Source organism: Pelophylax lessonae (genome assembly GCF_965119305.1).
Source record: "Pelophylax lessonae genome assembly, chromosome: 1".
NCBI lineage: Eukaryota > Metazoa > Chordata > Amphibia > Anura > Ranidae > Pelophylax > Pelophylax lessonae.
Genome location: NC_138768.1, coordinates 327,534,533 through 327,678,711, shown reverse-complemented (window position 1 = coordinate 327,678,711; position 144,179 = coordinate 327,534,533). Strand labels below are relative to the sequence as shown.

At 43.8% G+C, this 144,179-nt stretch overlaps 1 protein-coding gene across 1 annotated transcript; it reads left to right on the top strand.

Moving 5' to 3' along the window:
* Positions 1-50,620: 50,620 nt before the first annotated feature.
* SLC7A7 (solute carrier family 7 member 7) lies at positions 50,621-125,931 on the top strand. The gene is made up of 10 exons (XM_082243267.1): positions 50,621-50,771; positions 78,437-78,980; positions 92,708-92,833; positions 101,872-102,016; positions 105,335-105,458; positions 108,715-108,818; positions 117,138-117,234; positions 123,261-123,410; positions 125,160-125,343; positions 125,435-125,931. Exons 2-10 carry the CDS (start codon positions 78,476-78,478, stop codon positions 125,527-125,529), a joined length of 1,530 nt encoding a protein of 509 aa, XP_082099393.1. The 5' UTR covers positions 50,621-50,771; positions 78,437-78,475; the 3' UTR covers positions 125,530-125,931.
* The last annotated feature ends 18,248 nt before the right edge of the window (positions 125,932-144,179 follow it).

Sequence of the window (144,179 nt, the reverse complement as noted above, 5' to 3'; positions counted from 1 at the left end):
AAACAAAGAAATAAATAAAGCAAAAACAACCAATCAGCTGAATGCAATGGAGTAAGACAGACCTGGATGAGAAGATCTCTCTGTCACCTTTTGGCCAAGGAGGTGAAAATATAGTGCAGCTGTCTGGCTGTAAGCAACAAGCTGAGGAGAGCTGTCAACCGTCACCCGGAAGGAAGATCTGATTACCTCTCCATAAGGCAGTGTTGGCTTCAAACCAAGGGATCTTGCAGCTAGATGTCGTTACTCTAAAGCGCCCACCAGTGTTGGAGCTGAGCTGAGTAGGCTGCAGGTGATGTCCGTGGCTACGAAAACAAAAGCCGACCGGAGCTGGATGATACTGGGGCCGCTTGTAATCTGCATCCAAGATCTCATCCACTTATAAAGATCCTTTCTAGAGACATATAGCATACCTCCCAACTTTTTGAGATAGGAATGAGGGACACCTATTAGTATATAGACATAGGACACACCCCTGCTACGCCCCTTAAATTAGATTTGTACAAAAAAAAAAATGTTAATTAGACCCACAAGTGCATTTTTTTACTACTACAATTTCTTTATATTAGCTTTTGGAAATTACAAATGAAGCAATTTAGAAACTGAATGAAAGGTTTAGCACTGTGTAGCCCAGCCCCCTGGGGAGTGGATAAGTGTACACACATCCTCCTCACTTCGATTGCCCTGAGTGTTGTCCAACCCACTTGACACTATAGGTTCTGTCATGGTAAATGATTAGAAACTACCAGAGTTTGCAGTAAAGAATCACGTTTTACTAATCTTTAACTTGCGTTTAGTAAAATGCACAAACAGTTGCAATGCAATAGCCAACACAGAAATATTAACCACTTTACCACCAAGCCTATTTTTGACACTTTTTGTTTACAAGTTTAAATCAGTATTTTTTGCTAGAAAACTACTTAAAACCCCCAAACATTATATATATTTTATTAGCAAAGACTCTGGAAAATAAAATGGCGGTCATTGCAATATTTTTTGTCACGCGGTATTTGCGCAGCGGTCTTTCAAACGCCATTTTTTTGGGAAAAATTATGAAAAATCACATTTCACTGCATCTAAAAAAAAACAAACAGTAAAGTTAGTCCATTTTTTTTATATATTGTGAAAGATGATGTCATGCCGAGTAAATAGATACCCAACATGTTATGGTTTAAAATTGCGCACACCCGCGGAATGGCGACAAACTATGGTCAATAAAAATCTCCATAGGCTACTTTTTAAAATGTTTTAATGGTTAACAGTTTAGAGTTAGAGTGTAGCTCTTTTTTTAAATTATTGCTCACGCTCTGGCGATCGCGGCAATACCTCACATGTGTGGTTTGAACAGCGATTTCATTTGCGGCGCGACTTCCATATACATTTTCTTTCGTGCGCGAGCTAACGGCGACGTGGGCGGCTACATTTTTTTTTACTATTTATTTATTTATTTATTTTTTAATTTTAACACAGGCTTTTTTTAAAAAAAAAATCTGATCACTTTTATTGCTGTCACAAGCAATGCAAACATCCCTTGTGACAGCAGTATGCAGTGACAGGTACTCTTTATGGAGGGATCGAGGGTCTAAAAGACCCTCGACCCCTCCACTACACTTCCATGTATTCAAAACACCAAAAACTGCATTTTTGAATACTGTCACTTTTTGAATCTGCCGCCTTTAGCAGCACAGTAACCCGGACATGACGTCATGGACACCGCCTCTGGGTTACGTCATCGGAGACCCGATCAAAGCTCCATCCAGCCGGCGGACGTGCCGGCTGGGTGCTCGGGTCTCCCGGTGGGACGGGAGACCCGGGCAAAGCCATAGAAGGCGGCAGGAGGGGGGGATGTCCCCTTCCCCTCGCGGGGGTAACAATCGAGTGGCTCCCGATCCGCATCGGTCATTACCGCCGGAAAGCTGACCGCTGATTCTACAAACGGTACCGGGATGATGCCTCTAGCTAGAGACATCTCCCCGGTACAACCACGCAAAGTCAGCCGACGTAGGTCTACGTGGCTAGACGTAAAGTGGTTAATAACAAAATGATCCTGAATTCCCAAACTGCGACTGAATAAGGTTCAGCACTCAGGATCAAAAGAACAACTCTAGCATATATATATATATATCTGTCCTCTGTCTTTTTGTCTGTTTCGTCTCTGTTTGTCCTGTGTCTTGTTATTCTTTTTGAATATATATATATATATATATATATATATATATATTGATATATGATGGAGAATCAATATTCTGGAAACTTATGATTACACTACTTCTTTAGTATAAGGCGAGAGTGACCACGAATCAATGCTTGACAGTATTATGGAGTAACTCCAACTATTAATAACTTTTCAGCAGCCCTAATATGCTGGCACTAAGCTAAATATCAGAGTGCACTCTTTAATCTATAGGGGGCCCCCTTTGCACTAGATTGCAAGAGTCTCCTGGATGAGCGAGGCCTTGCTAGTCTTAGTCGGCAAGTACTCAGCCAATCCAAAGAAAGTATTTGTAATCCACAGTAAAGGTGATTGAACAACCGTAATCCCCATGACAATAGCTAGGAAAGGAGAAGATAGGTTTCTGTATTCCACAGTTGATGGTCAATCTCACACTGAAGAGGAGGGGCAAGGCCTTCTAATCGCACTATCTGAGCTACAGTGTCCTGTGGCGACCGTTAGGGCTAATATGGCCTTCCGCTAAACTGCTCCGCAGACCTTCCCATATTCAGTCTGGAAGTACAGCAGATACTTTAAACTTGATTTCTCTCACCCAATGTGACAAACTCTGCGTTCCACTGTCCACTCCAGCAGTGTCCCGCTCTCCTCAGCGACACTCACAGCCTCTCAGAGCGTCTCTCCGCTCGGCCGACCACCGAGATCCTCCCACACACCGCTCACTCTGACTCCGGTGTCTGTCCGCTAGGCCTCTGGCCTATCCTTCTGTGCTCCGGCAGCTCTATCCCTCCTCACAGCGTGCTGTCCTCGAGGCAAGAGACCGAAACTTGGTCCTGCCCCCTTTATAAAGACACTCTCAACAGGCTCCGCAACTCCCACTGCTCCCTGTGAGAAGAGTCCAATCACACAGGCAATCCATGGTCCTGGCTCCTCCCAGAACTATATCTCCCATATTTCAACAAGTCAGTACTTTATAGAAACTTTAACAACAGAACAGTCTGAACAACACTAACCTTGCGACCAGGCTACAACTGTAAAACACTTTTTGATAGATAAATAGTGCATTTTATATACAACTATATAGATAAGAACAAAATGAGAGACAAATGAAGAGGAAAGAGGGACAGAGGGACTTTGTTCCAAATCAGGGACAGTCTCTCAAAATCAGGGACAGTTGGGAGCTATGATATAGGTTTGGTCTTTGTGCTGAGACTATGTCTTGTGTTTAGATTTTCAGATGAAAGCCCGTGTTAGCTCTCTGCAGCTTCAGCATCCAGGCCCCCCAGCTAGCCCAGGCCTTACGAACAGAAAGCACATGGCAGGGCTCCCCAGAGGGCAGAAAGCCCCCCAGGCTGGATTTCTACTCTACAGGCATAGACCCAGCAGGTCTGTGTCTCAGAATATATATATTAGGGCAGGGCTGTATAAATATTCATGCTCCTATCTGTATTGCTCCACACCTATGCTCCAGAAAATTCTACTGCTCTCTGGAAAACAGAAGAAACAATCAAACTAGCAGCAGCAAAATCACTGAGCAGAAATAAAAACAGCAGAAAGAGGGCGCCTGGGTCAGTGTGATAGTAAAAAAAAGTAACACTTTATTCAGATACACTTACATAAAAGTATCTTGCAAGCTGCGCACAGGGTGGCTGTGGATCACCAATCAAACAGCCAGTCATCATGAGGGATGAGAAGACCGCTGTGGGGATAAGCTTGAACCCACTGTATGAAGGTATATATATCCAGCTCTCACACCCGCTCTCACAGAACTGGCAAAAGACCAAATCAGGATGGGGGGGGGCTGCAACGCGTTTCTGAGGCCCCACCACCTTCTTCAGGCAAACCCACCCCCCTTTAGAGGGGAAAATTTATACTGTCTGGAAGGAATAAAAAAAAACAGCCAATCAGCATAGAGACCGGGCGTGGCTAATCGCCCAATCGACAGGGTAATACTGGCTGGCTTTTATAGCTGCCATTCAATCTCCAATGATTATAACTGTCATAGCACGGCACAAGTGAACCTATAGCACAGCGGGCAACAAGCTAAAAAGAATATAAAATAGAATAAAGGAAAATGGGCATGATTACAGAAAATCCTTAAAAATTATAAAAATATCTAAACCGAGTGAACGGCTGCATAGTAACACATCTATGATAGTATTTTATAATAAATGGATAAAAAAATGAATAACCAGTGGCGGCCCGTGCATAGCGGGCGCCAGGGCGCCGCCCCCCTACCCCTAAAAAAAAGAAAAAAAAAATGACAGCGAACAAATAAAGTTTTAAAAAAAAAAAAAAATTGGGTTCGCCGGCCTTTGTAATGGAAGTGGTGGCTAGGGGGGGGGTTACGTCCCAGAAGAGGCGCCGATCGGCAGCCTTCTGGGGGCGTAACCCGATCGCAAGTACTTGCGATTGGACACCCCCACTTTCGGATATCCTGGCTGTGATTGGTCCAGTCTCCAGCCTGGACCAATCATCATCCAGGACATCCGATCCCTGACGTCACAATGGGGGCGGTGCCGGTGCGTGAGTCAGTCACTCACCATCACCGCCGCTCGGAGGACGAGGGAGAAGCCGCTCTCCTTCCCGCCGCCGCAGAGAGGACGGACTGGATCGAGGAGGGAAGAACCCGCCGCCGCCGCCAGGTAAGTGCATTAAATTGAAGGGAGCATGCACGCTGCACTCTGCATTGATTGGGGGACAATGCTGTGGGCACTCTGCATTTATTGGGGTACATTGCTGTGGCACTCTGCATTTATTGGGGTACAATGCTGTGGGCACTCTGCATTGATTGGGGGACAATGCTGTGGGCACTCTGCATTTATTGGGGGACAATGCTGTGGGCACTCTGCATTTATTGGGGGACAATGCTGTGGGCACTCTGCATTTATTGGGGTACAATGCTGTGGCGCTCTGCATTTATTGGGATACAATGCTGTGGCACTCTGCAATCATTGGGGTACAATGCTGTGGGCACTCTGCATTTATTGGGGTACAATGCTATGGCGCTCTGCATTTATTGGGGTACAATGCTGTGGCGCTCTGCATTTATTGGGATACAATGCTGTGGCACTCTGCAATCATTGGGGTACAATGCTGTGGGCACTCTGCATTTATTGGGGTACAATGCTGTGGCGCTCTGCAATCATTGGGGTACAATGCTGTGGCACTCTGCAATCATTGGAGTACAATTCTGTGGCACTCTGCAATCATTGGGGTACAATGCTGTGGCACTCTGCAATCATTGGGGTACAATTCTGTGGCGCTCTGCATTTATTGGTGTACAATGCTGAGGCGCTCTGTATTTATTGGGGCACAATGCTGTTGCGCTCTGCATTTATTGGGGTACAATGCTGTGGGCACTCTGCATTTATTGGGGTACAATGCTGTGGGCACTCTGCAATCATTGGGGTACAATGCTGTGGGCACTCTGCATTTATTGGGGTACAATGCTGTGGGCACTCTGCAATCATTGGGGTACAATGCTGTGGGCACTCTGCATTTATTGGGGTACAATGCTGTGGGCACTCTGCAATCATTGGGGTACAATGCTGTGGCGCTCTGCAATCATTGGGGTACAATGCTGTGGCACTCTGCAATCATTGGGGTACAATGCTGTGGCGCTCTGCAATCATTGGGGTACAATGCTGTGGCACTCTGCAATCATTGGGGTACAATGCTGTGGCACTCTGCAATCATTGGGGTACAATTCTGTGGCGCTCTGCATTTATTGGGGTACAATGCTGAGGCGCTCTGTATTTATTGGGGTACAATGCTGTGGCGCTCTGCATTTATTGGGGTACAATGCTGTGGGCACTCTGCAATCATTGGGGTACAATGCTGTGGGCACTCTGCAATCATTGGGGTACAATGCTGTGGCACTCTGCAATCATTGGGTGACAATGCTGTGGGCACTCTGCAATCATTGGGGTACAATTCTGTGGCACTCTGCAATCATTGGGGTACAATGCTGTGGCACTCTGCAATCATTGGGGGACAATGCTGTGGGCACTCTGCAATCATTGGGGACAATGCTGTGGCGCTCTGCAGTGATTGGGGACAATGCTGTGGCGCTCTGAATTGAAAGGGGCATGCACGCTGAACTCTGCATTGTGGGGGCACAGCACAGTGTTTATTGCATTGAAGGGGGCACAGCACAGTGTTTATTGCATTGAAGGGGGCACAGCACAGTGTTCATTGCATTGAAGGGGGCACAGCACAGTGTTCATTGCATTGAAGGGGGCACAGCACAGTGTTCATTGCATTGAAGGGGGCACAGCTTCAAAGTCACGCAATTTTTTTACTGCGTTTTTTGGCGCGAAGCAATACCTATTACATTTTTCTTTTTGAGCCCCCCCAAAAATTTTGAGCACCAGCCGCCACTGTGAATAACTATATAAAAAGTGACATCAAATAGAATAACACTGAGCAGACCTAACTAATCGCATGCAGCTGCACTGATTACAGTGAGCTAGAAATTAATATACCTAACACAGCAAATACAGCCACACTAGTTACAGAGAGACAAGCTAAACATACCTAACCACAAAAACACAGCTCCACTGAACATATTAAGCCAGAACTAACTCTACATAACCCTAGCACATATCTAGGAGGGTGCTACACTGGGAAGAGGGTCTGTACTGAGTGGTTAAGCTTAGAAGAGAGTCTATACTGGGGGGGTCTGTAGTGAGGGATCAGGCTGGGAAAGGAGTTGGTACTGAGGTGGTAATCTGGGAGGGGGGTTCAGGGCTGTGCGGGAAGATCTGTACCGGGGGCAGAGATGTATAGTAACTAAGTAGAACTACTTCACTACTGTACTTAAGTACCGAAAGGCGGTATCTGTACTTTCCTGGAGTAGAATTTTTTTCTCCTACTTCCACTTTTACTTCACTACATTTTTTCGATGATTTCAATAGTTCTACTCCGATATTTTTTTTTTTGTGCTGCATAGTTACTCGTTACAATTATAAAAATTACCACTGCCAGAACAGTAGATGGCAGGTTTCATGAAGTTCAAAAAAATGTGTATAATGTCATGTGTAAATCAGCGCATATGAAAATAAATGCTACTGTATGTATAAATAAAATGGTCTACATATCTGCTGTTAAGGGGAAAGAGAACCTCCCAACCAAGGAGAGTCACAAGCGCACATAGACCTTTTTTCTGGTAAGAGGCTGATTTTGCTTTTTTCACTGAAGTTGAGAGAAAAGGGTGTGGCAGTTTTGTTTCACTGGAAGAGTCCATTTGGATATTATTTTGCACTGACAAACTGACAGACTCCATGGCAGCACACGTATGGGTAGGCTCCGCCTCCTCTCCTACCCTATAGGACCCCACTCCCATAAATTTTTGCTCCAAGCCAGGAGCCGTGTTCCTTTTTTGTCCTCCTGCAAGAGAAGTCTTACCTTATAGGATGCGTTTTCTTACATACCTGGTGGCGTGTGGCTTTCCTGGAGGATGCCTCTTCTATCTCAGTCCAGCAATCTCAGTATTATCTGGGTGGACCCGGGCAATTTGAAATGATGCCGGAAGATGCCGTAAATCCTGAATGAGAGGTGGGCTGCATCGCTTGGCCAAATGTCCTTGCTGCTAGCGGGAGGCCCTCATGCCCTGATGCACATGCCAGTCTCCGGGTTGAGGAGCGTTCTAGGGTCTTCTGATGGTATCGGTGGTAATGTATTGCTCATTTTTTGTATCTTGTATTTTTTGCTTTTCCTGGTTGGTATGGCGGCTGGAGCGTTTCTGCCTTCTAGATCGCCGCTCTCGGCTCCTCCCCCGCTTCCCTGGTTCCCGATTGGGTGTTCAGGGTGAGGCTTGGTTCCCCGCAGTGGTCTGCACGTGAGCACACTCTATTCCCGGTCCTCGATGATGCCGCGGCGTCACGGGGGCGTGGCTTTACGGCTCCCGGGAAATTTAAACAGCTGTTTGAGCTGTCATTCTTGAGATGTCTGTGGGCTTTGAGGCGGCCTGTGTTGGGTAAATCCTGTGCTGAGTCAGTCCTGCACGAATGGGGGAGGGCGACTGTGGGAAGGTAAGATTGGATTCTTACACTCTGCCTATTGCAGGTTATTTCGCTGTGATCTGCAATGGATGCCTCACCGCCCCTCGGTGGCCAGTCCCTGCGCAACAGGTGAGTTTTGTTTTAAACTCTCGCTTGTCTGCCAGCTGGCTTACTGTAGCCTGAGCTTTTTCTTTCCTATGTGTTTCAGCCCATTTAGGTCTGACCAACGTCCTGCATCTGGATCAAAGGATAGGTCACCTTCAGGCCATCATCGTGCATCATCCAAATCCAGGCACCGTAGATCCAGGTCTAGATCTAGGCGCCATGAGGATATTCCAGGCTCAGTCAGCCTCCGGTCTTCCCGCCATGCTGACCGCCCCACACGCAAATCCTGCTGGGGCTGTAGGACTGTAGTCCCTGAAGACAGATCCCTGTGTGATGCCTGCTATTCTCGGGCAATCAAGGAAAAACAGGTCCCAGATCAACCAGTGGAAACTCTGGTCAGGCGGATCGTTCAAGAATCCCTCAGGGATTGGGATCCTAGCCGGCTGTCTGGTCATGCATCTGATACACCAGTTCCCCTTCAGAGGGAAGATTTAGAGCCAGGCACTTCCCAGCCGAGTCGCTTCTCGGAGGATTCCTCTGGAAGTGAGGATGACCTAGAGGACCAAAATACAGGTTTTGAATTTGCCATGGTCCCACCGCTAGTGAAAGCGGTAAAAGAGGCGTTGAAGTGGGAAGAGCCAGCGGATTCCCTAGCAAAACAGAGGAAATATTTTAAACACCTCAAAAAAGAGCGAAATCATTTCCCTTTCCTGAGCGAACTGGGAGAAATCATCACAGACAAATGGGAAGGAGTTGAAAGAAAGAACTCCCTGTCGTCCAAGATCTCTAGGTTGTATCCTTTGAAGACTGAAAAGGTAAAACATCTTGATTCGGCACCTACGATAGACGCAGCCTTAATGAGGTTGGTTAAACACGTTACCCTGCCATTAGAAGATTCTGTCTCATTTAAAGATGGTCTGGATAGACGAATTGATACAGATCTTAAAAAGATCTATCTATCAGCTGGTATGACCTGCAAACCAGCCCTGGCTCTAGCAGCCATGTCTAAGGCTATGGAGGCCTGGGTAGACAATGTGGAGGCCACACTGCAAAGTGTCTCAGAGGAAGTAGCCAGAAATTCGGCTATCCAAGAGTTAAGGTTGGCAACGGCTTTTTTGGGGAGGCTTCCATTGATATCATTCGCCTGGTGGCACGGGTCATGCTCTCCTCTGTCACGGCCAAACATGCTTTGTGGTTACGTCCTTGGCTGGCCGACCCTGCTTCCAAGCAAGCCTGGTGCAGGATTCCTTTCGAGGGTATGTCACTTTTTGGCAATAAGCTGGACAGTGCCATTACCCGTGCCACTGGTGGTAAATCGGGTTTCCTCCCTCAGGATCGTCGTTTGCTAGACCGCAGAAGATTTCAGGACAAACAGAGCTCGGATCGATCCAGAGAAGCCCGCTCTTAAAGGCCTGGTCGTGAGTTCAGGAAGCACTGGAAACGATCGCAACCTATGGGTCAGAAGTTCAACAAGGGGACAACTTCAGGTGGTCGGGAGGCCACAAAGTCCTTTTGATATCAGGCCTGCCCAGGCGCTGCGAGTAGGCGCTCACCTGCGTCAGTTTGCGCACGTTTGGGCAGCCACGATCACAGATCAGTGGACCGTCAAGACCGTGTCTTAAGGTCACGTTTGGTCCTTCGAAGAAACTCCTGTTCTTCGGTTTATTCCTACGGCTCTACCTCGTGTGGAAGAAAAGAAGTCAATTCTTCTGTCATACGTAGATTCCCTGATCTCCCAAGGCGCTGTCATTCCAGTTCCGGCCGAAAAAAGGTTTCAAGGCCTTTATTCACCTCTGTTCATGGTGCTAAAGAAAAGCGGCACCTGGAGGCCAGTGATAGATCTGACTCATCTAAACTCCTTCATAAGGAAAGAGAGGTTCAGGATGGAAACGCTCTTCACTATCCGTCAAGTGGTGCAGCCAGAGATTTGGATGATCTCTATAGATCTGAAAGATGCCTACTTTCATGTCCCAGTAGCAGCAGAGCTGCAAAAATGTCTTTGCTTCACCATGGGTCAAGTGCATCTCCAGTTTACCTGTCTCCCTTTCGGGCTTACCACCTCACCTCGGGTCTTTTCAAAGATCTTACTGGCTATTGTAGCTCTGATCAGATCAAAAGGGATCCGATTGTTTCACTAGTTAGATGATCTGCTTCTTCTTTCACAAGACCAAGATCAGATTCTGCAACACAGGTCTCAGGTGATCTCCACCCTTCAAGAATTCGGGTGGCTTTTGAACCTGGAATAAAACCATCTGGATCCTACAAAATCCTTGATCTTCCTGGGGGCGCTCTTCAACACCTCCAGGGGCACCATCTCTCTACCAGTGGAGAAGATTCCAGTGATCCGCAGCAGGATACAACCGGCAATGTCAACCTCTCATCTTCGGGCCTCTCAGTGCCTAAGAATAATAGGGACTATGGTCTCCACGGCTCCCATGGTCAAGTGGGCACAGTGGAGGATGAGGCCCTTTCAAACCGGATTCCTCCGTCAATGGAGCTCCAGGAAACCAGATACTCCTATCCGGATAACATCCTCCATGAGGGCGAGTCTGTCTTGGTGGCTTCAATGGGAAAATCTCCTAAATTGCTACACAATCGTTCCCGTTCCTTGAATCGTTGTAACGTCAGATGCCAGCAGGACGGGCTGGGGCGCGCACTGCCTGTCGGAGGTGGCCCAGGGCAGGTGGGACTTTCCCACTCTCGGGCTGGTCTCAAATGTCCTGGAGCTTCGGGCGGCTTTTCGTGCCATCCAGGCTTTCCGTCACTTGGTGACAGGGTCCTCGGTTCTTTTGCGGCTAGACAGTACGACGGCAGTCGCATATATCAAGAGAAAGGGGGGCACCCGCAGTTCCTCCCTTCTGGAAGAAGTGAAACCGATCATGTCATGGGCCCAATGGAATCTTTCCAACTTGTCAGCTGCCTACCTTCCGGGAGTCCAGAACATAAAGGCAGATTTTCTGTCAAGAACCGTTCTAGACAACAATGAATGGTCCCTTCATCCGGAAACCTTCAAGTGGGTCACCTCTCTGGGGATCCTTCCGGAGGTAGACCTGTTTGCCTCTCCAAGAAATGCCAAACTGAAGAAGTTCTACTCGAGATGGCGTTTTCCCCAAGCCTACGGGGTAGATGCTCTGATGGACCACTGGAAGTTCCACAAAGCATATGCTTTTCCCCCAGTCCCAGTAATATTCAAATTCCTGCAGAGACTCAGGAGAGAGAGTAGAGGTCATAGCAATCCTTCCGTTTTGGCCGAGGAGACCTTGGTTTCCCCTGTTGTTTCAACTGAGTTTCCGGGATCCTGTTGTCCTGCCATTCAGGCCAGACCTTCTGTCTCAGGGTCCAGTGCTGCATCCCTGCCCAGCGCAACTACATCTCATGGCATGGTCCTTGAGAGGGAAAGACTAAAGGCTCTTGGTTACAATGTTAAATGCCAGAAGACCGGGCACCAATAAAGTCTACGAGAGGATTTGGTCTAGATTCAAGGATCACATGGCTAATGAGTCTGGTTCCATCACTAATCCTAAAATTCATCATGTTCTGGGGTTTCTCCAGTGAGGCTTAGACCTATCCCTAGCTGTCGGCTCTCTCCGAGTCCAGATCTCAGCCATCTCTGCCTTCACGGGGACTGCATGGGCAAAACATCCTCTGGTTCGACAGTTTTTCAGAGGTGCGTCTAGGATGAGACCTCCCAGGAAACCCAGGTTCCCCAAATGGGACCTTCCTTAGTCCTTGAGTTTCTCTCATCAACAGTTTTGGAACATGGAGATTCGCTCTTCCTTAAGAATCTTTCTATGAAGACGGCTTTTTTGATAGCCATCACATCCGCTAAACGTGTCTCCGAAACTAGTGCTTTGGGTTGTAAAGAACCATTCTTGACATTCTTCCCTGATTGGGTCGTCCTGGTCCCTATGCTGGGGTCCAAGCCGAAGGTAAACTCAGTCTTTCATGTCAAGCAAGAAATTGTTTTGGTAAAAAATATACTGTGTATATTAGCGCGCCAGAGAGGTGGTATCTATAACCTGGTTTAGATTTATATAAATAAATAAATTACGTGATAATAAATTAAATGCAGCTGCTAGTAAAGTGCGGGTGCAAAATTGAAAGAAAAAAGTGTATTTCAGATGTATTTCTGTTTGAGGAAGGACGTTATCTCTATAGCCCGAAACTTTTTACTTGATGGAATACTCTGCAATTGTACTGGTGATTTACAGGGATTACATCTCATTCTTTGGCCCGTGGTTGGAGGAGACTCATCCCATGGTGGAAGATTAATCGCAGTGCCTGTCCATATCCAGGGAGAGGGAATCCGAACCTGGAAAGGATTTTCTTATTGAAGCACGATTAGTCCTAGTGTCATAAGACATATAGGACCCACAGCATCTGGTGAGTGGGCAATTTATTTATTTTCACGGGAAAGGAAGCACCAAGTTATTAAGGAAGAAGCACCAGCACTTAAGTTACACATATTGGATTTGGACTTTATTAATTTTAAATTTTAATTTTTAATGATTTATTTAATTGTTGATTGATTATCACTACACACTGGATGAACATTTATTTTGAAGTGATCTATTTTCATTATTATATTTGTATTATTTAATTTTTTCACTATGAATTTTTAGCACTTATTTAAATATATGTATTTCCATTAGGGAACAGCAAGCGCTAGAGGTATCACTATTGTGAATACTTTTTTCTTTCAAGAAATTGTTTTACCTACATTCAAATCTCAAGATGACCAGAGTATCCATCCGTTGGATGTGGGTGAAGTCCTACAGTTGTACTTGAAGTTCACAGCATCTTTTCGCAAGTCAGACTATCTATTTGTTCTCTTTTATGGAAAGAATAGAGGCAAGAGGGCTTCCTCCAGAACTATATCTAGTTGGATAGTTCAGACCATCCAGTGGGCATACAGAGCCAAGGGACTGGCTCCTCCGGAAGTGGTGACGGCTCATTCCACCAGAGGGATTTCGACGTCATGGGCGGCTTCCCTTCACGTTGCACCGGATGTCATTTGCAGAGCGGCCTCATGGTCCTCGATTAATACTTTCATGTCACAATATTGTGTTGAACCTGCTTCTTTATCCTCGGGTTGATTTTGGTTTAAAAATATTGTCTGTTGACGGTGCAAATTAAACCTATTTCTGTTTGACCAGCAGTTGCCCGCCTGGGTGTGTATGGCTAGTTATTTCCCATACATATGCTGCCATGGAGTCTGTCAGGAAAACGGAAAATTTATATCCATAATTACCGTAATTTTCCTTTCCTGATGGACTCCATGGCAGCAGGAGTTCCCTCCCATCTGCTGGAGTAGTCTATTTATGGAACACGGCTCCTGGCTTGGAGCAAAAATTTATGGGAGTGGGGTCCTATAGGGTAGGAGAGGAGGCGGAGCCTACCCATACGTGTGCTGCCATGGAGTCCATCAGGAAAGGAAAATTTGGATATAAATTTTCCGTTTACCTTCATCCTCCAGGTAAGGGGGAAATCCGCAAGGTGGTGGGAGTCTGCACCTATTATTTGGAATAGCACCTGTTTGATTCCTGCACCTTTGAAAATATATTCATCTTGTTTTGTCACATATATATGGTATTATGGCATTATATATATGGACTTTTTATTGACTTTGATTTCATACACTCTTCCTTTATTTCATTATTGGAATATATTGTTGTATATCACATTGGTTTATATATGATTTTGCACAATCGTATCGTGGAGAAAAAAAAACATGCAGGGAAGAGAAGGAGGGATGCTTTAAAGGGGGAAGGGAGGGACATACTTTATCTGTTTTTGTTTACAAAAATTTACAGCCAAAGGAATTGTGATTGTCCTTTAGGTTAATCATTTGAAATAATAAAAAACAATATGATGTTCAAACTTTTGACTTCTTTCTTTAATAACTACATACCACAGTACTTGTACTTTTACTTTCAGTACTTGAGTAGCAATTTTTTTTTAAAAAAGCTACTGGTACTTTTACTTTCAGTACTTGAGTAGCAAAATTAAAAAAAAAAAAAAATACTTGCAATACTTAAGTACAAAAAATGTTGAATACTTTAGTACTTCTACTCAAGTCACTTTTTGATAGAGCACTTCCACTTCTACTCAAGTCACTTTTTGTTTCGAGTACTTTATACAAGTGTGACCGGGGGTAGGTTGGGGCTGTTGGTTGAGATTTGTAATGTGGGGGATATGGACTTTGTGGGGTTGAGTGGAAAAGCAGGAGGGGTGCATTTTTCACTCCTGAGTGTGTAGGTACAAATACTGGGGCATACGTGTGCTGTGTAAGCAGTAAGTTTGCTCAGGTTTTATTTAACCATGACTCTTTAACCCCTTCCTATTGTGAACACATTCTGGCCACACCCACAAATAAATGCAGTGCAAAAGTTGGATGGGTCAGATTTTGTTAAAAGAAAAAAACACTGACAGTAACCCTGTCTATCATCGCTGAAAAGTATTGCCTCGTTTCCACTGAGCGGATCGGTTTGGGTCGGGTCGGTACGGTACGCTATTTTGAGTGTTTCCATTATGAAAGTGGCCCATACAACCGAACCAAACCGCACCATTCCTGGTCCACCTTCAGATGTAGGGCCATGGGAAATGGTACGGTATAGTTAGGGCGGAGCTACTGGCGTCTTACGATACATTCCACTGATTGGCGGACAGGAAAACTTCAATGCTTACGTCAAACGAAAAGCTCAGTCCAGATAATAGTCCAGACTTGCAGTGGAAACGCTAACCTGAATAGGCTGGACCATTAAAACCCTTCCAAACTGTACCAACCTGAACCGTTTCGCTCAGTGGAAACAAGGCATATGTCTTAGTTCATAAGAGCAGTCTAATAGTATAGCGTCTTTACCTAAGGGGAATTTGTGGTTATTATAGAGTCTACGACAGCAGTACCTTATATACACTATATTACCAAAAGTATTTGGATGCCTGCCTTTACAAGCACATTAACTTTAATGGCATCCCAGTCTAAGGCCCCTTTCACACTTGCGGACCGTTCAGATCCGCCTGTCAGTTTTTCAGGCGGATCTGAACGGTCCCCCCATGCATCTCTATGGGACATCGGATGTCAGCGGAGACATGTCCGCTGACATTCGATCCGATCCTGTCCGTCAAATCCAGACGGATTGAAACTCTATTTTCCATCCGTCTGGTGGATCGGATCAGATAAGAACAGACAGGCGGTCCATTCTCATCCGATTCCCTCATAGAGGAGAGCGGGGATCTGACACCTCCATCTCCGCACACAGAGCGGCGATGGAGCTGTCATCCGCCTGCTCATCAGGGGATCGGCGGATCGATCCCCCGCTGAGCAGCACGGTTCCGTTGATGGAATGGAGCCGTGTGAAAGGGGCCTTACTCTATAGGGTTCAATATTTCGTTTGCCCACCCTTTGCAGCTATAACAGCTTCAACTCTTCTGGGAAGGCTGTCCACAAGGTCTAGGAGTGTGTCTATGGAATGTTTGACCATTCTTCAAGAAGTGCATTTGTGAGGTCAGGCACTGATGTAGATGGGAAGGCCTGGCTCGCAGTCTGCGCTCTAATTCATCCCAAAGGTGTTCTATCGGGTTGAGGTCAGGGCTCTGTGCAGGCCAGTCCAGTTCCTCCACCCCAAACTCGCTCATCCATGTCTTTTTGATTATCCTGAAGGAGAAAAACTTAAAACCCATTGAAAATCTGTGGAATGACTTGAAGACTGCAGTCCACAAATGGTAATCTTAAAATGTAACTGAACACTCAATAAAAACCATTGAAAGTAAAAAAAAAAAAAAATGTAACTGAACTTGAGCAGTTCTGTAAAGAAGAGTGGGCAAATATTGCAAATTCTAGATGTGCAAAGTTAGTAGAGACATATCCCAACTGACTGTAGGCTGTAAATAAAGCAAAAGGTGACTCAACAAAATACTGACACAAGAGGGTAATCCTTTTTCCAACTCAGCAATTCTATTTTATTTTTCCTGACCAGTTGGTGTTATATCTTTCACTTGAATTTTATAAGTTGCACTGAGTAAATACAGCTGGATAAAACAAAAAATGTGTCTGTCTTCATTTTAACCTGCAAAGCAACAAAATGTGATTATTTTAAAGGGGGGTGATTCTTTTCTATACCCACTGTATATATAGTTGTACTGTTTATAGGTTTATTCCACAGATCCCACGGAGCGGTGTGGCTCTCGTTCTGGGACGGTGCCCCAGAACCGCCTCTCTCACGTGCCTGCGGGGGGCGCGCAGTGCGGCAATCATAGCCGCGCCGTGTTGCTAGGACACAGCGCGACCCTGATCTTGGTAAAGAGCCAATGACGTGTGTGTGTGTGTGTGTATATATATATATTCTTTCTAAAGGTGTATGTAATGTATTGCCAAACCTTTGTTTTCTACTTTTAGGATAGAGGAGGAAAGGGTTTCTTTTTTTTTGTCTGTGTACCATACATATTCCCTTTAATTCATGTCCCAGAGAAGAATGAAAGATTCCTAAGACCTCATTTTATTGCAGACAATTCTAAAATTTTTAATTCTAAAATGATTACCAGTACAAAGAGAGGCTTGAATCTCCACAACAAGTATAAAAACATGACAGAAAGTCTGACCCTTCCCCACTCTGTTCAAAGTGTAAAAAAAAAAAAAAAAATTGTAAAGATTAAATTTTTATGTTTTGTTTATGTGATAGAAAACCTGACAAAAAATTTGTAACATGCTGAGGCTATTCTACATCCGTCCTCTATTTTTCTGATTGGGAAAATTAGGATAATGGAGTATGGTGTTCCCTCTGTCTGTATGCATCTCCCCCTGCCTCCCCCAGTGCTTTGTCTATCTCAGCTGGTTTGGAATGGGCTGTGTCTGATGTTCATGTGAATACCACAATCCAGTATGTACCATTATATGAGATGGTTCTTATATTCTAGGCATAAAGTATTGCAATGTATAAAAGAACTCCAACAAGTATGAGGAAATATAAGATAAGATTGTACAAATATACACGTCTTAGGAATGTAGCCTTTCCAACTTTTTAACCATTGTGTAATGTGTTTTATATACATTGCATCCGGAAAGTATTCACAGCGCTTCACTTTTTCCACATTTTGTTATGTTACAGCCTTATTCCAAAATTGATTAAATTCATTATTTTTCTCAAAATTCTACAAAGAATACTCCATAACAACAATGTGAAAGAGGTTTGTTTGAAATCTTTGCAAATTTATTACAAATAAAAAACTAAAAAATCACATGTACATAAGTAGTCACAGCCTTTGCCATGACTCTCAAAATTGAGCTCAGGTGTTTCATATTTCCACTGATCATCCTTGAGATGTTTCTACAACTTGATAGGAGTCCACCTGTGGTAAATTCAGTTGATTGGACATTATTTGGAAAGGCACATACTGTAGCTGGCCAGCTATAACCTGTCCTAGGTTGCTAATATGACCTACATGCATTTACAGCTAGACCTGTTAATGACCTCAATACAGTGCATATGTTTATATGTGAGAGACAAAAGCAGAGTTATTTGCTGTGATTTCATGTTTGGATGTCACATAACAGTTATATATTGTGTTCACAGAAGCAAAGGAAAAATATGCCTGTAAGATTCATTTGTATGCATGTAAGGTGAGCTCAGACGCAGCAGAGTTGAAGCCAGAGGGCACAGAGTTAAACTTTATTACCCATAAGGAGTTTGTGGCCAATCACAGCCAATCTCTCACTCAGCAACAGTCTTGGCCAATCACAGCCAGCCTTACACCCATCATTTTTTCTCTGAAGCCTCATGCTTCAGCCAGCCTTCTCACTCCACTACAGAGCAAGAGAACTGAATAGACACACAGATCCACAGAGCAGTTTTATGAAAGCAAGTGGCCAAAAATAGGTAATTAACAGTTATACATGTTCCTATTGTTAGTAATGTGATTAGAGCTGTATACTGAACTAGTTATGTGTTCACTTGTAGTTCCACCAAACAAACAAACTCGAACATGAAATCAAACAAGAAATCAAACAAACAAACAAACTATCAAACTTCAAAAGTTATATCGAATTCAAACTATCGAACAAACCCAAACAACTCTAACAACTCAAAACCAAACCCAAGCAAACAAACTCAAACAGCAAACAGCAATAGAGAGAGAGAAATATATCCACCATTTGTTATACTGTATTCGGCACATGTTGTACATGGACTGTTTGCTGCAAAAGTGTCAGTGTTATCTATGAAGAAAAGTTGAAGTTAATAAAGAAGATATTTTAAGCGTTTGGTGTGCTCTTTAACCACTTAAGCCCCGGAAGATTTTACCCCCATTCCGACCAGGGGGTATTTTGCGATTCGGCACTGCGTGACTTTAACGGAGAATTGCGCGGTCGTGCGGCGCTGTACCTAAACGAATTTGACGTCCTTTTTTTCCCACAAACAGAGCTTTCTTTTGGCGGTATTTGATCACCTGTGCGATTTTTTGATCACGCGCTATAAACAAAAAAAGAGCGTCCATTTTGCAAAAATAGCAATATTTTTCCCTTTTTTTTATATGAAATTCCCCCCAAAAAAAATGTAAAAATCAAAATTTTTTAAAATTTTCGGCCAATTTGTTTTATGCTACCTATGTTTGGTAAAAAAAATCGCAAAAAGCGTATTTTGATTGGTTTGCGCAAAAGTTATTGCGTTTACTAACTAAGGGAAAGATTTTTGTCATTTTTGTTGTTTTTTTTTTTAACCCGTAATGGCGGCGATCTGCGATTTTTTTTGCGGTACTGCGACATTGCGGCGGACAGATCGGACCCTTGACTGACATTTTTGACACTTTTGGGGTTACCAGTGACATTACTACAGTAATCAGTGCTATACATATGCACTGTTACTGTAAAAATACACTGGTAGTGAAGGGGTTAACTTTATTTGAGAGGGAGGGGCTGTGTGTGTCCCTAGGGGCGTGATTCTAACTGTGATTGGCTGGGGCTTCAGCTGTATGCAGAGTGATCAACGGATCTACATTGTAGATCCAGATGATCAGCTCTCATACAGCGAGGAGAATGACAGGCAGCTTGTTTACACAAGCTGCCTGACTTTCTCCCTCTCCCCCGCCGATCGCAGAGTGGCCGGCGGACATCGGGTCCGCCGGTCACACGCGCGGGGGGGTCCGTGACCACTCGGGAGCGGGAGCGCGCCTCCGGGGGCGCGCGCTCGCTCCCTAGACCCTCACAAGCTAGTGACGTAGCCCTACGTCACTTTGCCTGTGAGGGGCTGACCGCCGACGTAGATAGTCGTGCGGCGGTCGGCAAGTGGTTAAACCTACTGCTTTCCATAGAACGGTATTAGAGGAATTTATAGAGTAACAGACAGTCTGGTTAGACTGAAGTCAGAGAGAGCCAATTCTTCTAATGCCACAGCGCATAAGGGACTTTGTAGTGCTGCGCCTGCCACACATACCTGTCTATAGAAGGTCCCACAGTTAACAGTGCATGTCAGACCACATAAAGTCTAAGGAATTGTCTGTAGACTTCCAAGGCACAGATCTGGGGAAGGGTACAGAAATATTTCTGCAGAATTGACGGTCTCAATGAGCATACAGTAGTGTCCTCCATCATCCGTAAATGGAAGAAGTTTGGAACCACCAGGACTCAGGGGCATACCTAGAGCATTTGGCACCTGGGGCGGATCCTATATCTGGCTCCCCCCCGTGACGTCACATGTAGTGTCTCCACGCACTGCGGCCCTGTCAAGGTCTTACCTTGCCTTCCTGCTGGCAGCCATCTTGGATATGTGCAGACTGCTGTCTCTTATAAACTCTGTTTACATCATCACTTGTCTGCTGCCTGAGCATCGTTCAGTGATGATGTTGTACACCTGACTATATATATCACCTGATGGCTTTCAGACCTTGCCCTTGCACTCCAAGGTACATCACTGCTAGCAGTCCTCTGGTCTCTGTGGTTTCTCTGTGCATGACTTGGCTTGGCTGACGACCTTCCTGGCTCTTGATTTCACATCGACAGACGACCCCACATCAGTTGACGACCCAGCTTCAGCAGACTACCCACTCCTGGACTCGATCTCTGCTTGGATGACTACCCTTTCCTGGACTCGATCCCGGCTTGGATGACTACCCACTTCCGAACTTGGGCCCAGCTGTTCTTGATTTCGCTCCTCTCTCTTGCTGTGCGATTATTATTGTTGCATTAATAAACTGCTTATTTTACTTGCATCTTCGTGTGGTCTGGTTTCCTGGTACCCTGACAGGCCTAGAAGAATCCTCCTCCCTCTGCTCCCCCAGGCGGACAGGCCTCTCCTCCTCCTCTGCAAAAACAGCGCTGAACAACCCGAGGATTGTCAGTGGGCGGCTGGCGACAGACAGAAATACATGTAACCGGCAGTGGCACATTATGTGCTACTGCCATTGGCGGCAATAGGGTTGGTGTCACCTGGTGCAGCAAAACATGGTGTCACCCCTCCCCTAAAAAAAAAATATTTTCCTGTTTTCTAAATTGCGCCAAAGATGCAGCATGCAAAACTTTTGGTGTGCTTTCAGAAAATGGAGAAAAAAACACGCAACCTATAAGAAATCTATAGGACAGTACCTCTGGACCCATTTACATTACATAGCCCCCATACCTCTGGACTCCTTCACATTACAGAGCCTCCATACCTCTGGACCCCTTTACATTACACAGCCCCTGCACCTCTGGACCCCTTTACATTACACAGCCCCCACACCTCCGGTTCCCCTTACATTATACAGCCCCCACACCTCTGGACCCCTTTACATTACACAGCTCGGGACCTCTATAGTATAGAATTATAGTGGCAGGTTAGGGTGATATAATGGCAGGTTAGGGTGATATAGAGGCAGGTTAGGGGGGCATAGGGCAGGTTGGGATGGTTTAGTGGCAGGTTAGGATGGTATAGGGCATGTTATGGTGGTATAGGGCAGGTTAGGGTGGTATAGGGGCAGGTTATGGTGGTATTGGGAAGGGTAGGGTAGTATAGGGCAAGTTAGGTTGGTATAGTGGCAGGTTAGGGTGGTATAGGCAGGTTAGGGTGGTATAGTGGCAGGTTAGGGTGGTATAGTGGCAGGTTAGGGTGGTATAGGGCAGGTTAGGGTAGTATAGGGCAGGTTAGGGTAGTACAGTGGCTGGTTGGGGTAGTATAGGGCAGATTAGGGCAGTATAGTGGCAGGCTAGGTCTGTATGTAGTAAAAGTGTGCACTGCTCAGTCACTGACAGCATGGCAGGTGATGAAGATTCCTGGGCTGCTGTGTTCCCTCCTCCTCTTTCTCCTTTAGCTGCTGTATCAGCCTGAGGAAAGGAGTCTGTAGGAGGAGTGGAGGAGGTAGCCACACCCTGACCCTGACCCTGACCCCGTCCACCAACTCCGGCTGCCACAGGAGATAGTGAACATCCCAGTGGGATAGTCTAAATTGTTAAGATAACGGGAGTGTTACAGACAGCCTCCCCCACACCGCTGGACTCTGGACTCTGTTGACCTGATCAACTTTTTTACTTAGCTGCGAGGACAGGGAAAGTGCAGGGGCCCCATATGCAACCGCTCATTAAGACGGCTCTGCCAGACACCCCTCGAATGTGTGGCACCCGGAGCGGACCACCCCCTTCCTGCCGCCCCATTGGTACGCCACTGCCAGAACTTCCTAGAGCGTGGCGTCCAGTCAAACTGAGCGTTCGGAGGAGAAGGGCCTTAGTCAGGAAGGTGACCAAGAACTTGATGGCTCCAGAATTTCTCTATGGAGAGAGGAGAACCTTCCAGAAAAACAACAATCTCTGCAGCACTACACCAATTAGGCCTGTATGGTAGAGTGGCCAGACGGAAGAGGCTCCTCAGTAAAAGGCACAAGACAACCTGCCTGGAGTTTGCCAAAAGGCGCCTGAAAGATTCTCAGACCATGAGAAACAAAATTCTCTGGTCTGATGAAACCAGGCACCGCTCATCACCTTGCCAATACCATCTCTACAGTAAAAAATGGTGGTGGCAGCATCATGCTGTGGGGATGTTTTTCAGAGGTAGGAACTGGGAGACTAGTCAGAAAAGAGGGAAAGATGAATGTAGCAATGTACAGAGACATCCTTGATGAAAACCTGCTCCAGAGCGCTCTGGACCTCAGACTGGGGTGAAGGTTCCTCTTCCAACAGAACAACGACCCTAAGCACACAGCCAAGATAACAAAGAAGTGGCCATGGGACAACTCTGTGAATGTCCTTGAGTGGCCCAACCAGAGCCCAGACTTGAACTCGATTGAACATCTCTGGAGAGATCTGAAAATGGCTGTGCGCCAACGTCCCAATCCAACCTGATGGAGCTTGAGAGGTCCTGCAAAGAAGAATGGGAGAAACTGCCCTAAAATAGGAGTGCCAAGCTTGTAGCACCATACTCAAAAAGACTGTAATTGGTGTCAAAGGTGCTACAACAAAGTATTGAGCAAAGGCTGTGGATACTTATGTACATGGGATTTTTGCATTTTTTATTTTTAATAAATTTGCAAAGATTTCAAACAACCTTCTTTTAAGTTGTCATTATGGGATATTGTTTGTAGAATTTTGAGGAAAATTAATTGAATCCATATTGGAATAAGGCTGTAGCATAACAAAATGTGGAAAAAGTGAAGTGCTGTAAATACTTTCCAGATGCACTGTATACTCTATGATGTGAATAAAGTATTTTGCTAAATTTTAGACTGAACCTTAAAACAAAAAATTATTTTTCTACTCCTCATTGGCGTTGAAAGTCCCACACATAGTTCTCTTTTTCTATTTAAGACTCTGGCTCCCGGGTTTGACGCGCTTTATCGGAGTGGCTAGTGTAGGGACAGGCTCTCCATCTGGCGGGACAGTAAAGAAAGGTTCTGGAGGAGTAGGGACAGTGCAGGGACTACATCTACCTCGCTCAAGGAAGCCCTCTCTTTTGGGTATGGCCGCATTCTGCTCCTGGTTCGTAAGTGGCTACGGACGAATGTGCCTACCCGCAGGGTCTGATTGAGTGGTGCATTGCCTAACTTGGACTGAGTGTTTACTGCCCGCCACACCATGCTACACCTGACTCACAAGCATGCAAATCAGGGTGGCTCCAGGGAGACCCTACAAGGCAAAAGAGCACCCTTTAGATGAACGCACCGCACACTACACTTTTAAAGCTACGTTATGCTGTAAAGACTATACAAATTGGGGACAGGGAAAGAATGATGATGTAAGGTATGTTGTTACAGTTTTTCTTTTTCTGAGAGTTTGATACCACTTTCAGGCTATTCTCTAGGTACCGGCTTTGTAACATAAATCCTGCCAATATACTGTCTTGCAATGCCCTGTTCCAATTCACTTAATATTATGCCTGTTCATATCATGTGTAAATAAATAAACACATGCCACAGAGCCGCAAAGGAAGCTTGGCATAGACTTTCTCAGTGTGGAGCGTGGAAAGGGTGAGTCCATGGGGGCTGACCTGCGGTATGAACGTTAAGGGGGACTGATATGAAGTATGAATGTTAAGGTGGGCTAAACTAGTTTCTGGCTAAACCAGGGTATGAATCTTAAATGGGGACTGATATGGGGTTTTATTGTGTAACACTGTCCCTGTAGGTCTTGCTGTATGATGACTTATTGGGCCTCCTCTGATTACCTGCAGACAGTCACTTAAGGACAGTTCACTCATCCATCTTTACTCCCAGTTGCTCGTTACTCAATAAACAGTCCAGGGTTTTGGTTTTATATTTATTGTGGAACTTGGATGGGAGAATGGAATATTGAGATACTTCAACTAAAACTATTTATAGTTGATAAGGAAAACTCTAACTTGGCCTCACCAGGTTATTTGGGGAAGCAGTCACACTGCTTTAACCATACTGACACCTGTATGGAAGAATTAAGTCTTCTTGCTCTCTTTAGCAGCAGACTTGTTGCAAGTACTTTATCTTCAGGACACTCTCTAGCATGCCCCTGACTGATACCCGTCCACTGACTCTTCCACAGAAGGGGTCGACCTCTCAGAACAGGCCCCATGACACAGATCTGTACTTACTATAGGCAGAATCATATCCTCTCCAGTGTCTCCCTTCTAGTCAGCTCTGCAGGACACCTGGGTTCAGCTCCTCTCTGACTCTCTGGCCCTCAGGTCAACCACCTGAGGCCACATGGCAGCTTCTAGACAGGAGGGGCAGCCGCCCCCTCCCTCTGGGACCCTGCTCTCCAGCTGAAAGACCCGGAGCACATGTGTCCTTGGCATTTATAGTTTTTCAGCATGCACCGAGGCACTTTCTACCAATCACTAGGGCTGTACTAAATGCCTGTGCACTCATTTGTCAGGTTTTCTCCCACTGTCCAATATGCCTCCCTATTGGACCAGTGTGAAACAGTGTAAGACAAGCTGAGCTGCACCTGAGTACCATGAGCAGACCTCAAAAACGATACTCTGTCTCTAGAACCTACCTAGAAGGGTGCTACATTCACACCCTGCCAAACTGAGCCATGTCCTCACTGGCTCTGGGCATCCACCCCTACAAAAATACCTGTACAAAATTTATATGTAGTATCCCACAAACTTGGAAAGTGGAAAAAGGGAAATAACATATGTACAGGGCCATGGGGCATACCCCATATGTGGCCAGTAGATACAAAAAGTTATGTGAAAAAATATAGACATCTGCTGTACAAAACTTAAAAATCTACACAGAGTTTCACCAAGTTCATTATATTAATGCACCCCCCACCAAACAAAAAATCTGTCTGACAGGAAGAGGTTAGACACCCAGACTAACTTTGCAACAAATAAATGTAGCACCCTACTGATTGAAAACACTTCAATGAACCTCTGTTCTTCAGAGTGGTAGTCTTTAAGGGGTTGAATAATTGTGTCAATGAAGAATTCACAAAAGAAACATTTACTACTGTATTACAAAACCAATTGATGTAATTTTAGTTGCATATGGTTCTTTAAGAAGTCCTTGTAGGATTTCATTCTGAATACAATTACAAATGTACACTAAATTCTCTAAAACCCTTTACAGCATTGGGGGGTTGAATAGTTTTGAATACTACTGTAGGTGCTAGGCAAAGTATAGTGGGCCTTGGCTGCCTAACAGCAGGGCCATGATTTTTAGCTGGGCTGTCATGTCTCCCAGGTGTTGCTATTGAGACTGGGGAGTCTCCCCACTGGCTCCATGAGAAAGGTTCTCATTGGGCAGCGGAGGAAACCCAATCAGTGGCACATTCAGGCCTGTATCTACCCCAGAAAGGCAGATTTTGCCACACAGGATTCTGGGAGTGGGTATAAGTTTGAGGGGAGCGCATGACGCAGCGTCTTTTGGTGGGAAGCAGAGTCCCAGGAGGGAGAGTATGGCTGTCTCTCCTCCTGTCAGCAGGATTGGGTGTCCCGGGCGGCTTGCCTGAGGGGACAGAGTGAGCTGAGCTGCAGAGAGGATCCGGTGTGCCGAGGACCAGCGGAGCAGAGGGGGTCCAGTTTCAGGAAAGCATTCCCAGTTTGTGAGTACTGTAAACTGCCCCTGGGGGTTTGCCTAGCAGAGGGAACCACTCCGGTGAAGGTCCAAGGGATCCAGGAGCCAGCTAGCGGTAAAGGGGTGTCAGTGTTGACCCTGAAGTGTAAAGGGGGTGCCTAGTGAGAGGACCCTGAAGTGTAGAGGGGGTGCCTAGTGAGAGGACCCTGAAGTTCAGAGGGGGTGCCTAGTGAGAGGACCCTGAAGTGTAGAGGGGGTGTCTAGTCAGAGGACCCTGAAGTGTATAGGTGTAACGCTCCTGCGTTTTTGTAGTAGGCTGGATTTGCAGCTGCAGAATCTCCACTCAGTAGTCATGTAGAGATGTGTTGAATAATCAGATCCAACTCTCCAGACTCATCACTGTGGGCCCGTCAGCTTCAGCATACAGATATACACACACTCAATAAGATGTTCCTGGAGTGATAGGATGTATATGATAGTATGAAGGTGATGTGCTGAAGGGACAGGTGTGAACAGTGACAGAGATGGTAAGCACTTGATAGAAATGTTCAGGAGAGTATTAGATGGTATTTAGGTAGAATGCAGATAGGTTAGTAATCGAGTATGGTAACAGGTGGTAAGGACAGCAGATGACAAATACAGGATAGGCTAACCCAGTGCAAGGATAGATGGTAGTAGACTCAAGAGCTAGCAATCTATGTAACAGTGCAGATGATATAATTAGTATGCATAGGTAGTAACAGTCCTTAATGTGCAGAGGTAGGTAGTGTAAGTTAGGTTATGGAGGATTCCCCTGTGGGGTACTTATCACTAGTAAGGTTAGTAGTAGAGGGGTCCAGTAGTGAGATACAGGGATCAGTAGCGAGGTTCCGGTCTGTTCCAGGTAAAAGCAAATAGCTGGAGGTTTCGGCAGCGAGACAAGCTTGTAAGCATGTAGACACACAGGCACATAAGCACAGGCACAGGCACATTGAACGAACAACGTGAGAGAGAACGCCCGCGGTTGAAATAGCCGCTCAGAGCGGCGCTCGGCGATGACGTCATCCGTCTTAAAGGTGTATGCGTACCACCTAATTAGAAAGGTGGGACGCATATTGAAAGGAAATGGAAATTAAGGGTACCAGAGGTACCAGAATCTTACAGTACCCCCCCCCCCCTTAAGGCCGGCTCCGGAAGGCCTATAGCACTGGTTTCTCCGGGTATTTCGAGTGAAACCTTCGTATAAGCCTAGGTGCGTGAACATCAGAGGTATCCAACCAGGTGTCGTCTTGGGGTCCATAGTTCTTCCATCTTATGAGATACTGGAGTCTTCCTCTGTGGATACGAGAATCCAAAATCTCCTTAATCTCATATTCTTCTCTGCCTTCAACTTGTATTGGAGGTGGAGGCAAGATGGTAGGCCTTATTCCTTGGTTAGGAACATGGGGTTTCAGTAGCGACACATGGAAGATGGGATGGATCTTGAGATCTGCCGGTAAGGTGAGCTGTACTGCAGCTTTTCCAATAAGTTTCTTAATTGGGAAGGGTCCCAGAAATAAAAGGTCCAAGCTTTTTGCTAGGGATCTTTAACCTTAAATTTTTTGTCGATAGCCAAACGAGGTCCCCAATAGCATACTGAGATGAAGGTCTTCTACGAAGGTCGTAGTACCTTGTTGTTGACTATGAGCGTGTGAGATAGTGGTATTAAGTAAACCCAGAGAGTCTTTTATTTGGGTAAGATAGTCCGAGGCTTCTGGGTTACTTGATGGTAGGATGCGTGGTGGAAGAAGTGTGGGATGAAACCCATAGTTCAAGTAGAATGGACTTTGCTAAGTAGTACTGTGGGTTGCGTTGTTATAAGCAAATTCCGCCAGAGGGAGAAGGTCCACCCAATCATCCTGTAGGTATGATGTGTAGCAACGCAGATATTGTTCTATACACTGGTTGACTCTTTCAGTCTGTCCGTTGATCTGAGGGTGGTAGGGTGAAGTGAGCTTTCGCTCAATCCGTAATATTTGACAGAGAGCTTGCCAAAATTTGGAGATGAACTGTGAACCACGGTCGGATAAGAGAGTCTTTGGAATTCCATGTAACTTGAACACATGTTTCATCAGTAGTTCCGCTGTTTGTTTAGATCAGTGTTTCTCAACTCCGGTCCTCAGGGCACACTAACAGGCCAGATTTTAAGTATTACCTTGGGGAGATGCAGACTAGAATTCTGCAATCACTGAGCAGCAAATGATATCACCTGTGATGTATTTCAGTTTTCTTGCAAACCTGGCCTGTTAGTGTGCCCTGAGGACCGGAGATGAGAAACACTGGTTTAGATGAAGGTAGTCTACGGATAGCGATGAAATGTGCCATCTTTGTCAGGTGGTCCACTGACACTAGAATGGTATTAAATCCTTTAGATGGTGGTAGTTCTACTATAAAGTCTAAGGACACAACTTCCCATGGAACCTGGGGTATTGGTAGACTGCAGAGTAGACCAGATGGTTTTGTAGTGTCAATTTTGGACCTTGCACAGATGTCACATGAAGAAACAAATTTTTGTACAGACGTCTTCATATCAGGCCACCAAAACTGCCTGGTAAGCAAATTAAGGGTTTTCGTCATACCCATATGTCCTGCCATGGGCACATCATGTGATAACTCCAAGATCTTGGTGCGCATAGTAGGGGGTATGTAGAGTTTGTCGTTGTAATAGAGGAAGCCTTCTGCATCAGTACTTAGTTGTGGTGGAGGTGAATCCAATCCTATACTGTGCAAAATCTCTTCCTTCAAGGAACGAACAACACCAATAATACGTTCATAGGGTATTATAGGAATAGAAGGGATTTCGGCGCAGTTATCTTCGGTTAATCGTGATAGCGCATCCGCTTTTTTATTTTTGTCTGCAGGCGTGTAGGTCACTAGGAAGTTGAATCTTAGGAAGAATAATGACCATCGTACCTGCCGGTGGGAGAGACTTTTGTTAGTCTGGAGGTATTGAAGGTTTTTGTGATCTGTATATATGAGTATTGGTAACCGGGTACCTTCAAGTAGATGTCGCCAATTCTCCAGTGCCAGTTTTATGGCAAGCAACTCCTTTTCACCCACTGGGTAATTCACCTCTGGGCTGCTTAGTGATTTAGAGAAGAAAGCAACTGGGTGGAGTGGTGAAGTATTTGTTGGTCGTTGGGAGAGAACTGCTCCTACTGCCATATTTGACGCATCTACCTCCAGAATATATTGGAGGGATGGGTCTGGATGGCGTAGTATGGGAGCAGAAGTAAAGCTTGATTTTAACAAGCAGAAAGCTTGATTTGCTTCTTCTGACCATTTGAATGGTTTCTTTATACTTGTCAGTTGTGTGAGAGGTCTCACAATAGCAGAAAAGTTCTTGATGAACTTCCTATAGAAGTTTGAAAATCCAAGGAATCGCTGTAATGCCTTACGAGTTGTTGGTATAGGCCAGTCCAGAATACAGGATATCTTGCTCATATCCATCTTAATTCCGGTTTTGGATATGATGTATCCTAGGAATAATATTTCTTCTTTATGAAATAGGCATTTTTTTAATTTCACGTATAGATTGTGTGCGAGTAATCTGGATAACACAAGTCTTACATGTTTTATATGTTCAGACAGAGATCGAGAATAGATAAGTATATCGTCCAGATATACTACAACACAGACATCAAGTAAGTCTCTAAAGATGTCGTTTATGAACCTCTGGAAAGCTGCGGGAGCATTACACAACCCGAATGGCATCACAAGATATTCGAATAATCCGTATCTGGTTCTGAATGCTGTTTTCCACTCATCTCCGTCACGGATTCGGATTAGGTTGTATGCCCCTTTTAGGTCCAATTTAGAGAAGTAAGTAGTCCCACGCACTTGTTCGATGAGTTCAGGGATGAGCGGTAAAGGATAGCGATCCTTTATCGTAATCGTATTTAATTGCCTATAATCGATAATAGGCCTAAGACTTGAATCCTTATTGCGGACAAAGAAAAGTCCTGCAGCTGTGGAAGAAGTAGAGGGTCTAATGAACCCTTTTTTCAAATTTTCATCTAAGTATTCCTTGAGATGAGAAAGTTCATCCTGTGAAAGAGGATAAACATGACCGAAAGGCAATTTGCTGTTAGGGAGTAGATCGGTAGTGCAATCATAATCCCTATGGGGAGGCAACACTTGAGCATTTTTCTCAAGGAATACTTCGGACAGATCCTGATAGCATAATGGTGCAATCTCATCTGACACCACAGACAGGATCTTTCCAAAAGATGGGAGGTTACACGTAATCTCGCAATAGTGAGAAGGGAAAGTTAAAGTCCGTCGGTTCCAATCTATGATTGGTTGATGTGTGTGTAACCAAGGAAGTCCCAAAATAATGGGATAATGGGGTGAAGGTAGTATATCAAAAGTGGTGGTCTCCATATGAGACTCGTTAGCAGTGACAAGGAGTGCTTGTGTCTGGTTGGTGATTGGACCAGAAGATAGCAGAATACCGTTAATGAAACTAACAGAAACAGGTTTAGGTTTTGAAATAATAGGTATTTTATTTAAGGTAACAAAACATGTATCAATATAGTTCCCACAAGATCCTGTGTCGATCATAGCCTTGGTGGTAATCCTAGTCTGGTCCCACTGTAATGTTAGATGAACAAAGAGATAGGGGTTAGAAAAGGATGTCGTTAATCCTCCTAGCAAGACATGTGAACACTCACCCTCTTTTTTGCGGACAAGGGGACAGACGCTTATCAAATGATCCGGGGATGCGCAGTACATGCAGAGGTTTCTGGATCTTCTTCTGGCTCGTTCAGTAGTTGATAAAGGTGGGCGTATGGTTCCTACCTCCATGGGAGTAGGGTCAACGGCCGAAATCCGAGAAGGACTAGACAATGGCATTCCCGTTTTCTCAGCCTTTCTTTCTCGCAGTCGCCTGTCGATGTTGATACTGAGTTGTATTAAGGCATCCAAGGTGCCAGGTAAATCCGCTCGGGCGAGCTCGTCTTTAACAGCTTCTGACAACCCGAGTCTGAATTGAGTTCGCAGAGATGTATCATTCCACCCTGAATCAAGGGTCCATCTTTTGAACTCTGCTACAAAGTCTTCTACAGGTCTCCTACCTTGTTTTAAAGCCCTCAATTGAATATCAGCAGTACTCTGCCTATTGGGGTCTTCATATAAACTAGCGAGTTCCGCTAGGAATAAAGAATAGGAGTTGAGAAGCTGATCATTTTTCTCAAAGAGAGAGTCTGCCCAAGCCCGTGGATCACCCGTTAAGTATGAAATAACGGTACAGACTTTAATTTGATCAGTAGGGTATGTACGAGGTTTTAACAAAAAAAGCAATTGGCATGCGTTTTTGAATTCACAAAATTTTTTCCGATCACCTGTAAACACTAGGAGGAGGGTTTATTTTAGGTTCAGGGGGCTGAGCAGCAGTAAGCCGTGAAAGACGGGTTACCTGCTGTGTCAGAGTTTGATTTTCTTCTTTTATTTCAGTAAGAGCAAGTATTAATGCATTTACATGTTGTGTTAATTGTGTCACTTGAGTGGGTAATTCTGCTGAATCCATTTTTTTAGGTTCATTCAATCTGTAACGCTCCTGCGTTTTTGTAGTAGGCTGGATTTGCAGCTGCAGAATCTCCACTCAGTAGTCATGTAGAGATGTGTTGAATAACCAGATCCAACTCTCCAGACTCATCACTGTGGGCCCGTCAGCTTCAGCATACAGATATACACACACTCAATAAGATGTTCCTGGAGTGATAGGATGTATATGATAGTATGAAGGTGATGTGCTGAAGGGACAGGTGTGAACAGTGACAGAGATGGTAAGCACTTGATAGAAATGTTCAGGAGAGTATTAGATGGTATTTAGGTAGAATGCAGATAGGTTAGTAATCGAGTATGGTAACAGGTGGTAAGGACAGCAGATGACAAATACAGGATAGGCTAACCCAGTGCAAGGATAGATGGTAGTAGACTCAAGAGCTAGCAATCTATGTAACAGTGCAGATCAGTGCTGTATCTTGGCCTAGGCCAACAAGGCCCAGGCCTAGGGCGGCACTTTGCAGGGGGGCAGCAAAAAAGCTGCCCCCTGCACGAAAAAAAAAAAAACAGCCTCCTCCCGAGTCCCAGCACGAAAAGGTTCCCAGCTGGCTTGGGCTACACTTTTTAGTATAGTGCGAATCTTATGGGGTGAATTGGGCCAGAGGGCAGAGTCCAGGAGGCAAATCAGTCTGGCACCCCCATAAAGAGGTCAGTGATGAGGCTGCACCGATAAGGCTACACTGATGGGCACTGATAGACTTGTGGTCTGTGGTTCACAGATGACAGGGCGGGTCATAAACAGTAAGGGGTGTGGCCTTTACAGGTAGAGGTGGGTCATATTTAAATTAGGGGGTGCACAAGTTTAGTCAGGCCTAGGGCAGCACAAAACCTAAATACACCACTGGTGCAGATGATAGAATTAGTATGCATAGGTAGTAACAGTCCTTAATGTGCAGAGGTAGGTAGTGTAAGTTAGGTTATGGAGGATTCCCCTGTGGGGTACTTATCACTAGTAAGGTTAGTAGTAGAGGGGTCCAGTAGTGAGGGAGTGATCCGGTAGCGAGATACAGGGATCAGTAGCGAGGTTCCGGTCTGTTCCAGGTAAAAGCAAATAGCTGGAGGTTCCGGCAGCGAGACAAGCTTGTAAGCATGTAGACACACAGGCACATAAGCACAGGCACAGGCACAGGCACATTGAACGAACAACGTGAGAGAGAACGCCGGCGGTTGAAATAGCCGCTCAGAGCGGCGCTCGGCGATGACGTCATCCGTCTTAAAGGTGTATGCGTACCACCTAATTAGAAAGGTGGGCCCTGAAGAGTTAAAGTGTACAGTGTGCAGTGTACATAATAAACAAGCAAAAAATTGGGGGAGCAAACCCTGAACATGTATATCTAAAGTCGGTGCAGCTATGGACCAAGCAACATGTATATTAAAAAAGAATAGCGCAACCATGCAAAAGAAATGACTATTAAATATGGAGACAATCCATAAATAAAAATGGGGGTGCACCGGCTTTAGATATACATGTTCAGGGTTTGCTCCCCCAATTTTTTGCTTGTTTATTATGTATTCAGTCTGACCAGACTTCTGTGGTTGAGCATCCCACCCCCCACACACACCTGTACTCTATCAGAGTCCACCATCAAGTAGATACAGGAGGAGTCCTTTGTAGTGCATTAGCACATCCATCCCAGCAAGGAGTGTTGTCTCCAAGGGTTGGAGAGGCTGGATTCACCCCTTTTCTATGGATAGTGTAGGACCCACTGATAATGGGGTACTTTGACGCAGTGGTGGGCTTGAGCACGATATGGCCATATGGTGGGACTAAACCCCCATTTTTATTTATGGATTGTCTCCATATTTAATAGTCATTTCTTTTGCATGGTTGCGCTATTCTTTTTTAATATACATGTTGCTTGGTCCATAGCTGCACCGGCTTTAGATATACATGTTCAGGGTTTGCTCCCCCAATTTTTTGCTTGTTTATTATGTATTCAGTCTGACCAGACTTCTGTGGTTGAGCATCCCACCCCCCACACACACCTGTACTCTATCAGAGTCCACCATCAAGTAGATACAGGAGGAGTCCTTTGTAGTGCATTAGCACATCCATCCCAGCAAGGAGTGTTGTCTCCAAGGGTTGGAGAGGCTGGATTCACCCCTTTTCTATGGATAGTGTAGGACCCACTGATAATGGGGTACTTTGACGCAGTGGTGGGCTTGAGCACGATATGGCCATATGGTGGGACTAAACCCCCATTTTTATTTATGGATTGTCTCCATATTTAATAGTCATTTCTTTTGCATGGTTGCGCTATTCTTTTTTAATATACATGTTGCTTGGTCCATAGCTGCACCGGCTTTAGATATACATGTTCAGGGTTTGCTCCCCCAATTTTTTGCTTGTTTATTAAACATTTCTGTACTTGTTCCATCTGGGAACCATATAACTAGCAATAGGCACAGTCCCTCTAAATCACCAGGGCACTGACTCTTTCCTATCCTAGTCAGACCCACAAGTTAGCTATGAAGAAGTGTGGAGTCCACCCGACTGGTGTTCACAGTGTCCTTCTCTCTGTAAAACTGAGGCAACACATGACTGCAGGCTATTATTGCTGGAGCCTGAGCAAAGCTTGCCTACTTGTGAGTGTCCTCAAGAACTCTTCAAGGGATCCTTCACTCTGGCATCTCTCTCTCTGAAAAGACAATGAGCCACTACCCTTCTCTCACAAGGTAGCAATTCGCACAAAGTGTCTTCCAACATTACTCTGGCCCACTGGCCCAAAGGAGTCTTTGCAAAGTGCCCTTTAAATAAAGTATCTTCGCAAAGTGTCTTTCCTCAATACTTCTTTTAGCAAAAGTAGTGGCCCGTGGCCCAAACGATCTTCACAAAGCATCCTGTAGCAAGGTGTCTCTGTGAATTAAGGGTTTACCTCCTCCAGGTAGCAACCCCTGGCTTTAACAGGAGAAGTTCTCTGTGGCAGAAGTTATTTCTCCCAGGTGATGAAACTATTGCAGTTTCGATGATCCCCATCTTCTTTGGCAAGGAAAGAAGGGAAAGGGGATCTGGGAAAAGGGCTCCTAGCCCTAACAGCAACATTGTAACAAAGAACTCTTTGGGTGCACTAGCTCCTTTGTAATTCAAACCCTCTCAGCGGCAACAACAGAATTCTTCGGGCTCACTAGTCCCTTTGCAATTCAGATTCTCTTAGCTGAATCAAGAACTCAGCACACCTTAGTAGTAGTGGTCAGGATGAGGTATGCAGACGATCTTGCCTTCAGGACTCAGGATACTGATGGCCCAGGCTTGGCCTTTTCCACCTGGGCAGTTGACCCCCACTCGGTCAATGTATACTGACCGCCCCAGATTCTAGCTTGCCTTAATAGATAGGAAGGCATCCCACAACTGATGCTTGGATTGGTTCCGATGTGGCTTGGGGACATATAGGAAGTCCCAGACAGCCTCCTCACACTAAGCCCCCCTCTTGCTCTAGATTTCTTCCATTATTTTCGAGGGAGCATATGGATAATCATATCCATACTCCGTGGCCACCTTCCTTTGGACAAGTTGTTGGAAACAAGAGAACCTGGGAAGTTTCTGCCTGTCTCCTCTCCCAGGTGGGGTGTAAAGGGTCTCTACTTTTGCGATCAGCTTGGAGTAGGCGTCGTTCTGTGCCTGAGCCCGGGCATAGGTGCGGGGTGGGGATAGGTCTGGGACCCTAGTGGCATAGACCTCACAGAACCCCAGATTCTGTGCACACTTCATCTGAACAACTGTTGCCTCTGTCTCTTTACTAAGTGAACTGGAACTTGTAGGACTTCTTTTCCTTCAGCTCCCCAGTCCCACTCAGCCTCCACTTCTGAACCCCAGTCAACGATTCCCTCTTCAAGGGATCTATAATGACATTGAAAATCAGGTGACCCCACATCAATGGCCAATGCCTCCCCTTCACTCGACAAACTGGAAGACTTCAACTTCTGGGTCCATTGACACCCCTCTGCCTCTTTAAGAGCTGGACTGTTTGTTGCTGCGAACGCAACAAATGCACCTTGTGACCGCTGCATGGCCCTCACGACTGTGGGTCTCCCTGGTTTGGCAGATGGTTGTGTGGGTCTGTCTTATTGGTCCCAGACCCAGCGGTACTCTCGGCACTTCCTATCCTCTCCCAAAAGGAATGGCCACTATAGGTGTCAGCAGTTCAGATGTGGTTCCTACCTCCCAGTTCACATACAGATTTCTGGGCTGGCAATCACTCTGCTCCAACTTTAGCAACATGTCACTGCAGCGCCCACACTGGCCCCACCACAGTCGCGTGGACACATTCAGACATCTGCCACATACCAGCCCTAGGTGCTCCGTGTCCCATCCGCTGCACAATGCCAGACTTCCCTTGGGCATCAACCGGACCCCTGTGTCCAACAGGGTCAGATTCTGCGATTCAGTCCATCTGCTGCAGGTTCTCCGCCAACACGTGGGATAGCCCCTGCACTCTGGCTCACTCTGGTATCTGCCATCTTGCTCCTCCACACACGTGTCTGTTCCTCAGCTACACCCAATGGCAGAAGTAACATCTCAGTTTTCTTCAGCAACGTCCGCCCACATCCCCAGACTAGCTGACTCTCTGGTAGTGGATCCTCCTGCAAGTTAGATGTCTTTGGCGCGCTCTCTCCCGCGCTGTGCAGTAACCCCTTTGCTGCTGCCATAACACTGCTCAGCCAGCAGGAATGGTACCGCAATGCAGATTGTGTTCCCTGCCACAGATACACATACATCTGCCTCTTCTGTCTGTACTTGAGCTCCAGTTGCACTTTTACAAGCCAACCAAACTCCCTCACTGCTGTTAGGATTTGCCCTGCTGTTACCGACTGCATGGCAGACATTTTCTTCTAAAGCACATGCACTAACCCCTGACGCACCGATCCTCGCATCCCGGGTCACTGCTTTCTTGACCATAACTTGAAAGCACACTTGCACTGATTACTGTAAAGAAGACATTACTTTCTCCTACAATACAGCACATCCTTTCTCCACCGACACTCCAGCACTTTACTTGAGAAGACATGACGTTTCTTGGGTAAATATCCAGTCATTGCCAGTAGCAACCACTGCTGAAATCCTGGATGATGCCCCCAAATGTAGCACTGTCCCCGTAGGTCTTGCTATGTGAAGACTTCTTGGACCTCCTCTGATTACCTGCAGATAGTTACTTAGGCACAGTTCACTCATCCATCCTTACTCTCAGTTGCTCGTTACTCAACAAACAGTCCAGGGATTTTGGTTTTATATATATTGTGGAACTTGGATGGGAGAAGGGAATAGTGAGATACTCCAACTTGAACTATTTACAGTTGATAAGGACAACTCTCACTTGGCCTCACTAGGGTATTTGTGGAAGCAGGCACACTGCTTTAACCATACTGCCACTTGTATGGAAGAATTAAGTCTTCTTGCTCGCTCTAGCAGCAGACTTGTCGTAACTACTTTATCTTCAGGACACTTTCTAGCATCCCCTTGACTGACTCCCGTCCACTGACTCTTCCAGAGAAGGGGTGGCCCTTTCAGAACAGGTTCCATGACACAGATCTGTACTCACTGTAGGCAGAATCAGATCCTTCCAGTCAGCGCTGCAGGACATCTGGGCTCAGCTCCTCTCTGACTCTCGAGCCCTCGGGTCAACCACCTAAGACCACATGGCAGCTTCTAGAGAGGAGGGGGAGACTCCCCTCCCTCCGGGACCTCGCTCTTCAGCTGAAAGACCTGAGCACACGTGCCCTTGGCAATTCATACAGTATCCCAGCATGCACCGAGGCACTTTCCTCTGCCAATCACCAGGGCTGTACTAAATGCCTGTGCACTCATTTGTCAGGTTTTCACCCACTGTCCAATATGCCTTCCTATTGGACCAGTTTGAAACACTTTAGATAAGCTGAGCTGCACCTGAGCACCATGAGCAGACCTCAATAGCAGATCCTGCTCTCTGGTAGGCAGAGAGCAATATACATTTACCCGTCAATCTCTCTGGTAAGCAGAATGACCCAAAAACTATACTCTCACTCTAGAACCTACCTAGGAGGGTGCTTCAAATGTAAGGGATGCTGATCTGAGATTTCAATGTAATGGAGGACTGATCTGGAGTCTGAATGGAAGGAGGCTAAACTGGGGTCTGAATGCTAGGCAAGTACTGATCTGGGGTCTGAATGATAAGGGAGGCTGACCTGGGGTTTGAATATTAACCGCTTGCCGACCGCTGCGCGACTATTTACTGCGGCGGTCAGCCACGTACAGGCAAAGTGACGTAGTACTACGTCACGTAGTACTACGTCACTGGCCTGTGAGCCAGAGGCACGTTCCCGCCCCCGCTCGTTCCCTATCAAGTCCGTGCGTGTAAATGGCGGACCCAATGTCCGCCGGTCACTCGCGATCTCCCCGTGGAGAGGGAGAAAGGCAGGCAACTAATGTAAACAAAGCCGCCTGTCATTATCCCTGATCTAACTGCAGAGATCATACTGCTATGTATGATCGTGTGTCTCCGTGGTTACATCACTAGCCACACCCCTTTACAGTTGGAATCACGCCCTTAGGGACACACTTAACCCCTAATCACTAATAAAATTAACCCCTTCCCTGCCAGTGTCATTTTTACAGTAACAGTGCATATGTATAGCACTGATTACTGTAGTAATGTCACTGGTACCCCCAAAAGTGTCAAAAATGTCAGTCAAGGGTCTGATCTGTCCGCCGCAATGTCGCAGTCCCGCAAACAAAATCGCAGATCGCTGCCATTACTCGTTGAAAAAAAAAAAAAACACCAAAAATGACAGAAATCTTTCCCTTAGTTAACGCAATAACTTTTGCGCAAACCAATCAAAATACGCTTATTGCTATTTTTTTTACCAAACATATGTAGCAGAAAACAAATTGGCCAAAAATGTTAAAAAATTTTGATTTTTACATTTTTTTTTTTGGGAATCTTATATAAAAAAATGTGAAAAATATTGTTATTTTTTCAAAATTTACGCTCTTTTTTTGTTTATAGCGCAAAAAGTAAAAATCGCACAGGTGATCAAATACCACTAAAAGAAAGCTCTGTTTGAGGGAAAAAAAGGACATCAATTTCATTTGGGTACAGCGTTGCATGACCGCACAATTGTCCGTTAAAGTCACGCAGTGCCGAATCGCAAAATAGGGCCTGGTCATCTTCCGGGGCTTAAGTGGTTAAAGTGGGACTTATCTGGGGGTCTGAATTTTAAGGGGGCTAAAGCAGGGTCTGAGTGTTAAGGAGGGACTGATTTAGGATTTCAATGTAAAAGAAGACTGATCTGGAGTCTGAATGGCAAGGGGAGCTAAATTGGGGTCTGAGTGTTAAGGAGGTACTGATTTGCGATCTAAATGTTAAGGAGGTACTGATCGGGGGTCTGAATGTTAACGGGGGACCTACCTGGGGTCTTAATTTTAGGGGAGGCTAAACTGGGGCCTGAATGTTAAGGGGGACTGATCTAGGGTTTGAATGTTAAAGCAGAATTCCAGCAAAACCTAACTAGTCTTAAAACTGTCCACTCCCCCCTTCTTAACACCTATTCTGACTAACCTGTGTAAAAAAAGATCTGTATACTTACCTGTTTTCAGGCCTCTTTGTCTCAGTCATGTAATCTCCCCTGTGTCAGCCAGAGCCCTCTACAGGGGAGAGTAGAGAGTCCTCAACAATGGCTGGGAATGCCTGGGAGCGTTGTTGTCACCCATAGGCTTATTATGATCCATCTCTTGTCGGTCTCCCGCCTCTCCTCTGCAACTCCCCACTGGCTTCCACAAGGGAGCCTGATCACGGGACCAGACCAGAGTGGCTACAAATAGTTAAGTATGTACATCTTTCTTACACAGGTTAGTCAGAATAGGTGTTAGGAGTGGGGGGGGGGGGGAAGCATTTTTAAGAGTAGTTAGCTAATTCTACTTTTTGGTCTGTTCTGGGGTCTGAATATTAACAAGGCTAAACTGGGGTCTGAATGTTAAGAGGGGACTGATCTGAGATCTGAATGTTAAGGGGGGCCTGATTTGGGGTCTGCATGTTAAAAGAAAAGTATGGGGTATATAAAAAACAAAAAAAAAACCTTGTACTCACATAGGTGCATACAACATCGACCCGGTGCTGCATCTGTCCCCTGCACCCTCTGCAAGAACTAAGCGATCAAACACCACTGATCGCTCAGTTCTCCCCTCTGCTCTCAGCAGGGAGCCATGATTGTCGGTCACTGGCTCTCTTTTCTGACCCTCCAGTGTTCACTGGAGTACTGGTCGGGGGGGGGGGGGGGCAGGAGCGGCTGGCTCAGGCTCTTAGCAGCTCGCTGAGAGGCTGAGCCAGCTGCACGTCCAGACATCTGAAGGGATCCCAACCGGGACCAGCTGATGTCGGCTGGAAATGGGTCACAGGAGTGCAGAATGAACTGCACATTGGGGACCTCCAGCCAAAGTAGCTTTAGCCATACTCTCCTTTAACTGGAGCAAAACTAGGGTCTAAATGTTAAGGGGGGCTGATCTGGGGTCTGAAAGTTAAGTGGGATAGATTTGGCGTCTGACTTTAAAGAGGGGTAGAACTGGGGTTTGAATACTAAAGAGGGCAGATCTGGGGTCTGAATGTTAATGAGGACTGATCTGGGGTATGAATGTTAAGGGGTATTGATCTGGGATTTGACTGTTAAAGGGTGACTGATGTGGAGTATGAATGTTAAGGTGGGCTAAACTGGGGTATAAATGTTAAGGGGGATTAATCTGGGGTTTGAATATTAAATGGTGACTGATCTGGGGTATGAATATTAGGGTGGGCTAAACTGGGGTATGAATGTTAAGGTGGGCTAAACTGGGGTATGAATGTTAAGGTGGGCTAAACTGGGGTATGAATGTTAAGGTGGGCTAAACTGGGGTATGAATGTTAAGGGGGATTGATCTGGGATTTGAATGTTAAGGTGGGATTAACTGGGCTATAAATGTTAAGGGGGATTGATATGGGGTTTGAATATTAAAGGTGACTGATCTGGGGTATGAATGTTAAGGTGGGCTAAACTGGGCTGTGAATGTTAAGGGGGATTGATATGGGGTTTGAATATTAAAGGTGGCTGATCTGGGGTATGAATGTTAAGGTGGGCTAAACTGGGCTATGAATGTTAAGGGGGATTGATATGGGGTTTTCAATATTAAAGGTGGCGGATCTGGGGTATGAATGTCAAGGGGAAATAATCTGGGGTATGAATATTAAGGGGAAATAATCTGGGGTTTGAATGTTAAGGGGAAATAATCTGGGGTTTGAATGTTATTGGTGTCCTGGATTGCAGGCAGAATCGCGGCAATTCTGCCCACGATCCCGAATCATTGCAAATCGCGGGACGTCCGTGCGATTCCTGTGACTTGCAATGGCACCGCAAATGCGGTGCGATTTTTCCACACCCGACGAATCGTGGTTAAATCACGCATGCAGAATCGTGGGACGTCTGTCGCCCAAAAGAAGCTCTTGTACTTTTTTGGGGCGGCAGGCATCCCGCGATTCTTTTTGCGCGACAATGGCGGCAGAATAACGCCATGTTGGGGGGGCCATTGCAAGTCACGGGAATCGCACACATATCCCGCGATTTGCAATGGCAGCGATTCTGCCCGCAATCCAGGACACCAATATGTGAACAGAGCCATAAAGTTGACTGATCTGGGGTATGAATGTTAAGGTAGGACTGATATGGAGTTTCAGTGTTAAGGAGGACTGATCTGGGGTCTAAATGTTAAGGGACACTATGTTATATAATTTAGACTGATGTAATCTTTAGACTGAACTGAATGTTACATACTCCTGTCTAAAGTATTTGTTGTTTCATCATGTGCTGGTTACTAAGTAGCCTTAAAGTGTTTAAGGAAGTTCTGGTTTCAGACAGAAAGCCTATATAATAAAAGAGTTTTTAAAGCGAACCCCCCACTCCCCACCAACTGAACTACCTCGAATTCTCAAACTATCAGCTCTCCCAGCTATCTTTGGTGCACTATAAATTACTCCCATAACTTATGTAATGGAGATAATGGGAGGGGGGGGGGGGGGTTTGTAGCCCAAATCAAAGAAGATAAAGCCTTGGGTGACATTGCTGCTCCTCCAAAGGTACAGTACAGGGAGCAAGGGCTGTCATCCTAGGACAGGTAGACTGTTAGGGCTCATTCACATTCAACGCCAAGAACATTGTATTCTTTCCACTGTGGGCAGGAAGCCTGTACCCACCGTATACACCAAACTAGGCAGTGTGTGTGCAAGAACGGCCGTGTAAATGAGCCCTTGCAGGCAGGATTACCAGTTGATAATGAAGGGGAAAAAATTAAAAAAGGAAGGGGAAAGCAGCAACCCGATTTAAGGACTGGTAAGCTGCAATATACTACATTTGTATTCTTGTTTAAACGTTAAAGTTGTAATTAACCAAGAATCAAACATTAATTATATTTCAGCATGTGTTTTTTTTTTTTTTTTTTTAGGCTTTCTTTCCATTCTTTTCCCCTGGTGATCTGGCCAGTAGATCTGTTGTTTTTTTTTGTTTTTTTTAAACAAAACAAGCTGTCTTGCAGATGCAACATTTAGGGGGTTGAGACAAACCATCTCCTACTGGCAGGGGGGCTCACTACTACTTACTACTTTTTCACCACACCTCCTCTACCACCAAGGGGAATTGAAGTCACGAAGCTGTGGTCAGGGGATTTTAGGATCTATCTCTCCCAATTATTGTTATGGGGTCCTATGTTATGTGAACGATCCTTGGGCCACTAACATCTATAAGGAGCAATACTCCTTGAACTTTCTACAAACATGCAATGTGCAACACACTGGAGGAGAGCTGCTAATGCTGTATTGATTCAATGTAATTTAAGGCATAAGATTTGAAAACAGATATAGGGATAGTGAAGTTGCTTCCAAGTCAGATCAGGATGATCCACCTTGCACTCTAAGGATCTTGAGGGGGAACTCCATGCCAAAATGGGAAAAAAAAAACGGCGTGGGGGTCCCCCCCAGGTTCCAAACCAGGCCCTTCGGATCTTGTATGGATTTTAAAAGGAGCGCCACGCAAAAAAAAAAAACGGTGTGGGGTCCCCCCAAAATCCATACCATACCCTTATCTGAGCATGCAGCCTGGCAGGTCAGGAAAAGGGAGGGGACGAGCGAGCGGCCCCACCCCCTCCTGGACCATACCAGGCCACACACCCTAAACATGGAGGGGTGGGTGCTTTGGAGCAGGGAGGCTCTGCACCCCCCCCTACTCCAAAGCACCTTGTCCACATGTTGATGAGGACAAAGGCCTCTTCCCAACAACCCTGGGAGGTGGTTGTGGGGGTCTGCGGGCAGGTGGCTTATCGCAATCTGGATGCCCCCTTTAACAAGGGGGCCCCCCAGATCCCAGACCCCCTCCCTATATGAATGAATATGGGGTACATTGTACTCCTACCCATTCACCCCAAAAAAGGCAGTGTAGTGTAAATAATGACAAGAGACGGTTTTGAGAAGTCCTTTATAAAAAATCCTCTTCCGATCTTCTCCATCCGGTCTTCTCCCCCTGGTCTTCTTCCTCCGGTCTTCTTTCTCCATTCTTCTCCCTCTGGTCCTCCTCCAACGATGTCTCCCGTGATTATGACGGCTCCGCTCTTTGCAGCTTCTTATATAGCCATGGGGGCATGGCCACCCAGTGACATCACTCGAAGATCCCCCTCGTCACACATCGTGTGTTCGGGGTCTTTGGCTGGTGAGCAGAGTCCCGGAAGGAAGGTGGCGGCTGCCTCCTCTTCTGCAGTGGTTGGTGTATGGTCACAGGCAGTTGGCCTGGTGAGCAAGAGGTGTGGAGCTGAACCCAGAAGTCCACGAGAGCTGACTGAGAGGAGTTGAGACACCGGGGAACCTGGAAAAACAGAATCGTGAGTACAGGGAATCGTGTCTAAGGGGCCTGACCAGGAAGGGGGCCACTCCGGAGTAGAGTAGTCAGAGGACGGGTGTCAGCTGGTGGATAGAAAGGGGGTACTAGGCGAGTACCCTGAAGGTAAGTGCTCAAGAACATTACCTTAGATTTATCTAGTGGCAAGGTGAAACTGCGGCCTAGCCGCATCCATGAATAAAAGTCGTAAGCATTGTGAATAGTTCAAGTTCTGGAGTATCCCACTCATCCCTTCTCCCATCCCTATTGATAATGAAACAACAAAAACAACCAAAACCCCTACTGTTCATTGACTGAGCTGGAGAGTAAAGTGTTAAGATTCTGCATGCAGTTGCTACCGGTAACCCAGGGTAAAAGGTAAACAATCCAGCAGTCCTCAAGGGGGCAGTGCTACAGCACAATAGAGGTAAGAGGCCCCATTGCCACCTAGACCAATTTACAGTGGTTATGCCTTATTAATGTAATGTTGTGTACCCGTGATCACACTGTCTTGCACAGTGGTGGGGCGGGGGGGATGGGCGCAAACAGAAAAAAACTAATAGGCATCGCTTTGCGGCAAAAAAATGCGGCAAAAAATTGCATGACTTTGAGGTCACAAAAGTGTGTAAGGGGCCTTCAGTATAGTGTGCCCCCATAAATGCAGAGTTACTACAGCATGCCCCCATTCAATGCAGAGTTACCACAGGATGCCCACATTCAATGCAGAGTTACCACAGCATGCCCCCATTCAATGCAGTGACCAGCATGCCCCCCCATCAATGCAGTGACCAGCGTGCCATGCCCCCATCAATGCAGTGACCAGCGTGCCGTGTCCCCATCAATGCAGTGACCAAAGTGCCCCCATCAATGCAGTGACCAGCGAGCCGTGCCCCCATCAATGCAGTGCCCAGCGTGCCGTGCCCCCATCAATGCAGTGACCAGCGTGCCAGGCCCCCATCAATGCAGTGACCAGCGTGCCCCCCATCAATGCAGTGACCAGCGTGCCGTGCCCCCATCAATGCAGTGACCAGCTTGCCATGCCCCCTTCAATGCAGTGACCAGCTTGCCGTGCCCCCTTTAATGCAGTGACCAGCGTGCCGTGCCCCCATCAATGCAGTGACCAGCGTGCCATGCCCCCATCAATGCAGTGACCAGCTTGCCGTGCCCCCTTCAATGCAGTGACCAGCTTGCCGTGCCCCCATCAATGCAGTGACCAGCTTGCCGTGCCCCCTTCAATGCAGTGACCAGCGTGCCGTGCCCCCATAAATGCAGTGACCAGCGTGCCGTGCCCCCATCAATGCAGAGAGACTTACCTGCAGCCACGGATTCTCCTGTTCCTCGGCGTCTCCTTGAGTCCTCCTGCCTCCTCCTCGGCCAATGGCATGCGTTCGCCTTTCGGCCAATCAGGAGCGGGTCTCGGACCGGCTTCCTGATTGGCCAGGAAGAGGATCCGTGTGACAATAGCGAATTTTCATTCGCTATTGTCACACAATGGGAGGGCTCGGGGCGCACTGCTCTGCGCCCCGGGTCCACCCTCTTCTGAAGCCTATTAGAGCCTCTGGCTCTAATCACGTGACAAAAAAAAAAATCCCATTGAACTCCATGCGTCCTGCCCCGCATGCAGATTAGGGGGCCGGACGCATGGATAGGGGGGCGGTGCCCCTGTGCCCCCAACACAACGGCTGCCACTGGTCTTGCATATACACGATACAAGGTGATTAGCCAGAAGGTTGCCGCACAGAGCTCATAATGTTCAAACACTTTATATGTAGTTTACAATCAGGTACTGTCCTTCCGTATAAACTAGTTTATGTGTGTTAGGGGTTTCACGGCAGACCTAACCTGCGTGTTATGGTCTCCATTAGATCCAATCAAACCTCACATACATTTGTATGCCTCTTTTGTTTCATGTTGGAAGTCAGCGAGGACTGTTCATTGCGCTACCAAATGATCCTTTTTTATTGTTTTTCTGAAAACAATTAATAAAAAAAACATTGACTTAGAATGTGGCAGAGAGCAGGCTTAGCGTTAGTTACTCTTTGCCTGGACTTACACTTTAATGCAGTGACCAGCTTGCCATGCCCCCATCAATGCAGTGACCAGCTTGCCGTGCCCCCATCAATGCAGTGACCAGCTTGCCGTGCCCCCTTCAATGCAGTGACCAGCGTGCCATGCCCCCATCAATGCAGTGACCAGCGTGCCGTGCCCCCATCAATGCAGTGACCAGCTTGCCATGACCCCTTAAATGCAGTGACCAGTTTGCCGTGCCCCCATCAATGCAGTGACCAGTTTGCCGTGCCCCCTTCAATGCAGTGACCAGCGTGCCGTGCCCCCATCAATGCAGTGACCAGCTTGCCGTGCCCCCATCAATGCAGTGACCAGCTTGCTGTGCCCCCATCAATGCAGTGGCTAGCTTGCCGTGCCCCCATCAATGCAGTGACCAGCTTGCCGTGCCCCCTTCAATGCAGTGGCGAGCTTGCTGTGCCTATTCAATGCAGTGACCAGCTTGCCGTGCCCCCTTCAATGCAGTGACCAGCTTGCCGTGCCCCCATCAATGCAGTGACCAGCTTTCCGTGCCCCCATCAATGCAGTGACCAGCTTGCAGTGCCCCCATCAATACAGTGACCAGCTTGCCCTGCCCCCATCAATACCGTGACCAGCTTGCCGTGCCCCCATCAATGCAGTGACCAGCTTGCAGTGCCCCCATCAATGCAGTGACCAGCTTGCCGTGCCCCCTTCAATGCAGTGACCAGCGTGCCGTGCCCCCATCAATGTAGTGACTAGCGTGCCGTGCCCCCATCAATGCAGAGAGACTTACCTGCAGCCCCGGATTCTCCTGTTCCCCGGCGTCTCCTCGAGTCCTCCTGCCTCCTCCTCGGCCAATGGCATGCGTTCACCTTTCGGCCAATCAGGAGCGGGTCTCGGACCGGCTTCCTGATTGGCCAGGAAGAGGATCCGTGTGACAATAGCGAATTTTCATTCGCTATTGTCACACAATGGGAGGGCTCGGGACGCACTGCTCTGCGCCCCGGGTCCACCCTCTTCTGAAGCCTATTAGAGCCTCTGGCTCTAATCATGTGACAAAAAAAAAAAATCCCATTGAACTCCATGCGTCCTGCCCCGCATGCAGATTAGGGGGCCGGACGCATGGATAGGGGGGGGGGGCGGTGCCCCTGTGCCCCCAACACAACGGCTGCCACTGGTCTTGCATATACACGATACAAGGTGATTAGCCAGAAGGTTGCCTCACAGAGCTCATAATGTTCAAACACTTTATATGTAGTTTACAATCAGGTACTGTCCTTCCGTATAAACTAGTTTATGTGTGTTAGGGGTTTCACGGCAGACCTAACCTGCGTGTTATGGTCTCCATTAGATCCAATCAAACCTCACATACATTTGTATGCCTCTTTTGTTTTATGTTGGAAGTCAGCGAGGACTGTTCATTGCGCTACCAAATGATCCTTTTTTATTGTTTTTCTGAAAACAATTAATAAAAAAACATTGACTTAGAATGTGGCAGAGAGCAGGCTTAGCGTTAGTTACTTTTTGCCTGGACTTACACTTTAAACTACATATTTTATGCCTGAAGTTCAGCTTTAATACATGTGGATGTAAAAACAGGCACAATCCTTTCTAGTTTGAAGGTGAAATTCCCCAACAGATTTGCTGGTAGTATAAACTATCCTCATAATATAAGAGGCTTTCCCAAGCTGGAGGAGAGATGTAAGTGGCTTGTGAAGCCTTGACTACAGAATGGAAAGTCCCTATACACAGGACAAAAACTGTCTCTCCTATATACAGGACACAGCCTGTCTCTCCTATATCCAGGACACAGCCTGTCTCTCCTATATACAGGACACAGCCTGTCTCTCCTATATACAGAACACAACCTGTCTCTCCTATATACGGGACACAGCCTGTCTCTCGTATATACAGGACACAACCTGTCTCTCCTATATACAGGACACAGCCTGTCTCTCCTATATACAGGACACAGCCTGTCTCTCCTATATACAGGACAAAGCCTGTCTCTCCTATATACGGGACACAGCCTGTCTCTCTTATATACAGGACAAAGCCTGTCTCTCCTATATCCAGGACAAAGCCTGTCTCTCCTATATCCAGGACACAGCCTGTCTCTCCTATATCCAGGACACAGCCTGTCTCTCCTATATACAGGACACAGCCTGTCTCTCCTATATACAGGACACAGCCTGTCTCTCCTATATACAGGACAAAGCCTGTCTCTCCTATATACGGGACACAGCCTGTCTCTCCTATATCCGGGACACAGCCTGTCTCTCCTATATACAGGACACAGCCTGTCTCTCCTATATCCAGGACACAGCCTGTCTCTCCTATATACAGGACACAGCCTGTCTCTCCTATATACAGGACAAAGCCTGTCTCTCCTATATACGGGACACAGCCTGTCTCTCCTATATCCGGGACACAGCCTGTCTCTCCTATATACAGGACACAGCCTGTCACTCCTATATACAGGACACAGCCTGTCTCTCCTATATACAGGACACAGCCTGTCTCTCCTATATACAAGACACAGCCTGTCTCTCCTATATACAGGACAAAGCCTGTCTCTCCTATATACGGGACACAGCCTGTCTCTCCTATATACGGGACACAGCCTGTCACTCCTATATACAGGACAAAGCCTGTCTCTCCTATATACGGGACACAGCCTGTCTCTCCTATATACGGGACACAGCCTGTCTCTCCTATATACGGGACACAGCCTGTCTCTCCTATATACGGGACACAGCCTGTCTCTCCTATATACAGGACACAGCCTGTCTCTCCTATATACAGGACACAGCCTGTCTCTCCTATATACAGGACACAGCCTGTCTCTCCTATATATGGGACACAGCCTGTCTCTCTTATATACGGGACACAACCTGTCTCTCCTATATACAGGACACAGCCTGTCTCTCCTATATACAGGACACAGCCTGTCTCTCCTATATACGGGACAAAGCCTGTCTCTCCTATATACGGGACACAGCCTGTCTCTCTTATATACAGGACAAAGCCTGTCTCTCCTATATCCAGGACAAAGCCTGTCTCTCCTATATCCAGGACACAGCCTGTCTCTCCTATATCCAGGACACAGCCTGTCTCTCCTATATACAGGACACAGCCTGTCTCTCCTATATACAGGACACAGCCTGTCTCTCCTATATACAGGACAAAGCCTGTCTCTCCTATATACGGGACACAGCCTGTCTCTCCTATATACGGGACACAGCCTGTCTCTCCTATATACAGGACACAGCCTGTCTCTCCTATATACAGGACACAGCCTGTCTCTCCTATATACAGGACACAGCCTGTCTCTCCTATATACAGGACAAAGCCTGTCTCTCCTATATACGGGACACAGCCTGTCTCTCTTATATACAGGACAAAGCCTGTCTCTCCTATATCCAGGACAAAGCCTGTCTCTCCTATATCCAGGACACAGCCTGTCTCTCCTATATACAGGACACAGCCTGTCTCTCCTATATACAGGACACAGCCTGTCTCTCCTATATACAGGACACAGCCTGTCTCTCCTATATACAGGACAAAGCCTGTCTCTCCTATATACGGGACACAGCCTGTCTCTCTTATATACAGGACAAAGCCTGTCTCTCCTATATCCAGGACAAAGCCTGTCTCTCCTATATCCAGGACACAGCCTGTCTCTCCTATATACAGGACACAGCCTGTCTCTCCTATATACAGGACAAAGCCTGTCTCTCCTATATCCAGGACACAGCCTGTCTCTCCTATATCCAGGACACAGCCTGTCTCTCCTATATACAGGACACAGCCTGTCTCTCCTATATACAGGACACAGCCTGTCTCTCCTATATACAGGACACAGCCTGTCTCTCCTATATACAGGACACAGCCTGTCTCTCCTATATCCAGGACACAGCCTGTCTCTCCTATATCCAGGACACAGCCTGTCTCTCCTATATACAGGACACAGCCTGTCACTCCTATATACAGGACACAGCCTGTCTCTCCTATATACGGGACACAGCCTGTCTCTCCTATATACGGGACACAGCCTGTCACTCCTATATACGGGACAAAGCCTGTCTCTCCTATATACGGGACACAGCCTGTCTCTCCTATATACAGGACAAAGCCTGTCTCTCCTATATACAGGACACAGCCTGTCTCTCCTATATACGGGACACAGCCTGTCACTCCTATATACGGGACAAAGCCTGTCTCTCCTATATACAGGACACAGCCTGTCACTCCTATATACAGGACAAAGCCTGTCTCTCCTATATACGGGACACAGCCTGTCACTCCTATATACAGGACAAAGCCTGTCTCTCCTATATACGGGACACAGCCTGTCACTCCTATATACAGGACACAGCCTGTCACTCCTATATACAGGACACAGCCTGTCCCTCTTATATACAGGACACAGCCTGTCCCTCTTATATACAGGACACAGCCTGTCACTCCTATATACAGGACACAGCCTGTCCCTCTTATATACAGGACACAGCCTGTCTCTCTTATATACAGGACACAGCCTGTCACTCCTATATACAGGACACAGCCTGTCACTCCTATATACAGGACACAGCCTGTCACTCCTATATACAGGACACAGCCTGTCCCTCTTATATACAGGACACAGCCTGTCTCTCCTATATACAGGACACAGCCTGTCACTCCTATATACAGGACACAGCCTGTCACTCCTATATACAGGACACAGCCTGTCACTCCTATATACAGGACACAGCCTGTCCCTCTTATATACAGGACACAGCCTGTCACTCCTATATACAGAACACAGCCTGTCCCTCTTATATACAGGACACAGCCTGTCACTCCTATATACAGAACACAGCCTGTCCCTCTTATATACAGGACACAGCCTGTCACTCCTGTATACAGGACACAGCCTGTCTCTCCTATATACAGGACACAGCCTGTCACTCCTATATACAGGACACAGCCTGTCTCTCCTATATACAGGACACAGCCTGTCACTCCTATATACAGGACACAGCCTGTCACTCCTATATACGGGACACAGCCTGTCTCTCCTATATACAGGACACAGCCTGTCACTCCTATATACAGGACAAAGCCTGTCCCTCTTATATACAGGACACAGCCTGTCCCTCTTATATACAGGACACAGCCTGTCACTCTTATATACAGGACACAGCCTGTCCCTCTTATATACAGGACACAGCCTGTCACTCCTATATACAGGACACAGCCTGTCCCTCTTATATACAGGACAAAGCCTGTCCCTGTCTCAGTGTCCTCTCCTAGCAGCTGTGATGATGGGGGTCCTTATCAGACAGGCAGTAGCCTGTGTCCATCACCTTTCCTCTGCCTTCCTCCTCTCTCCTCCCTCCTCCTCCTCCTCCCCCAGCTGATAAGAAATGCTTTCTCTACAACTCAGAATTCGCTGAGTGATCTTCTCTTCTTTCGAAATCGCGGAGCTTCTGTACCTTGCACCCTCCCTCCCTGGCACCCAGCTCTTATTATATGTCTTGTTTTTCTTCTCTAACCCTCTTCAATCTCAGGGACAGCCGGAGGCAGCACAAGTAAGTGTCCCCTACCCCAGCCAGGACTGTATACTACCTGCTCAGCACAAGGGATGGGGCTGCCATTCTCATACAATGATCACATGCTTCTTTATTATTCAAACTTGGATAATGTAGGAGGGATCCAAGGAGAAATCCTCTGTGCAAACACCAAGAATACTCATGTCCCTAACAAAGTGACTGCTGCCATTTAAAAGGGGGGGGGGGGGGGGGGGGTACTATTACTAGGACAGGAATTATTGTAGAAGCAGTCCATAGTTTAAATAACTAGGACAGCTTGTATAAACACGTGTTGGATGTTTGTATACAACAGAATGCTGACCTTATACAGACATTTATTTATTATTTTGTTGTTATTTATTTTTTATTATGTTGCCTGAACAAGCAGCCAGCATGCCTCCAAAACTTATACCATAAGGCCCCGTTCACATACGAGCGACGCTACTTCCAGGGGCGACCTCCGAGGTCGCGGTGCGAGCAGCGCACCGCGACCTCGGAGCGGCCGCCACGGACTTCATAACATTGAAGTCTATGGCGGTCGCCTCCTGGTCGCCCCAAAGAAGCTCCGGACCCTTTTTCTAAGTCGGAGCGACTTGTGTCGCTCCTATTAGAACGGGTCCGCAGCTTCCCTATGGAAGGCGACATCCGGCGACCTGTGAGGCGACCAGGTCGCCTCACAGGTCGCGTGAACGGGGACTTACTTATTTGGTTTAGCCAATAAATGGTATTAACTTAATCAACTTCTACTCATTATTCATTTTTATTACAGGTATTTATATAGCACTGACCATTTAAGTATTGTTCACCCACATTTAAATTTCAATCAGCTGTGATCTATCTATCTATCACTCTCTATCGCTCTCTCTGTCTCTATCTATCTATCTATCTGCCTATCACTATCTATCTATCTATCGCTCTCTCTGTATCTATCTATCTATCTATCTATCTCTCTGCCTATCACTATCTATCTCTCTCTCTGTCTCTATCTATCTCTCTATCTCTCTGCCTATCACTATCTATCGCTCTCTATCTATCTATCTATCTATCTATCTATCTATCTATCTATCTATCTATCTATCTATCACTCTCTATCGCTCTCTCTGTCTCTATCTATCTCTCTATCTCTCTGCCTATCACTATCTATCGCTCTCTATCTATCTATCTATCTATCTATCTATCTATCTATCTATCTATCTATCACTCTCTATCGCTCTCTCTGTCTCTATCTATCTATCTGCCTATCACTATCTATCTATCTATCGCTCTCTCTGTATCTATCTATCTATCTATCTATCTATCTATCTATCTATCTATCTATCTATCTATCTATCTATCTATCTCTTTGCCTATCACTCTCTGTCGCTCTCTCAGTCTCTATCTATCTATCTATCTATCTATCTATCTATCTATCTATCTATCTATCTCTATCTATCTATCTGCCTATCACTATCTATCTATCTATCGCTCTCTCTGTATCTATCTATCTATCTATCTATCTATCTATCTATCTATCTATCTATCTATCTATCTATCTATCTATCTCTTTGCCTATCACTCTCTGTCGCTCTCTCAGTCTCTATCTATCTATCTATCTATATGTAGATACACACAGTGTTTGCTGTTATTGGAAGATTGTGTTGATCTGTGCAATAGTTTTCACAACAGAAATTTGGATGAGTATTCATATTCAGCCAATTTTAAAGCAGTTGTTTTTTTTTTTTTTTTTGCATTTTTACGCATTTCTGAAATGCTTTGCATGCATTTTTCATGTGTTTTCAAGCCTCAGACAATGAAAGCATCATCTGTGACATTTTATGTTATTGTCTTCTTTGTATCTGCCAGAGAAGTTGTTAGACACAAGCAATGCTCTAAAATACTTGTGCCGCACATTTTCAGGCACACCCAATATAGTCCATGGGAGCCATAAATGCATGATTCTGCCCGAAAAAAGCTCATGAGCTTTTTCCTACGGCAAGGGACACAATGCAGAGGTGTTAACAGGCGACATCAAAAATGAAGGGATTTTTCCCGTTGAGCGTTGTCAGGTTTCAGGAAACGCATGGAAAAACCCCATTCATGTCGGAGTGTTTTGGAATTGCGGGTAAAATCATGTAATTCCAGAATTGCAGCAAAACGAGAGACTCGTTTTTTCATAACGTTGTGCAATTCTACCGCGATTGTCGTGCGACAAAAAACACGAACATCGCGGCAAGAAATGCAATGCCAACGCTCCTAGCTCAGTGCCAAAGTTTAGTACATTAGCTACTTTGGTGCGTTTTTGGAGCGGAGAAAGACCCATTCAAAATGAATATTGCTGCTCAAAAACGCACCCCCGAAAAAGCTCTGTGTCGCTCAGGTGTTAACAGGGCCTCAAGTGTAAATAGGGTCTAAAATTGGTTGCTAGAAAGTTGTTCTCTGCATGATCCACTTTGGATTATCTTGCACTCTGTCGCAGTTCACATTAAAGACATGTATAGGGCAAACTTGTAAAACCTATTGGAATTTTTTGTTATATGTGTTCTCCCCATTGGTGGATGTTTGGGTTCCCTGGTTCTTAAAGGACTGTTTTCGCTGCTACATAGCTGGGAATGCCTTCTATGTCCTATAGATCTTTGTTCACCCTTAAACAAAACCAAGTGTGGTTATACATACAGTACACCGAGAGCATAGTGGAAGACATGAAAAACCAGTGGGACAGGTAACAGGGACATGGCTCCTGCCTACGTTATAGAATGGTTCGGATTAGCGAAGGGATTTCTTGTGACTTTAAATCTACATTATATTTCTGGAAAAAAAAAGGAATGATAGAAGGGGAATTGTGTTGTGCTTAGTGTTTGTGAATGGTACAGGATGCTGAGCTCCTGGCACTGGGACAAGGTAGGAAATGTTTGCAGCTCCAGAATCAGTGTACTTAGCTGTTAGGGCAAAGTCATATCAACCAATGGAACAGTAACGGAAAAACAACTCCAGCGCTGCACCAAAAGGGCTGAAAGTTTAGAGTTAACCTACAAATGCTGTTTATAGCCCTGAGAATGATTATCAGGACATTGCTCTTCAATCTTACTCATTAATGACTAACTTCCTAGAATCCCCTTCGCTTATCATTGACTATAGGTGAAGCTGCTGGTTCAGGCTTCTTTTATCACACAAGCAGTAAACACATTGCTCTAATGATGTGAAAGTTTTATCACTTTATTCCAGCAGGTATTATTCATTAAAGCGATATTAATCTACTTAGTTTGTAAGCACGCTCAGCAGCTGATTTAATCACTTCGCCCCGATTCACATATATGTGGTGCGTAGGGTTGTCACCTCATCCCTTTAAACCAGGACACATAATAATTCTTTCTTAGGCTGATATAATGCAGATAAGGCACTAAGTGAGTTTAATTACCACCTTAATCAGCCACAGAACCTGTGTAATTATTGTGTGTCCTGGTTTATAGGGATGAGATGGCAACCCTAACGGAGCGGGACACGCAGCAAATCTTGGGTGTTTCCCGCACTGCATTGACATCACACTCTGTTCATGCCATCTGCCACCGGTGTCAATGTTAAATTTATGACACCCAAAACAGGTTGCAAACACAGTGCAATTGCAAGAATCAGATGCCTGTACCTTTTTCATGCAGTGCAATCTGAATTGAGCCCATCAAAAATGAATGGGTTCCAATCGCATTGCAAATAATGACATGTGATTTGAATAGGAATGTAGTGGGATTCCTATCCGAATCACATGCAGTGTAGGGTTGCCACCTCGTCCCTTTAAACCAGGACACACATTAATTACACAGGTTTTTTTGGCTGATTAAGGTGCTAATTAAACTCACATTGTGCCTTAGGCCCCTTTCACATGGGCTTTCCTATCTGGTCCGCCTGTCAGTTTTTAAAGCGGTTGTAAACAGAAAAAAAAAACCTGCAAGACAAAGGCATAATGAGCTAGTATGCATCGCATACTAGCCCATTATGTGTAACTTACCTTAGAACGAAGCCCCGACGCGGACCCCCGGACATCGCTGCAGGCGCTGCCATGATCCCTCGCCGTCTCTTCCGGGTTTGGCGACTCCGGCGCGGTGATTGGCCGGAAGAGACGGCTCCGGCGCGGGCGCGCGGGAGTGATTTTCCGGCAAGCTCCCAGCAAACATAATTGAAGGTCCCCCCGGACCTTCAGAGCGCATGCGCCGCTCGCGCGAGCGGCTGCATACACTGCAAATATCTCCTAAACCGTGCCGGTTTAGGAGATATTATTTGTACCTACAGGTAAGCCTTATTATAGGCTTACCTGAAGGTAAAAGTGTCAAAAAGCGGGATACTACCGCTTTAAGGCGGACCTGATTGGATGCTCCATGTACCCCTATGGGGCAGCAGATGTCTGCTGTCACCCGCTGCTATCCGATCCAATCCTGTCCATGAAATCCAGACGGATGGAAACCCTATTTTCCATCCGTCTGGAGGATCAGATTGTAAAGGATCAGATGAAAATGGACAGGCGGTCTGTTCTCATCCGATCCCCATAGAGGAGAGCGGGGATCTGACAGCTCCATCTCTGCAAATTAAGTGGAGACGGAGCTGTCATCTGCCTGCTCAGCGGGGATCGGCGGATCAATCCCCACTGAGAAAAACGGAGTCTGCCGAGTGCACCGCTCATGTAAAAGGACTCCTATGTGCATTATATCCGCTTCAGAATCTGTGTAATTAATATGTGTTCTGGATTAAAGGGAGGAGGTGGCAACTCTAATGCAGTTTCCTGTACCCCACAAGTGTGAACCGAGGCTTACTGAGTATACAGCTTCTTTGTATTTTAATCCTTGCCTACGTTCCAGTGCATTATCGCCAATAGAGCTTTGCCAAGAGCGTACCCCCTGGTGGCTTCCGACACAGTGACTGGCAGGTCATTATTTGCGATTGGGAGTTTTCTGATCATGTGACCGCTATGACAGCCAATCATGGTAGTCACATCGTCACAAGCCCTGTCCTGTCTCCCAGAATTCACAACCCCTTTAAGCGCCACCATGAGCCGGCGCCAAAGGGTTAAGCTGGTGCCATGATCACTACCCCAGGTTTCCTGTTTCAGAGTGTTTCCTTTCTTTTGCATCCTATGGAGCCACCCCTGTATGCAGGGACTACAGTTGTGTCTCCCTACACCATGTGCACCAGTAGAAACACACAGCCCTGTAGCCTAGGATGGCAAGGCAGCTCACCTCACTGAGTATGTATCAAATATGCAGCACAGAGGCTGGATGGTTAGTACTTGCGCCTAGCAGCACTAGAGTTGTCAGTTTAAATCCAACCTATGGCACTACCTGCCTGGAGTTTGCATGTTCTGCCTGTGTGGGCTTCCCCCAACACTCCAAAGACATGTTGGTAGATTAAATTGGCCCTAGTATGTGCACATATAAATGTGAGATAGGGACTTTAGATTGTAAGCTCCTTGAGGGCAGGGACTGAGGTCAATGTTCAATATACATAAAGCTGTGCAAAAATTGATGGTGCTATATACAGTATCTCACAAAAGTGAGTACACCCCTCCCATTTTTGTAAATATTTTATCATATCTTTTCATGTGACAACACTAATGTCTCGTACACACGCAACGATTATCGGTCGACCGATCGGCCGTCTTTTGTCCAGTGTTGTTGTGTTGGTTGAAATGTGCTCTAGACTGCACACAAATTTTTTCGGCCAACAAAAACCAACTTCAGAAGTGATGTCATGTGCTGATTTACTTTCCGTGTGTTTTTTCTTCTCTGAGCATGCCCAGTCTTGCTCATCAGATTTTTGTCTGCCGAAATCTGTACTGACTGAGGAACAATCGGCCGTTCTGTTGACGGCCAACAAAAATTTTATAGCCTGCACACCAGATTTTGTTTGGCCGAAAAGTCGGAGTCGGTTGTCGAAAGCATCATACTAACAAGCCGAAAATCGGCCGATCGGACGTTGGCCGAAAATTCACGGCCAACTATTGATGCGTGTGTACGAGGCATAAGTCTCCATTCACACTGGTACGACTTGTCAGGCGACTTGGTCAGCCCGACAAGTCACGCACCATCGCGTCCCATAGTGTAGTAAAGGACCTGTTCTAATAGGAGCGACACAAGTCGCTCCAACTTAGAAAAAGGGTCGTGTACTACTTCGGGGCGACTTGCATAGACATTCATTATATGAAGTCCGTGCAAGTCGTGCCGAAGTCGCGGTGCACGCGGCTTCACAGGTCGCCCCCTAAGTCAGATCGCCGTAGTGTGAACCGAGTGTAAAGAAATGACACTTTGCTACAATGTAAAGTGGTGAGTGTACAGCTTGTATAACAGTGTAAATTTGCTGTCCCCTCAAATTAACTCAACACAATGTTTGTATAGGCAAGGATTAAAATATAAAGAAGCTGTATACCCAGTAAGCCTCGGTTCACACTTGTGGGGTACAGGAAACTGCATTAGAGTTGCCACCTCCTTGATTCCTCATCCACACTAAGCAGCATGGAGAGGAATGTCAACTGCTGGCTATTGTATTTAGCAGCCGCCGCTTCAGCAAACAGCGCAACCCTCAGCTCCAATCATGAGGTTCACCAGAAATCAACAAAAATTTGAGCAATGTATGGCCAACTTAGAACAAAACCCTTCTCTGCTCTATCCAAAAGTAAAACAAAACATTTTAGGTGGATGTCTCCTTTAAGCTGGTTCATTTGCGTGTGGAATAAATCACATGCACACTTGTAGAACAAGCTCATTACACTTTGTTTTAAGGATATTTGAGTTTATTCTATTGGGTTGAGGTCAAGACTCTGTGCAGGCCAGTCAAGTTCCTCCACCCCAAACTCGCTCATCTATGTTTTTACAGACCATGTTGGAAGAGGAAGGGGCCATCCACAAACTGTTCTCACAAAGTTATTGGCGCATGAAATTGTCCAATATGTCTTGGTATGCTGATGCCTTAAGAGTTCCCTTCACTGGAAGTAAGGGACCAAGCCCAACTCCTGAAAAACAACCTCACACCATAATCCCCCCTGCACCAAATGATGTGGACCAGTGAACAAAGCAAGGCCCATAAAGACACGAATGAGCGAGTTTGGGGTGGAGGAACTTGACTGGCCTGCACAGAGCCCTGACCTCAACCCAATAGAGCACCTTTGGGATGAATTAGTGTGGAAACTGGGAGCCAGGCCTTCTTGTCCACATCAGTTCCTGACCTCACAAATGCGGTTCTGGAAGAATGGTCAAACATTCCCATAGACACACTCCTAAACCTTGTGGACAGCCTCTTCAGAAGAGTTGAAGCTGTTAAAGCTGCAAAGGGTGGGCCAACTCAATATTGAACCCTACGGACTAAGACTGGGATGCCATTAAAGTTCATGTGCGTGTAAAGGCAGGTGTCCCACTTTTGGTAATTATATATATATATAAAAAATATATTGTACACACACACACTATAAGAAAAAAATTTCTACTGCATTGGAGGCTAGGGTTGATATCAAAGCTGTGTGAAAAATACAAAAAAGCAGGAAATTAAATATTCACGCTGATTCTCCTTAAAGCGGTTGTAAACCCTATAAAAAAAAAAAAATAAAAAAAAAAAACCTGCAAGATAAAGGCATAATGAGCTAGTATGCATCGCATACTAGCCCATTATGTGTAACTTACCTTAAAACGAAGCCCCGACACGGACCCCCGGACATCACTGTCTCTTCCGGGTTCGGTGGCTCCGGCGCGCTGATTGGCCGGAAGAGACGGCTCTGGCGCGATGATTGGCCGGAGCCGCGCGCGGGAGTGATTTTTCCGGCAAGCTCCGGCAAACATAATTGAAGGTCCCCCCGGACCTTCAGTGTGCATGCGCCGCTCGCGCGAGCGGCTGCATGCACTGTAAATATCTCCTAAACCGCGCCAGTTTAGGAGATATTATTTGTACCTACAGGTAAGCCTTATTATAGGCTTACCTGTAGGTAAAAGTGTCAAAAAGCGGGATACTGCCGCTTTAATGGTTTGGTGTCGTGTGGAATTTTAAAGGAAACCTATACTAGGAGAATATAAAGGTTGCCATGGTTTAGCTCTCCTTCTTGAAAAGCCAGTTGGTCGGCTGACCATTGGCTTTAGTGCTGTGAGCACAGACTGGATATGGATGTCTCACTTTCTAATCTGCATGTTTCTTCCAGGTATGACAACCAGGCAAGGTGTATTCTTTTAAGAAAGTCCATAACCGCAGCCTCCGTATTTCTATCAAGTGCAGGTCATTTTTTAAATTTATTTATATATATATATATATATATATATATATATAAATAGTGTGTAATTTTTTTACACCTTCAAGATATCTTACCGTTAAGAAGATTATTTAAAAAGAGCCTGAGTATGGAAAATATTTGTTCTCCATGTGCAGATGAAGACTGGATCAAGTATACCTTTGAGTGCCTTAGATAAGAGAACCTTTGATTACATTCTATCTGTTATAGTTTTGGTATGACGCTACCCATGTGGTCTCTGAGGTCATTAGATAAGGGCAGTAAGGATCTCTGGGAATGCCAGATAAGATTTCTAAGGATTACTTGACAATAAGTAATATAGATACAAAATATATTTCCAATAATCCTGTTTGTCATACACCTTGTATAAGGCTGGACATACTTGCACAGATATTTCATGAGTTTAGATAGATAAGCTTAAGCCTTTGTTACCCCAATTAAAATAAAAATAAACATCCTGTTCCTTTAACCACTTCTGAACCGGAAGATTTGCCCCCTTAATGACCAGGCCAAAATTGATGTCCTTTTTTTCCCCACAAATAGAGCTTCCTTTTGGTGGTATTTGATCACCTGTGCGATTTTTTTATTTTTTGTGCTATAAACAAAAAAATAGCGACAATTCTGGAAAAAAAAAAAAAAAAAAAACAATATTTTTTTACTTTCTGCCATATAACATTCCCAATAAAAAAATGTAACCATTTTTTTCATAATTTTAGGCCAATATGTATTCTGCTACATATTTTTGGTAAAAATAAATCTCAGTAAGTGTAAATTGATTGCTTTGCGCAAAAGTTATCATGTCTACAAACTAGGGGAAAGATTTATGTAATTTTTATTTATTTATTTTTACTAGTAATAGCGGCGATCTGCGATTTTTAGCTGGGTTGCGACCTTGCGGCAGACAGATCGGACACCTAACTGACATTGACACTTTTGGGAGGACCAATGACATTACTACAGTAATCAGTGCTAAAAATATGACACTAGCAGGGAAGGGGTTGGGGTGATCCAAAGGTTAAATGTTTCCCTAGGGGGTGCTTTCTTACTGTGTGGTGGATGTACTTATGGAATGAACACAGGGACCTGTGTTCCTAAATAGGAGGAACACAGGAGCCCTGTGTTCATTACTGTCAGAAAAGAGGTCTGCCGTGTTTAAAACGGCAGACCGCTGTTCTCTCTCCACAGGGAGCGATTGTTGGTGCCCGGGGGCAATCGCAGCCGCTGGACCCACAGATTAACTTCACCTGTGTGGAATGGGAGCGCTCGCACACCCAGTCTTGCAAAGCGACATACAGTTACGTTGTTTCACGGGACAGAGCCGACCTACCGCAGTATACGTACTGCTGGCGATCAGCAAGTGGTTAAAGCATGTTATACAGCACAGTGCTTGTGCTGTGTAATTTGGCCCCCCTGTATCACCTAAAATACCTGGCTGATCCTGCCAGTTTCTACCCTCCCCTCTGTACACTGACCACAGTATACCGTAGCTGCTGAGCCCTGACATCGTGGTCAGTGTACATGCCTCCGTCATCCGCAGGTCTCCTGTCTTCATCTGTCTCCCTCTATCTTTCTCCCCCCTCCCCTCCCCTCCCCGATTTCTGCTCTTGTGTCAGATTCCCGTCCCCTCCCCTCCCCTCCTGCTGCTGAAAAACCTTTTATATCTTATATAATCGTCTTTCTTTCCCAATGATAGGTGCTCCTGTCACTGTGTTTTATTGAAAAATGCCGTCTCTACCTGTTTTCAGAGTGCCACTTGGCCGTCATGTGACCGGCCGCCTCTCTCCTTCTCCCTGCCTGACTGATGTCAGCGGGGGAATCTCGGCCCCGCCCGCTGCAGCTATGAGGTGGGGAGAGGAGAGAGGCAGCGGGTCATGTGACGGTCAGTCGGCGCTCTGAAAACAGTTAGAGACAGCATTTTTTAAATAAAACACAGTGACAGGAGCACCTATCACTGGGAAAGAAAGAGGATTATATCAATTTAGCAGTGTGGGTTAAAGAGGAAGTAAACCCTCCTCAGGAAGTTGTACCTATAGGTAAGCCTATGTTAAGGCTTACCTATAGGTACTGTAAATATCTCCTAAACTTACACCGTTTAGGAGATATTTACCTTTAATGCAGCCAGTGACGTCACTGGCGCATGCGCTCTGAAGGAACGGCTGATCGTGCCGTTCCTTCAGAGCCCCGTGCCGTGACCGTCGGCTCCCGTGCGCGTGCGCGGGAGTGACGTCACCGCGGCTCCGGCCAATCAGATGACCGGATGCCGCGATCCCGGAAGACGGGCGACATGTCATGTCGCCCGTCATACAGGTAAGAGAGCGGCACGGCGGGGGCTCGTTCTAAGGTAAGTATTTCATAATGAGCTAGTATGCGAAGCATACTAGCTCATTATGTTTTTCTCTTGCAGGTTGTAAAAAAAAAAATTTTTTTTTAAATGAGTTTACAACCTCTTTAACAACCACTTTAAGCGGCACCCATACTTATTACAATCTTCAAAAGGAGAAAAAAAAGAACCCACACACCATAACAGTAAGGATCACCAACCAGCACAATTATTGTTAGCCATAGATTTTAGGTGGTACAAAACACTTAAGCTGGCCATACACTTAAAAGAGTACCTCCACTTTCGTGGGGAAAAAAAATAGCAAATAAAGAAAAAACAATATAGCGTATACAATTGCAACACAAATCATATTGTAATTGAATGTTATTAAAAATGACCTTTCCTTTTCAAGCTGCAGAGCTGTAATTTTCTGAAAATACAATACAATATGGCTACCTGGAGCTGTTCTGTACACAGAATGTGTACTGACCACACCCCCGAAACATCATTTCCTGCTTGTGTGATTGGCTCACCAATTTCCCCAGAAGTCTACATACACTATACGAAAAATAGTTTGGACTCATTTTGAATAAGGAACACTCAGCTGTGAGAGCAGGGGATCGTGCCATCATGTAATGACCGATAAATCATTCAATAGACATAAATTAATCCTTTTTGTGTTTGTTTTTTCACATATACCTAGTGCAAACAGTTTGGATGAGAAACACAATAACCCTTCAATTTATCATTCGTTCGGCAGAAAATTTCCAAACTTGTCCTTAGTTTTTTTGGCTCACGCCACAACCGATTACCGATTTGTGCCCATTAACTGGCCGAAAAACGAAAGAGCTGTCCAAATGTCTGAATTTCGGGACGATTTTTTTTGTATAGTGTATGGCCACCATAAGATACAAGTCAGATTACAGGCATCCCCTGCAACAAAAATGTCATTTTTGGTGAGATACTCCCAATAGGAAATTGCGTCTAAAGTGATGCAGACCCTGCAACTTTCTTTATTAGAGTCCTGCAGGTGCACAGCTGATTGATGATTATGAAACCACTTCCATTAGACTCACTTTCCCACAAGGACACAGAAAAACAAACAGTGATTTCTTCAGAATAACAAAAAGGTAGGAATCTGCATCAAAGTTTGTTATAATCCTTGTAATGTACATAGATCACCCAGAGGGGAATGCTTTTTTCTCAACAAAAGTGGAGTTACTCTTTAAAGATTTTTTTCACTCAACCTGTGCGCTGAATGAAAGAAAAGATTCCTCAGCAAGGCTAAAGATTGTAGATTGACGAATCCCCACTGCTGGCTATTGTATTCTGACAGCCAGTACAAGGTGCCAGCATCTGATTGGATACAGGGCTGTTTGGTCAACAGTATTCTACCCAGCTTCTTCCACAAAAGTCAGTTGACTTTTGTCAAGCTGGGTGGTGCCAAGCCGACATGGTAGCTTTTCACCTGTTCACAAAAAAAATCTAAACTAACACGTACACCCTAGTCCCCCCTGTACTTACCTCTGTGGGTGATGAGCGGTGTCTTCTCCCTCTACTTTCTGCAGGGCTTCCAGGACAGGTCTGAGCGATTCTGATTGGTCAGTGCCAGCACAGACACTGGCCACACTGGCTGCGTGGGCACTGACAACTCACTAGTGGAGGTAAGTACAGCGGGGACCAGGGGGCTGGGGAGGGTGTTGGATGTTAGTTCACCTTTTTATTTTTTCGAAACTTTTTAGGAAAGTTCGAACCCATGAAAAGATCTCTTCATGACCAGTACCCAACCTGCCAAAATGATCATAAAATCACAAAGTACGATGGTGCTGGATACTATCAAAATGAAGCATTCAGGCACAGTAAATGCACATGTGTATGACGGTTTGATTATTTTAAAGTGCAACTAAAGGCAAAGTTTTATTTTTAGTTTTGGATAGAGTGGAGAGGGATTAGAACCCCTGTCAGGTTTTTATTGCTGTCTGTGCCTCAGTTTGTCCTGTTTATCATTATCATTGAATGTGAAAGTAAAAGATAAACCCCAATTTTAGGTTGTCCCCAGAAAAGTAATAGAGGTGAAATCTTCCACTGGGGACACTAGTTCTGGTGACCTGGGGGTCCCCCAAGGAATTCCCTTCATTTGCAGGGATTTCCTCTCACTTCCTGTTTGGCTATGAGACAGGAAGTGAAGGGAAATCCCTGTCAATCGGATACAGATGGTGGGGAAAAAATGTGACAGGGGTTATAACCCTCCCTAACTATCCAAATAAAAAAAAAAAAAGTTTTGCCTAGATTTCTACTTTAAATTAACACTAAACAATATCCTTAGTCTCTTTAAAACTATCCCTATACATCCACTTCTTAATGGCCCTGTATTCTATTTTTCATTAAATTGTTTCTTACTCTTTTTCTGCTCCCATGTAATGTCCTCCATGAGTTCCTGAACCTCTCCTTTTCCTTCTCACTTCCATTTGTTTGGAAAGGGCGTTGCACGTTAGTTGTGGTCACATGCAGTGCTCTATGAACACTGCAAATCCCATAGTCCACGGTCCCTAGTCCATCTCAGAAGTGAGCAAAGAGTGATTTTGTTCCTGCATACATTGGGACCATGGAGAACAAAGAGGGTAGCCACCCTCTAAAAGGAAGTCAGATCACAGCAGCAAAAAGGAAAAAAAAAAAAGGAATACGGAGATTTGAGTCTGCGAGAAGGTACTTTTTAAAGTCATAAAAAGGCATTTTTATTTTCTCTTTTAAAAAAAATAACAAACATGTCATACTTACCTGCTCTGTGCAGTTGGTTTTGCACAGCGCAGCAAAGATCCTCCTCTTCTCAGGTCCATCATCATTGCTCCTGGCCCCAATGGGGGCACCCAAGCAGGCTTGCTCACGAGCTGCGAAAGAGCCACGGCTCTGTGTGTCCATTCACACACACAGCTGCATCGCGGCCGCGGCCCCTTCTCTCCTCATTGACTCACTGGCTATGATTGACAGCAGTGGGAGCCAATGGCTCCCGTTGCTGTCTCAGCCAATGAAGAGCGAGAGTCCCCAGAGAGCCGAGGCTCTCGTGCACATCAATGGATCACGATGGGGCTCGGGAAAGGGGGGCTGGGAAGGCTGCTGCACAGGAAAGGTTTTTTTAGTCTCATGCATAGAATGTATGAAGGTAAAAAACCTTGAGCCTTTACAACCACTTTGAGTAAGGAATACATACTTGAATACATACCTGTTTTTTTAAATCGGCGTTTAGTGTCACACACGTGAGAAAGATTTCCCACGCGAAATGGTCTAAAAATGAATTTTTCTGGAAAAATTCATCCAAAAAAGATCTATTATACAAAAGATCTTTCTACAATGTCTATTAACCTCCTTAGCGGTATTCCCGAGTGTGGCTCGGGGTGGAATTTTAGTGCCATTAGCGGTAACCCCGAGCCACACTCGGGGTACCGCCAGGGAGCATCGCTGGTCCTGTTAGAGGTTACTTACCTTGTCCCCGGGATCCCCTGCAGCATACGGCGGCCCGATCTTCCGCCCGATGCGGTGAGCCCCGGCTTCCGTCTCCTACGACGTGACGCTCACAGGGGGGTGGAACTGGCGGCAAATTCAAATAGTAAAACGCACAAACACACTGATATATTGTAATCCTATTGGATTACATTACAAATTACAAAATAAAATAAATTGACAATAGTTTGCCCCCCCAGTGCCCTTTCCTGCAGTTTTACTGTACTTTTTATATATATATATATATATATATATATATATATATATATATACAAAATAATTGTACCGCTATCAGCACCTAAAATCGGAAACAATCATACCGCCAGGGAGGTTAAAGCAACTCTGTCAAAGAGATTATTAAAAGAATATCTCCTGCATCAGAAGACCGTGAATATTTTAAATGTCTGACCAATGGCGAGTCCAAACTTTACTGTCTTCATGCAATACATCCTTGTGTAAAGTTTTCGGCATTCAACACTACTGGGAGTGTTCATCCCTCACTGCACAGGTGGTTCCTTCTGCCAGTCCCTATGTCACTACAGAATACACTAGCCAGAGGAAGGTACCACAAGGTGCACAAGGGGGCGCAGACGTTTGATACCCATGGAAGGTTTAAAAGCCAATGATTTTGCAGAGGGGAAATCAATCTAGGATAGACTGAAACATGAGGCCTATTTCTGCCTATTAAGTAGCAAAAACATTGACCAGTTGTAAAGGATGAAGGTTTTTTTTTTTTTTTTTTTTGTTTTTTATCTTAATGCATTCTATGCATTAAGATAAGAAAGCTTTCTGTGTGAAGCAGCCCCCCTAATACTTATCTGAGGTCCCTCTTTGTCCAGCGATGTCCACGAGTGTCTCAGCCATCCGAGATTCTCCCTCCTGATTGGCAGAGGCACCATTGGCTGCTGCTGCCGTCAATCAAAGTCAGCTAGCCAATAAGGGAAGAGAGGGGACGGGGCCGGGGCTCCATGTCTGAATGGACACAGGGAGCTGTGACTCGGCTTGGGAGCCCCCATAGGAAGCTGCTTGCTGTGGGGCCACTGAACAGGAGGGAGGAGCCAGGAGCACAGAAGAGGGACCCCAGAAGAGGAGGATTGGGGCTGCTCTGTGCAAAATCACTTCACAGGGCAGGTAAGTATATTATATTTAATATTTTACTTTACAATCACTTTAACACGGTAAGCTAAAAATATGATTTATATATAATTATGAATAATTTGGGACATGACCGGCAAAAAGTGCATAGTACATGGATGACTTTATTATCGATTCAAAGAGATGAGCAGAGCCTGGATCTAAAGGCTGCTTGCTTGTTATGTAAATGAAGCCAACAATCTAATCAATACTCTCCCATTATTTACCGACTAGCTGTATCATTATGCACAGATGGCTGATTCACAATGAACTTTTCCAGACATCTGAAAGCAGATCTGGCTATTCATCAAGTGGATCACTTGCATAAATCCCTATGGCAGATGACCTGTGTAGGCCCTTTTGTACAGACATCTGCTGTCTATACTTACAGACAAGGGTGAAGATGATCCTGTCTTTAAATGGCATTATTCAGAGCATTGTACTTGTTTTACAACCTCACATCTGACATTGTACTAGCAGATTGTTTGCATGGGCATAAAGCACACCTGTCACAGTGTTGTAGAGCTGACTGATACAATGTATTCATGTCTTTTCTTTTTAATTGATAATAAGTAAAGTGATAGTAGCTGGAAAAAAGAAAGTTGAGTACCATACTTGATTCGTTTTATTTACTCCAAGGCATCCATTTTATTTATTTGTGTCCCAAAACAGGAAGTGAGAGTAAATCCCTCCAAAGTAAGTCAATCTTGGGCTGTCACCAGAACTAGTGTCCCCATTTGAAGATTTCCCCTCTATTAATGTTCTGGTGACAACTCCAAAAACTTTCACGTTTGGTGATAATGGTAAACAGGACAAATAGAGAGGGTGAATGTCCCTTATGCCCCATACACACTATAAGATTTTCTGAAAACTTTTTCCTTCAGACTTACCAAAACCATATAATATGAGGTCAAACCTAAACACTTTCAATTTGTATGCAATCTGGCAGGCCCTTGCACTACATAGAAAAGGTAAATCTGAAGGAAAAAGTCTTCAGAAAATCTTATAGTGTGTATGGCCCATTAGGCTCCTTTCACACAGGCTTTCCAATTGGTCCGCCTGTCAGTTTTTCATGCGGACCTGATCGGATGCTCCATGTACCCCTATGGAGCGGCGGATGTCAGCGGTGATATGTCCACTGACGCCCACTGCTATCCAATCCAATCCTGTCCGTTAAATCCAGGCGGATGGAAACCCTATTTTCCATCCATCTGGAGGATCAGATCGGATGGGATTGGATAAAAACGGACAGGCGGTTCATTATTATCCGATCTCCCATAGAGGACAGCGGGGATTTGACAGCTCCGTCTCTGCAAAGTAAGCGGAGATGGAGCTGTCATCCGCCTGCTTAGAGCGGAACGGCGAATTGAACCCCACTGAGAAAAACTGAGTCCGCCGGGAGGAAAGCCCGTGTGAAAGGACCCTTACGGGGACACAGACTGCAAAAAAGAAAAACTGACAGGTGTTCTAATCCCTTCCCACTATGGTGTCCTTTTTATGAAACTGAGATGAGCAGTGATCCTGCTGATTACAGCTCATTTCCGATCTTTATTGGTTTATGAAACAGAGGTGATCGGGGGAGAACATGTTCTCCGCTGATCATCTCTACACATGGAGAATCTGTCATTGACAGACACAGAAACAGCCAGGTTATGAAGCTGCGATCTCCGCACTTCACTGGTGATCTGGGTCAGAATTCACACTCCCGGGTTCACCAGCCTGGAGGTAGTGAATCGGGGAGAGAAGACAGAATCGGGGGAGAACTGAGGGGGAAGAAGGAAGATTATCGACATCCTTCTTCCTCGTTCAGACCCCCCAACACAGTAATCATGTCCCCCTGCCATATTTATGTGTGTGTGTGTATATGTATGTGTGTATATATATATATATATATATATATATATTTATATATATATATATATATATATATATATATATATATATATATATATATATATAAAAAAATGTGTGTATGCAGTATATATGTATATTTATGTAGGGGGACTAATTATTTTATTAACATTAATGGGGGTCGAACGCACATGTACTCAGCAGTGATAATCTATCACTGCTTTTTAAAAGGTTTCTCGTACTGTAATCTCGCTTTGTCTCACTAGATTACAGGCGGTCCATTCACTTGTACACAGATCTCGGCTGTTCTCCGAGGAAAAACTTCTCCTCTGATCACCCTGTGAGAACTGAAGTTCACCGCTTCATAAAAAGGGTGCCAGAGGTGATAATTTTCCCCGGAAAACTGCAGAGAAGTGAACGGTGAAAGAAATTCACAGTTTCATAAATGGACACCAAAATCCAAAACTAAGCCCGTGTTCACATTGGTCCAATTTGACATGCGATTTGACATGGTGTTGTTTCCCAAAAATAGTTTCTGCACTACTTTTGGCGATTTCCATAAACATTTGTGCTGTGAAAGCGCCCTTGGACTAAAATGTTGGAATGAAATTTCAAAACGGCCTCAGTTTTAACCTGGGCTAAAAAAGATTTTTCCTTTTTAGTTATATTTTGTAAAAAAAAAAAAAAAAAAGTGTATGTGTATATATATGTATGTGTATATATATATATATATATATATATATATATATATATATATATATATATATATATATATAAAGCGCATTGGGACTTAAATGGAAATTAATGAGGAGCAATTATAGAAACAATATGTATGATGCAATCAACCACACATTAGCAGCGCTTCTAAAAATACATAATTGATAAAATCATAAATGGATATACATCTCTATATTAGAGTCCTCTGAAAAAGAGAACAGAGTCTTTGCAAAATCGTTCCCAGTGTTCATAAATGTAGTAGAAGAGATTAGTGTGGTCAAAAGCCCATCAAAGCCGTCACCGCACCTCGTGGATGATCACCCCCCTCAAATATTGCACTCGCCAGAAACATAAATGTATGGGGCCAAAAAGCACACTCATTGTCCTTAGATAAACTCCACACCTTGGATCAATCCTCTCATCACCTCTCCTCAAGAGTAGATCACAGGAGTAGAGACCAATCAGCATACCAGGAGAAAAAGTACAGACTGATAGTGAAGCCTGTTTAAACTGTTTATTAAATAAAAGTTCCCCAAACAATATGCACTAACAAAGTAACAATCAAAAGATAGCAATACATGCAGACACTTCACAGCCGATATACCGGCTAGCAGCGTGATCTTACCGCTCTCCGTCCAGCAGTGATCAGTGAGGACAGCCTGCAGCTCAGTCCCGGCAGTAGTGTAGAGTGGCGAGCCGTGTAGTTTTGATTGTTACTTTGGAAGTGCATATTGTTTGGGGAACTTTTATTTAACCACTTGCCGACCGCCGCAAGTATATTTACTGTGGCGGTCAGCCCCGTGCAGGCAAAGTGACGTACCGGTATGTCACTCGCCTGCGAGCCAATAGGGGGCGAGCGTGCGCCGCCAGAGGCGCTCTCCCGCCCCCGCTCGCTCACTGGGATCCCCGCGCGTGTGACCGGCGGACCCGATGTCCGCCAGTCACTCGCGATCGTCGGATGGAGAGGGAGAAAGGCAGGCGGCTAGTGTAAACAAAGTCGCCTGTCATTCTCCCCTGTGTAACAGCACAGATCACACGGTCCTGCTATGTAGGACCGTAGATCTCTGCTGTTACATGAAAAGCCATGCCCCTTTACATTTAGAAGCACGCCCTAGGGACACACTTAACCACTCCTTCTCCAATAAAGTTAACCCCTTCCCTGCCAGTGTCATTTTTACAGTAACAGTGCATATGTATAGCACTGATTACTGTAGTAATGTCACTGGTACCCCCAAAAGTGTCAAAAATGTCAGTCAAGGGTCCGATCTGTCCGCCGCAATGTCGCAGTCCCACAAACAAAATCGCAGATCGCCGCCATTACTCGTTAAAAAAAAAATAATAAAAATGATAAAAATCTTTCCCTTAGTTAGTAAACGCAATAACATTTTGCGCAAACCAATCAAAATACGCTTATTGCAATTTTTTTTTTTTTTTTTTACCAAACATATGTAGCAGAAAACAAATTGGCCTAAAATGTTACATTTTGATTTTTAAATTTTTTTTTTTTTTTTTGGGAATTTAATGTGAAAAAATTTGAAAAATATTGTTATCTTTGCAAAATTGTCGTTCTTTTTTTGTTTATAGCGCATGATCAAAAAATCGCACAGGTGATCAAATACCACCAAAAGAAAGCTGTTTGTGGGAAAAAAAGGACGTCAATTTCATTTGGGTACAGCGTCGCACTACTGCGCAATTGTCCGTTAAAATCACGCAGTGCCGAATCGCAAAATACCCCCTGGTCAGGAAGGGGGTAAAATCTTCCGGGGCTTAAGTGGTTAATAAACAGTTTAAACAGGCTTCACTATCAGTCTGTACTTTTTCTCCTGGTATGCTGATTGGTCTCTACTCCTGTGATCTACTCTTGAGGAGAGGTGATGAGAGGATTGATCCAAGGTGTGGAGTTTATCTAAGGACAATGAGTGTGCTTTTTGGCCCCATACATTTATGTTTCTGGTGAGTGCAATATTTGAGGGGGTGATCATCCACGAGGTGCGGTGATGGCTTTGATGGGCTTTTGACCACACTAATCTCTTCTACTACATTTATGAACACTGGGAACGATTTTGCAAAGACTCTGTTCTCTTTTTCAGAGGACTCTAATATAGAGATGTATATCCATTTATGATTTTATCAATTATGTGTTTTTAGAAGCGCTGTGTGGTTGATTGCATCATACATATTGTTTCTATATTTTGGTTTATTATAGTAGCTGCTTCAGTGTTCTAATTTAACACATTCATTTCTTCAATTCTGTTTGGCGCTGGGTGGATACATATATTGGTTCTTTCCTAGTGTGGTATCCCTTTGTTTGCAATGAGGAGGAATTGCTGGCAGTAGGAGAGCCCAGTCATGTAACCTGTAAAGTTCATGTGACTGGCTTTTCCTCCAATCATAGAGTTCTCCCTGCTTAACAATGCAGGACGAGCACACCACACGCTTCATCTGCGTTTGTAGAGAGGTAGGGCAGTGACATGCTCTCCACCTTGTCCAATCAGAGAACACTTTGCATCCATTCAGAAGATACAGAAGCTTTCTGTGAATGGTGCTGGTGCCAAGCGGCAGGCCACCTATGTCCAGAATGCATCAGGCCAACAAAGCTTTCTGTGAATGGTGCTGGTGCCAAGCGGCAGGCCACCTATGTTCAGAATGCATCAGGCCAACAAAGCTTTCTGTGAATGGTGCTGGTGCCAAGCGGCAGGCCCCCTATGTCCAGAATGCATCAGGCCAACAAAGCTTTCTCTGAATGGTGCTGGTGCCAAGCGGCAGGCCACCTATGTCCAGAATGCATCAGGCCAACAAAGCTTTCTCTGAATGGTGCTGGTGCCAAGCGGCAGGCCACCTATGTCCAGAATGCATCAGGCCAACAAAGCTTTCTCTGAATGGTGCTGGTGCCAAGCGGCAGGCCACCTATGTCCAGAATGCATCAGGCCAACAAAGCTTTCTCTGAATGGTGCTGGTGCCAAGCGGCAGGCCACCTATGTCCAGAATGCATCAGGCCAACTGCTCAGCACGGGACCTGGAAGCAAGTGGAGATCAATGGAGTAGCATTGTAGTAGCACTATTTATTTCAGTGATTTCCAGCTTCCAGGGGCATCGGCAAGGTACTGTATATACATAGTTGAATTGGTCTAAAGAAAATATGTAAAAATAATGCACCACAACAGTTCACCCTGATATAAATTGATCCTAACAGTTCAGAAATGGCATTCTTCTTATTTTTTCCAGTACATGTTCTAGCTCTCAGCAGGTAATGTCAGTTAAATAGTGAGTTATCAGTGTTTTACACGGTGCGTTTGCTGATGACTAATGCACACAAATCTATATAGTTGATTTGCAGTGTAAAGATGATGGCGTACTGTAGCATGTCCTGATTTGACATTACCTTTAAATCAATGCACCAGTAGCTACTTCTTCTTTATAAACTCAAGAGATTAGTAATGGTTTACTGTAAGCCGTGGCCAGAATTTCTTCAGTAAAAAACGATCAAAATATTGCGCTAAGTGATAATGTATGAAAAAGGATTCTTTTTCACATATTAGTTCCTCTAAAACAGAATATACACACTATGATTTAAGCAATATGAATTAACAGTCCCGAGCAGCTAGCCAAAAATCCTATTGGTAACAGACGGTAGGCAAATCAATCAAACAAATAACAGCTCTCAGATAATAGTCCAAAATCCTCCAGTGAAGTAGAACATATACTGTGAATAGGGGAAGATGGATCCACCACCCTTCTGGTGGATCCATCTTCCCCTCTTCAGAATTTCTTTAGTGTTGGATGCGGTTCTTTGCATTTACATAGTTGAGTACGATCTACCATACTTTTTTTTGGTGGGGGGGGGGGGGGGGGGGGGTGTTAATCTTTTTTTTTTTATTGTTTTTTTCATCATAGGACAAAGATATAAAAATGTAATAATTGACATATCGTTAATAATAAAAGATTTAACATATCCAAGATATAAAATGAATAAAGATAAATATTTATGAATATGACCAAAGATATGAATATAATGATATCTCTATTAATTGTAGAGAAATAACTATAGTCAAAGAGACTAGATCAAATATAAAAATGATAACAAACATCAACAAATGAGCTAATATTTTGTTTGGATATTTCGTTGTTATATAAACCAAGGTTTCTTCAGATGACCATGAAGCAAATGTTGACATTTTTCAAAGTCTAAAAAGGTAACCAGAAAAAAAAAGAAAAAGGAAAAAAAAAATGGTAAAAGAAAAGATAAAGTAGGGAAGGGGTAGAAAAAGGGCAGTCAAGGTTTCTCCTTAACCAATTTTTAGTATCACTGAATAGATTTTGTATCTAGGGTTGCCAAGTATTATCAAATTTATTCTGGTGGGTATGTAAAGTGCAAGTCATTTTATCATTTATCATGATATAATTACATTTTTGTTTGACATAGTCAAATATCACTACTGACTGGTTCCAATAATGTGCAATAGCTATTCTAGCAGCCAGGATTATATAGGAAATTAAGTGTTTGGTATGTTTAGGGAGACCTTTGGTAAATTTCTGAAAAGTAGCAATTTCTCATACTTTTTTTAACTTTTCCTTTACACCTGCAGCAGTCTAGAATGAAACATTTAGTGAGCCTAGCATTTTGTTTGCCCAAATAAATGGGTAATGTTTAGCAGTGGTACTGCCCGCCTGAACACAACACGGGATTTCGTTTTTGCCATACCTCCCAACTTTTTTAGATGGGAATGAGGGACACCTATCAGCAAAAGTATGTAGGCAAAGGACACACCCCCTGCCATGCCCCTTAAAGGAGAATTATAAAAAAAAAAAATATTATTTAAACTAGGGATCGACCGATTTTCGGCAACACCGATATATCGGGGGCCGATATGCACTTTCCCCGATATATCTGAATTGGCCCCCGAGGTTACCGATATTGCCGATATTTAGGGAAAGTGCTTGTACCAGATATGCCTGCAGCTAGAAGCATCACCCTGGTACGGTTGGGTTGGGTGACTTGTAATGACAACCGATGCGGCTGAGAAGCCGCACGGCTGTCATTAAAAGGAGCGGGAGGGGACGTCCCCCCCCCCCCCCCCCCGCCTTCCGCGGCTCGCCCGGGTCTCCCGTCCCACCAGATGACCCGGGCAGTCTACCTCCACCGCCGCAGAAGAGAAGAACCGATCAAAGCCACATTCGGCTCTGATCGGGTCTCCATGTAAAAAACCCGGAAGTGATGTCATGACATCACTTCCGGGTACTCGGCGACGAATTAAAAAAACTGACAGCATTCAAAACAGCCAAACTTGGCGTTTTAAATGCTTTTCAGTGCCGAGGAAGGGTTTGGGGTCTTTTAGACCCCCCAGATCCCTCCACAAGGTGTACCTTTGTAAAAAAATAAAATAAAAAAAAATTTTTTTTACATGTCTGAAAATATCGGCTGATATTGGCCGATACCAATATCCGATGATCAAAATATCGGTATCGGCATTAAAAAAACGGTCGATTACTAATTTAAACCCACAAGTACTTTTTTTTTTTTTTTTTTACCTCTACTATTCTTTTATACTAACTTTTATACTAACTTTTAAAATTTACAAATGCAGAAATTTAGAGTTTGGATAAAAGGTTTAGCCCTGGGAAACGCTTTATGAAAGATAAGAGGGACTTTGTTCCAAATCAGGGACAGTTGGGAGCTATGTTTTTGCTATGGGTATAATATAACCCCAGTAAAAATCTAGCATCCAGCACTTCCAATAACCTCTCAACATAAAGCATATATACACCAACCCCCAGTGCTCATTGGGACAGGTTAGCTACTGGGGGATGTGTACAACCCCATCCAGATGCCTTTGCAGCTTAAAACTACTACTAAACTGCCTATTTTTACTGCCCACTAATATGTTCCAGTACAGCCGGACAGGGCTGTACACTTGCCATGGCCATGATGCTTTGCTTCACAGCCACAATGATTTTAACTCAGGGTGCAGAGTTTGATAGGCAGTACCTCCTGTCATACTCACCCATAGAGTTTAATGGGGCCAAGTCGCAACCGTGTGTAATGCATCAATTGATCCGCAGGAGTGTGGAATTCTAGGGTTAAATGAGGCAGTGAGGAGGTGTTCTAACTCCTATAAACTGTGTATGTCACACTTCCAAACAGAACTACTAGAAAAGCAACCCTAACAAGGAAAACCTGTCTAAAAATAGGCATATAATCTGATATGACACAGTGATTGTTTTCCTGTAAATCCAGATTGTGCTAATGGGGGGTTTCAGCCAGAAGCTCTTGAGATGAGATTGCCAGTGGCAGTAATGGGTAAAATGATGCAACCACATCTCCTTCTTTGATGATGAGCAGATGCCTCTGCTGATAGTACAGCTTCCAGTGTTCATTCAGATAATTCAATTTCAAAGGTATTACCAGACAGCAGTTCCACTGTGGCAGTGGTAACTATTCTTTATTACTATCATTACTGTCCTCTCCAAAAAAAACTGCAGTGATCGCACCATTGTGTGAACGTTTTGCACGACCACTAGTACGTTTTTTGAATGGAGCATGAGAAGAAGGCAAAAGCTGATGACACACAGGCAACGCCTCCACTTTGATAGAAAATGGGTCAAAATCGCGTCAGAATCGCTGTTTGTTAAGCCCCCGTTCACACTGGGGCGACCTGTGAGGCGACCTGGTCGCCTCACAGGTCGCCGCAGGTTGCCTCCCATAGGGAAGCTGTGGACCCTTTCTGATAGGAGCGACACAAGTCGCTCCGACTCAGAAAAAGGGTCCGGAGCTTCTTTGGGGCGACCAGGAGGCGACCGCCATAGACTTCAATGTTACGAAGTCCGTGGAGGACCTCGGAGGTCGCGGTGCGAAGTAGCGTCGCCCCAGTGTGAATGGGGGCTTATATGGAATGGTTTGTTTGTTTATATGGAATGGTTTGTTTGTTTATATGGAATGGTTTGTTTGTTTAAGTGCCGGTTCAAACTAGGGCGACCTGTGAGGCGACCTGGTTGCCTCACAGGTCGCCGCAGGTCGCCTCCCATAGGGAAGCTGCGGACCCGTTCTAATAGGAGCGACACAAGTCGCTCCGACCTAGTAAAAGGGTCTGGAGCTTCTTTGGGGCGACCCGGAGGCAACCGCCATAGACTTAAATGTTATGAAGTCCGTGGCGGCCGCTCCGAGGTAGCGGCGCGCTGCTCGCACCGCGACCTCCGAGGTTGCGGTGCGAAGTAGCGTCGCTGCAGTGTGAACCGGCGCTTATATGGAATATGGAATGGTTTGTTTGTTTATATGGAATCTCTCCCACTATAACTAGACGCAAACACTAGCAATGAGAGCGACATCACGAAGTGATGTCGCTCTCATTGCTAGTGTTTACATCTGGATACAGAGGGAGCAATTCCATAGATCAATTCCACCAGTTCCATAGTGAACCCTACCACTGGTGACTTCTCTAGCAGAAGAACTGCTTATGCGTCATCATCCTTCGAGTGGCACTTAACTTTGTTTTAAAAAAAAATTATATTCAAATATGTAATCCTAACTCAGTCATACCCTTTTGTGGCTTCCACCAAATCTCCAAATCCCTTTCAGATACCTATCAGACTTTCTGTTAGAGGGTGGCTACATTCCTTTTTTTAATGGCCCCACAGTATGTAGAACATAGACATTCTCTCTGGCTCACTCCTAAGAAGGAGTAGGGACTAGGGGGCGATGGGATCTGTAGTGTGCATAGAACAGTGCATGTGACTGCAGCTAATACATACTGATTGCTCCAAACAAAGGGAAAAGGAGAGGTTCGGGAGCTCGCAGAGAAACAAAGAAAGAAAAGATATCATGAAAATAGATTACAGGGCCATAAATTAGTGGCTGTGCATGGATTATTTTTGGAGAATAGTGTCAGTTTTCGCATCATTGATTCAATTTTCTAACTGTATTGGAGTCAGATCGGCTTTTGTTTTCAACCATAGTAATAGGGAAATTTAGAGGAGCAGAATGGAACATTTTTCTGGAACAAAATTCCAACTGTAAATATGATTTTCATGAAAAAAATAGTACCTATTGTAATGAAATTGGTGTAAAATGTCTGGAATTCCATTAAAATAGCAAGCTTGAATGAAATATTAACAAGTTTAAAAATGAAATTATTTGACTCAAAGATATCAAGAAAGATAGTCCTGACCATCGATTTCTCTGCAAACGTTCAAACAAAAATCTGACCTTTATGATCATCTTTAGGCCTCATGCACACTGGGAGTTTGAATTTCTCCTCTAAACGCCTTTTACTCCTGGCAGGAAAAAGCTGCTTAAAAAACAAGTCCAAAGCTGCATATCGCACACGTCGTTGGGCATTAATAGATTCCATTGGCCAGAATACGAATTTATTCTGGCCATTGGAAGGAATGACCGCCCAAGTGCCACAAAACATCAAGCATTTCAGGCACACCAGACAAAGTTTATCTAATTTCTACGGTCAGGTTTAGAATTGAAAAAAAAAAAGACTTTAAGGGTCCACTCACACTAGCGCGACTTGTCGCGGTCTGTCGCTTGCCATTGAATAGTACAGGACCTGTTCTAATAGGAGCGACACAAGTTCGCTCCGACTTAGAAAAAGGGTCCTGTACTACTTTGGGGCGACCTGGAGGCGACTTGCATTGACTTCAATTATATGAAGTCGCGCCGCGACTTCACAGGTCGCCCCACAAAATCCTGTCGCGCCAGTCTGAATGGGCTGTAAGTGTCACTAAAACTACATCATAAAAAAACATCAATTAATGGTGTATTACATGCTGTTCATACTCTCCCAGTTCTGTATCCTGCAAAAATCTGGTTGATTCTGCTGCTCTCTATCTCCACCTTCTGTTCATATGCCCAATTACGCTTGGAATTTTGCAGCTGTAATGGCAACTCTGCACATGCTCAGTTTTCAGTGAGTTTCTATGCCAAGCATTTCCTCCCTATCACATCTGAGCAGCCATGTAACTATTACATGTGGGAGTATACATAGTGGTAAATGACAACCCACTCCCTCCCACCTCCTCCATGCCGACTAACCAGCCAAACACAGTGGGGGGCAGGATATTACATGTAGATTAATGGAGGCTTTGCCTCCCTCTTATTTTAAGACACAGGCTGGAGGGGCATGACACAGACTGTGACTGGCAGAAATCCTCAAACACCATGTTATTGCCAAAAAACAATAAAGATTTGATTTCAAATATATATTTTGTATGACATTTTAAAACAGTTTATTGATATATTGATTTATTTATTGTTTATTTTATTTTAAACCTATGACCAGCAGCAGAGGACTAGAAGCTCCTCCTGCTTATGTTTCCCTGGAGACAGGATAGGAGAGAGCTAGGTCATGTGACTGCTGTATATAGATTAGGAAAAAAGGTACTTAGATTTTTTTTTTATTAAAATAATTACAGTGCCATCATTCGCATACAGAAATAGAAGAGTTAATGCAAATTAAACTGCGAGTGTTTTTTCACTTTAAAGCAAAAAGTTACTTCATGTGAAAGCGCTACTAATATGTTTTTTTATATGTCTGTAAGCTCCCATCTGTACATAAACTGGAAAAATGTAACATCTATTATTAATATTCTATTAATATTCTATTGATTATAGGCTATTAATATTCTAAAATTCTTTTACATAAACAAGCATGTCATTTATCTTCAGAATTCTAAAATTATTTTACATAAACCAGCATGTCATTTATCTTAAGTGGCTTTTTAAATAAATATGTTTAATTTTCCAGTGGATTGGCTGTAAATGCAGCTTAGTATACCTGTCTATTTCTGTACCATCCACTGTGTATTTAGAGTTAATGATGTGTATCCAGCACTGAAGAGGTAAAATTTCTCTCCTGTTCCAATCTATTGTGCATGGCTGCTCCACTCACCCTGTGACCTCTCGCTTTCTCCTAGTTGGACATGCTGCTGTGCTGCTGACTCTTTCATTCCACCATGGGTATCTCCGGTAAATACATACCTGCCTCCACAGAGGAGCCAGCTCCCAATGGCAAAAATGAATCTCCAGTGGACACTAGCTCTCAGGAATCCATGAAACTCAAGAAGGAAATTTCCCTGTTGAATGGGGTTTGTCTTATTGTGGGCAATATGATTGGCTCTGGGATCTTTGTGTCACCCAAGGGTGTCCTTATGTATAGTGCTTCCTATGGCCTTTCGTTAGTCATCTGGGCGATTGGAGGAGTTTTTTCAATATTCGGTGCTTTATGTTATGCTGAACTAGGTACAACCATTACCAAATCAGGAGCAAGCTATGCCTATATTCTGGAGGCCTTTGGTGGCTTTATAGCCTTCATCAGACTGTGGACATCCCTCCTTATTATTGAGCCTACTAGTCAAGCTGTCATTGCCATCACATTTTCCAACTACATGGTGCAGCCCATCTTCCCATCCTGTGAATCGCCGTACTCTGCTAATAGGCTCCTCGCAGCGGTGTGCATTGGTAAGCCTGGTAGTTAAGAAAACAAAACATGAAAATTTTGATTGGTTTAAGCAAAAATTTTACTTTGGCTTATGTCAAAATTGACTTTTTAGTGTTGCTTATTTTGTAACGAAAAGGTCAAATGGTATTCTCCCTTGCTGTAAAAATCACTCTTTCAGTGTCTATTTATAAATGGTCTCACACAATTTTCACCTAAGGTTTATGTATATGTATCTAATGGTATCCAAGTGGAACATGTGTGAATCTTGAGCGGTAATAAAGCTTTGTTTTTTTAAAATAAAAAAAACGTGCTATACTTGCCTGCTCTGTGCAATAGTTTTGCACAGAGCAGCCCTGATCGTCTTCTTCTGGGGTCCACCGCCTGAGCTCCGGCCCCTCCTTTTCATCGGGGGGCCCCCAGGGAAAGCTGCTTTCCCTAGGGGCACCTGTGTGCGAGCTCGCTCCTGTGTCCTGCTGCTGCGTCCATTGACACAGACAGCGGGACTCAGCCCCGCCCCCTGCTCCTGTGTCACTGGATTTGATATAGTGGCTATGTACAGTGTACAGATAAGTTACTGATCACTGTATTAGTGTCACGGGTGATGCTAGTTAGCGTCAGTCTTAGTATAGCGTCAGGGTCCCATCACGTTTTTTTTCTAATAAAGTTTTAACCCCCTGATTGCCCCACCAGTTAACCTTTTCACTCCCTGTCACAGTGTCTGTGACTTTACTAGTGTCACAGTGTCACTAGTAAAGTGTACCGATCTATTTTTCTGATCACTGTATTAGTGTCACAGGTAACATCAGTTAGCGTCAGCGTCAGTTAGGGTCAAACCCAGATGGCATCTAATGTTAGCTCTTTGATTGCCAGTAACACTAACAAACACTATATACCTCCATTACTAGTATAGTGCCTGAACGGATCAATATCTTTGATCTGATCAGAACTATACTAGCGCCCCCAATAGTTTAGTGTTCCCAAGAACGTGGCGCTAGCAGGATCAACCCTGACACCCGCCAGTTCCTGCGTTTAGCCCCTCCGCCCAGCCCCCAAGAAGTGCAGTGTAAATAGACCACTGTCACTTCCAATACACAGCACACAAAACCGCAGTCAGGCAGGATCTTTGCTAGCACTAGCAGTTTTTTTTTTTTTTTTTTTTAGTAGAGATTCAAACAGTCCTCGACAACCAGGTGCTTTCTTACCTGTGATTCACATTAGGTACCTGTAAATTTAGTGGCCAAATGTCAAACGAAAGGTACTCTAGTGAAGAGGCCTACAGGATCCCGAGTATGACAGATGAGAGCAATGGGGAGTCCTCACTGTCAGAATCTGGCTCAGTATACGAACCTGTAGAGAGCAGCGGCACCCTGACAGATAGTTCTGATGACGGAGTAGTGGTCTTTGCTAAGATCAGGCATACCCGACCTCATTCTTCTGTTGCTGAGGTGCAACAACCACATGGTTCTCGTATGCAGCAGAGTGTCGGTACTAGAGCCGCTCAATCTTCTGGTGAGCACCAGCGGCCTAGTACATCCTGGTCGTAGACAAACCAGCACTGCAGTAACACTTGGTGACGTGGCGAGTCCCAGAAGTGCAGTTCAAGCTGGTGCCGTGGCTAGCACAAGTAGTGGCCCGATGCCACCAAGAAGTCGAACATAGGCCTGTAGAGCCCATAGTGCCCTTTCTGACGCGCTTTCAAGTCCTGATTGGCAGCCCACAGATTCTGCAGCGTCCATACTTCACCCATTCACTGGCCAGCTCTCATTTTCAAAACTTTATGACAAAAAGCAAGATCTGTAAAATACTCATCATGCCTCTCAGCAAATAGCTTGGAGTGTCTACTTTCCGAAAACAGGTCATTTGGGGGGTTTGTAAAGCAGCAGAATGTATTTTGGGGTGTCATTTCACATATATTCATGGGATGTGTGAGCAATATATCATTTAGGTGACAACTTTGAGTAAAAAAAAAAAAATTGTTTGCAATTTTCCCGAAACTTATGGCAAAATATTAAATATTCCATGGACTCAAAATGCCTATCAGCAAATAGCTTAGGATATCTTCTTTCCAAAAAGGGGTCATTTGGGGGGGGGGGGGGGTTTGTGCTATCTTGACATATTATGGCCTCAGAAACTGTGATAGGTAGTGAGGAGTGAAATAAGCAATTTACGCCCCTAGAAAGCCTGAAGGCGGTGATTGGTTTTCAGGGTCCTGTACGCGGCTAGACTGCCAAAAAGTCTCACACATGTGGTATCCCCATACTCAGGAGAAGCAGCAGAATGAATTTTGGGGTGTAATTCCATATATACCCATGGCATATGTGAGCAATATCTAATTTCAATAATAACTTTGTGTAACATTTATTTATTTTTTGTCATTTTTCAATCACTTGAGACAAAAAAAATGAAATGGGCAATGAGCAAAATATCATTTAAAGCGGAGTTCCGGCCTCAAAAATGACTTTGGGCCATCCGCTTGCTGACATTTACCTGAAAAAGAAATGGATAATGACGATTTGTTTTTTCTTTACTTGTTATTGAAGAAAATATACTGACCTTTCTTCCACTTCCTCCTTCTGCGGCCGCGGTCCGCGCCGTCAATTCCTGCTTGCATTGACTCCTGGGAGCTGAACATCATCGCTCCCAGGAATCAATGCGCCTGCACCGGCCCCGCTCGTCACTTCCTGTGCAGGCTCGTCATTCCCTGTAAAACCGCTTCTGGGCATGCACAGAAGCTGTGCAGGGATGACGCTCCTGCCCCGGAAGTGACGGCGGGGCCGGTGCAGTGCATTGTTGGACCGAAGAGGACATGGAAGAGGACACCGAATAGGACGCGCTGGCTTCAGCTGCCCACACCTGAGATAGCATCGCTGGACAAGACATTTTCAAGGTAAGTATTTCTTCTAAAAAGGTAAGTGCAACCTGGGACAGTTCAGAGGCTATCCATTATGAAATGTACTAGCCCTGACTGTCCTGGGGGTATTTTTATTGAAAAATAGTTTCCAAAGCCGGAACTCCGCTTTAAGTGACCACTTTTTTAAAAAATAAACAATTTTGTCATTTTCACAAAACTTGTAGCAAAATATAAAGTATTCTATGGACTCAACATGCCTCTCAGCAAATTTCTTGAGGTGTCTACTTTCCAAAAAGGGGATTTCGGGGGGGGGGGGGGGGTGTGTGGGGGTTGTACTGCCCTAACATTTAACACCTCAAGCAGTCATAAACTAAAAGTTGCATGAATTCAAATAAATGTACCATAGTTTGTAGACACTAACTTTTGCCCAAACCGATAAATATACGCTTTTTTATTTATTTTTTTTACCCAAGACATGTGGCTGAATTCATTTTGGCCTAAATGTATGACAAAAATTTAGTTTATTGGATTTATTTAACAACAAAAAGTAGAAAATATTATATATATATTTTTAAAATTTTTGTTTATATCACAAAAAAATAGAAATCCCAGTAGGGATCAATTACCACCAAAAGAAAGCTTCATTTGTGGGGAAAAAAAGACGCAAATCTCCTTGAGGTACAGCGTTGTATGACTGCACAATTACGAGTTAAAGCAGTGCAGTGCCAAATTGCAAAAAGTGCTCTGGTCAGGAAGGGGGTAAAACCTTCCGGAGCTAAAGTGGTTAAAAAGGAAAGGTCATTTCTAATAACATTCAATTACAATATGACTTGTATACACTATATTCATATTTTTTTTCATTTGCTAATTTTTTTTCTCCCACAAAAATTGAGTTACCCTTTAAATAAGAACATGTTTTCTAGTACAGAGTATGTATTCAATTTATCACACTTGGCTTTCTTTATTCTGTAATAAAGGTTTTTTGTTTTGCAGTAACTACCTTACAGCATTCTATGTATTAGTTTTAGTAGAATTATTTGTATTTCTCTTTAAAAAAAAAAAATGTGAATCACAGCCAACAACAGAGTAAACTTTTGAGTACCTAAATGATTAGAAATGTTAGAATGTCAATGGCTGGGAACCAGTGAAGACAGAAATATGGGAGCTCTATCATTCATATCATTCGTATAGTGGCTTTACTACCTAGTGAGTCTCTTACATGAAACAAGTATGCAGGATGGGCAGTTAGACATGTCAGATTTCACTGTTTATTTTAGATCATCGACCCTCTAGAATCTTAACCTTTCTCAACCAGGGTCCCTTGAGAAGTTGGTAGGGGTTCCTTGAGCAGTGAATCGTTCCTGCTTCTCAGATAAAGTGATTGTAAACGATCATCTTGTAAAACAACCCTTTTTTATTGGCGATCCCATTCCCTTTGTTCTCAGCTGCATAATAGCTGGGGGAGGAGAAGCAGGAACACACTGAGCTTCCTAGGCTGTGCAGCAGGGGCGTGTCAGGACAAGTCTGATCATTGGAGGAGAGCACACTGAGGTCCTAGCATAGCTAGAGAGCTGACCACGGTGTGCTCTCCTGCTTAGTGTGGTCAGTTTTAATAGGAAAGCAAGGGGACTTGCAGGAACACCAGGGATTTCACACAAAGGAAGAATTACAAAGCGAACAGGATACTTTCTTATAAAAACACATGGTACAGAAGGCACATATAGGGAATATGAAGTGTAACAAACGCTTGAGGTAACCACGGACATCAATAGCTATTTGTAAAGGGGAGATTCTTTCCAATGACCACAAATGTAAGGGGTATTTATTTTTCCCAATGACTATCATGCTGTTGTACCATGAGCTGTAGATCTAGTTATTTTTAACAGGGGTTCCCTGAGCCCATAAAGTTTTTTTTTTTTAAGGCTGAGAAAGACTGCACAAGATTGTGCCACCTGAATCGGCATGCCATTTCTAGAGCCTGTACTTGTACAAACAACTAGGCAGTGGCAGTTTTCATATTTTTTATACCATACGGTTCACTTTTATTTGCCAACCCAACTGACAGTGATGGTTGATTGATTTTATTAATTTAGTCAATCGGAAGCAAGTAGGTGATTTGCAGAGAATGGTTGCGGACACTGAATGGTTGGTAAGGTGGATGAATCTGGCAGCAGCATTAGTGATGGACTGAAGGGGGATAGCCTGTGTAGAGGTAGGCCTATGGGGAGGGAGTTGTGATAGTCAAGGTGGAGATAACATGGGAGTTAGTAAATTGCTTGATTTATGTCAATGTAATTAAATAAAAACCCCAGTTCAAGGTACAAGATTCACTGGTAATGGCTTAGTTGGGATCACTTGGGAGCACTTAAAGTGGTTCTAAACCTTCTTTGAAAACAGTCATACTTACCTGCTCTGTTCAATAGTTTTGCACAGAGCTGCCTGAACCTCCTCTTCTGGGATCCCCTGCCAGAGCTCCTGACTCCTCCTCTTCAGCGAGTGTCCCTATGCGGGCACTCCTGCGGGCTCGATCCTGAGCCACGCTGCCTGCATCCATAGACATAGACAGTGCGGCATGGCCACTACCCTTCTCCCTCCTCACAGGATTATATTTAACAGCAGCGGGAGCTAGGGATGCACCGAATATTCGGCGGCCGAACATTATTCGGCCGAAAATAGAAAAAATAGCACTTTCGGTGTTCGGCCGAATAAGTCAAAAGGCCGAATAATTTTGTGCCGAACAATAGGGCTGAACGATAGTCGATATGATATCGACTATCGTTCTGTGGCCGTAGGCGATATTCATATCGCCGCAGGGGGAAGGGACTCGGAGGAGGACAGGAGGACTCACAGACTTCCGTGAAGCCGGGACACTTCAGCGGTGAGCATACATACATTACTCACTCGTGCACTGCAGCCCGCCACACACATTCAGTGAGTCTTACTCTCCTCCCTAGTTTTTTCAATGGCACATTCAGAGAGCCAATCACGCCGTGATTAGCTGCACAGCGAACCAATCACGCGTGTCTGCACACCTGATTGGTTCCGCTGTGCCGCTACTCACGGCGTGATTGGCTTCCTGAATGTGCCATTGAAAAAACTAGGGAGGAGAGTAAGACTCACTGAATGTGTGGGGCGGGCTGCAGTGCACGAGTGAGTAATGTATGTATGCGGCTGTGCTCCTTTCCAGGCTCCTACTAGTCCACCTCCAGCCTCCTACTACCACCACTATGAGAGACTGTCTGTCACGGTATAATCTGATCGAGTCCACACTGACACTGACTGACTGTCACTGAGTAATTGATGTTACCATATTAACCCTGACCTGCCCAGTGCCCTGTATCTGCAATTAAAATTTACAAGGCTGCCTGCATGCTTCCTGATTTCCATTCCCAGCATCCTTCCCAATCCCTACAGTGTCACTAACATTAACCCTATGGTACAAGGCTGCAGTGTGCACTGAATCCCATTCCCTACAGTAACATTTAGGGAGAGAGAGACATGAGAGGACAAGAGAGAGAGAGAGAGACACACACGAGAGGACAAGAGAGAGGACAAAAAATTGGCAAAATAAATAAATGGAAAAAATGCGAAACACCGCATTCGGTATTCGGCCTTCGGCCAAGCATTTCATTATTATTCGGCTTCGGCCAAGAATTTCATTTCGGTGCATCCCTAGCGGGAGCCATTTGCTGCCTTCCTGTCCTCGGAGGTGGTAGAGAGTGGAGAGAGCCGCTGCTCTCAGGCACAGCGCTGGATCAAGATTGGGCTTCAGTAAGGTTAGGGGGGCTTGGGGACCTGGTCACAGAATTTTTTTTTTTTTGTTTTACCTTAATGCATAGAGTACATTAAAAGGTAACTCTACTTGCGTGAGGAAAAAAATAGCAAATAAAGAAAAAATAATATATCGTATACAAGTCATATTGTAATTGAATGTTATTTAAAATGGCCTTTACTTTTCAATCTGTAGCTCTGTAATTTTCTGAAAATGCAATGCAATATGGCTACCTGGAGTTGTTCTGTGCACAGAATGTGTACTGACCACACCCCAGAAACATAATTTCCTGCTTGTGTGATTGGCTCACTGATTTTCCCAGAAGTCTGCACTAAGATACAAGTCAGATTTCAGGCATCCCCTGCAACAAAAATGTATTTTTTGGTGAGAGAATCCCAATCGGAACACAACTAAAGGGATACAGACTCAGCAATTTTCCTCACTAGTGCTCTGCAGGTGCACAGGTGATTGATAATTATGAAACCACTCCCATTAGACTCACTTTCCCACATGGGCACAGAGAAACACACAGGGATTTCTTCAGAATAACAAAAGATAGGAATCTGCATCAAAGTTTTTTTATAATCCTTAATGTAGAGAGATCACCCAGAGGGGGAATGTTTTTGTTTTTTCTCAATAAAAGTGGAGCTACACTTAAAAGTAAAAAAAACCTTAAGCCTGTAGAACCACTTTAAGACACTGGTGCTGAACTTTCCATTTGGTAATTTAACCCACCACAACCAGCATCCACTGAAAGCTGCAGTATCAGCTTTTTGGGTACAGAGCATTTTACATAACATTTAATGCATTAGGGCAATTCTGCACCGAACTAAACTCAAAATATTAAGAACATTTTTATACTAAAACAATGATCTTTTAGCTATAATCTACTTTCAATGCGCACTGTATTTCAGTTGTATATACTGTATTTTGTAAAATGTTGAGTGTCATTTATACTGTATAGTAAAACTTTCATACAAGTTTGAATCAAGTAACTAACTTTATGGAGCAGATTAGATCTTTCTACATTTAAAGTAGAACTACAGGCAAAACTTTTTTTTTTTTTTTAATTTTGTACAGAGTAAGGGAGGGTTATAAACCCTGTCAGATTTTTTTCCGCTATATATGTCCCATTGCAGAGATTTGCCTTCACTTCCTGTCCCATAGCTAAACAGGAAGTGAGAGGAAATCCCTGCAAATTAACCCCTTTAATACCGCCCATAGCACATTTACTGCCGCAGGCTGCTTCTCCTGTGCGAACTGACGTAGCCCTACGTCGGTCACGCGCGTGGTGCTGGGGGGCGAGCCCCCACTAGGCAGCGGTGATGCCGATGCACAGGGCCGGCGGCCTCGATCGCTCCCCGCTGAGAGAGGACGGTCATCTGTTGTAAACACAGCAGACTGTTGTTCTCGATGAAATGATCAGAGAGCGCCTGTGATCCTTCTATATAGGAATACAGGTCTCTGTGGTCATTTCACAAGCCCAACTCCCATACAGTTAGAAAACACTCCCCTAGGCTCACACTTAACCCTTTGATCACCCCTAGGTTAACCCCTTCCCTGTCAATGTCATTATTACAGTAACTGCATATTTTTAGCACTGATTACTGTAGTAATGTCACTGGTACCCCAAAAAGTGTCAAATGTCAGTTCGGTGTCTGATCTGTCCGCCGCAATGTCGCAGTCCTGCTAAAAATTGCAGATTACCGCCATGACTAGTAAAAAAAATTAAAATAAAAATGACAAATCTTTTCCCCTAGTTTGTAGACGCGCAAACCAATCAAAATACGTTTATTGCGATATTTTTGGTTAAAAAAAAAATAAAAAAATGTAGCAAAATACAAATTGGCCTAAAAGAATGAAAAATTTAGATTTTTCCTTTTTTTTTTTTTTTTTTTTTTTTTTTTGTGAGGGGGGAATGTTATATAGCAAAATGTGAAAAAAATATATATATATATATATTAATATGTGTGTGTGTGTGTGTGTGTGTGTGTAATTTTTTTTTTAATAGCGCAAAAAATAAAAATCACACAGGTGATCAAATACCACCAAAAGAAAGCTCTATTTGTGGGGAAATCATCAATTTTTATTTGGGTACAGCATTGCACGACCGTGCTATTTTCCGTTAAAGTAACGCAGTGCCGAATCGCAAAAAATGGCCTGGTCATTAAGGGGGCAAATCCTTCCGGTCCAGAAGTGGTTAAGGCAATTCCTTGGGGCCCCCAGGTCACCAGAACTAGTGTCCCCAGTGGAAGATTTTCCTCTGTTACTTTTCTGGGGACAACCCAAAATTTGGCTTTTTACTTCCAATGATAATGTTAAACAGGACAAATAGAGAGGGGGAATCTCCCTAATGGGGGCACAGACAGCAATAAAAAACTGACAGGTGTTCTGGTCTTTCTCCACTCTATCCAAAACCAAATTGCCTTTCAGTTATACTTTAATCTTATTACCAGAGCCCACAGCTTACAAAGCACATTGAGTGCTTTGAGATTTGGCTAGACCATTGTATTTGTCAGATTGGCAGAGTGCGTGGTGTTCCCCACAGGTCATGTGTTTGATCATGTGAGTGACCCATACAGAAGTGAAACTATACGTGGACACCATTGCTGGGGTTTGATGCTAGGAAACACGCATTCTTTCTTTATTGCTCTCATAGTATTTTACTTGTACAGATATTCCTGTTCTATTTAGTGTTCTTCCCTTACTTCTGTTTTCCTGTCTGTCTCATGTTCTTCCCTTATTATTGTCTTTTGAAAATCTCTGTTCCCCGGATTGTTTTGGACAGGATGTGGGTTGAAAGTCGTGCACAAGGAAGTGCTAAAGGATCTTCTGCTGACAGCAGCAGCACAGTCCCATGACCACTGCGTACAATACATCCCTCAGTGCTGTCACTTATCTGCCAGGTCACAGGCCACAAAAAGAGACCTTTTCAGCAGGAGCTGCAGTACAGTTTCTATACAGAAAACCTAGTGTAGGTTCACCCTGAGGGTGGGTTTGAAATCGTGCGAGTTCAGCTGAACATGTGCGATTTCAAACTGGCATTTTCAGTCCGACTTTGTGTGAAATCCCTGGTGTTCCTGCCAGTCTCTTCTTTACTCATTAAAAACTGACCACACTTCGGGGGGGGCGATTTCACAGACATGCACAGATGTCTATTGAAATCGTCCCCCGAAGTCGCCAAAAGTAGTGCAGAAATGACTTTTGGGAATCAGTGCAGTGCCGCAAAGTCGGCGTCACACTGATTCGGGCGGTGACATTGCCGGCAATTGGCTCCGATTTGACATGTGTTTTGATATGTCGAATCAGCCCAATGTGAACATGGGCTAAAGGTCTTAAAGTGATTGTAAATGACCACCTTGGAAAACAACCTATTCAGTTTAAAATAGAAATGAAAGGCTTAACAATGTTGTATAGATAAAAAAACATTTTTTTTTTAAGTGATTACATTTCCTCTGTTCTTAGCTGCATAAGAGCTGGGGGAGGAGAAACAGCAGAACACTAATCTTCCCAGTGAATGATTGATCATTGGAGTCTGATCATTGGAGGATAGCAGGCTGAGTTCCCAGTATAGCTAGAGAACTGCCCACAGTGTGTTCTCCTGCTTAGTGTGGTCAGTTTTTAATAGGAAAGAAGAGGGACTGGCAGGAACACCAGGGATTTCGCACAAAGGAAGCAATACAAAGAGAACAGGATACTTTTTCATACAAGTACATGGTACAGCAGTCCCATATCAGGAATATGAAGTGTTGGGGTAACAAACTCTTTAACTCAGCTAATGTTCATGGAAGCTGGCTAACAATAAAACATACATTCACACTCTTTACAGTGTAAGGACAAGTCTGATCATTGGAGGAGAGCACGCGGAGTTCCCAGAGTAGCTAGAGAGCGGACTACGATGTGCTCTCCTGCTTAGTGTGGTCAGTTTTTAATAGTATAGAAGAGAGACTGGCAGGAACACCAGGGATTTCACACAAAGGAAGCAATACAAAGAGAACAGGATACTTTCTCATACAAGTATATGGTACAGCAGGCACATATCAGGGATATAAAGTGTTGGGGTAACCTCAGCTAATGTCCATGAAAGCTGGCTAGCAATAAAACACACATTCACACTCATTACTGTGGAAATTTTGGATTTTAGAAACTGAAGCCTATAAGATTTTCGTGTAATTATATTAGGTTGGATCAACCTTATTTTTATATTGGTGTCTGCAAAAATACCATCCACAGCCATAAAATGATGAATATTTACCCTTGTAGAGATATTTTCCTGCAGACAATTGATTTATTGTTCAGTGGGTGGTGGCTTATAGGCATAATACTTTGTCAATGAATGTGGAATAATTGTTGTGCAATCCGTTAGATTGGTGAAATATTGTCATGCCTAAACATCCTATCTATGGTTCATACTTGGGGAATACAGTGAACAGCTAAATTGGATTTTTATCATTTTTAAATACTTACATAGTTAGGTTAAAGACAAATGCCCCTCGAGCATCAAGAAAAAAATATAGTATCCTTTTTTATTTTATATTTGTAATCTGTATTATTGGTAACTTGTGTTCTAGCAGCCATTCCTAACCAGGGTTCCTGAGATGTTGATAGTGGTTCCTGGTAGGGATAGACCGATATGTTTTTTTCTGGGCCCATACCGATATTTTGGTCACAATGTATCGGTATCGGCCGTTATGGGCCAATTTTTTTGTACAATTAAAGTTTTGAAAAATAAAAGGCAATTTTTGACATAAATCTGGTACTGAACATGCTAATTTTTGTTTAATGCTTAATGGCTGGCTTGCTGGCACCCTGTGGTGGGTGGCTGGCTGGCTAGCACCCTGTGGTGGATGGCTGGCTGTCTGGCACATTGTGGTGGGTGGCTGGCACCCTGTGGTAGGTGGCTGGCTGGCACAGGGGCTGTGGGTGGGTGGTTGGCTGGTACAGGGCCTGTGGGTGGCTGGCTGGTACAGTGCCTGTGGCTGGCTGGTACAGGGCCTGTGGGTGGCTGGCTGGTACAGTGCCTGTGGCTGGCTGGTACAGGGCCTGTGGGTGGCTGGCTGTCTGGCACCCTGTCTGTGGTGGGTTGCTGGCTGTCTGGCACCCTGTGGTGGGTTGCTGGCTGTCTGGCACCCTGTGGTGGGTGGCTGGCTATCTGGTACCCTGTGGTGGGTGGCTGGCTGGCACCCTGTGGTGGGTGGCTGGCTGGCACAGGGGCTGTGGGTGGCTGGCAGGTACAGGGCCTGTAGGTGGCTGGCTGGTACAGTGCCTGTGGCTGACTGGTACAGGGCCTGTGGGTTGCTGGCTGGTACAGTGCCTGTGGCTGGCTGGTACATGGCCTGTGGATGTGGGTGGCTGGCTGGCACCGGGCTGCTGAGGGTAGGTGTATGGCTGTGATACACTCCCGCGAGACTAGTCCTGACTCCAGATGAGGCTGTCCAAGGTAAGGGAGGCGGCCTAAGAAGGCAGAATGACGTTGCAAAAATATCGTCAATATCGGCCAGTTCCAGGGCCGATACCGATATATCGGGGAAAGTGCATATTGGCCACCGATATATCGGCCTTGCCGATAATCGGCCTAACCCTAGTTCCTGGAGCTGATTGATCTCCCATTTGATGGTGCCTGCATAGTTCCTGCACTAAAACTCTTGGCATAGCCAGCCGCAGATCATCACTGTTTTTTTTTTTTTTGTTTTTTTTTTTCCTGGCTGGAAGGGTGGCATTCTGATGACCACATTAGGAGATCCATTCTTCCCAGTAAGCACTAGTGTAATGTCCATTATTTCCCACTGACCCCCCCCCCCACCAATGAACTGGTTTTAGCAGGGTTCCCAGATAGCTGAAAAATATTTCATGTGTTCCTCTGGGGTAAAAAGGTTTAGAAAGGTTGGGTTTTATTATTATTATTATTATTATTATTATTATTATTATTATACGGAATGTATAGAACACCAACAGTTATAGCTTTATTTGCCATATATATTTAATAGTATATCCAAAGGCAAAAAAAAATGTTTTTTTTCCGGTTGAGTTGTTAAAGCAGACCTTGCAGTAAATTGCAAGGCCTACTTTTAATGTTTGTACCTCCTCCCCCTGTAAAAGTCACTTGTTCTATGTATTTGAAAAGGTATCGTGTAAAGAAAAAGTAGAATTTTTACTTCTTTCCTAGATGCATAGCCGAGAGTGACATCACACTTCTTCCATCAAGATCCTGGGGAATACAGAGCAGGCCAAATTTCCCGATAAAATGCTCTTTATTATCTTTACATAAGATTTGGCCTTCTCTGCATTCTTCAGGAATCTTTCTGGATAGATGGTGATGTCAGGGTAAGTAAGCTAAGTAAAAATGTAATGCTTTTTATTTAGAGGTACATTTTTCTAACAGGGGGGCATTGGACATTATTATGGACCCTGCATATTAAGGGTTAGAACCCCTTCAGTTTTCTTGGTCTACATTTTTGCTGGGTAGATTTACATTCCTTAGTTGTCCTAGTGACCATCACCAACTGGACAGAAAATGATGGAAAACCCAAAATGTTACTGCTGTAACTAAACAGGAGTAGGGAGGAGGTCCATGTCTCTTCCATGTCTTTTTTTCTCTTCCCTCTTGTCTTTTCCTTTACCTTCTTTTCCTTTTCAAAACAAGACAGTTTGCTTTCCTTTTTTTGTGATTTTGTGATCTATGGTTATCCAGAAGGTAACCAAGAGTTTTATATTGGACTTACACTGTCTAACATTAGCCGATCCCTTCTTGTGTCTGGATTTCATATACTGTGTTATAGTGTATAATTCACTATGTGTATTGTCTTGTAGACCTAGAAACTGCCTTTTTCCTGGTTAAATAAAATATGGAGCTGTAAGATTTCCCTACTGTATTGGAAACTGAAATAAAATTCTCTTTAGATAAATGTCAAGTATTTTTTATCATTTGATATTAACTAATATGGTAGAATTAAATATTATTATGAGATTTTTAGATGATATATCCGTGCAGGAATGATAATGAAATACTAATCATGTTAAAAATATAAATTTCTTTACCTTTTGTTCTGCATTGTGTAAGATTTGTAAAAGGTTGATCTGCTGTTGCATTCTTCTACAGTAAATTGTTTTCTTGTACCTTCTAGCACTTCTCACCTTTGTGAACTGTGCCTATGTAAAATGGGGCACCCGTGTCCAAGATGTGTTCACTTATGCCAAAGTCTTGGCTCTGATTGCAGTCATCATCGCAGGAATTGTAAAGCTCGCTCAAGGTGAGGTACTGGGGGAAACAGAGGAAGAGTTATTACAAAAAGCAAATGATGTAATGTGTTGGAGAAATACCATGCTTGGGAAATTCAAAAAATGTTATGGGATAGCAGACAGGACTCCTACACACAGTTAGTAATACATTATAATACTGAGACGCCACACAACATCACGTTGGAAAATTTTTAAGGCCGCGGCCGTTTATTATTTGTTTACTCAAACAAACTGATAAAAGATTTCAACAACAATATAACATATAAAACACTGGAAACAACCAGGTCACTACGACCCAGGTTGTAATAATAAATAAATTCAACTTTAAATAAAATTATCCAATAGCAAATTCAGATATCACATAAAACGTATACATCGTCCCCCTTTGCATAACACAAAGGTGACCCTACAAATAATACTGGCTGCGACAAGGGGAACTTTGAGCGGGAAGAAGGGGAACAAGCCTATGGAATGGCAGGAAGGAGTTAGCTTAAAATTGACTTACCAATCAGATTTTAACCAAAAACTTAAAATTAATACACAACAGACATTTTGGCTTGGAAATAAAAAAGGCCGAGGCCGTTTATTACTGGTTTTCAAAAATATCAATAGATAACCAACCAAATATAAATACATAAAAAACCGCAACCCAGTCATAAACAACTCGCGTTGAATACATAAATAATCATCAATCATTTAAACATTATCCACCAACCATAATATAAACAAATGATAGTTTCAAAAAACTATTGGATGGACACCTTAAAGACCACAACATACAGGGGTATACAATGTACGGTTAAAAGCAAACACACACACACATCATAGGTTGAACTGGATGGACTGATGTCTTTTTTCAGCCTCACTAACTATGTAACTATGTAACTATGTCCCCCTCTGCAAAGCAGAGGTGACCTAACCACATAATAATTGTGGCCGCGACAAACCAAAGGGGAGGGAGGGAGGGGAACGCTTGGATGAGGGATTAAAAAAGGACTGAGCCTTTCACCTTAGGCTGTCTATATAAATAGCCCCCCAAAGCCAGTTCTGGCGGGCTAAAAGAGCAGGAATGCACCCATTTGCTCTTAAAATAGTGGTACCACAAAATCTCCCCAGATACTGGTGCAGAACTGCCTGGATACCTAAAAAGGCAGTATTTTTGAGCGGGAAGAGTGCCCAAGGAGAATCCAGGGGTCAAAAGTTTATTACTTCAAGTCATAGAAATACTAATAAAATGGCTGCCATTACCCTTAAAACCTATATATTTCATACCTATAAAAACCAATGTAACTGCTCCCTTCCGCCATCCCATACAAAAGTGGGGGCTATAGTAGCCCCCCTTTTACATATTCTCCCTAGATACAAGAATAATTTTAAGCGGGAAAGGCAAGCCGTTTAACCACTTGCCTACTGTGCACTTAAACACCCTTCCCATCCAGGCCAATTTTCAGCTTTCAGCGCTGTCACACTTTGACTGACAATTGCGCGGTCATGCTACACTGTACCCATATGAAATTTTTATCATTTTTTTTCACACAAATAGAGCTTTCTTTTGGTGGTATTTAATCATCTCTGGGTTTTTATTTTTTACAAAAAAAAAAGAATAAAGACAGAAAATTTTGAAAAAAAAAAAAGTTTTTCTTATTTTCTGCGAGTAAATTTTTCTCCTTCACTGATGTGAGCTGATGAGGCGGCACTGATGGGCACTGATAGGCTGCACTGATGGGCACTGATGAGGTGGCACTTATGGGCACTGATGAGGAGGTACTAATATGCCGCAATGATGAGCACTGATAGGCGGCACTGATAGGCGGCACTGATAGGCGGCACTGATAGGCGGCACTGATAGGCGGCACTGAGAGGTGGCACTGCTGGGCACTGAGAGGTGGCACTGCTGGGCACTGAGAGGTGGCACTGCTGGGCACTGAGAGGCGGCACTGACGGGCGACACTGATGGGCACTGAGAGGCGGCACTGATGGGCACTGGCGGATGGCACTGATGGACACTGACGGGTGGCACTGATGAGCACTGATGGGCAGCACCATCAGTTCCCACACTCAGTGCCCATAGTGCTGCCAGTCAGTGCTCATCAGTGCCTAGATGAGCAGGCACTGATGGGCACTGACTGGCAGCACTATGGGCACTGATTGTGGGCATTGATGGGGGACACTGATGGCGGGCACTGTGGGCACTGTTGGGGGCATTTTGTATGTTTTTTTACCTTTTTAGTAATCAGGGCACTGGTGATCAGTGCCCTGATTACATGTCCCTGTGTCCCCGGTGGCTAACGGCTCCCCCTCCTTCCTCACACTGCAGGCTCCGTGTGAGGAAGGAGCGCCGGCGATGAGAGATGATCTCATATGTTTACATATGAGATCATCTCTCATTGGATGGTCCGATCACGTGGTGAATGGCCGCTGTGATTGGCCATTCACCACGATCTGTGATCGGCTGTGTCCAAGGGACACGGCCGACACAGATTCTCCCCGATGCGCGCTCGCGGGAGCGCGCGGGGGGCGTGTCACTGGCCTTCCGAAAATTTGAGTCCGCGCTGCAGCCGTATATAGGCTGTAGCGCGGATGGGAACAAGTTAAACTCAGGTCAGAAGGTCAACTGACCTTTCCCCAGCAACAGCCTTACCTCATCCTGTACTGCTCAACCCAAACCTAATACCTTAATTATCCCTGTCACTATCCCATTAGGAAAAGGGGGCACAAATTGATGCCCCTTTTCCTTTCATTTCAAAATCAAGATCAATCAAAAATCACTTTATTGATAATATAAAGGGTTATTTTTAATATAAAGGGTTATTTATTTATTTTTATTTTATCAAAAACCCTGCTGATGGTTCAGTGTGGACCACAGAGGGTTCTCTTCACAGCTCCACTATTTTGTGTAATGTAAACCTTTCCTAAGTGTAATATGGGGGACGACCATTGCTGCTCTTCTTCTGAAAAAGTTAGATACCTAGCTGTTATGATGAACATCTGCGTTCAATTCCATGTAAGCCATTGTCTTGGAAAAAGTGTGCAAATCAGAAAAGTCAGATTTAAGTCAGAAGTCCTCAATACAGGCCTCAGAGGTTCTCCATACAGAATTGATAGTCAACATGACAGCCAAGAAAGTAGCATTTACAGTACAGAAAGTGAGCATTGGCAACTTCCATGTTTCTCTCAGGTAAGGTTTCCTTGAAACCCAAACAATTTAGTTGGAGTTCTTTGGCCTGCAGTAAAGTGGAGGTCAAAGTATAACAAGAATCCATATTTTTCATTTGTGGTGGTAAAGACATCTGAGAGACAGTCCCTACACATAGCTCACAACGGTCCCTCATTTGGAGGGCCTGCCCCTCTTTTAAGATCAAACCCCTCTGTCCCTTGTACAGTCTCAATTGCCCCTCTTTTTGGTCTGATGTGTACATATTTATACAAAATGTCCTATTTTGCTACTAAAAGTGTTATGCTGCACTTAAAGTTCTGTCTCTGTATAACTGCATTTGTTATCTTGGGTGAAAATATTAATAAGGTTTTTCCCTAAATTTTCACATTTCGTCTATTATTAATATGCCTGTTGATACTTTTGCTACAAATTTGGTCACATCCAGTTTATAATGTGTAAAAATGCATCACAACAAATTGATAAGCATTAAATGTACTAAAAAAAAAAAAAAAAAGGCACCAAACGCCTTAGATATTATTGTTCTTTAATTATCTGAGGTTCCTTTTTACATGGGAGGCCTGATCAGATTTACCTGTGGATTTTATCAGAAGCTCAGGCTCCATTCACACCTGAGCGTAACGTTTTCATTCATTTTTTTTTTGGCTTTTTTTCAGGTGTTTTTTGCAGGTGTTTGGAGGCAGTCATTGGCATCTAACGAAAAACGCTTGTAATCTGCCAAAAAAAGAAGCTCATGTACTTTTTTGAGCTTCAGGCATTTTGTTTCAGGCAACAGAACGCTCATATGTGAACAGGGGTCATTGAAATGAATGGGATTTTGCCTATTGGGCGTTTTGAGACTCAGAGATGAGCGTTTTACGAGCTGAAATACTCTCAGCTGTGAACAGGGCCCCAGTGTTAGTCTGTGGGTTGTAAACAGATGTGTATCTGATTACCTCCAACTCTGTCTAGGACCACAAAAAAACAGAAAAGAATTTTGTCTTTTTCTGTTTTTGGCCCAAAATGTGACATATTGGAGGTAAAAGGATGCAAATGGACATGTCTGTTTACATGCACCCATCTATAGACCTAACATGGGTCTAGTTTCAGGCTGAATGAAAGTAGAATTCATTTTTTTTTTTTTTTTTTGTAAATTTTAAAAATACAGTGGATATAAAAAGTGTACACACCCCTGTTAACATGTCAAGTTTCTGTGATGTTAAAAAAAATGAGACAAAGATAAATCATTTCAAAACCTGAAATGTGACCTATAAACTATACAACTTAGTTGAACAACAAACTGAAATCTTTTAGGTGGAGGGAAGTAAAAATAAAAAAAATAAAATTAGAAGTGTGCACACCCTTAAACTAATACTTTGTTGAAGCAACTTCTGATTTTATTACAGCACTCTCTTTTCAAAAACACTCCAAATTTGTCAGATTGCGAGGGCATCTCCTGTGCACAGCCCTCTTCAGATCACCCCACAGATTTGCAATCAGATTCAGGTCTGGGCTCTGGCTGGGCCATTCCAAAACTTTAATCTTCTGCTAGTGAAGCCATTCCTTTGTTGATTTGGATGTATGCTTTGAGTCACTGTCATGCTCAAAGATGAAGTTCCTCTTCACGTTCAGCTTTCTAGCATAAGCCTGAAGGTTTTGTCCCAATATTAACTGGTATTTGGAATTGTTCATAATTCCCTCATCTTTGACTAAACAGCCACCAAAGGATGATGCTGCCACCACCATGCTTCACTGTGGGTATGGTGTTCTTTTGGTGATGTGCAGTGTTGTTTTTGCGCCAAACATATCTTTTGGATTTATGGCAAAAAGTTAAATCTTGGTTTCATCAGACCATAACACATTTTCCCACAGGCTTTTGAGAGACTTGTTTTTGCAAAATTTAGCCAGGCTTGGATGTTTATCTTTGTAAGAAAAGGCTTCCCTCTTGCCACTATACCCCATAGTCCAGACATATGAAGAATATGAGATATTGTTGTTACATGTACCACAAAGCCAGTTCTTGCGAGATTTTCCTGCAGCTCCATTAATGTTGCTGTAGGCTTCTTGACAGACTCCCTGACCAGTTTTCACAAGGGATGTCAAGTTCTTGGTAATGTCACTCTCTTCTGCCATTTTTTCTCCACTTATGATGACTGTCTTCACTGTGTTCCATGATATATCTGATGCCTTGGAAATTATGTTGTACTCTTCTGGCTGATACCTTTTAACAATGAGATCCCTCTGATGCTGTGGAAGCTCTCTGCGGACCATGGCTTTTGCTGTAGGATGCCACTAAGAAAATGTCAGGAAAGACCTACTAGAACAGCTGAATTTTATTTGGGGTTAATCAGAGGCACTTTAAATGATGGCAGGTGTGTTTATTCCTATTTAACATGAGTTTGAATGTGATTGCTGAATACCGCTACATCCCCAGTTATAAGAGGATGTACGCACTTATGCAACCACATTATTTTAGTTCTTTATTTATACTCCCCCCACCCTTCCCCCTCCTTCAAAAGATTTCAATATGTTTTTCAATTGAGTTGTACAGTTTATAGGTCACATTAAAAGTGGAAAAAGTTCTGAAATTATTGCTCGGTGTCTTTTTTTTTTTTTTTTCATCACAGAAACCTGACATTTTAACAGGGGTGTGTAGACTTTTTACATCCACTGTATGTCTACCAAGCTCTGCAATAATGTAACTTTGTACTGTGGTAATTCAGATACCACCTCTGCTTGTATTCGTTTCCACAATTTTCTCTGCCCATCAGATCCTGTAAAGTGCTTAGTACATATGGGTAAAGGGGGAGCATTGACTCTTTCACCTTCTTCATGCTAAGCAGGGTGCGAAGTGGCCCATTGTAAGATTCTAGTGATGTCACGTGAGGCTGAAGGAAAGTACCTTGCCAAAATGCCGCACATAATATTCAGCAATTGTAATGCTACAGCAAGCTGTCAGAAATGTTAGACATGCAACAGGAGATGTGCAGAGACTGCAAATATGCTACAGGAATTTCTCAGAACTTGCTTTATGAGACTGGAGACACATTACATGAAACTTTCTATTATAGTTCCTTTACAAATCAACTGTTGTACATCTGTGCTTCTTGCAGCCCAGTTAAAAAAAAGAGAAAATGGACAGGTAGGTAGGCAGTGTTAAAGAAAAAGATCCAACCATTAACTACTAGAAGCCACTCTAAAAATATTTTTCTTTTACTGGCTTAAAGTAGATCTATAGGCAAAAACCTTTTTTTTTCATTTTGGATAGTGAGAATCAGACCCCTGTCAGAATTTTTTTGGCACATCTGTGTCCCATTGCAGAGATTTCACTTCACTTGCTGTCCCATAGCCAAACGGGAAGTAAAAAGGAAATCCCTAAAGGGGATCATTGGGACCCCTAGGTCACCAGAACTAGTGTCCCCATTAAAAGATTTCCCCTCTACTACTTTTCTGGGGACAACCCAAAATGTGGCATTTTCTTTTGCTTTCACTTTAAATGATCTTAGTAAACAGGACCAATAGAGAGGGTAAATCTCCTTAACGGAGACACAGACAGCAATAAAAACTGACAGGTGTTCTAATCCTTTTCCACTCTATCCAAAAATGTAAAAAAAGTTTTGCCTTTAGTTATACTTTGAATATGCATCAAAACAGACCGCTTGTCTGCCTGTACCCAGAGGGCTGCACAGGAAGTGTCAAAGAGCCCCAAGCAGCCCCCCAGGCCATAGGTTGGGAACTAGGGTTGTAGAAGCTTAGCTATGGTGTAAGCATGGGATATGCAAACTGTGGCCCTCCAGCTGTTGCAAAACTACAAGTCCCATCATGCCTCTGCCCCTGGGTGTCATTCTTGTGGCTGTCGGAGTCTTGCTATGCCTCATGGGACTTGCAGTTCTGCAACATCTGGAGGGCCACAGTTTGCATATCCATGGCACTGCCTTGAATAGGCAAAGTACAAACCCGATTCCAAAAAAGTTGGGACACTGTACAAATTGTGAATAAAAACAGAATGCAATGATGTGGAAGTTTCAAATTTTCAATATTTTATTCAGAATACACCATAGATGACATATCAAATGTTTAAACTGAGAAAATGTATCATTTTAAGGGAAAAATAAATTGATTTTAAATTTTATGGCCTCAACACATCTCAAAAAAGTTGGGACAAGCCAGGTTTACCACTGTGTGGCATCCCCTCTTCTTTTTATAACAGTCTGCAAATGTCTGGGGACTGAGGAGACAAGTTGCCCAAGTTTAGGAATAGGAATGTTGTCCCATTCTTGTCTAATACAGGTTTTTAGTTGCTCAACTGTCTTAGGTCTTCTTTGTTGCATCTTCCTCTTTACGATGAGCCAAATTTTTCTATGGGCGAAAGATCTGGACTGCAGGCTGGCCATTTCAGTACCCGGATCCTTCTTCTACGCAGCCATGATGTTGTAATTGATGCAGTATGTGGTCTGGCATTGTCATGTTGGAAAATGCAAGGTCTTCCCTGCAAGAGACGACGTCTGGATGGGAGCATATGTTGTTCTAGAACTCAGATATAACTTTCAGCATTGATGGAGCCTTTCCAGATGTGTAAGCTGCCCATGCCACACGCACTCATGCAGCCCCATACCATCAGAGATGCAGGCTTCCGAACTGAGCGCTGATAACAACTTGGGTTGTCCTTGTTCTCTTTAGTCCAGATAACATGGCGTCCCAGTTTTCCAAAAAGAACTTCAAATTTTGATTCGTCTGACTACAGAACAGTTTTCCACTTTGCCGCAGACCATTTTAAATGAGCAGAGAAAACGCCTGCGCTTCTGGATCATGTTTAGATATGGCTTCTTTTTTGGCCTATAGAGTTTTAGATGGCAATAGCAAATGGCACGTTGGATTGTGTTCACCGACAATGTTTTCTGGAATTATTCCTGAGCCCATGTTGTGATTTCCATTACAGTAGCATTCCTGTATGTGATGCAGTGCCGTCTAAGGGCCCGAAGATCACGGGCATCCAGTATGGTTTTCCGGCCTTGACCCTTACCCACAGAGATTGTTCCAGATTCTCTGAATCTTTGGATGATATGCACTGTGATGATAACTTCAAACTCTTTGCAATTTTTCTCTGAGAAACTCCTTTCTGATATTGCTCCACTATTTTTTGCCGCAGCATTGGGGGGATTGGTGATCTTCTGCCACTCTAAGAGGCTCTTTTTATACCCAATCATGTTGCCAATTGACTGAATAAGTTGCAAATTGGTCTTCCAGCTGTTCCTTATACGTACATTTAACTTTTCCGGCCTCTTATTGCTACCTGTCCCAACTTTTTTGGAATGTGTAGCTGTCATGAAATCCAAAATGAGCCAATATTTGGCATGACATTTTAAAATGTCTCACTTTCAACATTTGATATGTTATCTATATTATATTGTGAATAAAATATAAGTTTATGAGATTTGTAAATTAGTCCATTCTTTTTTTACTCACATTTTGTACAGTGTCCCAATTTTTTTGGAATTGGGTTTGTAGAAATTGACTTTAAAATCAGGGATTCTTGGTATTAAAGGGATTCCATACATTAAAATATATATTTGGCTGCCCAGTGGCATCAGATGTCTCCTATGTAACCACTAATATACTAGCTGCAAAATGTTAAGGGTCTGTTCACAACTATGTTTGAAAATTTGTCTCTGTGCAAGAGTTTCCCATAATAAAGACCAGTCACTGGTGCTCTGTCTCCCTGTGCAGGGTGACTGGTCTTGTATCCAGCCGCCTCCTATAGTTTTCTGCAGACAGCCTGTATTGTCAGCACTTGCTAGGTCCCTCTTACAGCTCTGCTCTTTGTATGTTCAGCACAGTGATCTCAGTCCTCTTTCGTTTTTTCATATGTAACTTTTACTGTCTTTGGATTGTCAGGTCAAACGCAGCACTTTGATGATGCCTTTGCTGGTTCCTCCCATGATGTTGGGCATATTGCTCTTGCTCTGTATTCAGCCCTCTTCTCTTACTCGGGGTGGGACACACTGAACTTTGTCACAGAAGAAATAAAGAACCCAGAGAGGTGAGATTATTATATGGAAAGTGGAGGAGCCCAGCATGAAGGGATGTGAATGAGGAACTAGCCTACAACCTACAGGAAGGAAAAAACAGGATGTAATGAAAACATGCTTACTATAGATGAACAGCAGTCAGTTCAGTAGTTGGTGTCACTTTCTTACTGAATATTCATATTTTAATTGTATTTTTAAATGCAAGTTATACAATTGTGCATTGTTAAACCATACATCTCACAATATGATTGTCCAATCTTCACTAGATCTACCAAAAACTGATCTAGGGAGGTTCTGCCAACAGTTGTGTAGTGCAAGGGTGCAAAGGGCCAGTATGATTGGTTTTAATATGAATGGATTGTTTAGGAGCCATTTTAATGGTGTCCATATACTGGTTGATTATCACAGCAGGTTAGCTGTTCATATATAGACAAAAACAGTACAAATTTTAGGCAGGTAGTAAGATGAACAAGCAAAAAATTGGGGGAGCAAACCCTGAACATGTATATCTAAAGCCAGTGCAACTATGGACCAAGCAACATGTATATTAAGAAAGAATAGCACACACATGCAAAAGAAATGACTATCAAATATGGAGACAATCCATAAATAAAAATGGGGATTTAGTCCCACCATATGGCCATATCGTGCTCAAGCCCACCACTGCGTCAAAGTACCCCATTATCAGTGGGTCCTACACTATCCATAAAAAAGGGGTGAATCCAGCCTCTCTTACCCTTGGAGACAACACTCCTTGCTAGGAAAGATGTGCTAATGCACTACAGGGGTAGTAAGATGCCCTACACAAAAAACATGAAGCCATGAGCTGTGACAAAAGATAAGCTGCCCTCATTGCGATTAACTGTTAACTGGAAATTGCAGATATAGGTGCCTTAACATTATCTGCTGCACTCAATGGTGTCATACCTGATGTAGCAAAAAACTTTAAAGAATTCCAGGCATAGTATATTTTTACACAGTTACATTGGTCCAGCTTGGACCAACCTAATGATGCATATAAGATACAGAGGCGTAACTAGAACCTTCAAGCCTGGGGCTCTTCCCACTGATCCTGGGGCCCTTTACTCACGTTGCGAGGCCCTTTATTACGGTCCCGCAGCAGGACCCTTTCACAAGTTCTGCAGTGGGCCCCCTTTCTGCCATCTTGGGGCTTCCCCACGGTGGTGGAATGCCAGGGCCCAGCTGCAAAGTGGGACCTTTGCGATCCTGGATGTTCACCCACTGGTTTCAGTAGTTTTTATTTTTTGGTATTTTAATTGTATTATTTTTTATCATTTTATTTTTTTTCAATGTCACTGACTATGACTCTGTCCATTCAGAAAAGGAAGGAGCTGGTAAATTACATATCTACCGACTCCTTCCTGGTTCTCTATTGTGACACATCCTTGCAGCAGCCGGCAGGAGGGGGAAGGGAGGAAGCCGGCAGCACAGTGGGGGGGGGGGGGGGGGGGAACCGGAGGAGCACACAAGGGCCCAGAGACAGCAGAACACAAGTGAACTGGATAGGAGGAGAGGCGGGGGCAGCATACAGAAGGAAAAGGGAGGACAGTGATTTCTCTACATGCTGCCCCCCGCCGCCCCTCCTATCCAGGTGTACAGGGGAGCCGCACAGGCCCCCTGGAGGATGGGGCCTGGTTGCAATTGCAACCCCTGTAGTTACGCCCCTGATACGATACCTGGCCAATGCCCCTGGAAGCTGGAATTCACTAAAGTAAAGTAGACACTGCTACTCCAGTGATCTCCACTTACTTTCGGGTCCTGTGACAAGTGGCTGACCTGATGCATTTAGAACACAGGAGATCGACTGCTCAGCAGAGGTGCCATTCAGAGAATGCTTATATTTTCTGAATGTATGCAAAGCATTACCTGATTGGACATACAAAAGAAAAAAAAAAATGAACGTACTTTACTGGTCCCAGGGATTACAACAATAATCTCAAAAACCAAAGTTTTTATTACATAACTGACATATATACTGTCCATAACATTAAAATATTCAGGAATGTATCCCCAATAAATGGTCACAACTCTTGAACATTACATCTTGCATCATATTATATGTTTCCAAGGCAATGTTATAATGTGCTAGTATGCATTGCATGCTAGCACATTATGTGAAACTTACCTGAAAACAAAGCCCTTCAGCAGTGCGCTGTCACTGCTGACGGGGCTTCCATCTTCACTTGGTCTTCCTTCCAGGTTCACGGGCTCCTAGCCTTTTGAATGGAGGAGCAGCGATGATATCATTATAGGCTTACCTATTGGTAAAAATAAGCCAAGGGAGTTGACTCAGGACCAGAAGAGTATGAACTACATATATCACAAATGCATCTATTGTTCTCGTAAACAAACAAAACATAATAAAACCGACCATGTATGCAATTCCAATAAAGAGTTTGGTGCACATTTACATGCAATTGTATACATTGTCAGTTTAATTATGTTTTGTTTGTTTGAGAAGAATATATGTATTTACAACGTATGCTATTTTGAGATAGGTAATACTCTTCTGATATTGAGTGAAGGTCCTGAGGAAGCATTTATGTGAAACGTGTTAATCTCTCTGGATTATTGAATGTTGGAAACATACAATATGATGTAAAATGTTCAAGATTTGTGACCATATATTGGGGATAAATCCCTGGATATTTTAATGTTATGGACAGTATATAAGTTGTTTTAATTATGTAATAAAAACTTTAGTTTTTGAAAATATTGTTGTAATCCCTGGTACCAGTAAAGTCCATTCAATTTATTTTTTTATGTTGAATACTTTAGTAGGACCTGGTACGCAGCAGGGTGGCTATTTTCTTTGCATTCCTTAACTGGATGAGGTGGAGAGGTGGGGTGGTCACATCCCACCACCCACCTCGCCCAACCAGTAGGGTTTACTTCAGTGATTTTCAGTTTCCAGGGGCATTGGCCAGGTATGGTATACATCAGGGACATGTAAACTGTGGCCCTCCAGCTGTTGCAGAACTACAAGTCCCATGATGCATAACAAGACTCTGACAGCCACAAGCATGACACCCAGAGGCAGAGGCATGATGGGAGTTGTAGTTTTGAAACAGCTGGAGGGCCACAGTTTGCATATCCCTGGTATATATACATAATTGCATTGGTCAAAGAAGGACCAATGTAATTATGTATAATATAAGCAATGCCTGAAATTATAATTTAAATTACACTACCAGGAGACCTCAGGTACCAGGACAAGAAATAAATTTGTGTTAGGCGAGTAGGTAAAAAGGGAGAAAAAGAACAAGCCTTTGCTACCTTTTTAATTCTTCTTTTTATGTACTCTGCAGAAATTTACCCTTGGCTATTGGGATCTCTATGCCTATTGTGACTGTGATTTACCTGCTGACCAATGTGGCCTATTACACCGTGCTGGACATGCACTCCATTCTGGGAAGTGATGCTGTGGCAGTGGTAATTTCAATTTACATGTTAACTTCTGGCAATGCTAGCCTTTGAAGTTTGACTTATGTTTCTGTGGTTTTGTTTGAATTTAGAAATTTGTGTTTCAGATTGTCTTCATGTAGAACGGGTATTGTTTGCTAAGCAGTAACCTTTATTTCTATTATCTGCTTAATAAACAAGTGCACAATGGTATTGGAAGTTTTATAGAATTTCAACATTCAACTTCTAAAGCATACCCAAAGCTCCCACTCAAAATTAAAATGTATTACATATTACTAGTCCTTAGATGTGGTGGCTGCATTCGTTTTCTTATTCAAGCTAAGAATATTTTTAACATGTACAGAAGATACCCGGTGATCTTGCCAGAAATGCAGTATCCTTGTCACTTCATGTGAGCTGAAAAAAACAGAAAAAACAATCTTATCTTTCTTTTGTAAAATAGTATTCCCATCCCATGTAATGGAGATAAACGAAGGAAAACATGTTTGAAGCCCAGCCTGTGTGACATTGGTTCCTTCCATAGATTTTATGGAGGAGTGAGCGATGTCACGCTAGGAAAGGAAGTATGGTATTGTCAAGAAAAAAATAAAAGGAAATAAATTCCTGAAAAAAAAATTAAAACAAATTCAGCCACTACATCTAAGTACTGTTAATCCGCAATATATTACATTTTTGTTAAGGTTTACATATACTTATTAAGTGAAAAAATTACCACATAGAGAGGAAACCCATATACAGTATGCTTACCATGCCAAATAATGTTTTATTCTGTACAATTTTATCATATAGCTGGTTGAAGTTAAGTCTCATTCAACTGGACTTTATTCTATAATGTTGAAGATGTTCCATAGCTCAGCCAAATTACTTTTTCAGTTTGTGAACTGAAGAAGTGGCTTGGATAATCTATGAAATGTTCTCAACATTGCAAAATAAGTCTACTACTAGCTATACCATGACCTGGATAAATGAGAACCTTCACAGACAACTTTAGCATATACACACCTCTGCCAAACTGTACAGCCAGGAATATTACACTACTACTTTCTGGTTAAAGCTGAATTTTTTTTTTTTTTTGGATGCAGCACCAAACACAAAAGGTACGTATAATGGTTTCTATCCCATTGCCTGCAGGAATCTGCTTCTGATAAAAATCTTCCCCGCAGGGCATCCATAATAGTCGTCAGATACTGCCCTTAGTGGCTATCTTTCAGTGTTGTGAAGGTTAACAGCAGCGGCTGCTACTGAGAAAAGTTGCACCACTACCCTTCTGCCCTACCATTTATATTACTTGTATTATTACACCCGTACAAGGCGTTGCATTCTGTGAATGGGCATAAGAGAGCCTGTCACTCAACTTCTCCTTAATTCACAGAATGTGATGCTTTGTGGGCATGTAGTAGTAAGAATTTTGTAAATGGTGGAGAAGTAAGAAAGGGATGGGCTGGTGGCACAACCTTTCTCAGTAGCAGCTGCTGCTGTTATTCTTCAGAGTGCCAGAAAATAGAGGCTCAGGGCTATATCCTACAATGATGCAGAAGACACTGCGGGGAAGATTTTTACCAATAGCAGGTGCCTGCATGTAAAGGGATACACACCATTACACATATGGTACCCTATGTGTTTGGTATTGCTTCATCCCCAAAAACACAATATAATACCAAAAGTATTGGGACACCTGCCTTTACACACACATGAACTTTAATGGCATCCCAGTCTTAGTCCGTAGGGTTCAATATTGAGTTGGCCCACCTTTTGCAGTTATAGGAGTGTGTCTGCACTCTAATTCATCCCAAAGGTGTTCTATTGGGTTGAGGTCAGGACTCAAGTTCCTCCACCCTAAACTCGCTCATCCATGTCTTTATGGACCTTGCTTTGTACATTGGTGCGCAGTCATGTTGAAACAGAAAGGGCCAACCCCAAAATGTTCCCACAAAGTTTGGAGCATGAAATTGTCCAAAATGTCTTGGTATGCTGAAGCCTTAAGAGTTCCCTTCACTGTAACTAAGGGGCCAAGCCCAACCCCTGAAAAATGACCCCACTCCATAATCCCTACTCCATCAAATGATTTGGACCAGAGCACAAAGCAAGGTCCATATAGACATGGATGAGCGAGTTCAGGGTGGAGGAACTTGACTGGCCTGCACAGAGTCCTGACCTTAACCCAATAGAACACTTTTGGGAGGAATTGGAGTGGAGACTGTGAGCCAGGACTTCTCTCCAACATCGGTGCCTGACCTCGCAAATATGCTTCTGGAAGAATGGTCAAAAATTCCTATAGACATACTCCTAAACCTTGTGAACAGCCTTCCCAGAAGGGTTGAAGCTGTTATAGCTGCAAAGGGTGGGTGAACTCAATATTAAACCCTACGGACTAAGACTGGGGTGGCATTAAAGTTAATGTGCGTGTAGAGGCAGGCGCCCCAATACTTTTGGTAATATAGTGTATACTAAACTTCAGCATTAGACTCCTTTTACATTGGCATTCCTATCAGGCCTGCCTGTCAGTTTTTGAAGTGGACCTGATCAAAAGTCCATAGAGCCCTACGGACATCCTCTTCCGTTTTGGTGGGCCGGATCAGAGGTAGCCTTATTTAAACAGACAAAAGAGTCTGCTTACGCCCGGCCACCCATAGAGCCCAGTGGGGTCTGTCGGTGTCCGCTCTGCATATACTGAGCAGGCACGGATGTGATATCCATCCCCTTTGGCTCCGATCAGTGGGGGATCTTTTTACGTATCCCCTGCTGATCTGAGTGAGCTCTGCTCTGTATGAAAGGGGCCTTAAGCTTTGCTACTGTATATCAGCTTTACTAGATGGGTAATAATGCTGACTGTCTGAACAGGCTTGGGCAGAGAGTGACACAGGTAGCTGTACTTGTGAACCATGAAAGTGTGTTACCTGCCTGGCTAAGCAGTGTAGTAAATATATGTAACTCACAAAAATAGCTACATAGAAATAAAAAAAAAAAATAAAAATAAATATATAAAATAAATGTAAAATATAAATAAAAAAATATATATAATGAGAGAGAGAGAGAGAGAAAAGCTTATGCATGTCAGCTGTTTAACAGTTTTCTTGAAGTTTTTGTGCCTAAGAGGAAAAAGGAGATACAAACTTTAAAAAGCAAAATTCATGAATTTTGTTATTGATAGAAAACAGCAAAATATAAAAGGAGAAATGTGAGTTTGCTACAGTTTTGTCAGTAAAAGAGATTCTCTGTCTTCACATCATTCAGTCAATGTGGTCCTGGATCCCTCTTTTCCCAGACATTCGCTGATCAGATATTTGGAATCTTTAACTGGACGATCCCACTTGCCGTGGCTCTGTCATGCTTCGGGGGTCTGAACGCTTCCATTCTTGCTGCTTCCAGGTAACAGAATTGGTTACTAACCTGTCTCTATAATTACTACACAAAAACAAGTTTTCTTTTTTCTTTATCTTCTGTTCTCAACTATTTAGCATGCTCATTACTTTTACTTGAAAACACACCTTACAGGTCAAACCAAACATTAGTTACAGGAGTAGACATTCCATATAAATTACAAGGTACCAAAATATTTATAGGAGCCATCGATCTAACCTAAGGCCTTGTTGACCCTATCAGCGGTAACCTGCATTTTTCTGTATTGAATAAACACAGATCATCACAAGGGCACATACTGTAGAAAGCAATTGTTTTTTATGTTCCCCATTCACACTGCAAAACTGGTGTGCTACGGTGGGCTGCAGTAATATGCAGCATGTCTACATTTTTGCATGACACTGAATGGCACCACACAGCAGCAAAATGTAGTGCACTGCTGTGCAGTGACTTGAAGTGCCACTCCGTGACATTCAAATAAAGTCAAGAAAAAAAAAAAAATCAGTGCAATGCGAGTTTTACATGTGTGCATGCGGCGCACATGGTAACGCACATGTAGCGATGAATGTGCCCCTATTTTCCCTTTCACTTTATACTGCAGGATGCAGGCATGAGCCTGCCCCAGGAAAGATAAGGATTTCTACTTGACATGCATATTCATGCAGCAGAGTGCAAGAGTTTTACTGCATCAAAGCAAACAAGTGGAGAAAAGAAAAGTTTGTAGGTGAAAATGTTAGAGGCAACCAGTTAATCTTCACAGATAATAAATAACACAGCCAAACACACATTTTGGTGCCTCCAAAGTTAGACCTGTTCTCAGGCACAGTATCAGATCTATAGGGGGGGGGGGGTAAAAGGTACAATTGCCCCAGGCCCCCCTGCCAGAGGGGGGCCCATACTTACATTATATAAAAACGAAACAGTTTGACTCAAAACTTTAGTAGTGTGTTCCTTGAGGAAATTGTCCAGTTTGCGGCCTTTGTCAAGCTCCAGTCATGTCTCACTCCATCTCAACAAGCCGTTTTATTACATGAAGAAAGGCTTGCTGATACCTTTCCAGGTGGTAATGAAACTCTTAGAATATATTTCAGCATGATGGTCTCTAGTTGTTTGGGAAAAAGGTTGCTCAGAAAATTGTCACTGATAAAGAATTATCTGAGAACCACCATAACCCACAAAACGAAATACTGAGTTCTCTGTGCTCTACTGGCTGTCTTCAAGATGATACAGTTTGATGAGTTATACAACCCATAGATTATGCATTTTTTTTTTTTCTTTCTATCATGAGTTGAACGAAAATGTTTCAATTTCCCCATCAACACTGAGGGAGGGGGTCACGGGGGAGCCTTCCTGTCCAACAGAACAGAATTATTACGGCTAGCGGCTATAGACATCCTGGTTTTACCCAAGTTGATCGATGGATTGATTGGTATTAAACCTTCATTTTTTTTCCCCCTAAAATAACAAACCTGCCTATACTTACCTGCTGTGTACAATGCTTTTGCACAAAGCAGCCCTGATCCTCTTCATCTGGGGTCCCACGCCAGCGCTCCACACCCCTCCTCTTTGGTGGGTGCCCCTACAGAAAGCCGCGTGCCATGGGGGCATCCGTGCATCCGTTGACATAGACAGCGGAACTTGGCCTGCCCCGTGCTCCAGTGTCAGAGCATTTGGTTGACCGCAGCGGGAGCCAACGGCTCCAATGAGGAGCGGGACAGCGGCTGGAGCAGCTGCGCTTGTGCACATTGCTGGATTGGATCGGGCTCAGGTAAGAAAAAGGGGCTGCAGCACGGAAGGTTTTTCACCTAATGAATAAAATGCATTAAGCTGACAAACCTTAAAGGAGTTGTAAAGTCAGAAGGTTTTTTTATCTTATCTTGCCGACCGCCAGCAGTAATATTACTACGGCAGTGCGGCTCCCCTATGTCCAGCGACGTAGACCTACGTCACTGGATTGCCAGTGATTCCGGCGGCGGGAGTAGGGCCACGGGAGGAGCGACTCCGATTGCCGCTGCCCTCCCCTGATCGGGGAAACGGTGAGAAGACCCGCCTGCTCATGTAAACAAAGCAGGCGGATCTTCTCAGTGACACAGGAAGAGATCACTAGATTCAGCGTAGCTGAAACTGCGATCCCTGTGTCTGTCACAGACCCCCCCCCCCCCACGCGTCAGTAAGCATGAGGCATACATTTAACCCCTTGATCACCCACAGTATTAACCCCTTCCCTGCCAGTGTCATTATTACAGTAACTGCATATTTTTAGCATTGATTACTGTAGTAATGTCACTGGTCCCCCCCAAAAGTGTCAAAAATGTCAGTTAGGGGTCCGATCTGTCTGCCGCAATGTCGCAGTCCCACAAAAAATCGCAGATCGCCGCCATTACTAGTAAAAAAAAAACAATAAAAATGACATAAATTTTTCCCGTAGTTAGTAAAGGCTTATTGTGAAAAATATTGTTTTTTTTTTTTTTTCAAAATTGTCGCTCTTTTTTTGTTTATAGCGTAAAATTAAAAATCGCACAGGTGGTCAAATACCACCAAAAGAAAGCTCTATTTGTGGGAAAAAAAGGACGTTAATTTTGTTTGGGTACAGCGTTGCACTACCACGCAATTTTCCATTAAAGTAACGCACTACCAAATCGCAAAATAGGGCCTGGTCAGAAAGGGGGCAAATCCTTCCGGTCCCTCGGCTGTCCAGGACTCTCCCTCCTGATTGGCTAAGATCAGTGTTGCCAACCCCCGGGAGGGAAATTTACTGGCAGAACGTCCAAAATTTACGGACGGCACCAATTTTTTACATAAACCGACTGTTTTCAGTGCTAAACCGTGCAAATATCAATACTTACACTATAAACATGTAGATAGTGCTATTAGCAATGTGTTTAGGTTAAACAAAAGTCAAAAACCATTTAAGGGGGAACTCTGATTTAAGTGGGTGCTCTGGTGACCAGAAACCGCCTTATATCAGAGTCCACTGCATTCCCCTTTACATCAGAGTTCCCTTTTACATCAGGGTCCGCAGAGTTCCCCCTTCGCACTGTAAGGGGAGAATCCTGCAGTGCAGACTCTGATGTAAAGGGGAACGCCAGGAACTCTGATGTGGGGGGCAATCTGGTGACCAGAGACCACCTTCCACAGAGTGAATACATTAAGATATGGGGGGAGAGGTTACTAATATAGAGGGATCTTTATATCAGTGCCCCCTTACATCAGTGACCCCCCCATCAGACTGGTCTGGCGGCGCTGTCCCTGACCTCCTCTCAGGTGCACTGTGCAGGGCTCAGTCAGACGGCTCTGGTCTCCACTCCGCAGGCCCCACACATCTGACTTCTCCCGTGACCCCCATCCCGGCGGCGCTCTCACTCTGACTCCTCTCCAGAGTCCAGACTCCCCTGCAGACATGATAAAAGACAAGAGATGGTTAGAGACTGCGGACATGGTACAGGAGGTGGTCAGAGACTGTGGACATGGTACAGGAGGTGGTCAGAGACTGTGGACATGGTACAGGAGGTGGTCAGAGACTGCGGACATGGTACAGGAGGTGGTCAGAGACTGCGGACATGGTACAGGAGGTGGTCAGAGACTGCGGACATGGTACAGGAGGTGGTCAGAGACTGCGGACATGGTACAGGGGGTGGTCAGAGACTGCGGACATGGTACAGGGGGTGGTCAGAGACTGCGGCCATGGTAAAGGGGGTGGTCAGAGACTGCGGACATGGTACAGGGGGTGGTCAGAGACTGCGGCCATGGTAAAGGGGGTGGTCAGAGACTGCGGCCATGGTAAAGGAGTGGTCAGAGACTGCGGACATGGTAAAGGGGGTGGTCACTGGTCAGAGACTGCGGACATGGTAAAGGGGGTGGTCAGAGACTGTGTACATAATACAGGAGATGGTCAGAGCCTGCGTGGACATGGAAGTGCCCTCCTCACCCCCTCACAGTAGTTTCTTCCTATGTCCTCCTTCATATTAGCTCTCCACATCAGTGTCCTCCTCCTAAGTCCCTTTCACCTCTCCATAGCCATATCAGTGACATTACTGCAGAGTGAAGCTGTGACACTGCCTGTGGAGAGGTGAAGGGGGCACAGGAGCAGGACACTGATGTCCTCTGCCCTCTGACTCATCTCTCTACACTTACACTACTCTAGTCTGCGCTGCTGGCTGTCGGAGGCTCGGAGCCCCACTCACCAGTCCTCTGCTCTTATGCTCTGCCTCTGCAGTGCGGTCACAGTCTGCTCTGTCCACTCCACCATCCGGGCGTCCAGCATCTTCTAGTTCTAGTCCAAAGAGTGACTCCCGGGGCATCTAGCATCTTCTAGTTCTAGTCCAGTGACTCCACATTGTCACTGGCACTTGGCGGTGGGAAAACTTAAATGGAGGCAGGGGCGGGCGCAGGCGGGCCGTCACCGTGGCACTCGTCCGACGAATAGTGCGAGTCTGGCAGTCTGCATCCGAGAGAACTCGGGGATCTCCGGAACTGCGCGCCGCTCTGACCTTGCCGCCTCCGCCGCAGTAGATTTACTGGCACTTTTCTCCTGCTACGGGCATTTACGGGCAGGAGAAAGGTGCCCTGTTTTTACGGGCTGTCCATAAATCTACGGGTGTTTGGCAACACTGGCTAAGATACAGCCACGGCGGTGCCATTGGCGGCTGTCAATCAAAGTCAGTGAGCCAATCAGGCGAGAGAGGGGGCAGGGCCAAATGGCAGCTCTGTGTCTGAATGTATCTGTGTCTGAATGGACTCGGGTGCCCCCCTAGCAAGCTGCAAGGTCAGAACTGCCTTGGTATATTTGACCCGCTGATTCGAAAAATTTTCCCTATCGGCTCTAGTTCTTGAGATACAGCATAAATGCCATATACCACTCTTCACTTTGGCCGTCCGTCAAAAATCAGGATATTAATATAGCAAAATATGTTGGGATGATTCAGGCAGCACCGTCGTAAAGTATCCATAACCCCTGCAGTGTTCGATCTGCAAAAATGAAATGATATGAGTGGCAATATACACACATGTCCTATACAATCACAAGTATAATGCAATTAATAACTTACATTTTAGAATCCAATGTTTCCGATGTAAAACTACATGTAGCATGCTCACTGTTGCTATTGTAGGTAAATTTAGTTTGGCTCCCCTGTGGGCAGAGGAGTATGTGTTAATTGTATTTAGGAGGCAGTGCAGTGCTTCCAAGGCTGTGGCTCTGTTACCTCCCTGTGTCTTCTGGAACTGTCTGGATATTTCCAGAACGTGGGTAGAGGGACAGAGGCAGCAGCCTGAATATTTATGGAGTTTCCACCAATCCCTGGGGAGGCAGGGCCCAAAAGGTGGCGAGACAACCCATAAATACTCAGAAGTCTGGCAGTCTGGGAGCAGAGTCCAGGGTCCAGTCAGCCGAAAGAGACCCCTGTGCTGGGGGCCCTGCCCCTGGGGCAGGAGAGAGGGAGAGAGACGGGGTAGAGAGGGGGGAGGAGTTCCCTAGATAAACAACCTAAACAAAAACCCCTAGATTGTGTGGAAAATTCTTGTTGCCTGGCTGTGGATGCTGTGTGGGGGGAAATGGCCTAAAATCAATCGGCTCTTTCGGGGGTAGCGCTGCATACAGCTGGAAGGACATAAACAGTCTCACTATATATGCTAACTTGTACGCAAAAACAAAAAGCATTTAACAGAAAAACAAGATGATCAGCAACATCTTTTCAAAAACTGACTAAAAAGCCTTATCTAAAAAACAAGAGTTAATGCAGTCTAGCCAATGCAATTTTCTGAGTCAGCTCCCCAAATAACCACAAGAACTGGTATAAAAAACAAGGCACCAAGAAAAAATTTTTTTTTTTGGGCTGTGTAATCGGCCTGAGGGCTGGCTCACACCAGATGCAGCCCAGTGCATTTTTATTCTGCATTAAAAAAGCATGGACAATGTTTAACATGGATTCCAATAGCCTTAGTTCACATCATTGCAGTGTGTTCCAGTGCAGTCAACAAAAGTAGATCATGTTGCATTTTTTCTGTATGGAGTGCATCTGGAACATGGCAAAACACAACAAAAACACACTAGAATGCATCAACAAATGTACGTCCTTAATTGATATAAAGAAAAAAAGAGGGGAAAAAACACGTCGAATGTATCAAAAATGTGCATGCAGAAATCGCAGAAATTGTGGTGTGAACCGGCACTGAATGGTTCCAAATTCTCTGTGGAGAAAACAAATACATCATGTGTTTGTAGACAGTGAAATATTTAATCTTTCAAATGTAGAGTGCGTATGACATTTTGCTTTTCCATGAAGACAGATGATCTGCCCTGGGCACAGTGATCGTAAACATAACAACTCCTCTTATTTTCTCTATTTCAGTCTGGTAAACATACAATTGAAAGCATTTGGTTATCACTGTTTGATAAGTGCAAAAAGTAAAGATCTTGTCAGAAATTCAGTGCTATCTTGTGTTTTATGCAAGCTGTGGCGTTACCTCAAGAATTGTTATTAGCTGTGGCTAGTTCACCTTTGTGGACTATAGAACATCTGTAGGCGAAGATGTCCTACAAGGACATGAGGCCAAATCAGGTGGCCACCTCCGGCGACACGAAGGTCGGAACGTCCAGCCTTGGGTTATACAGTGAGCAGGTGGTGGCTGCTGTATTCTTGTCTCCAGTGGATCTGAGTTATAGAAGTTACAGTGCACCTTTCACTTAAGCAACTTCATCAGTTGATGAATTTATATCACACTTTTATTTGAACTTTTAGGCCCCTTTCACACGACCCGTCACACGACCCGTCGCGACCTGTCACACGACGATTGGGTCTGCCTGCCCGTTTTTCAGGCGGACCCGATCGGGCCGACCATTCTCCTCTATGGGGAGGCGGATGTCAGCGGACATGTATCCACTCACACTCGCCTTGCATCCAATCTGACAGGATCAGCTAAAAACAGACAGATGGCTGTACGTTCGCCATCCGTCCAGTGGGTTGGATCAGATGAAAACAGACAGGCTGTCCATTTTCATCCAATCTCCCCATACAGGAGAGCAGGACTCTTGACAGGTCTGTCTCTGCATTGTGAGCAGAGACAGATCTGTCATCTGGCTGTTCAGTGGGGAACAAAGGAGCCATCTCCGTCGAGCAAGCAGGGTCCGCCCAAACGGATCCGCCCCATGTGAAAGGGGCCTAAGAAGGACATATTATTGTATTTTCATAATATTTGTGTTTTACACTCTTTTTTTTTTTTGTTTTTTTTGTTTTATGATTCATTTTTTCGATGGTGAATTCTGGGTTGCAGATGTTGCTTTTCTGATATAGTTTAGTTTGCACTGTTTATTATTTCACTGTTATTTTACTTTTAGGTGGTGCATTTACCCTATATTTGTTAAGAATTTGCATGTATCGATTCTCTGTAAGTCGCCTTGCTACCTATTAGTGCAGACTATGACTGTTATTTAGAATAAAGTGTCATTGGTTGTTATGGTGCAGGCGGCTGCCTACACCATAACAACCGACACTGTGCAGCCAAGCCACCTGTATGCTAGCAACCAATGACACTGTGCAGCCAAGCCACCTGCATGCTAGCAACCAATGACACTGTGCAGCCTGGGCCACCAGCATCCTAGCAACTGACACTGAGCGGTTTGAGCCACCAGCATCCTAGCAACCAGTGAGGCTGTGCATAAATAAATGGCAGCATCCACCCCCATTATGGCCCTGATGGGGGTGGAAGGTGTCCTGTGGTCTCAACACACTTTTCTCCTAGGGTAACAGTGCTGTTTCTTCATAGATAACAGTGCAGTGAATGAACGTTGTAAGGAAAGGAAGTATGTTACTAGCTAAATTACAAGGTGAAAAAAAAAAAAAAAAAGGAAAAATGCTTGAAAAAGAAAACTAATGTAGAATTAAAGCGAAAAAAGAAAATCCCCTGCAAGGCAATGTCATGTGCTAGAGACCTACTTTAGAACGAAGCCCTCCAGCGCCGTACTGTTACCGCTGAGAGGACTGGCATCTTCCCCCGTCCTCCGGCTACATGAGTGGCTGGGGGCATAATAAGGCCACTCCAGCGCATGCGTGCGGGAGCCGCCATTTATGGCACAGGCTCTGAAGGCCCGGCACTGTATGTCGGACCTTCAGAGTGCATGCGCCGGTGACACCACTGGCTGCTTGCACTCTGAATATCTCCTAAATTGTGCAAGTATAGGAGGTATTCACAGTACCTACAGGTAAGCCTTATTATAGGCTTGCCTATAGGTACAAGTGATGGAATAGAGTTTACTACCACTTTAAACACTGGCAACATTTATATTTTTTTAAAATAAATAATTACAGTTTATTGTGTCTTATGTTTCAGGCTATTTTTTGTGGGCTCCCGAGAAGGACACCTTCCTGACGCTCTCAGTATGATCCACGTGGAACGATTCACGCCCATCCCTGCTTTGCTGTTTAATGTAGGCACTCTCTACGCCATTTGGTCTTATGATCATTGTATTACCTCAGACAGGACTATACCGGTTTTGAAATCAATAGCAACCTCAGCATAGGCGTTAAACCAATGGTTTGGGAAAGTGCTGATTAATGAATAATATGTTTTGAAAGATTTCGTCAGAGATAATGAAAAAAGGAAGCTGTGATATATATGGAAATGTCAGCTGGGGGAAGTGTGACTGGCAATTTGATGTCATAAAGCTTAACAAGAAGGTTTGGTAACATGAAAGGCTACCATATAGTATCGAAACAATAGCTGGATCTTTTGAATTTATTAGATTCAGTCGGCTCTAAAACTCCAGGAAAACCAACCTTCATAAAAATGGAAATGGTGCCATAACAACCACAATTACTGCCAAGAAAAGTCTGTTTTTTTTTTCCATGTATCCTGATCATTTTTTTTTTTCGCCTTACACCATTAGTTTGGGAAAAGATTATTCAGTTCAGCTAGTCTTGCATTTCCCACACCTGCCATATTGTCCAGTCAGGAATATGACTCTACTGTTTTCTGGGTCATCAACCTTGCTCCTTGGACAGTGGTTATTATGTAGATTCAGAGCCCAATGAGCAGGCCAAAGCAAAGGGGGATACCTCAAGCTTTAAGCTATAATAAGCCATATACAGTATGTGTCTGCTGACTGTCTTTGCAGTGAGGTGTAGGTGTGTAAATGACAAGACTTGCTGATTAGAACTGAAAATCATTTGGCTAGTAAAACAATTTACAGTATCTCACAAAAGTGAGTACACCCCTCACATTTTTGTAAATATTTTAATATATCGTTTCATGTGACAACAATGAAGAAATGACACTTTGCTACAATGTAAAGTAGTAAGTGTACAGCTTGTATAACAGTGTAAATTTCCTGTCCCCTCAAAATAACTCAACACACAGCCATTAATGTCTAAACCGCTGGCAACAAAAGTTAGTATACCCCTAAGTGACAATATCCAAATTGGGCCCAATTAGCCATTTTCCCTCTCCAGTGTCATGTGACTCGTTAGTGTTACAAGGTCTCAGCTGTGAATGGGGAGCAGGTGTGTTAAATTTGGTGTTATCGCTCTCACTCTCTCATACTGGTCACTCGAAGTTCAACATGTCACTTCATGGCAAAGAGCTCTCTGAGGATCTGAAAAAAATAATTGTTGCTTTACATAAAGATGGCCTAGGGTATAAGAAGATTGCTAAGACCCTGAAACTGAGCTGCAGCACGGTGGCCAAGACCTTACAGCGGTTTAACAGGATATGTTCCACTCAGAACAGGCCTTGCCACTGTTGACCAAAGGATTTGAGTGCACGTGCTCAGCGTCATATCCAGAGGTTGTCTTTGCGAAATAGACATTTGAGTGCTGCCAGCATTGCTGCAGAGGTTGAAGGGGTGGGGGGGAGGGTCAGCCTGTCAGTGCTCAGACCATACGCCGCACACTGCATCAAATTGGTCTGCATGGCTGTCATCCCAGAAGCAAGCATCTTCTAAAGATGATGCACAAGAAAGCCCAAAGTTTTGAGTTATTTTGAGGGGACAGCAAATTTACACTGTTATAAAAGCTGTACACTCACTACTTTACATTGTAGCAAAGTGTCATTTCTTCATCACCTGAAAAGATATAATAAATTATTTACAAAAATGTGAGGGGTGTACTCTTTTTCGTAAGATACTGTATAACACACGTAGTTCTAATATAAATGTAGCTGTGTGCCTGGTGGTATGCTTTAATGGAAACCTGTATTAAAAGGAATACAGAGGTGGCCATGGCTGATCTCCTTGGAAAAATGCCTGACTGTCTCTGATTTAATACTTCCAGAGTAAGCGACCCAGAATAAACATTCTGATCAGAAAAGACAGACAGAAATGAAAAGAATTTTCTGATAATAGCTACTATCTATGTACAGAGATAAAGGAAAGTGATACAAAGCAGGAGCAATCTACCCGTAGCTTAAATGACTACTGTCGTAAGAGATTAATGGATGCTGCCATTACTGAACTCTCCTTTGAGAATGCTAGTTCCCTGGCTGTCCTTCTGATGGTTTGATGTCAATGCTGTCTGAGTCTGTCTGAGACATTGACATATGTAGTTCCGATACCTCTCTGATGTTCATTTACAGCAGGGGTCTAAAACTGGCGGCCGTCCAGCTGTTGCGGAACTACAAGTCCCATCGTTCCTCTGCCTATGGGAGTCATGCTTGTAACTGTCAGCCTTGCAAGGCCTCATCGGAACTGTAGTTCTGCAACAGCTGGAGGGGCACCAGTTTAAGAATCCCCTGATTTACAGCATGCTTATTCCAGGACTGTGACTGAAACCTACAGAATTCAGATACAGCCAGGCATCTAGCATTTTCAAAAGGAAAGCTGCAATGGCAGCCCCCTTACATCTCTTATGACAGAAACACTATAAGTGGAAGGAAAAAAATCATAAAAACATGAGAATTTTCCTAAGGGATATTATTAATTGCTACATTACTAATAAAAATTAAGTTCTAGACAATGTAATGGGAATATAGAAAACAAGACTACAGATAATTTGTAGAAAATGAAGCATCATCCAGGATTAGGTATTAAAAAAAGTATTGGCACTATACATTTAAATTGGTTGCTTTTTGAAAGAAGTACAGGAAAAATGATTATATAGTGTATGTATGGAGCTGCAGATAGAATGTTACTCTTGCATATCTTAGGCTTCGTTCACACCTTAGCATATCAGAATCACAGGCAGATTTACGTGATTCCGGATTAAGATAAAAATGAAGCATAACGCGCAACGTGTGCTTGGGTGCCATTTTTTTTTAAATGGCACCCAAATACAGTTAGCAGGCGCATTTTTTGTCACGCGTTTCATTGCGAGCCACAATGCGCACTGAAAAAAACACGATGCCCCAGACCAGAAAAGTTCCTGCAGCTTCTTTGGCATATTTGTTGCGCATAGAGTAGCCCATTCAAGTGAATAGGCTGCCTTATGCGTAACGCGCAGAAAAAGCACGCAAAAGAAACAACGGGAACATGCGTCCCGCCATGCGAAATTTGAATGATGCCTTACTAAAGGATTTTCCTCTCTGTTGAAAACATTTGTGTCACTAGAACCATTTATATTGAAATTTTTCTGGGAGATAGTTTAGACAAACACTGCAAGATTTAGGTAGGCCATAGATGATGCAATTGTCTTTCCTGAAAGTGATTGTGTTCTCCCACAGGGGTGGTTTGGGGGACAGGGAGGTCTCCCTGCCAAAATACAGTGAAAAAATCCTGCTAGTGGCAAAAGCCGCTGACAATAATGGCATGCTAGTTGTGCCCAAGTTGCTTGATGGATAGACCTGGGTACAATCAGCCTGCCCATACATGGATCAAATCTCGGTCGGTCCCTGCTGAACCGGCCAAGCATCAAACTATTTATGGCCAACTTTAGATTCATCTAGGACAGTGCTGGTGAACCTTGGCACCCCAGATATTTTGGAACTACATTTCCCATGATGCTCAACTACACTGCATGAGTATCCTAGGAAATGTAGTTCCAAAACATCTGGGGTGCCAAGTATCGCCATCACTGATTTCGGAAAAGTCATCCAGGCACTTTATCATTCTCATGTGCTGTCCTCTGCAGCCATCTAATGGACTTCAGCTTGTTTACTTAGCAAAGTGGATGTTCACTAAGCTTAGTAGAAGTTATGTTCATTTTCATCAACCAATCATGTCCTAGCAAAATTTTCCTTGCACATGACTCTATTTAAATTTTAAAGTGATTACAGGCTCACCTTATTTACTAACTTTTACCTTGTTAAGTGAACAGCCTGTATTTGTCTGTAAATCAAACCCAATGAGTCGTGTATGCAGGGGAACTTCAAGCTGTTGTTATCCTCATATGCATCAGTTCTGCAGACCGGAGGCAGAGTCGGGACATCACTGGCCCCACCTCCCAGCTGTACACTCCCCAAGAAAACATGATGGTGCTTGCTTAGCAGTGCACACGGTGGTGGTACTGTGTGCACACGTCACTCCCCTCTGGGAGGAGGGGCCAGTGATGTCATGACTGCCGCTCGGACAAGACCGGAGATTTTTAGAGAGCTGAGACAGACGCAGAGATGAAAATTCTGACGTAATAATACAGTGCTTTGGATTTTAATTGAACAAACTATAAAATGGTGCATGTCTTTGAGAAATGACGCATATGAGGTTTACAAGCAACTGAAACTAAACACACTTTCACTCAGGCTGGAGCAGCAGGATGACTGTAAGAGAAGAGAGGGGGCGTGGCAACACCTCTTTTTTTGCATATAGATGATAGGCTGCTCCTTTCCCTGTCAGACTGTGCACAAATGAGTTGTGCTGCTTTGGCTGGGCCATACATGGTTAGAATCTCGGCTGGTTCAGCAGGAACCGACCGAGATTCGAACCGTGTATGGGCAGTCTGAATGGACCACATTGATTGGTTAACTTGGGTACAACCAGCATGCCGGGTTTTGCCTGTGATTTTAGCCGCTAGCAAGAATCATTGTCTTCTGGCGGGGACGGCTTCCCTCGCCCCCCAGTGTGAGAAGACAATGGCCCAGCTGGAGGGATTCCCACATCAACACTGTCTGTGTTCATGGGGGAATTGAGGGAATTTCACAGGTTGCAGGAAAGAAATTTTCTCTGTGTATGGCTGGTCTAAGCTAAAATGTTCAGTTTACTTTGTTATCTAGGTTAACAACCACTTTAAGACTTAAAGTGGAGTCCCCCCCCCCCCCCTACAAAAAAAATGAAAACTCAGCACCTACATATACTGTAGCTGCTGACTTTTCATATTAGGACACTTGCCTGTCCAGGGATCCCACGATGTCGGCCATTCGTTGCCCTTCAGTTGCCTTTCAGCTTCACAGCCAGTTCCCAACTACGCATGCGCAAAGCACGCTGCACTTTCTAACTGGCCCAGCGGGCTGAGGAAGGGGCCGAACTTCTAAGGGACCTCGCCACGGTGGAGTCTCATGGAAGTGGGGATAGGTACCTGTCAAAAACAGTTACTTGTTCCCCTCTGAAAGGTGCCAAATGTGGCACCGGATGGGGGGAGGAAGCATATTAGCAGAGCTTCCTCTTTTGGGTAGAACTCCGCTTAAATTTCGTTTAGGGGTGGTAGTTACAATAAATAATAAGTGTCCCTTGTGCTAGTGGCTGATCTCTTGAAATAATCATTCTTCTACCCCCCCCCCCCTCATCCTCTTATAGCTACCCACACAGCTTTGATCATTCAGTGCTGCAGGGGTTAATATGAGCCACTAGACCTGCCACAGGAACTCATCAAAAGTTCCAACTATGTCCACCCTTTTCTTCATTCATAACAGCAGTACTTGCAATGAAAAGCACTCTATGAATGGAGGAGGTGCACCTTTCATTCATTTGCTCATCCTCCATTCATTTTCATTGTGGGAAGCAATAGTGCAGCTTTTATGAATGCAGTGGCTTTTATTAACCCCCCGCAGCAACAAAGATCACAGCTGCAGGGGTATGGGGGTGTAGAGGACTGAAGATTTCACCAAACAGAGAAGCCCCCGGCATAAAGGACACTTTAATGTATTAAATAGTACTATCCCTTGTGCTGATTTAAAAGAAAAAATGTAGGCACTGTACAAAGTACAGGTAATCAGAGGTGCCCTAACATGCCTATAGCAGCTTCCATTGTCCTTTACTTTGTCCAAATACTGGTCTGATTGGGCAGAGCTTTGGCATCATACTGATAGGCCAATAGGAAAGTGTGGAGGTGGGGCTTAGCAGAAAGCTCTGACACTACCAGGAAGTGTCAGAGCTTTGCCTGATCAGACCAATCTAGGAATATGGAGGAGCAGAAGATACTGAAAGCTGCTTGAAGTATGTTTAGGCATCTTTGGTCACCTACACACAGTTCATATCTGCCAGCAGCTTTCATTATTCTTAAAGTGATAGCTCTGTTTAATAAAAATGCAAAAGAACAAAAAAAAGGCTAGAGATTTGTATGACTGCTTATGCTAACAACTGTCTTTCTACAGGGAGCAATGGCTCTGGTGTACCTGTGTGTTGAGGACATCTTCCAGCTCATCAATTATTACAGCTTCAGCTATTGGTTGTTTGTGGGTCTCTCTATAGCAGGACAACTGTATTTGCGCTGGAAGGAGCCAGACAGGCCTCGACCACTCAAGGTTATTATTCTACGTGAATGTTGTTTCGACTCTTTGGTGTCTTTCCTTACTTCTTGCATTTTCACTGTTTTACACCTTTTTGTGATCTGGTTGTCCTGTGATGTTAAATTAATATTAATCCCGCAGTATTGCTTAGGTGAACACATTGAGCACAATCAAATAAACATTCCCCAGTGAACTTATTGTTAAAATTCTTATCCAAGTCCTTGACAAGAGTTGACAATGGACAGTGCAGTTTCCAGCCAATCTGTTAGCTTGGAGAAGGAAAGTGGGAGGAGGGCAGTGACTTGCCATCCTAGGCTGTGGGGCTGTGCATTTCTATTGATGCACACAGTGTAGGAAGATACAGTTCTAGTCCTGCATTTTAGGGTGGCTCCATAGGATACTGCAAGAGAAAGGAGCCACCCTGAAACAGGAAACCTAGAGCAGTAATCTGCTTAAACAGGAACAGAAGCAAGAATGAAAAGCTAAAGAAGCTGCATACTCAGTATGAGATTAAATTAGCTGCTGAATGTGCTTAAAAAATCAAGGCTTTAAAATCATTTTAAAAGAGAAATTCAGGAATTGAAAAAAAAAAAAAAAAAACAATTATACTCACCTAGGTGGATGCAGCATCAGTCCAATACTGCATATATCCTCGGCAGCCTCTAAGACCGAGAACTGAACAAAGACTACTGATCGCTCAGTTCTTTTTCAGTGAGCAGAGAGACGGTGAGACTGTCAGTCACCGGCTCTCTTCTCTGCCCCTCCAGTTATGACTGGAGCGACGGCTTGTGGAGCAGCTCTCTGGCGCTGAGCCAGCTGCTGATCCAGGCATCTGGGTGGATCCTGACATTATTGTCTGGATTGATCTAGAGCCTGGACCAGCTAACTGATAGTCCGCTGACGGCTAAAAGGGTCACAGGAGTGCAGAATGAAGTACACCCCTGTTACCCACAGGAGAAGTAGGGCCAAACAAGCTTTAGACCTACTTCTCTTTTAACCTGCTATAAAGGATTGCTTCTTAAAAACTGAAAGTGGAAATGTGGGGGAAACTAAACTTTGAAATTTGGGGGAAACTAAAAATAGGGATAGTTGCCTTTTGGCAGATAACTGTGTTTCCACCTTCAGTTTATTTTTTCTGCACTGCTCCCTCTCCTTCCTAGTTTGGGTCAACTACCTTTTCTGTGGATTCCAGACCCACACTTGCGTCTTTCCCACCTAGAGTAAAGTGGAACTTCACTCTCCCAATCAACATTGACTATTTTTTTAATCCTCATGCTGCTAGAATTAGTAAATACATAGGAAAGTATATCTTATTTACTTGTTTTAAACTTTTCTTTTCCATTTGCTGTTACGCCCTGGTTTCTTGCCTAGGCAAATGATGTCACACATCCCAGGAGTCTTCAGAAGATGAGGAGGGGTTATTCCGCTAAAAACATTCTTCTGTCTTTATGCCTGAGCTAAGAGCATATGGATTCCAGGAAGTAAATCCTACATGAATCATCTGCCCTTACTCAAGATGGCCACGGCCAGAAATGCTAGGGAGTGTTTTTCAAAGTGATTTCTCAACAAAATAAAGCATGAAGAAATGGATAAATGGGGGAGTTTGCTTTGAACAAACAAAATTATTCAATAGTGTTTTTCATTTGTGGTGCTCAGATGCAGTGAAGATCCGCTTTAACTCTAATAACCATTAATCCTAGTCTTGGCTATCTACCTTAGACAATAGCTTACAATATTGTTTTTTGTTTGTGTTTTCTCTTTTAGCTCAGTCTGATATTTCCGGTGATATTTTGTCTTTGCACTGTGTTCCTGGTGGCAGTGCCCCTGTATAGTGACCTTATCAACTCTCTGATTGGAATAGCCATAGCCCTCTCTGGAGTTCCAGTCTATTTCCTAATTGTACGGGTCCCTGAACACAAGAAACCAAACGGCTTAAGGCGTGTAGCAGGTATGAACATCATGAACTTCCTAATATTACCTAGAAAGCAAAACACAACTCAGTGCACTTATCGTCTCTTTGGTTTGTCTTTTTCCTGTAGCCGCTGTCACCCGCTATACTCAGATTTTGTGCTTCTCTGTCATCACTGAGATGGATTTGGAGGAAGAAGAAAAACTGGCCCCAAAATCCGAATGAGAGACCGTTACCACCTTGGATCTGCTTTGACATTTTCGGAAACCTCCTCGCCGCATAATTTATTTCTTAAATTGGACGGACAGATTTTTGTTTTTATGGCTTCAGGACAAGGGTGGCTGCAGGGCAGTGCTCTGGCTAGAAGCTGGCCTAATGATTCTCTCTGGCAGGGGAAGTGTTAATTATTGTCTCACATCTACAAATGCCTTTCCGTGACTTGGGATGTTAATTCCATAGTCCCTTGGGGGGGTTGGGCAGCGGTCATGGGTGGTGTGATGCAATGCTGGCCCTTGCATGTACGGGTTTAAATCTGGGAAAGTACAGCTATCCTATTGGGGCCAATCAGGCGAACGGAGACTCCCATGACCATAATGTGCCTTACGTGACTGAGCAATTTGGCACTGTCTGGAAAAATAGAACTGGCGCTCGCTGTGTCTTTACAGCACTGATACCATTTTAATAAAACTTAGAAGACCAAAATGACAATGCAGTCATGTTGTGTAGAAAATGTACATTTGATGAACAAACACACACTGACATTTATTAATCAGACAAGATTTCTTTACCATTAAGCCGCTTGTGTGAACAACAATACAAACACCATTTATTATTTCAGCTATATGTGAAGTCATCACACATAAGCCATGCCTGAAAACATGGGATGGCCTGATATAATAGTTAAAGCAAACCTGTCATAAGAGAAACAATGCTAAAATCTACAACTGATAATGTTAGTTCAAGATCCTCCTATTGCTTCTGTACTTGGAATCACTGACCTGCACAAAGTCAGATCATGACTTCTGACATTCATCTAACTTTACGGATATGCATACTTGTTCCAGGTCAGTGGTTCAGAAAGTATAAAAATCAGTGTGTCGGCTTAACAGCCAGACAGCTAGAGTTGTCTTTTTTTTCTTTTATCAGACTATCATTTTTCACAATTACAAATTCATACATATCCAAAAAAAAAAAAAAAAAGGTGTGTGTGTATGTGTGTGTATGTATGTGTGTATATATATATATATATATATATATATATATTAACATGGGGGACCATTAGCTCTAGTGGTAGATGCATTTTCAAGTGATTCACGGTAGTCAGGAACTATATTTTAAGTGCCTGGTAGCCCATTTTTATTAAAAGGCAAATAAAAAGTCTGTAACATATAGGGTTCTTCTCCGGTAAATACACAAACAGAAAATACTACCCCATCTGGCTCCTAAAAGGGAAGTATGGGTTTCTCTTCTTTTCCCCAATCATACATACCTAGGTGGATGCAGCATCAGTCCAAAGCTGCATCTGTCCCCCGGTGCCTCTACCCTGAGAACCGAGCGATCGAACACCACCAATCGCTGGATACTCACAGCTCCATAAGCAGAGAGTCCCTGACTATCAGTCAGCAGCTCTCTGCTCTGCCCCCTCCTCGCTCACTGGAGCGCTGGGCTGTGGAGGGGGCAGAGTGGCTGTCTCAGGCTTTCTGAGAGGCTGAGATGGGTGTTGGGTCCAGGGATCTGGCGGAGAGAGAGCGGACTTCTGACTTCTACTGAAAACAGAGCAAACTGCACTTCTGTGATCTATAGGAGATGTACAGCCAAACGAGATTTGGCTGTACATCTCCTTTGCACTCCCCCACAGCTTTAGTTGCAGTACCTCTGCTCTCTATGCTGGTCACCCCAACCATAGGCGCTTCTGTGCAGACCACTTTACTCTAGTGTCCACAGCTCCGCTCTGGCCTTAGTCCTTTTACTGCCTCACACACACGCTCTGGCTGCCACCAACAGCCTCTCTGATTCCTGGAGAGGATCGGAATCCTCCTGACTTCCCATGCACAGACCTTCTGTCTGTTGGGTGGAGCAGTCTCCAACTGGGAGCCCTGAGGTATTCCTATACCTTCATTATAAGGGGTGTGTGCATCTGTCCGTACACCCTGCTGAATTACCAACAGGGTTGGAAATTCGGTCCCACCCAAGACACTATGGAATCTCCAAACTACAGAGCCCCATCCAGGTACACTGAAAGCTGCAAAAGCAGTTTTCTCCACTGCCCAGCTACACGCTGTAGCTCTGCATGGAGCCAAAGCGCACACTCTGTGTCCTTTAAATTACCAATTTCACAGTGACTGCGTCTCGCCCGGTCACAATATATTATGGTTACTTGGTCACATTACACCTCTGTATAAGATTGGCTTTCTAGCCACAAATAGTAATCATGTAACAACCTCAGATATAATAAAACACCACTAGCATTTTCAGAAGCAGTTCAACAATAACAGCCCCAGTTTTTCTTTATGACATACTTACTTTAAATACCAAAGTGAAATGCTGAAAAAAAAAAGAAAGCCGGATAAGGTTGTCTGACCAACTAGATTAGGGTTAGGAAATCTTGGCACTTTATTGTGGCGAAACTACAAATCCCATCATGCCTTTGGAAATCATGCTTGTGGCTGGCCGAGTCCTGTAGTGCTTCATGGTACTTATAGTTCAAAAACAACTGGAGGGCTGAGGTTGCCTACCCCTTAATTGGATAGGTCAACTCAAACATGTACAGCCAAGATTGTTGTATGAGTGGGTGATTTAAACATGGACAGAATAAGGGATATCCAATACATTGATTCTCTGGTTCCAGAAAGAGACGATAAACATTGGATGCAAGCATGCCTGGGGTTTAAGATTAGTGGGGGTATGAAATCTTTCAGCATTGAACATATTTTATAATTCAACTGCCAGCTAATGCCTGGTGTGGGAAAATATCCATAAGCTACTAGTAGGCCACTATCTATCCCATTGACTGTGAAGACCTATTTAGGAAATTAGTGTTACGGTAGAGTAATCCCTAACAGAACCAGTGTGAAATAGTTGTGCACTTCTCTTAAAATGATACTGATTATTGCAACTGTGTTTTTCTATAGAAGTCTGAAAAATAGGACCTGTTGATGGTCACGTAGCCTAGGTTTACACTAGTGCTGCTGCATAATCATGCAATTTTGTGCATGTTTTTTGACACATTTTCATACTTTGTTTTTTTTTTTGCTTTGTAGGAGAGGGAAACTGGTTGTTAAACACAAAAGCCTGCCAAAAACACACGTACATGTTTTGTTTCATGTGCTCCCATTGAAGTCTCTAGGCTCAAAAAATGCACTATATTGCACCAAAAAAAACACCTTTTCAAACCTTGCACTGCACCATGTTGTATTGATGTGAATGGGCACTATAGAGAATAATGTGATTTCCATTGACACAGATATAGGAGAAATTGCACTTGTGTGAACTGGGTATACACGATCCAACTGAACCAGCCAACATTCGGCCTGTGTGTACAGCTGCCTGTCCTACAAAAGCCAGTCTCACAACCAACTTCTGTCGAGTGGTCTTGCTGAAAACTAGCATCTGACCAGCAGCCAATCAGCACTCACAGTTGCGAGCACTGATCAGTGTGTTCTCTCTTCAGAATACAAAGGCACAGTGGGGGAGATCACAACACCAACATTGTTAATGTTGGTGCAGCTTCTGTCTGTTTTTTTTTTTTTATTCAGTCCGCTGGGTTGAATGGAAAAAAAAACAAAAACTGTTTCGACCAATGGGGGAGCAAGACTGATTAGAGAAGTTGTCATTTGTACCTTTGTGATTCAAAGGAGGTCGGTAGTATAGAAGGATCTGTAGTGTTTTGGCCAGTGAGGGGAAAATGCTGTTTAAGGAAATTTTCAGCTGCACCTCTGTGATCTTTCCATTGATGAGGTATCACCAGCAGTAGAATGGCCACTGTGACCTCTCCCTAAAAACCACAAAACGACTCTATCTACACCAACAGACGTACTTTGCAGACATGTGGTTTGTCTACAAGATGTTGCAAGCTGATGCAGTTAAAAATATTATCAATACGTTTTCCCCTCACTTCCTGTCCTAATCAACCTGTCCTACCTTGATGATACACAGGGTGTTTCTTGAAATAGCAGGGAAGACTCAAGATAACCTGTAGAGAGGTTCCCCCTTTTACCTGCATTGAAGAGATAGTCCATCACTTCCTGTCCAAGTAACTGCTGTACAGGAAATAAAGAAACAGTTTCCCAGTGGTGATAAAACTGACATAGGTTCAAATTTTTTTTCTTAAATTTGTTAAATTGTCATGTTTACAAGAGTGTACTTTAAACAGTAAAAAGGAATGGTAGTACACAGAGCTACAGTACTTGACAAAGTAATTCCATGTGTTCAGTTCATTAGATAGCATTAGATTTTTTTTTGCTGAAAAGGTAGCTGTAACCATACAGGTATAATGTAAAAGTCCATAATGAGGAAAATAAACAGTGATGTGTAGAACCAATATGTTCTATCCAGGCTTCCATCGTATTGTGCTTACCAAAAAGATAAATAAATGAAGCAAGGAATCCAAACAGAGATCTTGACTGTAGATGGCACTCGTTGGACTTGCAAAGGATGTGTTGCGTGAAATCATGAAAAATTAAAAAAGAACGCCATAGCGTAAAACCCCACAACACAATAATTTAATTTAAATAATGTGTTGCACTCACAAAAATTAAAAATATTAGGTTCACCAATGATGCCACGTGTAAAACCAAACTCTAGTGATAAATCCTTAACCACTTAAGCCCCGGAAGATTTTACCCCCATTCCGACCAGGGTTTTTTTTGCGATTCGGCACTGCGTGACTTTAACGGACAATTGCGCGGTCGTGCGAAGCTGTACCTAAACTAATTTGACGTCCTTTTTTTCCCACAAACATAGCTTTCTTTTGGTGGTATTTGATCACCTGTGCGATTTTTACTTTGCGCTATAAACAAAAAAAGAGCGTCAATTTTGCAAAAATAACAATATTTTTCAAATTTTTTTATATGAAATTCCCCCCCCCCCCCCAAAAAAAATGGAAAAATCCAATTTTTTTTTTACATTTTAGGCCAATTTGTCTTATGCTACATATGTTTGGTAAAAAAAAAAAAAATCGCACAAAGCGTATTTTGATTGGTTTGCGCAAAAGTTATTGCGTTTACTAACTAAGGGAAAGATTTTTGTCATTTTTGGTGTTTTTTTTTTAACACGCAATGGCGGCGATCTGCGATTTTTTTTTTTTTTGCGGTACTCCGACATTGCGGCGGACAGATCGGACCCTTGACTGACATTTTTGACACTTTTGGGGTTACCAGTGACATTACAGTAATCAGTGCTATATATATGCACTGTTACTGCAAAATGACACTGGCAGGGAAGGGGTTAACTTTATTGGGGAAGGAGGGGTTAAGTGTGTCCCTAGGGGCGTGCTTCTAACTGTGATTGGACATGGCTACTGGTGTAGGAACAGTGATCAACGGTCCTACATAGTAGAACCGTGTGATCACTATTCCTACACAGGGGAGAATGACAGGCGGCTTTGTTTACATTAGCCGCCTGCCTTTCTCCCTCTCCGCCGAGTGACCGGTGGACATCGGGTCCGCCGGTCACACGCACGGACTTCCTAGGGAACGAGCCGGGGCGGGCGCGCGCTCGCCTGCTATTGGCTCACAAGCAACTGACAGGCAAGTGACGTACACATACTTCACTTTGCCTGGCCCGGGGCTGACCGCCGCAGTATATGTACTTGCGGCGGTCGGCAACCGGTTAACATATGATCAGGTGTGCTTATCAGAAACAAACAAAGTGAAAAGTGAAATCCACCACCGATAATTGCGCTTCTTACCAGAACACAAATTAAGTGAACATAAAAAGGTGTGTCAAGATGAATGGACCCCGGAAGAAGAGAAGGCACATATAGGTACTCCTTACCAAAAGGTGATCAAAGCAATCATAAATGCAACAAATGACAGACAAGTGTGCTATCCACCACCGGTCTTATCGCCTCTTACCAGACGTCAAATAAAAATGCACTTGTAAAGGTCCTGGTGTTGAGGAAATATCCCAGGCTCCACACGTCTTTATATTTTGGGTGTGGTCACACTTGAAGTTGCTGCTACATTTATCTTCCCATTAGCGCGGTTACTATACAATTTTTTATAATGTAAAAGTACTGTATATTAAAGTAAGCTCAGTATGCAAGCATTTGCTTAGTCATTTAGCTCACTCGGTTTCAAACATTCAGCATGTTTAATAATTTAAAAATGATATTCTATATTTTTATAACATATGCACACCATAAACAATATACATTTTCTATATATTATATACATACATACAGTGTACATTTAGTTTATACGTGTGCATAGGAGGATAAATATTACATACAAGATTATATAGATTTAAAAAAATGGGAAAAAACCTTTAGTATAAAATGTACTCCGTTAAGTGACAGAGGAAAGTGGTCGGCGTGACTTGTCGTATTAGTTGATTCAAAGCCATAAATAAACGAAACTTTAATTTTACCCTTGTTTACAACATAACTATACCAGAATTCCAGCAGTCAATGCCACAAAGCCTAAAAGAATTTACCAGTACAAAGTAGATGTGGTACATAAAACACACGCATTCACTTCTCACATGATCTAACTTAGTTAAATCTAGAACGGTAATGTTATATATGAATTTATAAGAATAGCAACTGAGAAGGGTGTTCATGCTGGTGCTTGAGCACCTCCTCATCTATCTTTTGCCTTTGACAAGTCCAAGATGGCTGATGGATTATAAATATTACTGCAACTGGATTGCATGGTACTCCTGTACCTTGTGATCCTGTGCAAGCAAACACACTGCATTTGTGACCTAGGATTGGGGGTGTTAAGTTAACATTGTCCCCCACTGCTACTGCAGTGCATTGTGAAAACCGTGCAGAAAATGCGCACAGAAGGTGGGTTTCCCACACCAGATTTGAGTGTGAACGGGGCCCTAATTCTAGGGGGGGAAGACTATTTCTGCTTCCTGTAACACTGATGCAAACTGCCAAGTTTCCTGGGATTCTTTTTCTCCTCCTTCAGTAATTCATGCTGCAATGTTGCCATGCTTTGTGCAGTAAGCCCACCGAGCATTATAAATTACTTCATCCACAATTTGTCTGAATTTAGACAATGAGATGAAAATCAAAGACCTTTCAGAATACTTTTCTGGATTTTTCCAGCTTTATGCTTTGATATAGTTCTCTGAATGTAGTTTTGGTCAGGGCATAGTTCACATGAACAAATCTATCACAGTTATTAAATGTAATGTGTTCTTTTTAGGAGACACCTTCCAACCACATTTCTAACCCAGAAGTACTGAATATTTGGCTTTTAATGAGAAAAGCAATTGTGGAATTCTTAATCTAATACATTTTTGAATTGCATTACTAGCTCACACTTTATTCTAGATTTTGTTCTACATTGAATATTTAGTGGATCACGTAGGGGCCGATTTATGGCCAAAACACTACTTTAAAAACATCACATTTAAAAGAACAAAGAATGTGCAATAAATGAAAACTCCAGGAAATATCTCTGGAAAGGAGAGAGGGTGATAAGTGTAAAATGTTGAATAAATATACCTCAATGCTGTCCTATCGCAAACTGTTCTCTCAAAACCAGGACCAAAGTGCAGTGATTCTGTAAGCTCAAAGCTCCTAGTACATGTGTTTACTTCACTATTACAAAATTCATTTTCTGATAGGACCAAGTACATGCAACATGCAATACTGTCCCATCTTGCTGGGTACTCTCTAATGATAACTGTGATATCGGACAGGGCTTCACCTCAGCTCAGGGGCAGCTAGCAAGGAGATGGTCGCTTTGTTAGCAGGCATCGGTCTCTAGCTCCCAACATTCACTTGAAGCAAGCAAGGGCACAAGGAATGCAGAGGGACAGAAGGCGGGTCAGGGTCACATCTCTCTGCTTTCCTCTTGCCCCTGCTTTCCTCGGGCAGGTGCTGAGAGCTGGAGAGAAGTGCCCACTGGCAAAGCAGCCATCTCCTTGTTAGCGCCAAGGTTTGGCATCTTCTCTGACATTACAGCTAGAGTTACAGGGTACCTTGGAAGATGGCACAAAGTACTAGGTACTGAATACTCGAAAGGGTTACTTTCTTGCGATAAGTTACTAAAAATGGCACCAGTATAGACTTTGATTGTGACAATTTATTGCATATACAGTGGGTACGGAAAGTATTCAGACCCCCTTAAATTTTTCACTCTTTGTTATATTGCAGCCATTTGCTAAAATCATTTAGGTTCATTCTTCTTCCTCATGAATGTACACATAGCACCCCATACTGACAGAAAAACACAGAATTGTTGACATTGTTGCAGATTTATTAAAAAAGAAACACTGAAATATCACATGGTCCTAAGTATTCAGACCTTTTGCTGTGACACTCATATATTTAACTCAGGTGCTTTCCATTTCTTCTGATCATCCTTGAGATGGTTCTACACCTTCATTTGAGTCCAGCTGTGTTTGATTATACTGATTGGACTTGATTAGGAAAGCCACACACTTGTCTATATAAGACCTTCATGATCACAATGCATGTCAGAGCAAATGAGAATCATGAGGTCAAAGGAACTGCCTGAAGAGCTCAGAGACAGAATTGTGGCAAGGCACAGATCTGGCCAAGGTTACAAAAAGATTTCTGCTGCACTTAAGGTTCCTAAGAGCACAGTGGCCTCCATAATCCTCAAATGGAAGACGTTTGGGACGACCAGAACCCTTCCTAGAGCTGGCCGTCCGGCCAAACTGAGCTATCGGGGGAGAAGAGCCTTGGTGAGAAAGGTAAAGAAGAACCCAAAGATCACTGTGGCTGAGCTCCAGAGATGCAGTCAGGAGATGGGAGAAAGTTGTAGAAAGTCAACCATCACTGCAGCCCTCCACCAGTCAGGGCTTTATGGCAGAGTGGCCCAACGGAAGCCTCTCCTCAGTGTAAGACACATGAAAGCCCGCATGGAGTTTGCTAAAAAAAAAAAAAACACCTGAAGGACTCCAAGATGGTGAGAAATAAGATTCTCTGGTCTGATGAGACCAAAATAGAACTTTTTGGCCTTAATTCTAAGCGGTATGTGTGGAGAAAACCAGGCACTGCTCATCACCTGTCCAATACAGTCCCAACAGTGAAGCATGGTGGTGGCAGCATCATGCTGTGGGGGTGTTTTTCAGTTGCAGGGACAGGACGACTGGTTGCAATCGAGGGAAAGATGAATGCGGTCAAGTACAGGGATATCCTGGACAAAAACCTTCTCCAGAGTGCTCTGGATCTCAGACTGGGCCGAAGGTTTACCTTCCAACAAGACAATGACCCTAAGCACACAGCTAAAATAAGGAAGGAGTGGCTTCACAACAACTCCGTGACTGTTCTTGAATGGCCCAGCCAGAGCCCTGACTTAAACCCAATTGACAATGGTTTGGTGGTGAATTGGCGCAAGAAGAGGTCTCAAAAAAAAAAAAAAAAAAGGTCTGGTCCTGGGGACCCGGGGGAGGGGGGGGAAGGGAGAAGGGAAACACCAGGGTTGTGAGGACCCCCAAACAGTTCAGGGGGTAGCTGTCCACTGTAGCGGCTGCCGGCGGAAGAGACAGAAGAGATCTCTGGGGGGAGACAAGAGGGAAGACAGCGCAGCGCCTTCTAAGTGCAGCAAGACATGTATTGAAGTATGTGCAGCAGTATCACACTCACATTTAGTCGGTGAATAAGATGCAGTTAGTCAAGTAATGTTGATCATCAGGAGCATCACTGGAGCGGGTCCTGGTGGTGGAGGCAGTGGATCCCGGTGAGAGCAGCAGGGGGTTACTCCGTGTGTACAGGGATGGCCTCGGTGGTGTCCGTGGGCTCCTCGTCAACTGGTGGAACGCTGGCACTCGTGGGTCCTGGGATCCTGAAGTCACTCCTGGCGGTGATGCGGGATGCTACGGCGATGCGTTATCGGAGCATAGCCTGAGGAAGGAGCGCATGCTCCGATAACGCGTCGCCGTAGCATCCCGCATCACCGCCAGGAGTGACTTCAGGATCCCAGGACCCACGAGTGCCAGCGTTCCACCAGTTGACGCGGAGCCCACGGACACCACCGAGGCCATCCCTGTACACACGGAGGAACCCCCTGCTGCTCTCACAGGGATCCACTGCCTCCACCACCAGGACCCGCTCCAGTGATGCTCCTGATGATCAACATTACTTGACTAACTGCATCTTATTCACCGACTAAATGTGAGTGTAATACTGCTGCACATACTTCAATAAATGTCTTGCTGCACTTAGAAGCGCTGCGCTGTCTTCCCTCTTTAAACCCAATTGAGCATCTCTGGAGAGACCTAAAAATGGCTGTCCACCAACGTTTACCATCCAACCTGACAGAACTGGAGAGGATCTGCAAGGAGGAATGGCAGAGGATCCCCAAATCCAGGTGTGAAAGACTTGTTGCATCTTTCCCAAAAAGACTCCTGGCTGTATTAGATCAAAAGGGGCTTCTACTAAATACTGAGCAAAGGGTCTGAATTACTTAGGACCATGTGATATTCAGTTTTTCTTTTTTAATAAATCTGCAACAATGTCAACAATTCTGTGTTTTTCTGTCAGTATGGGGTGCTATGTGTACATTCATGAGGAAGAAGAATGAACCTAAATGATTTTAGCAAATGGCTGCAATATAACAAAGAGTGAAAAATTTAAGGGGGTCTGAATACTTTCCGTACCCACTGTATAAAATAGAGACAGGAACGGTGCCCAGACCAGAAGAAATGTGCTTGTATTTACTGCACTCCGGTGCTAATTATCAGAGAGCACAGCAAAGTCACAAGTGTAATTACCATTTTAGACTCACCTGCCACGGGCCTTTGCAAACTTTACACAGAATAGTTACTTTAACAACATAGCAGTGAGCTAGGACAACATTTCTACAAAGTGACTGAAAAAAGCTGGTTAAAACAGCAAGCAGTGTATTAGTATTATAGAATGCTTCTTTGACCTTACTTAACAGAAAAATAATTGTGAGATAACTGTAGGACCATTCTTTTTTTGAACCAGTTTTTTGTGACATTGTTGGACATGTTAAGGCTCATACTGTTTATCGTTTGTGTTGAATGGACAATGTCTGGCAATAACAGAGTGTACTAAAGATTGAGAAACAGGCAAACAATATAGCTGTTAATTATTGTGTAACAGCAGCTATTTAAGTGCGGTTGCTTAGACAAACAAGGTGAAAAAAACATGTTTTGGCTAAAGGCAGCAATCTGCACGTAAACTTCCCAATCATTCCCACATTTACATGCATGAATTATGCATTTTTGTATCTATGTTGGGAGACAGCTTTAAAGTGATGGCTGTATTAGGTTTCTTTTTTTTTACCCATTTTCACCTGGTGATATGGCCAGTAATACACCTCCTGTATTAGAATGCCCTACTCTGGATGAATAAGAACAGGGAGGGGGCACAGCAGACAGCAACATTGTCAGTCTTGCGGGGAGGGTAGTTAAAAATTGAAGTCATCAAATATACTTTAAAGGCCACTCATGTGCCATATCTTGTGTATGTGTGTGTGTGTATATATATATATATATATATATATATATATATATACATACATACCCAAATCCGAAAAAATCTAATTTCATCTGACTTCAATGGCACAAAAAGGGAACAGACATGCAGTTTGTAAAAATATAGGCCAATTTTATTACAATTCTTTTTGTCTAAAATCCATAGAAAAACCTACTAGAGGTCCTCTCATGCCATTCATTGTATATAATGGTTTTGCTAGCTGTGATTGGTCACAGTGATCACATGGTACAGACAGGGTCAATCACAGCCCATTTGTACCATGTGATTAACTCTGACCAATCACAGCTAATCAATAGTGTCTACACTGTCATTCAGAAAAATATTTGCTTATAGCAGTGGAAATGACTGCTTTAAGTACAGTATGTAAAAAATAAATATATATATATTCCCCTGTGGTACAGTGTTACTATAATAACACTGTATTGCTCTAGTCACATTATGGAATAAAATAAAAACATTTGAAAAAAATAAATAAAAAAAAATTGATTTTTTTTCATTGTCACCAGTCCAAGTCCCTGGTCACCACCATACCAGTTATAGGAGGATGCTGTACTGCACTGGTGACAGTATGTAAAGAATTTGGAAAAATAAATGTCTATTTTCCAAAAACACGCCATGAGTCATACTAAATACCTCAGACGGCCTCAAGAAATTATATAAGCTGTCAGTACATCAGGATTGATTGATTTTCAGAGAGATATTTTCACCAAAGAAATGTAGCAGAATACAATTTGACCTAAATTTATGAAGAAAGATTTTTTTATTTGCAAAATGGTATACCAGAAAACAAAGAAAAACTCATTTAGGTTATTTTTTTCAAAAGATTTGGCATTTTTTGCTTATTTACTAAAAATTAAAAAAACCCAGTAGTGATTAAATACCACCAAAAGAAAGCTTTTCTTTTTTTCTTTAATGAAAATCAATAGAAGTTTTATTGGGCACAGTATTGCATGACCGCACAATTGTCATTCAAAATGAGACAGCGCTGAAACCTGAAATTGGCCTGGGCAGGAAGGGGGTAAAAGTGCCCAGTATTGAAGTGGAAAAGTAGGACTTTACCCATAATAGTTTGATAACAATTAATGTGCTTTAACAAAAGAACATAAATTTCACAGAATTAATTATGTTACCAAAATTAGAGTGTGCTGTAAATTGTCCCCAGCATTACTCCTGCTTTTTCTGATTGGATGCTGCCATTTTGTTGAAGCCCAGAGCGGTCACTTCCTTTTTAGAAACTCTCCCCCTCCTTGGTCTCGAAAACTGTATGTCACTTTTCTCAATTAAAATATATACATTTCCAGGCTTGACTGTATGTCTTGACTTGGCTGGATAGAGAGGAAGGCTGACAGAAGCTGTACAGTGCTGAAGTTCACAGATGAGGGAGAAAGGAGAGGATATCAGGGATAGAAGATAAAACACTATCCTTGTTAGTTTAACTCTTTTCTGTCTCTCTGGCAGCAGAGTTTGTCCTGTCACCTCTCCTGCATTGCTTTTATCTCTCTGTAATCTGTGTTCCCTCAGCACAGCCTGCATCATTCCTGTTGCTTTCCTCCCACTTTAGCAACAGTAAATCTTAAAGTTGTCAGCTGATTGGCCTCTAGTGGCTCTGATATTAGGCATAGTTATAAGAATAGAGAGCAACTGAGCATATACAGATCAGTGTGAGACAGTACATTACAGGAATTTAAACCGTATAGGCACTCACCGTCACAGTGGCTCCTGATAAGTAGCTGAGACCAAGAGCTATCGGTAACAGCTTGGTCAGTGAGCTGGGAATGTGCAGTGAGCATGCTTGCACAGCACAACCTCAGACCACCATGGACAAGTGTGTGGTGGTAGGTGTAAAGGCCCACTATAGCGCTACCACGTATATGCATTTTACAGATGGGAAGAGATTAATGCATGTAATAATAGTATTAAGCATATTTATTTACAAACCCAATTCCAAAAAAGTTGGGACACTGTACAAATTGTGATTAAAAAAGGAATGGACTAATTTACAAATCTCATAAACGTATATTTTATTCACAATATAATATAGATAACATATCAAATGTTGAAAGTGAGACATTTTGAAATGTCATGCCAAATATTGGCACATTTTGGATTTCATGAGAGTTACACATTCCAAAAAAGTTGGGACAGGTAGCAATAAGAGGCCAGAAAAGTTAAATTTACATATAAGGAACAGCTGGAGGACCAATTTGAAACCTATTAGGTCAATTGGCAACATGATTGGGTATAAAAAAAGCCTCTCAGAGTGGCAGTGTCTCTCAGAAGTCAAGATGGGCAGAGGATCACCAATTCCCCCAATGCTGCGGCGAAAAATAGTGGAGCAATATCAGAAAGGAGTTTCTCAGAGAAAAATTGCAAAGAGTTTGAAGTTATCATCATCTACAGTGCATAATATCATCCAAAGATTCAGAGAATCTGGAACAATCTCTGTGCGTAAGGGTCAAGGCCGGAAAACCATACTGGATGCCTGTGATCTTCAGGCCCTTAGACGGCACTGCGTCACATACAGGAATGCTACTGTAATGGAAATCACAACATGGGCTCAGGAATACTTCCAGAAAACATTTTCGGTGAACACAATCCACCGTACCATTCGCCGTTGCCGGCTAAAACTGGATAGGCCAAAAAAGAAGGCATATCTAAACATGATCCAGAAGCGCAGGCATTATATCTGGGCCAAGGCTCATTTAAAATGGACTGTGGCACAGTGGAAAACTGTTCTGTGGGAACTGGGACACCATGTCATGCAGACTATAAAGGACAAGGACAACCCAAGTTGTTATCAGCGCTCAGTTCAGAAGCCTGCATCTCTGATGGTATGGGGTTGCATGAATGCGTGTGGCATGGGCAGCTTACACAGCTGGAAAGACACCATCAATGCAGAAAGGTATATCCAAGTTCTAGAACAACATATGCTCCCATCCAGACGTCGTCTCTTTCAGGGAAGACCTTGCATTTTCCAACATGACAATGCCAGACCACATACTGCATCAATTACAACATCATGGCTGCGTAGAAGAAGGATCCGGGTACTGAAATGGCCAGCCTGCAGTCCAGATCTTTCCCCCATAGAAAACATTTGGCGCATCATAAAGAGGAAGATGCGACAAAGAAGATCTAATACAGTTGAGCAACTAGAAGCCTATATTAGACAAGAATGGGACAACATTCCTATTCCTAAACTTGAGCAACTTGTCTCCTCAGTCCCCAGACATTTGCAGACTGTTATAAAAAGAAGAGGGGATGCCACACAGTGGTAAACATGGCCTTGTCCCAACTTTTTTGAGATGTGTTGATGCCATGAAATTTAAAATCAACTTATTTTTCCCTTACAATTATACAATTTTCTCAGTTTAAACATTTCATATGTCATCTAAGTTGTATTCTGAATAAAATATTGAAACTTGAAAAGTTCCACATCATTGAATTCTGCTTTTATTCACAATTTGTACAGTGTCCCAACTTTTTTGGATTTGGGTTTATATATTTTTTTTTTTATTTTGGTATGCCTTTTTCTTCAAATATACATCCAGACCAAGCTATCCAGCAACAGCGGTTGGTTGGTACAAAGCTGTAAGGCCCATGATAGATGGATGGAATCCATGGCAGAATGGCTAAAATGAACCTACATTATAACTAGTGGAATTTTAATGATTCCATTGATGTTACAACCTGGGACAGAAAGTTAAAAATAAACTAACCCAAATCATTATAATTTTCCTTCCAAATAAAACATATATAATTGGAATAAAATCTCCCAACCGCTTAACACATCCCCCCTGAAGTTAATCTAAACCCAAAAATACATTTTACCTATCGCAGCTTATCGGTACTGCACAAGTTTTCGTTTTTCTCCCCCCCCCCCCATTTTATTTTCACCTAGTAATCCTACATTTAACAACACTTCCTGTCCCCAAGGTGGATAAACTCCCCTGTACCTATGGAGGGAGCCATGGTTGTCACCCAAGCTGGACTTTAAACATGTTTTTCTCTCTTTACCTCTATTATGTGGGGTTGGAGAAATAAATAGTTTAAAGAAGAAAGATAACACTTTGCTTTCAGTTCAGCTCACAGAAAGTGTCAAGGACACTGCGTTTCTGGCAACATCAACAGGCATTTTCTGTATTTGCTGAAAATGTTCTTAGCCTGAAAAATGAAATTTAATACAGCCACCTAAACTATGTGGTAAACTGCAATACATAATTTTTTTATTCTCGAGTTCAGATATCCCTAATCTAGCAATGAAATTGCCAGAATTACCATATTGTGCATGTTCTGGCAAAATGTTTGATAGAACAGCTGTGCATTTATTAAAAAGAAAATGCAGATTTCCATTTCAGTGAGCTGCAACTCAAAGGGCAGCCAATGAGTGGTTAAGCATAGTGGTCTTAACCACTCCTAGACTAGTGGTCTCCAAACTGCAGCCCGCAGGCCAGATGAGGCACTGTGCTTACCTTTATCAGCACTGGAGCACCAATCCTCCCACTGACACCAACAAGGGGGGCACAAATTCGCTCACTGATACCAATGAAGGGCAGTATTCCTCTCACTAATACCAGTGTCAGGGTAGTATTCCTCCCAGTGATACCCATGATGGAGCAGCACTGCCAGTCACTAATACTAGTGAGGAGTCAGCATTTCTCCAGCTGATACCAGTGACAGGGCAATATTCCTCCCATTGATAGCAATGACAGGGTGGCATTCTTCCCACTGATACCAATGATGGGGCAGCACTCCTCCCATTGATACCAATGATGAGGCAGTAGTATTCTCACTGATACCAAAGATGGGGCACTATTCCACCCCCTACTGACCACAGGTTCTAGGTCATTTTTCCTTATATTTAAATTTCCCAAGACCACCAAACCTAATGCACTGTTTATTCCCACTGACACTAGGGCATTTTCTACTTCCACTGGCATATTTTCACCTCTCCCCCTTATAGTCTGAAGGACAGTAGACTGGACCTTTGTCTTAAAATTTGGAGACGCCTGCCTTAGACATAATAAGCATTTACCCTTGCAGTGTTAAGGGAAAGGGGGGAGGGAGTTCAGCATTAAATATCAATTGGTTCAGTTTAAATTAGCTAAACCCATTCCATGTACATGAAAACAAGGTGTGTGTAAAGTCAAAGTTTTTTTTCCTTGCCAAGTAGAAAAGCCTGTCCCCTGCTAGCAGCTGCAGAGTGGGAGGTTTCCTCTCTGTGGGAAAAACGCAATCTCTTTTCAGAGCTCTGACATGTCTGTGGAGTCAGAGACAAAATTCTTCAATCAGCATTTTGAGTTTGGCTGATTGCAGAGATTTAGGTCTGACTCAGTAGTCACACCTCTAAAGACAGACCACTGCTTCCTCACAGAAGCATGGCCATACACTAGCAGAATTTGGTTTGAAACTTTTCATTTTAAGTTTGTTCTATTTTCTAACAATTAGTGGGGTAAAATTGCCATTTACTTTCGACCACAGCAATGAGAAAATTCGAAGGAGCAGGATGGAATTTTTTTCTTGCTCTTACATTTGTTTTGAAAATCTACTAGTGTATGGCTAGCTTAAGTGTCCCCACCCTGGAGTTGCTGACGGGGACAATCTTTTCTACTAAGGTTGTAGCTGCTTTAGAAAGAAAATGGACTTTAGGACATTTAACTTTTGTTTTGGTGCAGTACTAAGCTAATTTAAACTGTTGGCCTGATTAGGCTTTAAACTAAAATAAAGTAAGTCTCAAGCAAATGGTTAGGAAAAAAAATTATCTAAAGATATTTACAGATATGCAAGGTTATTATAAGGATCTGGACTAATAACCTTTTATTCCAGGAAATGTACTAGAAATAAAGCAGGCCATAGACGGTTCGAATCTCAGCTGGTCCAGCAGGGACTGCCAGAGTTTCGAACCAAGTATGGGAAGGCTGAATGTATCCAAATTGATCGATTGATCAACTTGGGTACAACAAGCCTGTTGGATTTTACATGTGATTATCGCTAGCGGCTGTTCTAGCCACTAACAATAATTACTGTCTTCTCACAGTGGGGACGGCTTCCTCTGCCGAGAGAGCACAATGGCTCTGTAGGAGGGATTCTCCCATCAGCACGGTTTGTGTTGATGGGGGAATCAATTTTCTTTCCTGCAACAAAGAAAATCACTGTCTATTGCTGGCTTAAGCAGACATTACATGGAGAAAATATGATTTTATCAACAGTACAGGAAAGGCTCCTTTATGATAACAGTGGTTGAAGGCCAATTACAAGCAACAAGTGAAAACATTTTCCTGGGTATTAACGTTAACGACAATGGAGATGTATTTTTTAGCCTAGTTAACCGTGTATCATTCTACAATCATGTTTGATGCCGTGCAAAGAACAGGAAACAACAACAACCTAAAGCAGCAGTGCTTCTCAACCTTTTTTCCAGTCACGGCACACTTTAAAATTCTGCAAACTGTCTTGAGGCACCCCATTCTAAAAAAAGTAAAAAACTAAACTAATAGTTTTACACATCGCAGCACCATAGCACCATCTACACACCTGGGCCACCCAACATAGAGGGGATTTATTCCTCCACCTTTGCACACTGCTACTGGCTAGTATTCTAGCATTTATTTCTCCCTTACTTTCTCTCCTTCTCTTTGCAAACTTGACCCCATTGCTGACAGGGAGGGGCAAGAGAGGGGGGGCAAACAAGGATGCTATACAGGTTCCCGATGATGTCGTTGTTAGGATGCCAGTGGCTGGTCTGCATGCTGCACAATAAAAACCGCTGTGGATTAGTTCATTAACTTCTAAAAGACATGCAAGTGGCAAAATATACCAAGTGATAACAATAATGATAAACTGTATGACAGAAAAACTGAAGGGCAGCATAAGCTGTAAACATGTTGAAAGTAACTGGGTCTAACAGGTGGAGCTGCAGTAAAAGTCTTTAGGGTGATGCATTCATAGCAGTAATCAGCTGTGCTTCTATCTTGTTTCCCTCTCAGTTCATAGCAATTTGCCCTGAGCTTTAGGACATTATCTGAAGGAGTGCCTACTGATATGATCTCACAGTACAAAGTACATGCACTCTAAAAGCTGTAAGATTCCCTATTAGCAGTCTATTTTCTAATATTATAAACACATTTAAAAAGGCAAAAAATATAGGATTTTTTTTTTTAAATATTTCTCTCTGCTTGAAAAAGTTCTAAAAACCTAGTTAAAAGAACAC

Coding starts and splice junctions, on each gene's coding strand:
- SLC7A7 (XM_082243267.1), top strand. CDS start 78,476: ATGGGTATCTCCGGTAAATACATACCTGCCTCCACAGAGGAGCCAGCT. Junction 78,981..92,707: donor CCTCGCAGCGGTGTGCATTG/GTAAGCCTGGTA, acceptor TGTACCTTCTAG/CACTTCTCACCTTTGTGAAC. Junction 102,017..105,334: donor GAAATAAAGAACCCAGAGAG/GTGAGATTATTA, acceptor TGTACTCTGCAG/AAATTTACCCTTGGCTATTG.